This window comes from Chelonoidis abingdonii, chromosome 2 (genome assembly GCF_003597395.2).
Source record: "Chelonoidis abingdonii isolate Lonesome George chromosome 2, CheloAbing_2.0, whole genome shotgun sequence".
Classification (NCBI taxonomy): Eukaryota; Metazoa; Chordata; order Testudines; family Testudinidae; genus Chelonoidis; species Chelonoidis abingdonii.
In genome coordinates this window covers 82,193,098-82,337,276 of record NC_133770.1, presented here as the reverse complement: position 1 = coordinate 82,337,276, position 144,179 = coordinate 82,193,098, and the positions used below count along the sequence as shown (strand labels likewise).

The 144,179-nt window shown below is 42.5% G+C and overlaps 2 protein-coding genes across 8 annotated transcripts; one reads left to right on the top strand and one right to left on the bottom strand.

Annotated features, from left to right (window-relative positions):
* Nucleotides 1-37,134: 37,134 nt before the first annotated feature.
* On the top strand, nt 37,135-77,946 carry CAPN7 (calpain 7). Of its 7 annotated transcripts, none has more exons than XM_075062491.1 (21): nt 37,135-37,333; nt 42,379-42,487; nt 43,305-43,462; nt 45,485-45,552; nt 46,575-46,775; nt 48,316-48,402; nt 51,856-51,982; nt 54,015-54,100; nt 55,193-55,286; nt 57,458-57,604; nt 59,359-59,465; nt 60,896-61,016; nt 61,306-61,450; nt 63,495-63,594; nt 65,360-65,495; nt 66,122-66,197; nt 68,851-68,996; nt 70,949-71,011; nt 71,661-71,791; nt 73,450-73,542; nt 73,626-77,946. In XM_075062491.1, exons 1-21 carry the CDS (start codon nt 37,232-37,234, stop codon nt 73,768-73,770), a joined length of 2,442 nt encoding a protein of 813 aa, XP_074918592.1. In that variant the 5' UTR covers nt 37,135-37,231; the 3' UTR covers nt 73,771-77,946. The 7 variants fall into 7 exon arrangements, with proteins under 7 accessions (XP_074918592.1, XP_074918593.1, XP_074918595.1 ...); XM_075062496.1 differs by having other exon boundaries at nt 37,191-37,333; nt 46,580-46,775; XM_075062493.1 differs by having other exon boundaries at nt 37,213-37,333; nt 42,383-42,487.
* Nucleotides 77,947-79,256: 1,310 nt separating this feature from the next.
* On the bottom strand, nt 79,257-130,616 carry SH3BP5 (SH3 domain binding protein 5). Its single transcript, XM_032774948.2, has 9 exons — nt 130,349-130,616; nt 126,823-126,885; nt 111,821-111,949; nt 94,715-94,879; nt 90,444-90,574; nt 86,434-86,476; nt 83,171-83,390; nt 81,544-81,804; nt 79,257-80,713 (listed from the first exon to the last, which is right to left on the bottom strand). Exons 1-9 carry the CDS (start codon nt 130,421-130,423, stop codon nt 80,535-80,537), a joined length of 1,266 nt encoding a protein of 421 aa, XP_032630839.1. The 5' UTR covers nt 130,424-130,616; the 3' UTR covers nt 79,257-80,534.
* Nucleotides 130,617-144,179: the final 13,563 nt, after the last annotated feature.

Genomic DNA, 144,179 nt, shown 5'->3' with positions numbered 1-144,179 from the left:
CTCCAACCTCCTCTTGGCAGCTACTTTAAATAAATAAGATTATGGATTTAAAGCAGGTGGTGATCAAGCTCTCCATTTGCTACTGTCTATTTTGCCTTATTTCCCCAGAATCACCAGGACTAACTACTTCTTACAGGCTGCATAGATAGCAGGCATAGAACAACTTCATTGCTAGCTCCAAGAGATAACTTCATGGCCTTGCCTTAGGAAACTCATATAGCAAATAATTTAAGAGTACAGTATCATGGAATCACACTCTAACTAATCAATTAAGGAACAAATACATGATGCCACACAGTATTACTAATTTCTGCCAATTAGGTTAGCAGTCCTTTAACTCCACATGCATCATGATCTCTCTGCACACTCTGCTTATTGCTGTACACACATTAGTCTTCCTTTTCTCTCTCTTTTTTTGCCTCAATTAAGCAGAAAGAATAATCTTGCTCATAACATGTTCTAGCCCCACCTCTATCTGCTTGAATGAATGTGATCAAATAGATTTCTCCTACCTGGTGAAGCACTTCAGTTTGGTCTCTAATTTTTCTGTACTGCCTTCATTCCTTAGAAAGTGGTCTGGAAAAGCATAAGCCCTGGAGTACAAAGAGAAAGATGCACACAGCTTCAGTCCATATGTCTAGTTTTTTACATCAGTTTCTCTCATCCTCTCTTTCCTCAACCCAAAGGCAAATTAGAAGTCTACATTCATCCAGCACAACATTCTCGTCCTACAAAACAGTGAAACAAATGAGTCTCCCCAGGCATACCTAGTTTCATTGAAACATTTTAATGCTAAGAGAATGACAATGCATTTATGAAAGTAATGAAAATATTTTCCAAGTGTTAACTCTCTCGGCAGATAAGGGAAACTTTGATCATTGGATGTTACCTTATCTACAGGGAGGAGTGATGCCTGGAAAATACTTTCATTATTTTTATAAGTGCATTATCAATCTTTTAGCATTAAAATGTCTCTATGAAAAAAGTTCCATCCATCTAAGAGGCTCTAAGGGGAAAGCATATTTTTTCTGATGGAGTCATACACAGACATATGGCAAAACACTAAATCACTTAAGAGAGGATTGGAGAAACAAACATAATGCAGTTGGTGGCTTACCTAATTGCCTGGAGATCAGTGTGATTAATGTGTCATGGATTAGCTGTTCCAGAGGTTGCTCTCCCTCCTGCTTCCCAGCAGGTTGAGTGGCTGCAACTGGCTCAGGTAGGGCCACCAGTGGGGGTTAGGTGGGGAGTGCCCTCCTACCCAGGCAGACCCTGCTCAGTACACTCCTGGGATAACCTGCCGCCTCCCTCAGCCTGCATTCATCCTTAATATCAAGGCATAGACTGCTGCAAGCCATCAAGGGTCTGCCAGACACCAGGAGGAATAGGTCTGTGCTAGGAAGTTGCATCCAGACTTACTGAAAAAGCTGGCACGTGGAAGTTCATTCATTTACTGCTAGCTTTTTTATAAAGACTTTCCATCTTTCTTTCCCAAGTGGTGGTTTAAAAGTTTACTAGCTTAACTGTTTAGATGAATGCTTAACTATTTATCAGATAGAAAAACTGCCTTCATTTTGTGATGGGATTATGAGTTTCCCTTTGGTTGTTTGTAGCTTTTAAATCATCATTTATATTTTTTAAGATGTCTAAAGATTCATTATTACTAGTGCATTTACTTTTGCTGCTGGTGTGAAATGAAAAAAATACAATGGGCACCAGATATAAAAATTCAGATCCTGATCCAAACTTTCTTAAAGTTCCAGTAATCCAATGCGAGCCCCATCTGAAGAACAAAGGATTTACTAACCAGTCCAAAGAAAATTGCAATATTCCTCTCAATTCAGGAGTCAACGCATTTCACTGGACCTAGTAGCAGCACATCTAAGTATAAGATGTCTTAAGCTCAATTCAACCCTAACGATGGGGCCATTAATGAAACCAAGGGGATTACTCATGTATTTACAATTAAACACATGCACAAGACCAGTGTTCAGCACCTTACAGAATCAAGCCCTAAATGCCTATTTTCCCACTCAGGAAATGTATTTCCCAGTTTTCTGTATGAAGTATGTTTCTGTTATTTGCATCAACACCTGCCAAATATCGTTTCATCCAACTTGGTCTGTGGCCTTAAGACCAGAACAGTTTGAAAAAATGGATTTTTTTCAGTTCAGACATTTTTGATTTTTGGTGGAAATTTGAAAAAAAAATGGTTGAAAACCAAAATATTTCAATTTGGAAATGCTGCTGCAATGTCTCTCTGGAGTTGAAGTTCAGGTGCTTCAAGAGCCCATTTCCCTCTATAGGCCAGGACTCTGGTTGGACTACATCTCCCATGATTCACCACAGCCTACTTTCTTAGGGAGAGGAAGAAGCACATCATGGGTCATGTAGTCTGGCGGGGGAGCCTAACCCATAGAGAAGGGAGACATGAGACAATTTAACTATAACTCCCACAAAGCACAGTCTGCAGCATTTCCAAAACAAAATATTTCAGTTTTGGGATGAAATATTTCAGGTTTGGGCCTTTTGTTTCCTTTATACAAAAATCTAATTTTCTGCAGAAAGCAGATGCTTTTTATGAAAAATTTTATTTTTTTGAAAACCTATTTATCTGTCAAAAGCAGTTTTGAAGGAAAAATTGTCATCATCTCTACCTTATACCTTTATCTAGCTCCTTTGAGAATTTCACAAATTATGAGTGCTTACAGCAACTCCATATAAGTATTGTTATTTGTAATATTATTTTAGTTACAAAAGGTTGACATGAACTTAACTTGAAGAACAAGTCACCTCACTGAAGTCAGTGGGACTATCACATGCTTTAAATTAAAACATGAGAATAAGTGTGTGCAGGATCATAGTAAAGATGTTGATTAAAGCTAATTTCCCCAAAAAAAGAAACCAATCCCTGGAAACTTCACGTGGCACTTCTCATCTCAGGCTAGAATGGGAAATTTGAAAATAAAAATTAAAAATAGAGTTTTAAAGTTATAATGTTTTAATTTAGTGTCCCCGTAGTTGGCACTGACAAGGGTCAGCCTTATAGTGTTTACTGGTAGAAAAGAAAGAAACAATGATCAGTAAAAATATTGGAATAGTAAACTAAAGCTATTCTAAAAGTATTGTAAAATGTGGTCTCTAAACCCCTAGCATGATGCAGACATCTATAAGTATCTTTGTTACATTCATTTACTGGACAAGTAGAAAAATGTCAGCAGCCTAAAAGTTAATAATATCAGATCTACTTACAAGATTCACATCTCTTCACTGACCCATTTAGTAGAGGATAAGATGTTGAATAAGCACAAACATTTCATTCATGAAAGCATCTTCTAGTCAGAGCCAAAATTGCTTAAGACAGTGGACAGATGTGAAAGTCTACCTCCCAAGAATATTCAGAAAAGCAGCTCATACAAAGGAGTAAGTATTAAAATCCAGTCTCATCTGGAATAAGTTATTTATTAAAATCCCATTTTAGAATAGAAGCAGTGTTAGGCATTTAACTCTCATTTGACACTAACTAGGAAATTCAGAATCCTGGCCAACACAATACACCATTAACATAAGAACATAAGAACAGCCATATTGGGTCAAACCAAAGGTCCATCCAGCCCAGTATCTTGTCTTTCAAAAGTGGCCAGTGCCAAATGCCCCAGAGGGAATGAATAGAACAGTAATCATCAAGTGATCCTTTCCCTGTCGCTCTTTCCCAGCTTCTGGCAAACAGAGGGAGGGACACCATTCCTGCCCATCCTGGCTAAAAGCCGTTGATGGACCTATCCTCCATGAATTTATCTGGTTCTTTTTTGAATCCTGTTATAGTCTTGGCCTTCACAACATCTTCTGGCAAAGAGTTCCACAGGTTGTATGAAGACATACTTCCTTTTGTTTGTTTTAAACCTGCTCCCTATGAATTTCATTTGGTGACCCCCTAGTTCTTGTGTTATGAGAAGGAGTAAATAACACTTCCTTATTTACTTCCTCCACATCAGTCATTATTTTATAGACCTCAATTATATTCCCCCCTTAGTTATCTCTTTTCCAAGCTGAAAAGTCCCAGTCTTATTAATCTCTCCTCAGACAGAAGCCGTTCCATACCCCTAATAACTTTTGTTAGCTCATTGTCTATTGATCTTACCAGAACCTCAGAGCAATGGACCCATCAGTATGTATCCTGCTAATGTAAGGGGTACAGACATTTAGAATGAGGCTGTATAGCATGTGTGTGTGCGACCATAAATAGCACAACTGGACAAACCAAAGGTGGAGTGATGGCCTGCACTCTGATTTGCGGCCTGTCTATACGATGTTTCCATTTGCGGACCTGCTGTGAATATACAGCCATTTAGGAGTCCTCTGAAGCCATTTTGAAGTTTTAAAGCTTTGGTTGGGATTGTCAAAGGAGTCTAAGAGTCCCATTGACATTCAATGGGATTTGGACCCCCCAACTCCCTTAGGTTTCTCTGAAAATTTCAGCTTTTGTTTTTACTTAAAAATGCCAAATTTGATCATGAAACAAAGTTTTAAAGCTTCAGAAACAGGCATGGGGGAATGCTCATTATTAGTATAGTGATTAAAAGAGATGGTAGACAACAGCATCAATCTGTACTAGGAACACATAGTTAAATTAGTGTGTGTGAGGGAAGCCACCTGATGTGCTGAAATACCACTGAGTCTATCTGTTCTGCCAGCATGGGCCCCCTTTAACCTGTTTTGCTGAGCCAGGCTCTTAAAACCTCCTTTAACACATACACACAGGCAGGGCTATACCCAGCTGCAGATCAGCTCTGGGAAGACTCAGCTTAAGGGACTTGCTCCAGCACTCAGATGTCCACCTCCCTTGGAGTGCAGACCCAAAGATATACTATGAAAATCACCCTTCCCTCAGTGTGGAGGAAGGTATGCACAACTTCTCGCCCCTCCCTACCCCCATTAGAAATGACAGAAACTGAGTTTATTATTCAACAAAACAAATTATATTAACTATAAAAGCCAGATTTTAAGTGGTAAAGGGGGTAACAAACAGACCTAAGCAAATGAAATCAAATACGCAAACTAAGCTAATTTCACTAAATAAATTGGTTACAAATAGTATTTCTCAACCTAGATATTGTTCCAAGCAGTCTGCAAATTTCTGTGGTTCAGAGTTCCAGTTATATTCCTTTTCAGACTGGACCCCTGTCTCAGTCTGGACTCCCATCCCTCCCCCCTCCCCCCCCGCCTTCCCTTTTGCAGTCTTTCTTCTTGGGCAGACACGCCATGGAGAGGAGTCCTGTTTGTCTTCCTCCTCACCCTTAAATAGGATTTACAAATTTCCCAAACTTGACACCACCACCCTCCCTTACAGTGGAAAGTTACAAGTCATCCCAGGTGATGTTTTAGCATCATGTGGCAAGACCACCTGACCCTGTAGTATCACAGCATCCATGAGTCAGTGGCAGTATGGAGTGTCCACAGGAAGGCCAAGCTTTTCACAGTCCATTGTCCTCGTTGTTGGGCCCTCGTCCCTGTCTGGCTTTTCCATTGTTGTACCTGAAGTGTTAGCAGTGGGCATCACCCAAAAGTAACATAGTTGAAATACAGATACATAGTCAATATCCCTAGTTTCAGATACAGAAATGATACAGGGACACAAACTGGATAATCACATTTAGTAAATCATAACCTTTCCAATGACATCTCACCTGAGCCATCTTGCATAAAGTATATCTCAGTTATATCATATTCATATCATAAGCATATTTTCATAAAGAATATGCAATGACATGTCACATTGTGTGTTTTACTACCCCTTGGGCCAGGCATACCATAGTGCAAAGTAAATGCAGGGATAAGCTTTGACAATATGGGGTTCTCTTTACTGAGACACGTTTGGACCCTTCTGGCAGTTTCACACTGCTTTTTTATTTCAAGAGTAGCACACATCAGCTATTCATGTGACTACTCTACAAGATGTGACTTTGCATTTTGGGAGACATTTTAGTTTGCACTTGACCTGCATATTTGTCTTTCAAAGAGTTCTCGTGCTTTATTCCTTCATACAGGTGTTCATAAGGGAATCCCAACGGAAATGGGGGAGAAAAACCCTCTACTCTGCTTAGTCTGAGATTGAGTAAGAGAATAACAGAAGAACAAGAGGAGAGGGATGAAGGTACATGATGAATCCTATGTATCTCTGGACAAGAAGAGAGAGGACTCTATGTAGACTACTCAGTAATTTAAATGGTATAATATGTTCTGATACGACAGTGATGGGCATAGTATAAGAACATAAATAGGTAGATTTTGTGCATGGGAGACTCTTCAGACTCATGATGCAATGTCTCATGGGATATGAGAACAGTGCTGTGGGAAACTTTCAGACTGAAATCACTAAATTCTAGAAGACTTACCTGTCTTTGGCCAGAAACAGGAACTCTTCAAGGTTCACACAAACTTTGAAGAAGACTCAAGCTGGGCCTTTCCTTCCCACAATTTTCCCTCCCCTAACAGACCCTAGCTTCCACTTCACATGCTAGGAGCTATATGAACACATAAGAGAAATCCTTATCCTAAAGAGTTTACAATCTAATTTAAGACTATTTTTATTCTGATGCATATTACTATAGCACCCAGGAGCCCCAGTCATGGACCAGGACCCCATTGTGCTAGGTGCTGGAAAAACACAGAACAAAAAGACAGCCACTACCCCAAAGAGCTTACAATCCAAATATCAGACAAGAGACAATAGATAGATACAGACAGACTGACTGACTGGAGAGTACAAGGAAACAATGAGACAATATTATCTCAATAGACAGGGCAGATTACCAGGTGAAGAAAGAGATAGAACACACAAGCAGAATGAACAATGTGATGGTGTTAGTTCCCTGGCGAGTGGATGATTTTACTTAGGATGGGATCAGCCAAATGGAAAGAAAAGGGAAAGGCAGGGAAGAAAGATGTCAGAGAGGGACAGGGCAGACAGAGGAGAGAGTGAGGGGGCAGGTGTGGAGTGAAGCTAGGATAGAGACTGTGAGGGAGACAGGGGCGGCTCTAGGTATTTTGCCGCCCCAAGCATGCCAGGCAGGCTGCCTTCGGCGGCTTGCCTGTGGGAGGTCCCTGGTCCCGTGGATTCGGCGGCATGCCTGCGGGAGGTCCGCTGAAGCCATGGTACCAGCGGACTCTCCACAGACAAGCCACCGAATGCAACCAGCCTGCCACCCTCGCAGCGACTGGCAGAGCGCCCCCCGCGGCTTGCTGCCCCAGGCACGCACTTGGTGTGCTGGTGCCTGGAGCCACCCCTGGAGGGAGAGGTAAGATTGGAGGAAATAGCCAATCAGTGCAGGCAAAGAAAGTGAGAGCACTTTCTACAGATTTGACTGGAGCATCCAAAGGTGGAAAGGGTCCCTGCTTTGTCTAAAAGACAAGGTGAAACAGCTGAGTTTTACAAACAGTTACAGAGAATGGGGGAAAGAGGATGCGCGTAACAGTGAAAGGAAAAATATGGTTACACAGACTCGCCTTCAGTTGTGATGTTCCATACATAAGGGGTGACAATGGAATTCTTAAACAAATTAGATTGGGAATGCCTTAATTCTGCCTACATTTGACCTGACTTTAAAAAAAAAATTTGCTGCATTCATTCATTTATGTTAAAAGGATTACTTATTGCAAAGTACTGAAATATTCATTTCTCTTGCCAAATGGTATGATAACTAAATTCCAATAGATTCTCACTGACTTTCAGATTCATCATTTTTAATACTTTACCTGGCAAATCTTCTTTATTACAGCATGCTACTTTCAGATTTTGTATGCTAAGCATTGAGGTTTTTGATGCAGAGCGGTTTTTACATCTAGCAAATTCTACTCTTTCATATCTAATATCAGTTGTCCATTTTAAATATTTTCCTACAGATAAAATAGTTTGAAGGTGAACACAAACCAGCAGATAGTTTCTCCTATTTGTCTTACAGTATCTGCAAGCAAGAGGCTGAAAATGTATGTTCCTATGCTACTGCTAGTATAAACAGAACAGCCCTCAGAAGGACCACACACTAAACCTTTGATGCTGAAGGATTTTTATGTTTATCTTTTCTTTTAAAAGAGCAGCCTAATGACTGAATTACAAGAGGATAGTATCTTTCAAAATTAAGACTGAAGGGCCTCACGATATTGAGCTAAAGCCCCAGATTGAAAAACTGTTAATTTTTTAGGGACAGATATTCCCTGTCACATGCCAGCTGATCTTCCCTGGGGGAGGTGTGGGAGTTTCAGACCAGGGGCGGCTCTAGGAACTTTGTCGCCCCAAGCACAGCAGGCAGGCTGCCTTCCGTGGCTTGCCTGCGGATGGTCTGCTGGTTCCATGGCTTCGGTGGACCTCCCGCAGGTGTGCCTGCGGGAGGTCCTCCGAAGCCGCGGGACCAGCGGACCCTCCGCAAGCACACCTGCTGGAGGTCCTCCGAAGCCGTGGGACCAGCGGACCCTCCGCAAGCACACCTGCTGGAGGTCCTCCGAAGCCGTGGGACCAGCGGACCCTCCGCAAGCACACCTGCTGGAGGTCCGCCGAAGCCGTGGGACCAGCAGACCCTTCGCAGGCAAACCGCAGAGGCAGCCTGCCTGCTGCCCTCGTGGCACTGGCAGAGCGCCCCCCGCAGCTTGCCGCCCCAAGCATGCGCTTGGCGTTCTGTGGCCTGGAACCGCCCCTGTTTCAGACTCTGAACCCAGATCCAAGTTAAAGTTTAGCAGCTAGATCTTCTCACCATAATGAGTCAAACTACAGAAATACAGGGATATTAATCATAATCTGCATCTGACTTTTGCAGCTCAGACTCATCTCTAACAAGGCACAGATGTAAAAGTGAGTTACCATTTGAGATCATAGATTCATAGATTTTAAGGTCAGAAGGAACCATCGTGGTCATCTAAGCCAGTGGCTCTCAACCTTTCCAGACTACTGTGTCCTTTCAGGAGTCTGATTTGTCTTGCATACCCCAAGTTTCACTTCACTTAAAAACTACTTGCTTATAAAATCAGGACATAAAAATACATAAGTGTCACAGCCACTATCAATGAAAAATTGCTTCCTTTCTCATTTTTACCATATAATTATAAAATAAATAGATTGGAATATAAATAATATACTTACATTTCAGTGTATAGTATATAGAGCAGTATAAACAAGTCATTGTCTGTACGAAATTTTAATTTGAACTGACTTTGCTAGTGCATTTTATGTAGCCTAAGCAAACACCTAGATGATTTGACATACCCCTGGAAGACCTCTGCATATCTCCAGGGGTACACATACACATGGTTGAGAATCACTGATCTAGTCTGACCTATGTGAGTTGAAAGGTTCTTTGTGCCATAGGGAGCCTTGGTATGAGTAATTGGGCTTTTGTGTTTGTGCTTATGGTAAAATTTAAAACTGCCCAAAGTCTGTTAGTCAGCCCATATTCCATTTTTTCTTGGACTCAATCCTGCAATGAGCCCCATGAGGGATGGGACATTGATGCCTGTGCATAGCTCATTGCAGGGTCAAGGCCATAGTTTGCAAGTTCTTCAGTGCAGGAACAATCTTACTATGTGATTGTATCGTGCCCAGCCAGATGGGGCTGTGATCCCTGATTATTGATTTTGGGTGCTGCTGTAATATTAACAAAATGAAGGCCAATTTTTTTCTAAATGACTTGTGATTGTGGGTGTCCAAATGAAGATGCCTTAAAGGGGCCAATCTAAACGGGATTTTTAGAGGGTGGCTGCTCACCAAAATTACAGGCCTTAAAGCTTCTGCTAAAGAGTTCTAATTTATTAACTTGTACATGAATCAGCACAGAAACACTCTTCCTTTATTTCTTTACTTTAAGCATTTCAAATAAAAACGATGCTTTGTTGCTTATTTATAATAGAAATGAAAAACAAGGGTTACATAGTAATAGAATGGGGAAATCTTGTGTCAGCTGCCTAAAAATGATTGAAGAGGACAAGGTCTCCTATGATTTCTGGATCTGAAAGTAACATTTGGAATATAGCTCAGATCTGACAGGACAGGACAAGTAAGCAAGGTCAAAGGGTTTGTTTAGAATGGAGTATGATATAAACCAGTTTATAGTATGATTGTCTCAAAGTTCATCTTCTCTAGAGGTTCTCCAGTATGCACAAAGTAATTTGGCAAAGAGAAATACTCTTACTTCTAGTTCCATCGCATACAGCAAACTTGGTGCAAAGTAATCAATCATTTATAAAAGTCTTCACTTAAGAATTTGAGATCAAAAGAACAACTATAAGGATCCCATGGAAAATGTGTAGTTGCTGTAGATAGAAAGAAGCCAAAGAGAAGGTGGAAGTCATGGAAATTGTGATCTCAAGAATATGACAGTGTTTTGGAAAAATTGCAAAGAGAACTGCCATTCTTCTTTTGTTAACAATTTTGACCATATATTTGTTTTTAACACAAAAGACCTGCTCGTACAATCCCCACAATACAAAACTTCTACTGACCCAAATGACTCCATGGGGCCTGATTTTCCTCTCATTTACAACTGAACATTTCAAAAACTTTCTGTAAAGGAAAATTCATAAAAGAAATTATTTAGGGTCATTCAAAATGTTTTATTTCAATACTGAGCTTTTTTAAATTGTATTATATAGTCTAATATATAATAAAGTAAATCAAAAGAAAAAATCACTACTGCTATTTCTGAACATGTCAAAACAAGAAATTCAGACATTGTTAAAATACTTTGCGATTTTTTTCCTAATCAAAGCCCTAAAGAAATCGATCTGATTTTATGAAGCATTTGGATGGAGCTGCATATTGCAATGGAATATGGTTCTGTCAAAGTTTCTCAGACCAGCTCCAAATCACTATATTGATACATACTATCAAGGGTTGCTTTTAGGTGCAAAGGTGTCCTCATACAAGGAGCATAACAATTGTAATATCAGCCTGGATCACTCACTCACACAGAAATCCCACAAGAAAGATCTGGAATGAGAAAAACTGAGTTTGCATCAAATTGTTCTCCCTGGGGAAGGGTGAGGTTCCCCCTCTTACCTCTGGAACGAGCGGTACTTCTGCTCCCAACCCAGAAGGTTCTGCAATGCCCATTGAAGACACAGCCTGCATGCACATGGCCTTCGGTGGCTTTGTTAGGGCAGCACGGGGGGGCTCTGATGAGCTTTGTAAGCTTCCTCTTGCCCCTGAGTTGTTTGTCCATAACTGAGGGTCTGACACCAAACATCTGCTTAGTAATGAAGACAAATATGTAATTTTATTAGCTTGTAGATGGTAAACTTCTATTTCTGGCTGTTACTATATCACATTGATTCAGAGATCAAAAGAGCATATTAATATTTAGATGAAACTTGAGTGTAATAATAATATTGTCTTTATATTTCTCTTTGAAATTTGTAGTAAGCTACCAATCAGTCTTTGGACAGTTAATGGCCTTATTCTAATCAATGCAACTAATTATATGTGTATACATAGGAAATAGGAATTGACTGTTAACAAAGCAACAATATACATTTCCTAGTCTTTGTGTTACCTGCTGTCATGAAGCTATCATGGCCTGCCAGAGACCCATAAAAGAACTTGGAGACCTGATTCTTTTTTCATCTCAAGTCTGTTTGAGTTTTACCAGAGGAAGTCTGAGTCACAAGACTAAGATCTTCAGTTCCAGTCTGGATTATTTCTCATGGAAGGATTTAAACAGACTCTGCATCTTCTTTTGCTCTCGGACTCCAGTGATGGACTGCTTATGGAACGGTAACCTATGGAATTGATTCTGAAAGAGCTTTCTACAAATCAGCAGCTCACTATCTCTACTATATAACTGACCTAAGAACTTTATGCATAGTTGCACGTATAATGATCTTGTAACCACAATACTCTCTTTTTTAAGAGCTCTTAGTTTAGTCAGTAAGAATTGGCTAGAAGCATGTATTTGGGTAAGATCTGAAATATTCATTGACCTGGTGGATAATGTGTCTGATCCATTGGGATTGGTAGCACTGGATATATGGTGAATAAGATTTTAAATAATCCTTACCATATTTGACTTCGCTGTCTGGGTGGGAACTGTGGTCTTGGTTTTGGGGTAACCAGTAAGGTATTGTAGAAGCTGTGTTGTTGCTGGCTTGGTGAATCAAATTATTAGACTAGCCCAGTTTTATGGAATGACTTCCCCATTCTTTGAGGTTTGCTCTGATTGAGTAATCTCAGGGCTTGTCTACACTGGCATGGTACAGCGCTGCAACTTTCTCGCTCAGGGGTGTGAAAAACCAAGCAGGCATAAGCGGTGGTGAAACAGGCTATGAAGACATTGGTATTGCCAGAGATGAAGTAGCAACTTTTGCGTGCTTTCAAGACACGCATGCTGTTTCATCATTGATAAACTCGCAGGATGAAACCTCATAATTGCAGGAAAACAGGTACTGAAAGAGTTCGTCAGGGTCTTTCACGATGCTGGTATTGGATACGTTTGTTCTTTGGCCAAATTTACGCAACAGAGAATTTAAAAACCGTTTAGTGATTTGACACTTAGTGGGGTTCGACGTGATCTCATGTTGGCATAAATACACACCTTCATTCCAGTAGAAATCATTAACATAATTATTTTGTTTTTCTTTGTCTGTGCACCAGCTGGGATATCCTGAGCCTCTTGTTTTTGGTGGTGACGTAATTTTATGCACTCTGAAAAGAGTTTGTCAGATTTTTCTTCAAAATGCCTGATTTCAAAGATTTTAGCCACCGCATACCCCTTCTCTATGGCCGCATTCAATTCCACCATGCACCAAGTCCCCAGGATGGCCCTCTCCTCATCAGTATGGGTGCACATCTCCCGTTGCTTGGTTTCTGCACAGGTTCGACATAGTCGGAACATAAGTTTGCCACCCACTCTGACAGGTAAAAATGGGAAAAAGAGGCCTCGCGGGGGGTACACTTTAACTTTCGCAATTCCAAAATAATTTGCAAGGGGTCTAAATTTGTCATGAACTATATCGGGGTGTCCGATAGGATATTCTTTGGTTTTGTTTACAAAAGGGTACAGGCTGGTAAAATCATAATAGTGGATTTCTTCACCAGGGTTAGGGTTGTAATACAGGCAGATAGCATTAGTCCTCCCCCGCAAAAAAGCATTCCTAGGCACGAGAGGCTGAGGTAGCTGGGCTTCATTTAAGAAATCTGAAAGCTCCCTGTCTGTTTCTATCACCTCCCCCAACTCGTGCTCCCAGAGGGTCCTCACTACATAACCAAATCTTTTCAGAGAGCCAGTCTTGAGCTGCATCTTGTAATAAAGAAACCCAAAAGTTGTCCCCATCATAGGGTTCTGTGCTTTTTCACAATAACAGGTGACACAACCCTGGAAAAAACACCTGTTAAACTCAAAGGCTGTGCGTACCCTGTCAATGACGGCATAACCATCTAGAAAGTAAGGGCTTACCTGTAATTCCCCACCCCAGAAAGCATGCCATATCTGTATATTTTCTTTGTGAGCAGTATACAACAGCCACTGAATATAAGAGGTCGAATATCTCTTCTTCTGCTTCTGACAGTTGTCTGGAGGGAGAAGAGCTACTGTGTCAGGCTGCAGAAAACAAACCCGTACATAGCCATGCAGACAGATGCCAGCATTATGTACCAGAAAGGATCTATACACAATTTTACCTCTTTGAATTTACCAGGACCTCCCTCTACAGTATCTCCCATCTCTGTCATTTTCATGATCTCTTCTCTGTACAGGATACAGGCCCATCTCAAAATGTTGACATCAGGCTGACAATAATATGCGAGCTCATTCTGCAAGTCAAACGTCTCATATCAGTTGTCCCGATACCAGTCAAGGCAGCATGCTGTCTACGCCATAGCACTCCACCCCAGGCATAGGCCCCATGTAAATTTGGTTTTCTAAAGTGTTAAAAAAAACGTGGGAAATACCCTTTGCAACCTTCAAACCCCATCGCCTGCGGGAGCTTACTAAGCTTCACGAACAAGTTTAAAGAGTCTGTAAAACGAATGTCCAGGGCCTTAACTTTCACACACTTTAGTTTACTACCCTGAGTTATCAGTTCTATGCACATATTTTCCTTGTCTAATAATTGTCTAATAACGAAGTACACATCATAATCTTTGGAACTGTGCACTAGGAATGAGTAGTCCTGGAACTTTTTGCCAATAAAGGTCTTAACAAAGGTAGAAAGATACTCACCACCCTTAAATTCCCAAGATTTTTCTGGCTTTAGGAACATAGCAAAAATTCAATTTGGCACATGCAACCCAGTCTCCTGCATGCATTCAAAATCATGAAAAAATTACTTCTCTGATTATTTGGGCTTTCTAATGCTATTCATAAAACACAGGTGGCTGTCTACTTCACCGGTGATCAAATCCTGACACTGTTTACAACGTCTCCCTTTACACCTGTGCCCCTTGTCCACGTAAGACTGCCACTGATCACAAACTTTTAGACAGGCATTCGACTTGTTTTTTCGATGCTCAGTTGACATGTCTGTCTAAACACTCTTTGGCGCGACAATACAGTCTGCAGTTAGGACACCTCAGCTGCACACCCAGACTGTCTGAGCACATCATGCTCAAGCAGAGGCTGCAATGATACCTGCAATTGGTGAATCTAATCATGAGACTAGCCCAGCAGTTTTAAGGATTATCCACTCCATTCTTTGTGGTTTGCTCTGATTGAGTAATCGCAGTGAGACCCCTCCAGCAACCCCAGTCACAGCTGCATTTCAGTAATGGTAAACAAGATGTTTTATGTAATTTAATATACCATGATACATTTATGTTAATTCAGAAAAGTTCCTCTGTAGTCTTGACATGCATGGAGCTGAATATCTTGTTCTATATCTTTAATTTCCTTTCCCTTGTATTTTCTTCCAAAACTTTCCACTGCCAAGAAATCTATTTATAAGAGAAAGATTGCAGAGCACTGCACAACGTCACATCAAACCTTTGGTATAGACCAAATGAGATTTTTTTAATTCAAAGATATAAGTGGCAACACATACTCTAAGCAACATTGAAAATCAAGCCTCATGAATAGAATGTAATATTACCATATTATTTTTTGATTCTGTTAATTCTTTGGAAATCTCTGCCCTGAGGTATTTCCCTTTCAGTGTGATTAGACTCATGTCATGAAAGCCTGTTTTTGTACACAGGATGCCTGTCTCTTTCAGAATGGGATCTCTCTTTGAGCTTCCTCTATATATTCCCCCACTAGCACTGTAGGGGCAGGCAGCTCCCAGCTGGGAAATTAACCTATTCCTGCCATTACCTAAACCTGGATCTGATCTGGGTCCATTTCCCTGTTAAACAATAGTTCAGCTTCCACAGTTTACAACACACATTTATTAGAACTTAAATTCCCTCTTCCCAAGACTGGCCACTTCTCACTTTCTTAACAATCAGCTCTTTGGGCTTGATCCTGCAAGGTGCTGAGCCCCAGTTCAGCAAAGCACTTAACAATATGGTTAAATTTAAGCACAAGCATGGACACTAACTTCAACTTAACTGCATCAGGGCTAGCATGCTCAATATCTTGCAGGATCACACCCTCATTGAGCAACTAAAATCCCCTTTCATTTTCATCAGTCCTAAGGCCCTTTTGGCCCTTCTCACTGCAGTTACCCTCTTTTAGTCCCCCAAACATTGTTAAGTCCATGTCATTTCTCCTCCACACATACCATGGAAAAAACATGTGGGAAGGGGCTCTGTGGGAGGATGTCTTGGGTGTTGCCAACTCCTGTAATATTATTGCAAATTGTCATATTTGGTGGTTTTCTTAAAAGCCCAGCTCCTGGAAGCATATCAGGAGGTGAGAATCTTGGCTGTCATTTTTTTAAAAAAGGTAAGTTGGTAGTTCTCACAGTTGTGAAGAAAAGCTTGAAAACATGATCAAGTGCAGCCTAAGGGCTCACACACCAGAAGGCAATAAGAACTCAAGATTTATTATTGGTTTAATGTCACAATTTTTAAGCAAGTCTCCTGATTTCTGAGCACTTGGGGCCATTATAGCAGGCAAGGTATAGAAGGAGGTGGAAAGCATCCCTTAGGATGGTGCAGCCTATGCAGTCCTCTTAAGCATTGCATCTGTCTGAGGCCCAGCTTTGTGTGTCTCAATAGTGACTGCTAATGAAGGGTAGGTCTAAAAGGCATAATCTAAATTGACATATTCCCCTTCGCTTGCAGTCTACAGTCTACTGATTATAAAACACAACCTTGCACCTACCTTTTGTTTGATAGAACCACTATCTGGCTACCTCCAGCCAGAATAAAAAGACAGAAGACGGTAGTGGAAGTGTGTAAGCAAATGTGTGGCACAAATGAAAGTCTACTGTGAAGCATGTGTGTGTATAATAAAATGTCTAAGAACACGGTGTTCTGCATCCTCAAGCAGATGTGCATTTGGGTCAAGAAACGAGAAATGATTAAAGGGAATTGTATATAAGTGGTTTGTGGAGGCTGCCAAAAAAAGAGAATATCTAAAGTTTCTCAGGAAAAAATCTTCACCTTCAGATCATGTGTTTAACTGGAGAAAGTTTATACAGCTTGTACAGAACTGACTCCCAGGAAACATGAATCTCTACAGCTCTGCTTATTTCTGTGTCTGCCAAGTCTTCCCTTTCTCCAGTACTAATAATGCTTGTAAAAGCCTCTGTCTTTACAAACAACTTTGGCCCATTATAGATAAATTCATCCAAGTGTAACTCTACTGATTTTATTAGAGTTAGCTGTAAGGGAGAGATATTCACGTATGTGCAGAAGGCCAGCACAAGATCTACGCACCACTGAATTCCTCAAAAATAGGTTTAAGTGGAACCCCAGTGGTGCATTTGTCTCATACTGGCTTTCTGAACAGGGTGAATTGGATTGGGGACAAATAAGATCCACTGAATGTTATATGTTAGAGTTTGGAAGTCTATGAGTGTGTTTAGAGGTGGGGATTCTCATTATTTAGTGGTCAGTAGCCGGTACAAATGGTGTCTTGTCTGTGCACATTTCTAAATTCAGAATATTTGCTTGCAGTCACAGTTGCTCCACTAAATATTTTCATAGGAATTTACAAATTGCCAGAATGGATCAGGCCTTTTGACTCTTACTGAATTCTTGGCCACAGGTTCTCTCCCTGACAGGAGGGAAGGCAGCTATTTACCTGTCTCCACTGTAAATTAAGCAGTGTGGAATCAAAACAGTGGAAGCTCCATTTTCGTATGAGTCAGCAGGAGGATCAAGTCCACAGGAAGGGAAGAACAGCAAAAAGCCTTCTTGGCTCTTGAAGCAAAGATGTGGAACTTTGGGGTGATATAAGTGAGTTGTCCTTCATTTGGGTGACTCAAGGGGTCAGAGCTCTTGAAATTACAGACTGCTAGGCCCTTCAGCCAAGGGGGTTCAAATCTCTGGGAACTAAGTTTAAGGTGAATAACCTGCATAGATAAAGGCTGTAACTTGCTGAAGTTCAGTTTTAGTCTTAGCAGAATACCTTGACCTTTGTTTGCTTGGAACCTTTTGTCTTTATTCCTTATACTTGATCAGGGCCGGCTCCAGGGGTTTGGCCGCCCCAAGCAGCCACAAAAAAAAAAAAAAGCCGCGATCGCGATCTGCGGCAATTCAGCGGGAGGTCCTTTGCTCCGAGCGGAAGTGAAGGACCCTCCGCCGAATTGCCACCGAATAGCTGAAATTGCCGACCCGCTCTGGAGTTGCCGCCTCAGGCACCTGCTTGAAAAGCTGGTGCCTGGAGCTGGCCCTGTACTTGATATCTTTCCAGTTTATGACTTTGTTTAATAAACTGGTTTTACTTTTCCTATAAAACCAACTCAGTGCTGTGATTGAAATAAGGGTGTTTCTCAAACACCAGTTAAAGTAATGAACTGCAGGGTGTTAGAGGAAAGGACAGAAAGGGAAAGAAATATATGTAGGCCTACGCTTCCTGTGTCCTTAGATTTGACCCTCCCTGTCCAGCATCTGTCAACTGGTAGGTTTAATTTTCCCACAGGGGGACCCTCCCACCTTGAATAACAAGGAGTCAGTTGGGATAAGGTGAAAAACAAATAAAGTGTATTGAAGAAGTGGTGTACAATGGATAGGGCAAAGGAAAGGAGGGAGTAAACAGTAAAAAGTATGCAATATAGTGATTCTCCAAAATAATCCCCATAAACAGGTAAGTAAACCCCTTAACAGAAACCTCCTTTGATTGTTGCCTGGGACTTCAATCCTCCAGCTAGTTGAAAGCCATCAGAGAGGAGCTCCAGGAAGTCCCTTGATGTTCCTCTGGGTCTGAAGAAGAGTAGATGGTACGTCAGGGGACAACGGTTGGAGATGGATGATGGAAATTGGATGTGGCTCCCTGCCTTCTCTTCTCCTTGCAGACAGGGCCATCCAGAGGATTCAAGGGGGCTGGGGTCTTCGGCGGTGGGGGCTCCCCATGGCCGAATTGCCGCTGAAGACCCGGCATTGCAGCAGGGGGCTCCTTCCACCCCGGGACCCGATGCTGCTGGTCTTCGCAGCACTTCGGCGGTGGGACCCAGAGCGGAAGGACCCCCCACCGCCGAATTGCTGCAGAAGATGACCCTGGCCCCACGAGAGTTTTCCAGGGCCCCCAGAGTGACTGAAGGACTCTGCTTCAAGGGCCCCAAAAAACTCTCGTGGGGCTCCCTGCGGGGCCCAGAGCCTGGGGCAAATTTCCCCACTTGCCACCCTCCTCTTGGAAGCCTTGCTTGCAGATGATGTTAAATGCACGTCCAAGTGGAAGCAGAGCTGTGAAAAGAAAACCCTAGCCTCCCACCACTAGGATGGGTAGGTAAGTGCAAGTCAGACCCACGACAGTCCTTTACTGTCACTTGAATGAACAGCCCCTGAGCATTGCTCGGAGCAGACTTATCTAACCATGCCTGGGAAACCCCGCAGAAGGAGCAGAAAACTCCTTCTCGGAAATCCTGTGGAAAAGGTGATAAAAACCAGTTCTATCCAGAAGTTGTTTGCCACTTCTGAGGAGAAATAAAAGGCAGGAAAATTGTGATCACCTGGGTCACATGGGCACAAACTCAGAAATTATACAAAATGGACATAACTCAACAAGGGTATTGACTCTTAAAAGGAGCAATTAACTTCTGAGAGTGTTCCAAGAGAAAGAGCTAGACACTACAGAGGCTGATGGTTGGGGGAAATTCAATACTAAGAAGGGCATTGAAGCTACACTGCAAAACATAAATGGGCCATGAAAGCCAGGCTATGACCTACATGCTTGTAGTCAGGCTGTTGGTGTCAGGGCTGTGAGCCAGAGCACACAGCATCCAGGAAGTTTTTGGAAAGTGTAGGGGACAATTTCCTGGTCCAAGTGCTGGAGGAACCAACTAGGGGCAGTGCTCTTCTTGACCTGCTGCTCACAAAGAGAGAAGAGTTAGTAGGGGGAGCAAAAGTGGATGGGAACCTGGGAAGCAGTGACCATGAGATGGTCAAGTTCAGGATCCTGACACAAGGAAGAAAGGAGAGCAGCAGAATATAGACCCTGGACTTCAGAAAAGCAGACTTTGACTCCCTCAGGGAGCTGATGGGCAGGATCCCTTGGGACATAAACTTGAGCGGGAAAGAGTAGGCAGAGCGGCCTGATTTTAAAGACCTTATGGAATTGCAGGGGAAAAAAACAGTCCCGAGATGTGTAGTAAATCATGGCAGGCGGCCAAGCTGGTTTACGGTTGAAAATCCGTTGGATTCTAATGCAAAAAAAGAAGACTTACAAGAAGTGGAGATTTGGACAAATGACCAGAGAGGAGTATAAAATATTTGCCAGGCATCAGAGAGTGGAAATAGGAGCCAAATCAACTTTTGGTTTGCATAGCAGAGATGTTAAGGTTAACAAGAGGGTTTTTTCAGGTTGTTAGCAACAAGAAGAAGTCAGAAAAGTGTGGCCTTACAAACTTAGGGAGGCAACCTAGTGACAAGAGATGGTGGAGGAAAAAAGCTAAATGTACTCGAATGATTTTTGTGTACTTCAAACAAGGTAGCTCCCAGTGCTCGCATGGCGACGTATGGGGAGAGATGACCAGCCTTGTGAGGAAAGAGTGGTGGTATTTAGAAAACTGGTAGCCACAGTCCATGGGCGTCGTAATGGCCGTTGTATAACAGAGGATGAGGCGTATATGTAAGCGACAGGTCTGTATCGGTGCGTGTGGGAGATGTGGAGTAATGGCAGTGCAGGGCGAAAAGTTGTACTACGTGGGCATATGATTGTTGGGTACTGTTGGTAACTCATGGGGAGTTCGAACAGGGGAATGGGTATACCGTGTAAGACATGGAAAGATATGCAGCTAACCTGTTAGAAGTGCCATCTTAAAATGAAAGTGGCAAGACAGGGAGGTTATCAGGAACTGAGAGCAGGTACCTCAGTCATCTAAGAAATACAGAGTCCAAGGTTGCGATCAATAATACCAGTGGCGCAGAGTCTGTCAATAGAACTCAATGTTGTAGATTAGAGGATGACAGGAAGTGATCGGAAGTCCAGAGTGGATTCGACGGGTGGAGGGTCGGGGTGCTGGGAGCTGACTTATTTACCTAATTGGCTTTTATACTGGTGGGGAAGTTATAACAACGACCCTGGGTGAAGTCTTAAGAGATTTGAGGGAAGCAGTGAGAGTGGAGTTATCCTGGTGACTTTAGGCAGGATTTTGATACTTCATCGCACTGAATATTTGCGAGTTTAAGCTTAAGTAGGGATGATGAATGGAACGTATAACGGTGCGATAGATGCTGGCTTTTAGATGGGGATCGGTTCAATGGGGGTTAGCTTGGATTTCAACGGGTCCATGATATATTGTGATATGCAGTTTACATAAGTAGAGTAGTCCCAGTTGGTTCCTTAAGGTTTTTCAGCTATGTCATTAATGGTGTGGGGAGGTAGTGTGGACTACTCTTACAGCAGAGTTTTAGTGAGCCTGGGAACGTAAATTTATGGATAGAGTGGAATAGAATATTGCCGTAGGGTAAGGGAAATAGGTAAGAGAGACTAGATAAAATTAGAGGATTGGGGCCCAAAAGAAATTGATGAGCTTCATACCAAGGGACAAGGTGCGAGTTGCATTAAGGATGGAGAAGCCCATTCACAGTTAAGATGGAGCTGGGTGTTCTAGAAAGCGGAGGTTCTCAGAAGAAGGGAGGCTTAGGGTTCTTTATCAGTTGACTGACGATGATATGGGTGGAGTATGAGGGTGCCTTGTTGTTATTTATAGTAGCTAGCTTAACCTTAGCATTTTGGCATCTATAAGGGTAAGGGAGTTGGCCGCGATAGCTGAAAAGGACTGAGAGTAATTTACATTCGTCTATTATGATTTAAAAGGTTTGAGGCCTATATGGGGTAGAGTACTGTGTTCGGGTTTTGGGAATCTATGAAGGATGTGGATAATTGGAAAGAGTTCGTGGAGGCAACAATAGTGTTAGGGGTGAGCACATGACTTTACGAGTGGAGAGGTGAGGGAATCTGGGATTGGTTAGTTCTGCGAAGAAGAGATGGGGGGGATTTGATAGACATGACTTTCAATACCTGAAAGGGGGGTTCCAAAGAGGATGGATCTAGACTGTTCTCAGTGGTACCTGATGACAGAACAAGGAGTAATGGTCTCAAGTTGCAGTGGGGGAGGTTTAGGTTGGATATTAGGAAAAACTTTTTCACTCAGAGTGGTGAAGCACTGGAATGGGTTACCTAGGGAGGTGGTGGACTCTCCTTCCTCAGACATTTTTAAAGTCAGGCTGGACAAAGCCCTGGCTGGGATGATTTAGTTGGGAATTAGTCCTGCTTTGAGCAGGGGGTTGGACTAGATGACCTCCTGAGGTCCCTTCCAACCCTTATATTCTATGACAGTATGGTCTAAGACACTCAGAGTTGCAGGGCAGGCAGTGAGAACCTCTTACTGGTCTGGGTTGAACCACCTGTTTCTTTTTAATGAAAATCCCAATGTTCAGGGGTATGCTTGAAAAAGGCTGCACTTCTTCAATGTAGGTTTTACACTTAACTTCGAAACTGAGAGCCCTAGAAGGGGAATTAATGTGGGTGTTCTCCATTTCTCACCAGTTTGCACATAGAGGTGAATACTACTCTAGCAAGCTTCAACACCATTATTAAGTAGTAAAATGTAAATTTTACTAACTCTTATTTTCACCTTCAAGAGGCAGGAAGGAAACTGTTTTCCTCCATAACCTAGATTTCTTACCCATCAAATAAATAAAGTTGCTCAATTCCTCTTCTCCCCTCTGCTTCTAATGCAAGGTTCCTGCATTTCACCTCCACCCTCCCATATAGTTTATCCCCCGTTTCCCATGAAGGCCCCATGTCTTCCTTCTGGCTCAAAATCATTGTGAAAACCTAAGCGCCATTCATTCCTCTGGAGACAGTTGAGATATGTAAAGCACTGCCTCCCTCCAGAGGGCAATGTGATGTCTTTTCAGTATTTACAGTGTATACTGGCCACAGGAATTAAATGTGACTAAGAATGTCAATATCCCTTATACCGGACAGAGACTGACCACTAAGCCACAGGTACCAGCCCCTATATCTAACTTTGAAAGAAGGTGTTTCCTGTATGCCCAGATAGAAGATGTACCATACTGTGAGCAAGAGGTGAGCCTGAGGCACAGTTTCACAGAATCATCTGAAGGAACTGAAAGAAAAGACAATACTCACTGAGACCTAGAGGAAAGTTAACAGATTTATTTTTTTGGACCTCTGTAACAGAGCCTGATATCTTGCATCAGATCCTGCGGATGCCTTAATTTTCCCAGTCTTGAGGTCTCAAAACTGTCCTAGATGCATATGCAAGTCAAACATCCCATCCCACGCTCTAGGATATTACAACTGAGTTCAACAAAACGCGAACAGATATCCAGCAATATCAGGCTCAGTCTTTCACTGGCACAGCAATATCCTGTCTTCACCCTCACTGGGCTCAGCAGTACATTGCACTTCTCCTGGGCTGAGGACAACAGAATAGGGACTCCATCATACCCTCACTGAAAGTCCCAGCCTGGACCCTTAAACCACCGCTTGTATCAATTCCCATCCACACTACCTGGTATCATACCTGCTGTGAGGAGCAACACCTGCCAGGCCTTTCCCTCTTGCTGGTATGAAGAGCCCTAAATCTGGGTCCCACACTGGGCGGGGCTGCCAGTGGAGCTGAGGAACAGCAGCTGGCGGGGCAAGCAAGGTGCCCTCACCCTCCCACCCCTGGGTGGGAGGTGAACTCACACAGATGCCCCACTGAACTCTGGGTCTTCACTGACCAAAAACAATCACTGTTAGTGAGGTGTGGTGAGGGAGCAGAGAGGGGCATGTTAAAGGAACTTTTAGTTGTAGATCTCAAGAACTTGAGGCAAAAACCACTACCCAATATAATGTGGGGTGGGTGTTTTGCTCACAGTTGAATCCTGCATTTTCCCTAATTGTCAGGTGACTTCTCTCTTTTCACTAAGAGTTTCTTTTCTATACACAGATGCTGTGCCTGTGAGGAGAAGTATTGCCTTTTAGAGGCACCCAGGGGTGGTGTAATTTTCCCAGGTTACTGGGTGGAGGCTCAAGCCAATTCTGTGTTGTATTGTTGAAAAGAAACCCCTAAATATTGAACCCAGCCCTAGTTGCCACCAACTCCGCCTGGAAGAAGGGTTACATAAAGACTTTGGAGAACTGCCAGTAATGGTCTGCCAAGCCCTGGATATAACCAGGTCCTGGGTTATAGAAAAGAGTCGCTGCTGATTCATAGCACTTTGAACAGTAAACTACTGAAACACTGCCATCTTGTGGTAGTTTCGTTACCTAGCACTGCTTAATGTAATTCCTTAATACCATGGTCTAGAGCAGAAGATTCCTCACTCAATAGGAAATCATCCTTGTCACTAAGGTGAAAATCCTCCATATAAATCGAAGTTTAAGATGTTTGGTTACAAGTACCATTCACAGAGACATTCTCAGCACTGATGAAAGAATATACATGTTCTTCTGATTGACCATGAGCTGTAGTCGCATATGCGCACATGTGGTGGCATCTGAAGTTTGGGGTTTAACAATAAGGCCCCAAAGGAACTAACAAGTAATAAGAACTATTGAGTTATGGTCATACAGTACATTGGCAGCTTGGCCAGCAGCTTTAAAGACAGTATACCAGTGTTGAGATGACATGATAGCCCCAGAGTGGGGGCCCAGTGAATTACACGTGCACACACATACACTTGCACCCTCTCTTGAAAGGATGGAAAAGGAGAAGTGGGACCAAGGAAACCAATGCCACGTTATAGTCAGAAAATCCCACACAAAAGAGTCCTTGTTAAAATGAAGCTATTAGACACAAATCAGTGATCTGAACACCCATTACTTTTCAAGAATGTTAGATTTTTATTTTTTTTTTAAGTGGGAATTCAGGATGGATTTTCAATAGTGGTGAGATTAACCTCACTCTGCTCCCATTGAAGACAACGTGAAAAAGAGACCCAGAAAATGCAGATAAGGAAAAGAGTTAGGGACTTTTTTTTTTTTTTTAATAGAATATAATGAAAGCTTAGATCTCCAGCACTCATGTGCTGTATCAACACTGACGGGGGCCACATCCACCATCAGTGTGCCAATTTCAGAAGTGAATAATTTTCAAAATTAGACTTTGAACAACAAAATTAAGGTGCTGGGCAGTTAGTCTTTTAAATCCCCTTGGCTGAGATTAAGTTTTACTTCTCTGGAGTAACTAAAAAACAAACACAGATGAGTCAACAAAGTTGGAAAACTTCTTGAACTACACTGAACACCCATTTTTAGGTTGTTATAATGCATGAAACTTTGTCTGATTCACTTCAAGTTCTACAGAAAAAATTAACTTCAACCCCAAATCTTGCCTACCACTTTTGAGGTAAATATAGCCTTTTGTGCACGTCACCCATGTCTGGTTGGTGTGGCCCACTGTCCCACTTTAGTGGCAGTTAGAGATTGAGGAGTCTGCTACAGCCTTGGCTAACACACACCTTTCAGCTTGTGCAGTAGAGGCTCATGCATTAAGCTCCAGAGGTCTCAGGTTTGATCCCAGCGGACGATGACCAGGGTCTGTTGGCATTACACACATTAATGGAAGGGCAAAAGTTAAGTCAATAAAAACTCTTTGGAGTATCAGCCATCACTCCAAAGTTGTATATCCATGCATTTTTCAACCTACAAGACTACACCATACCAATGTGTATCCATCCTTCAAGTCTGGAGCAGAAACTGTATTCATCAGAGCTAGAAGTGTGTATATTGACTTAAGAAATTGTGCTTCTATTTTATTTTAAATATACCACGTTTATTCAGTGCCCTGCTGCAGAAGGCCAGTTAAAAGCCTAAATATTTTAACCAGGAAATGCTTGAGGAAAATTTCTACAGCTAGAACTGGTGGTGTGGGGGTGAGTTAAAATAGCAAATTTTAACACCATCCTTTAGCTTTTGGAATGGTATTTATTAAAGCAACCCACTAATGTGATACTCAACAGAATTCACTGAAAGATGATGCAGATGGGGCACCAGAACTTCCTGAGCAGCCCGTTATGGAGGAGTGTGGCTCTGCTATGGTCTGCCTCAGTTTCCCCTCCTTCCTGAGGAGGGAATGACAGCCCAGTCAAGGAAAAGCCAAACAAACACTCTATAGCAGAGTTGCACCCTTTAAAAAAGCCTCCTGAAAGGAGCATTTCTGCAAGTGTTTAGAGGCTCTTACCCAGATGAAACATCAAAGTCCCAAACCAAAAGCCTCTGGGTTTCAGCAGCTCCTTCTGCTGTGAGGCTTCAGGGTTCTTCACTATTTGGAGAGCTCTCCCGTTGTTCCCCATCTTGGTCAGAATCTCCCTCAGGCTTCCCTGCTGGACAGTTTTTGCCTAGCTCAGACTCCCTAGAAGCATCTCTCCCCAATCCAGGGCATCCTTCCTCTTCCAAAGGTTCCCCTCAACTAAGCTCCCCTAGGCCTTGCATTAGGCCCAGGTGCTTATTTCTTTATTACCTGCTTTCCAGGTGTGTAGGCAGTTAACTGTCCCCAGGGGGACCTGGGTTGGTTCATTCCCTTCAGTAGAGCCTGTCACAGGTAAGTTGGGCAGCTGAGTCCCTTAAGGGGCCAGCCCTGTGACAGGTAGTTACTGGTGAAAATTCTAGTTACTGTTGTTAATAGGGAGATTCTACAGAAGCACCATTCCTCTGCTACAAACCTTGTGTTTTCTCCTCCAGCAATCACGGTTTTGGTACAAAATGAAGAAAGGAAATTGGAATAAAATAATTTTTGCCCAGTTCCTGACGATGGAGGATTTGCTCTGCTTGTTTATGTAAAATGTAATGTTTCCATTTGATTACCTCATAAAAATGAGACCAAAGCAACAGCTTCGTGCGTATTTTTAAATCTCAGAATCAGTGTACGCCATTACTCGGCTTTAACTCATTGGTTTCCTTTTCATTTTTTATATCTCTTGCCACTTTCCACATCAGACCAGCTCTTGTTCTCTTCTTCCATGCCATCAAGCGCCAAGGCTCCCTGTGAGTTTAAGGGCTTGCCTACACTGAGGCTGCCGCAGCACAGCTGCACTGCTGAAGGGTTTCAGTGAAGACACTACCTACACCAATGAGAGTGGTTCTCCCATCAGTATAAGCACTCCACCTCCCTGAGTGAGTAGCTAGGTCAACAGAAGAACTCTCCCGGCAACCTAGTGCTGTCTACACGAGGGGTTAGGTCAGTTTAACTGTGTCGCTCAGGGATGTGGATTTTTCACATCCCTGAGCAACATCGTTATACTGACCTAATTTCCTAGTGTAGACCAGGCCTATGATACAAAACAGTGCACACCCAGCAGCTTTGGTTCTCGCTAGTCCCCAGTTCTGCATTCACTTATGCCCAGGAGTAATTTATCCATCTGAGAACATTTCACTGGAACACAGTTCAGCACATGGGTAAATGATTGCAGGATCAGAGACCAAGGCTCTGTCTACACTACAGCCTACGTTGGCATAATTTATGTTGCTTTGGGGTGTGAATAAACCACCATCCAAACAATGTAAGTTACACCAATAAGCACTCAAGTACACAGTGCTATGTTTGTGGGAGAGCTTCTCTCCCTGACATAGCTTCTGCCGCTCGCGAAGGTGGTTTTTTTATGCCGACAGAAGAGCTCTCTCCCATCGGCATAGAGCATCTTCACCAAATACACAGCAGAGTTTAAGTCTTTTTCTGACATGTTCTTCCGTAGTGCAGTATGGCAGGATTGCTGCAAGTTGGAATGTTAGCACAGAGGCTGAAGCATAAATACCAGTCTGGCAGTATCACCATCTGAAGTCAATATCGGTGTTTTGAGATCCCATAGCTGCCTATCTACATTGGTGTTCACATACCATTCTTAACTTTCATCTGTAAATACACACATGTGGATATAGATATAGTACTTCCCAAATATTTAAACATTGAAATAATAATCTTACTATCCAGACTGTAGGAGAAACAGCTCAATTAGTTAACACATGTTGTAAATCAGTAAGTGGATAGAATTGACTGAGTGAAGATTAAAAGACAGGCTTTGCATTTAGTTGGAATGCAGTGAAGCCAGTGGTCTGCCTTAATTAATGAGATACTAACTTTCTTTGTAGGGGAAACAGCTGTTTAAATGGTCCTGGAGTAATTTTCTATGGTATTTTTCCAATAAATTTTATCTTGGCAATTTTAGTCTGAACTTTTAGTGTAAGGACATTGTGATACTTTTATTAAAAAGTTGTCTTCAAGACTGCTTGGTTAGTCTTTGACACTTTCCTTGCTTTGGTTATTGTTGATCCCCATAGTTTTATTAGTAGAGCAATGAAGGTGCTCTTGGATGAGTGGCCAAATTGATATAGGTAAGAAGAACAAGTATTTTAGATACAGGATGTCTTGCTGGTCCTGGAAGACAACAGTTAAGAGTGGGGCTATACAATGAGATCCTGTGACAGTTTACTTGTTGCTTGAAAGATGTTCTCTGTTTTAGATAAAATATACTTTGCTTCTTGCTGGCAGTCAATACATCAGCTAAGAGAAGCAGGCTGGATACAAGAGAAAGAGCTCATTTATATACCAACTTATTTGTTATCTGCTACGATGGGAGGGTCAATACAAGAACATCACATGACAATACAACTAATGGCATTGTGATGAAATACTTTGTTTCATCGGGCTTGCCTAAACATCATGTTGGAACTTGAAGGTAGTTCTCTAATCCAGTAGGCTAATGTTATCCATGATCCGCAACACACTGAAGAAAGAACGTACAAGACAGGGCAGTTTGCTATTATTTCAAGTCTTATATTCAAATGCAATACACCTCCACTCCGATATAATGCTGTCCTCGGGAGCCAAACAATTTTGCCACGTTCTAGGTGAAACCGTGTTATATTGAACTTGGTTTGATCTGCGCAGCCCCGCCCCCCTGGAGCGCTGCTTTATCACGTTATTTCTGAATTCGTGTTACATCAGATCACATTATATCGGGGTAGAGGTGAATTATCTTCCCCATTATCTATATCACCATCCTTCTGTGGGCAGGCTGTGGGGCTTCAACACAGCTCCTCAGTACATAGTGTCACAAAGCTCCAATCTTGTCTCAGTGGGTCCTGCACTTCCAGGCAGATTACACTAGCCTCAGAGGCTCACTAGCCTCAGAGGCTTCCACGTAGCCCTTCTCTCCCTAAAGGCAAGGGTCAGAGCCTACTGAGCCATTTTCATCATAAGCCAGCAAGGGAGGTGGGAAGAAGCAACCCTCCCTCATATAGTCTCTGTTGTCTCACAATCTACTTCACCCTTACCTCAGGACCTCCTTCTTTGTGCCTGATAGGGTTTGTACTGCCCAGCTTCTCCAGCAGTGCAGCTTCCTCCTATAGCTCCTGACACACACCTCTAATTGACTAACTGGGAGACTTTCAACTAGTTCCATTCAGCCCTTGATTAGCTTCAGGTGTATCTCCACTGCTTTCTAGAAGGATCTTAATTGCCCCAGGTGTCTTGATTAACCTAGAACAACTGCCATTTGGTTACAATGGTAACAGGGATTTGTTTAGCCTGGGACTGACATACCTGTTTCTTACTACTTTCCTATAGCCATCTGGCCTTGCCCCATCACAACAGGCTAACAGAGAAGCTCTTATCCCTTTTCAGCCCTATGTGGTGTGTCAGGAATGCTGGATCTTTGTAGTCACATATTCCATGGCCCATTCCCACCCAGACCTACATGACATTTCCCATATGTCCAAGCCTATCCAGGCCCTGCAGGACACATTACTGTGATGCCCAGGTAGTGAAGAGGCCCTCACAAAGCAGTCAGTCTGGGCTAAGCCCCTTTGCTGGGCTAAGGCAGTGCAGTAATCTTTGGTGGACCCTCCACACTACCACACTACTGGACATATTTCACACTACAGTAAAAATGTTTGCATGAGTATCCATTTCTGTGTTCGAAAGGTATAGACGCTATCAAAATGGGTTCATCTACCAGAAGGGTTTAAAATGCTGTTAAGTCAAAGTTCACAAAAATGTTTTTTCTTAACAGTGTGAAATACTGCTGCTCTCACTGAGGGCTACATAGGTTGGCCCACTGACATCTACCAAGTCCAGCTCCAATTGCAGGATCAGAGTCTAAGTTTTCCCAGACGGTGGAGTCTCACTTACACCTGATTGCGTCTGCACTCACCACCTGTAAAACAGGTAGCTTTGCCTATAAAGGCACATTTACACATTGCATGTGCCAATATTGTTGATGCAGCTTAGAAATCAATGTCAGAAAAACTGACTCTAGTTGTAAACGTAGAGCAACATTTACTTGGCCATATCAAAGAATGGGGCTGAATTCACAATTAAACAGCATCTGTGTCATATGGTATGTTCCCCAAACCATTTTTTTCTCTTGCTTTTCTGTCTACTTGAGGCAAAATTTGCTTCTCTTTCGTTACAATAACTTAAAATACTTAATAAAATATCACTGAGTTACTATATTTCTTTTATATTGTAATCTATATCAGATGGCCAGGGTTTAAATCATCATGCTACTGGAAAGTCATAGGTAGATTACATTAAAATAATTTTTCCCCAAGTACAAGTCTTATGGCAAAACTGCTGTTTCAGACAAGTCTAAAGGATTTGCTTGCCAGGATTTAAATCTCTGGCAAAGAAGTTGATGCAACACAGATAATAAGGTCAGATTTTTAAAAAGATAAAGCTGACATGAGAAGATAAGCAGGACGAGAAGAATTTAGTCTGTGTGGAAAGTGAAAGAAGGAGTACTTTGGCTGAACTTCTGCAAGTTAGATAGTAGATAAATGGGAGTTTATGAACTACATTTTTTTTAATTGGAACAAAAACATTCTTTTATGATACAAAGAGTTGTAGAAATATTCCTAAGGAATTTCAGATCAGATTAAGTTGATACAACAGTGAAACAAACTACGAGGAAAAAGAAAGTTACTGTATAGTACAGTAAATACCTGGAGAATTGAGTTCAGAGAAAGCCACTAACATGCCCAAGTCTAAGGACAAATTCTGCAGATCTTACTCCATTGAACTGTAAGGTTTGGTCCTAAATCAGTTGCAATGTTCCCTATGATGAATGAGATGACTCATTTATTCAAAAAAATGTCTCAAGCAAATGACCTTTCTCACAGCAAAAGCAGCAAATAAATTAAATTGTTTTTATACAAAAAGAGCGTCTGTTTTTTTGTGACGGAGTTCAAAAACCTAGTGTGCCTGTGCTATTTTTCCATTTGCTCTAAATTCATGACTTTTTTCACTTAATGAACATGAGAAATAGGGAACGAGGAATTAAAATGTAAATATTCTCAAGTCTATTCATTAAATTTAAGATCAGTGAATATTTTAAAGAATGAGGTACAGACACCAGCCCCATACATAGGGTAACAATTTCAAAGAGTCTTCAACTTGCTTTCTAACCTGTTGCTTCCTTCAGTTTTATCTGAAATAAATGTCTCTTCAATTCTTTATGCACAATCATTAGCATGCACAACTAGTAAAACTGCAGTGGCATGAATCTTGCAGTTCGATTGCAATATTTTGTTAGTTGCATCCACCAACAAGAGTACATGCAAAATCGTAGGTTCATATTGGCAGGTCATTTTTAAAATTAAGCTCTTAACTAGCTTACTTGATAATATGCCATGCCCATGTCTAGCATTCATTCTTTATTGGGGTGATTCACATCTTTTCCCTGTTTCAGGTAAAGGAGAATGCAAGCCTTTTCTACTGGAAGGAGACAATAAAGCTGCGGATAAAATTTTCAAAAGGAACTAAATCACTTAGGATCTTAGGTCCCATTTTTAAAAGAAACTGGGGCCTGGACTACACTAGAAAATTAAGTCAGCTTAACTACATCGCTCAGGGAGGTGAAAAATCCACACCCTTAAGTGGCATAGGTAAGCCAGCCTAACCCCCAGTGTAGTCAGCACTAAGTCAATGAAATAATTCTTCCCTTGACCTAGCTACTTTCTGTCGAGGAGGTGAATTACCTACGCTGACAGGAGCACCCGTCCCATCAGAGTAGGTAGCACCTACACTGAAGCACTACACTGGTTCAGCAGTGCCACTCTAATGTTTGTAGGCTTTTGTTTTCTTCACCAGCTATCAATTGGCAATTCAGGTTTATCAGGTTTTATAGTAGTAATATTATTAAGGCACATTGAAACATTGGGGATTATGTAAACACTACAGGTAAGTTTTACAAAGGATCAAGCAATCTGAATAGCGTACATTTTGTCTTCACAAATTCATTGTCCATTTTGTTGTAGAAAAACTACTGAGATACCAGAATACCAGATACCAGAATTTATGTCCATGATACGCTGAGCTGTGCACTGTGAGGAAGGCGGAAAGTTTCAGTAATATTTTTATTAACCATCCATCTAAATCAAGGTGCCTACTTTTTACTGCTACCGATTGTGAGGAAAGGGTTATTCTCCCTGGGACAAGGAAGGTAAGGGCTATGGGTTTGAGTCACTAAACTGTTTTGCTTGGAATCAGACCATTTAAAAAGAACGGGCTGGAATCTATGCACATGAATGAAAGACCCTGTCTTTACAATGGAAGAGTCAAGTTCCAGGCCGTTAATACTTAACCACTGGGACAGCCAAGACAAGAGCAGGCTACTTCCTCCAACACTCTGTAGGGAAGCAGAGTGAAAACATCACAGCTAGAAATGCTTCCTACAGCCTGATCTACACTACACAGTTAGGTCAATGCAAGGCAGCTTACATCAACCTAGTTGTAGATGTGTTTACACTTAAATTTTGTTCCCACTGATGAAACTGCCCCACTACGTCCACTTAATAACACCACCTTCCCGAGTAGCATAGAGTCAAGGTTAATGTAGGTAGGTTGACACAGTGTCAGTGTAGACACTGCATTACATACATCAACTATTACTGGCCTCCAGGAACTGTCCAACAATGCCCCAGCCTGACCGCTCTGGTCACTATTGTGAACTCCGCTGCCCGGGGCCAGATGGACAGGAAGCTGCCCCTTCCCCTTAAAATCCTACACATTTTTGAAATTCCTTTTCCTTGGTTGCCCGGATTGGCAAACACACCTAGCAGCTCTCCATTGTGTGCAATGCCCAGCTGACCATGACAGCTAAACACTGCAGACATGCTCTTGCCTGGAGTATACAGGAGGCGCTAGATCGCCTGGGTCCGTGGGGAGAAGAGGCTGTGCAGGCATAGCTCTGATCCAGATGTAAAAATGTCAACATCTACAAGCAGATGCTCGGGTCGTGCAGAAGGGGTACAACAGGGACCATCAGCAGTGCTGCGTGGAAGCCAAGGAGCTGCTGCAGACATACCAGAAGGCAAGGGAGACCAACAATAGATCTGGTATGGAAGCACAGACCTGCCACTGTTACAAAAACCTGCATGCCATCCTTGCTGAAGACCCCACCCCCACCCCCAAGAGCCCATGGATATTTAGGAGGAGTCCAAGTCTTAGGCCTCGAATGTGAACAGCGAGGAGGAGAAGGAGGTGGATGAGGAAGAGGAGGATTATGGGGGAGAGGTGACCAGGGTATCCAGGGGGACAGTGAGCCAGAACATGTTTTTTAGTCCAGTGCAGCCCAGCCAGTCATGACAGTTGAGCACAGGTGAGCTTGATGCAGGGGAAGCATAGGCAGCAGCTATCAGAGGCTGGGGGAGGCTGTACCTCCCCAAACAGCCAGGTATGGCCCCACCCACATTTCATTCCCTGGTTCCCTCTGTCCTGCTTCCCGCTCTGCAGCTTCTCCTGTGCCGTGGCCCCAGCTTGGGCCCTTCTGGCACTGAGCCCATGCTACCCGCACTCCAGGAGTGCGGGTTCCTTCAGAACTCTTGGGTGAATACCATCTGGTCATGGTGACTTATTGCTGTTTAATTTATCAATTTGTTCCAAAACCTCCTCTAACGATACCTCAATCTGGGACAGTTCCTCACATCTGTCACCTAGAAAGAATGGCTCAGGCTTGGGAATCTCCCTTACAGCCTCAACCGTGAAGACGAATGCAAAGAATTCATTTAGTTTCTCTGCAATGGCCTTATCATTCTTGAGTGCTCCTTTAGCACCTCAATCGTCCAGTGGCCCCACTGGTTGTTCAGCAGGTTTCCTGCTTCTGATGTAGTTAAAAAAAAAAAAATGCTATTACTTTTTGAGTCTTTGCCTAACTGTTCCTCAGATTCTTTTTTGGCCTTCCTAATTGTATTTTTACACTTCATTTGCCAGCATTTATGCTCCTTTCTATTTTCCTCACTAGGATTTAACTTCCACTTTTTAAAGGATGCCTTTTTGCCTCTCACTGCTTCTTTTACTTTGTTGTTTAGCCACAGTGGCTCTTCTTTGCTTCTGTTTTTTAATTTGAGGAATGTTAGTATTCTTTAATGTTAGTATTCTTCAGCCAGTAATTGAATTATCCAGTAGTACCAGCTGAATGTAATTCAAAATTATCAAAATAATTGATGGAGGCTGTACTATTTTCAGTGCATGTTTCTTAGTTCCTGGAAACTTTAATACAATACAGGCTCAAACTAACCTCTAATCTTGTTGAGTAGGAAATATTTACTGCAAAGAAAACAACTTCTTATAGGATAATGAATTTTATAAGTAACTGCTCTAAAATGATTTATACTGGCTGGTAGATAAGAAGAAAAACATTAATAGTTCAGAGTATACACTTCCAAAGAGGCTTTGACCATAAGTGAAACTCAAGACTCCAGCTCTAGTACAGATTCCAGAAATAACAACATACTTATGGCATATAGTTCAAAACCAATTGGGACAGACATATCTATACAATAGCAACAAGTTATTCAAAATATATACTAGAAAGACCCATAAATAATTCTTCCCTAAGATAACTTTGATCCAGTGCATAATTAGGTTTGAAAGGTATTACTCACAAAAAAAACCTGGATAGGTCAGTAATAGTTTAAACAGAAACATACTGTACTCACGCGGTCTACATGTATGCAGGATGTCACTTGGATGTTTCAAAGCATTAATCTGATTGGGTGAAAATTGTGTAAGGAAGGATATTATTTAACTTGGTTACAAAAAGGGTTCCAGTTCAATGATGATCCAGATGCATTCATGTGTCTACTAATTACTCCTGAGGAAATTCTGTGCTAAAAATATAAAAATTCTGTGCACGATATTTTAAAATTCCACAAATTTTTGTCAATAAATAAAAGTGAAGGCTTCAGCACGGCAGTGGTGAGCACAGGCCACTTGCTGCATGCAGGTAGGAGATCACTCTGCTGCCCTTCTCTCTTCCCCCGGGGCATGGACTTGATGGTGAGGCTGCACCCAAACCTGACACAACTCAAGAGCCGGGCCTGCCCTAGAAACACTCCGGGGCCCTGCCCCTCTGTGCGGGCAGGCAGGCTCAGCAAGGCAGAATCTGGGTGTGGAGGGGCTTAACGTGGGGGAATCCAGCTGTGAGTTGAGAGGATTCTCAACCTAATGTGGGTCAATCCGTATATGGGTGGCTCAGTTGGGGATCTGGATGCACAGGGGCTTGTTGGAGGTTCTGGGTGTAACAATAATGGGACTCTGCAGGGGGGTCCAGGTGAAGGTGATTGGGGTTCAGCGGGGAAGGGGTCTGGGTGAGGGGGCTAGAGCTCAATGGGAGGTCCAGATGCTGGGGGATTGGGGCTTAGGGTGGTGGGGATCCAAGTGCAACTGGTTGGGGCTTGGTGGGGTGGGAATCCCAGTGCATGTGGCTCATCGGTGCAGGAGGAATTGAGCTCAGCAGGGGGGTGGGGTTCTGAGTTAAGGGAGTGAGGCTTAGTGGGAGGGTCTGGGTATGAGGTCGTCTGGATGTATGGGGGTTGGGCAGATGGGGGAGCAGCTCCCTGTACAGGAATCCCTCCCTCCCCTCCCCACCCAAAGAGTAATGGGTGCAGAAAGTGGGCGGGGGAGAATTTGCTGAGTTTCCTACAGCCCAGGAAGAAATCTGGGGGTGGGTCTGACCCTGCCCTGGATGCCGTGCAGGGGGAGAGGAAGTCCCGTCCTCCCCAGCCCACCCATGACTAGTAGCTGAGCCCAACACAGCATAAAAGCCACCAGATGGAGTCTTCACCGGTCCCGACTCCTGCCCCACAGTGATTTCTCTCTCAGCCCAGGGCACCTGAAAGATACTGGTTGGGAGGTTCACATGACTGCTCTTGTGGCTTCCATTTGCTTTCCCTTTCTGTGGGAAGCAAAGAAATCGGGGGGGGGGGGGGGGGGGGGGGGAGAAGACGGGGGAACGGACGACATAAATTCTGTGCATGCACAGTGACACAGAATTCCCCAAGGAGTAAATCTGACAGGGTTGTACTGAGGCAGACTGAATGCCACACATCAACGAAGACACAGAGACCAACTCTTATTCCAGTTGACCAAAATATATTACACATATGGATTACTGTCTACAGCAATCCTTTGCAGAATAGAAACAGCCATTGTGACACAAGCTGAAACATGATTGACATCATACTGTTGAAATACGGGTTTATTTTCCATAGTGTTTTGCCTCCATGCTGAGTCAGCAAAAGGCAATCATAGTTCTGGAAATTATTTAATGCCATGTAACATAATTTCATTAGCAATCGCTAACCTAGTGCCTGCATGCAATTCCAAATGCTTGCATAGACCTTCCAAACATCACCCATCATACATATTCAAGTCATTTTATACAGTAAATATTGTAGGAAAAATTATTTAAATGGGTAACACATAAAATTGCAATCCTAACATTAATTACAGGGGAGAGATAGCTCAGTAGTTTGAGCATTGGCCTGCTAAACCCAGGGCTGTGAGTTCATTCTTTGAGGGGGCCATTTTGGGATCTGGGGCAAAAATTGGTCCTGCAAGTGAAGGCAGAGAGCTGGACTCAATGCCCGTAGGTCCCTTCCAGTTCTAGGAGATTGGTATATCTCCAATTATTTTTATTTAAAGTGACTGTTCTGTATGATTAACAACATGACCAAAGCAATAAAATGTATACAGCAAACAAGACTATCAGCACTAGATTTACCTTTTTCAGCTGGATAGTCTTGTAAAAACAGTATTCTGTTTAAGGCATGATCTCCCAACACAGTAACCTGAGAAAGGGAAACTACACACAAAAAAAGAAGCTAGTTAAACAAAAGTTAAAAGGAAGAGTCACAAGAGTGAAATGCCTGCAAGCTGCATGGAAATTTTTTAAAAACACTGTAAAATAAAAAAACAAAGGACCAAAAAACTGTGCTCATGGCTAAACCAGTAAGCAAAAGAAGTGATTAAAAGCAAAAAGGCATCCTTTGAAAACTGGAAATTGCATTCTACACTGCAAAACAGAAAAGAGCATAAACTCGCGCTAACTGCCAGCTCCAACGAAACTAAATCGCAGGGAGCTCCCGACCAGTCAGTAACCTGCAACCAGGGCTTTGCCCCCCTAGCCCCGCCTGCAGCTGAGCGGGCAGCACACGTGGAAGGCCGCCCGCGCACCAGACCGGCTCCGGAGGGGGAGTCCCGCCTGCTGTCCTCCCCAGACACGCGCAGCAGCAGCCGCCTCCTTCCGGAGAAACCGAAACCGCCCATGCGCAGGAGCGGGTTGCATCCGTGCTGGGCGGAGTCGGGGAAGCCTCGGCCAAGGCGGAGCTGCCGCTGCGTGGAGCCAGCCGGGAGCTGGCGCAGGCAGGAAGCGGAAGAAGGGAGAGAGCACGGGTCGGGTCTGAGCATGGACGCCGCGGCGCTCGAGCAGGACGCGGTGAAGTTCGCCCAGCTGGCGGTGCAGAGAGACCAGGACAGGCGCTACCAGGAGGCGGCGTTTTACTACAAGGTGCCGGGGACCCCCCCACGCCCCTGCCGCAGCTGCAGCGGGATCGCCCCGGGACCGGGACCTCTCGCTCTCCCCCCTCGCCTCAGCCGGGTTCGCCCCGGGACCTCTCGCTCTCCCCCTCGCCGCAGCCTCAGCCGGGTTCGCCCCGGGACCTCTCCCTCTCCCTCTTCCCCCCCGTCGCAGCCTCAGCCGGGTTCGCCCCGGGACCTCTCCCTCTCGCTCTTCCCCCGCCGCAGCCCAGCCGGGTTTGCCCCGGCACCCCCTCCGGGAGCTCCTACCTCTCGGATTCATGTAGCTGCCCAGGTGTTTCCGTCTACTGCATGGAGGACCCCCGCCCGCACACATTGCTCACACCTGTGTCCCCCGCACTGAGAATCCTCCTCCGCCCAGGGCGTTAGTCTAGAACTAGACTGTTGTTGGGAGTGGGAGATCGCCTGGGCTTTTGGCACTGACCAGTCATAGCTAGGGTGACCAGACGTCCCGTTAAAATTGGGACTGTCCTAATTTCCAGGGCCATCCTAGCCATAGGCAGAATAACCAGCCGCCTAGGCACCACTAGGTCTGGGGCACTGCTTCTGCTGGAGCCCGGACAGGTGGGAAGCAGTGGAGCATGTAAGAGCAGGGCTGGGATCCTAAGGAGCGAATGCAGCACAGTCTGAGGGAGAGGATTGGCTGCGGGGTCTCTGGGAGAGAGTAGGGAAAGGAACTCATCTGTAGGGTGACCGGATGTCCTGATTTATAGGGACAGTCCCGATTTTTGAGTTTTTTCTTATATAGGCTCCTATTCCAACCCCATCCCGATTTTCACACTGCGTCTGTCACCCTAGGTGGGGTAATTGTACCTATGAGACAAAGCCCCAAATATCAGACTGGTCCTATAAAATCATGATATCTGGATCTGGCACCCTAGCTAGGGAGACATCTCCTCTCCAGGCTGGCAGCGATCTATCTCATCCAGGGGGGAGCTGCACAGGGCAGGATGAGACTGCTGTGCTCTATGGGTGCCCTGTCCCTGAGATCAGATGCTGTTCTAACTTCACCATGGTCTGTTGGGCTGGCGGTGGTGCCATTGCATGTATCAGACCTGAGGGTTTGCTGCTGCTGTTGCCACTCTCGTACCAAAGAGGTGGATTTGGGGTCCTGCAGTTTTCACCTATCTCGTCCTCTACTGCAGCGTTGGACCAGCAGCTGGGGGTGAGCAGCAAAAAGCAGTACTGTGTTGCCATTTAGATTGTCATTAAACAAATTTGTTCGCCAAAATGCTTGTAACAATTCTGAATTCAATTTCATATTTTCTTTTTAAAAAATCAATATTTAGCCAAAAACAGAAAATTGAAGTTGTTAACAATTATGTGTGACAACTTATTGAGTTTGGTGTGGCAAGGGTGGGCCGTTTTCATCAGAGAAACAAAAATGTTGACTGACTTCCTCTAGCCCTGTTACTGCTAATAGAGCTCTCCAACACTGTAATATGCTCATGTCTGTACGAATGTATAGAGCAGGGATCAGCAACCTACGGCACATGTGCCAAAGGTGGCACGCGAGCTGATTTTGGGCATGAAGCGGTGGCTGAGCGGCTCAGCCACACTGCTCTGGGGTTCTGCTGCTGCCCATTGCCACCTGGGTCCTGGCCACCAGCCTCACTCAGCAGCCACTGCTGTCCTGGGGACCCCAAGGAACCCCAGGCTGGCAGCGGGCTGAGCAGCGGCGGCTGATACCCTGGCTGAGCCACTCAACTCATTGTCGGCCTGGGGTTCATTCACTCAGCTGGTAGGTGGCTGAGCAGGACTAATTCAACGAAATAGGAAAACAAAGCAACTAATACAAGGTGCAAGAACTAGAGCAGTGGTCCCAACCTTTTTCATCTGGCGGTCAGATGAAGGACCGTGCGGGTGGACGAGCATCTACAGAAATGCCACCAAAATTCAGTGGCATTTCAGCGGTGACACCTCTGGATGACGCTGCTTGTTGGCAGCAAGTGGCATCATCCAGAGGCGTTGCCGCTGAAATGCCCGCCGAATTTGGTGCATTTCGGCAGATGCTCGTCTGCCGGCCAGTACGTGGGTACTGAGAGGCCCCAGCGGGTGCCATGGCACCTCAGGCACTGCGTTGGGACCTCTGACCTAGCGAGCTCCTGAAGCACAGCGATCGTTTTGATTAAATGGACTTGAACTGTATGAGAATTGAGTCCACGTCTATCAATCGTGCCACATGCAAAATTGATGATAGACTTATACAGTTTACTCATACCTGCAGAACTTGTTGACATATATTCTATGTGTACATTGCCACTCGTATTCTACTGACAATTCCGTAACAGCAACATCAGAGACGAGTTTGTCGAACCTAAAGCTCATTAAACACTATCTCCGCTCTACAAGGAGTCAGGAACACTTGTTTGATTGCAAGAATAGCAGACCAATCAAGACAATCACTTTGTCTTGGTCATACATGACATTATTAGGATTTTGCAGCCAACAAGCCGAAGAATTGCTTTAATTAAAAACAAATCCTTGTTTCAATCTCTTCATATAAATTTCAAATAAAATGTTGACAATTAAAAAATTATATTATTTGCATCATTCGGTCAAATCAGAATTTTTTCTATGTGCCACCTCTTTAGTGCTAGTCCATCAGCATTACAGTGTGCTTCATTAAGTAACTGGTTTTAATAACATGCTGTGGCAAGTTTCCAATAGCGTAAGCTTATGTTGTGTTGCTAAGAGCAAGACAGGCCACAGTGCACCAGCTTAATAATCCCGCCTAGGGCACCATAAATCCTAAGGACGGCCCTGCCAATTTCAAGCAGTTTGTCCTGTAACCTGACCGTAGCACCCATCTGGGTCTTCGGCATTGCGTATTTCTGTCTTTGGTGGCAAGGTTTATTACCTGCTGCTGAAATGTCACCAAAGACCGTCAGCGACTGAAGGACCCTCCGCCGAATTGCTGCCGTGAGTTACCATATGGTCACCCTAGTCATAGCTGCCAAGCAGGCATGGAGGAGGAGTTGGGGGAAGGGTTGTTTAGTGGAGGGACTCCTCCGTGGTGCAGGCCAAGGTTTAAAATGGTGGCTTGGAGGGAAGAAAGTATATTATCAGATCTCATGGCTGTTTGTCTTCCCTCCCTTCATTTAGACAGTCTTCCTCAGAGCAGAGAGTATTAAACACTTGTGACCCCATCTTCGTAGAGAAGGGAAGTGAATGGCTATGCTTGCAGTGGGTTTTCTTTTGATCTCATCCTCACCCATTTTTCTTCCTTGAGGACTAGGGGGCTTTACTGTTACTTTGAGACATTTGCCTGATCAGAGGTGATATAGAAAAACACATTTGGTGTGAGGGGTGATGATGGATCTGGGTAACCTGTGTTCTTAAATACAAGTTCAGAAATATGGTTTCCCTAAGTTATTTTTAGACTGCGGAAACTAATAAACTACCTGTGTGTTTTAAAACTGGTTGGTCTTGTGATCCGGAAGCAACTTACAAATGGGAGTGGATAGAGTTCCAGCCCACAGAAACTTAACCTCATAGATTATAAATTATTGCACATTAGGAACCTTAATGTGATCTCATTGCAAAAAGAAGAGAAATACAATGTTTTTCTTCCGTTTTTGTGGTGAATTTCACAGCTAGACCTCGAAGACATTTTTGCTTTTGGTCAGTGGTGAAGTGGGAAGATGTATCTGTTTAACGTCAGAGATCTAAGAACAAAGTATGCTAGAAAACTGCAAATGAACACATTTGGGCTATTAAGTACTGTACGCAGCAGCAATTAGCCTTAGCTGTATTGTTTATGACAAGATGAGTAACCGAAGTGACGAAGCTCAAATGCAAAAGGTTATTAATGGGATGAGTTCAAACCACATACTACTTGTGTATTCCCGTATAATGATTCTTGGCTTATACTTATGCAGCCTTTCATCTAACAGCATTTTACAAACCTAACTGCACTCCGAGGTCTCAGTTTTAATAGCAACTGTTCAGCTGTGTGAAGTTAGCATGGAGAGGTTATATGACCTGCCCATGGTCTCATGTCACATTCGCGCCATTCAGAATAAAATCCTGACTTCCAGTCTCTGACCGCAGCTACTACACAACACTTCTTCTGAATTATTTTGATTATGTTGAAGTCGCAAGTTCTAGTCCAGTTCAGATGTAATACATAAGCTTTGTGGTATCTACAGAATATCCACACTGTTTTTTTGTTTTTTATTTGGTGCACGCTTGTCCTATCGGTAGGAAATAAGCTTTTAAAGACTGACTATAAAATACTGATTGTTTTCTATCTAGACTTTTTACTGACTAGCAGTAGTAACTCTGACAGCATGACCATTCTACAGTTACAATAAAATAGCTTGGGATGTTCATCTTTTGAACAGCTACCTTTGTGCTGTAATGGTGCTTATCAGTCTGATCTTTTGAAGACTTCTGCCTAATCAGAAGTGATGGTCTGATGATTATTAACGAGGCTGCACATAGGCACAGATGTCTTGGCGCCTGATCTTGCAGGTTCTCATTGTGCAAACCTCATTATACTTACCGTATATACTCATTCATAAACCGAATATTTTTGGCAAAAGGGTGACGCATCAAAGAGCAGAGGTGGGCTTATAAACGGATCTACACCAAATTTGATGATTTTAAACTCTATGGAATCATTGAATTGAATAACTAATACACTTTCATTTTGTTTACCTGGAGCATCAGTAGGCATGGAGCCCCTCAGCTCCCTGTGGCCGCGGTTAAGGTGGGCACTGATCTAGTATAGACAAGTCCTAAAAGATAGCTTTATAGACTCTCAGGAAGCTCATTTTAATTTTGCAGGTCACTCCATGCACTAAAATATTAAGTGGAAGGAAAAACAACAGAGGCCTCAGTTGTGACCTGAAACAAGTTTTGTGCAGGCAGATCCTCCTTGAAGTCATTGTGGCGTTTTGCAGGCCCAGGGGTTCACCTGCATAGAGCTCATTGCAAGCTCATAACCCCATCTTGCAGGAAGGACATATTCCTACAGCAAGCAGATTTATTGCATGTTAACTTTTCCACCAGGAAGCTGCCCAAGCCTTGATTTATGCTGGAATGGCAGGCTCAAACTTGGAAAATATTCAAGAGAAGATAAATGAGTACTTGGAGAGAGTTCAAGCTCTGTATTCAGCAGGTTGGTGAAGAGCTTTCTGATTATATACTTTAGATTAGATTCACTGAGTGGGAAGAGGTATGGTCCTGTCAACCATATAGCTGAATTATTATATTTCATGTGATATCCAGAACCCCGCAACCCATGAGTAAGCTGAGTGCTAAGGTGCATCACAAGTGAAGCTTATTTGGGGGAATTATTTCATATTAACATGGATAGACTTTACTAAATATTCTTACATAAGGAAGTGGAGCACTTCTGTCATGGTAAATTTGAGGAAATGGTTTAGCTATAGCACGGAAAAAAAAAAAAAGCCAAGAACAAGTAACACTCAACACATGCATTTAGGCCCCATGTCTGTACTGAAATCTATATAAGTGGACTCCTGCTCTTTTGTGGAATGCTGTTTGGTCATGGGTCCACTTGTGATTTCATTGCAGTATTGGTGCTTGGACCTTCAACACATACAACTCCCACTGAGTCTTACCAAGTTCATTTATCTCAACAGGAGTTTTTTCCACAAGAAGTACAGGATATCACCATATTTTACAGACAACAATCCATGTATAGCATTAAAGTTAAATATAATCATATTTTTATTTCAAATTCAGAGTACCCTGAGGGACAATGCCTCTAGTTCCTATATTGTTCCTTTCTTGTATCGTGTCTTTTAGCTTAAAATCTGACAGGATGTTTAAAAGTGCTGTTGGTTTCTGGCCTGTGAGCAAAACATAAGCTATGTGACCATTGTGTTCTTGCTTGCCCATTGTAATAAAGATTTTTCCAGCCAAACAACCATCATAGCTAGCTAAATGCTATATTTTTTTTTTAAATCTAGTTCAATCACAGAACACCGACCCCTTGAAGTCAAAACAGCAATTGGACCTGGAGCGTGCCCATTTCCTGGTTACACAGGCTTTTGAGGAAGATGACAAGGGCAATGCAGAGGAAGCTATAGAATTGTACACAGAAGCCGTGGAACTCTGTTTAAAAACAGTATGTTATGCTACAAGTTAACTTAGTGGAATTATGTGTTGGTAAGAAATTCTTCCATTTACACAGGTGACTGATCTTTAGAGGCTGGCTTAAAAATGTAGTACCTGTATTTTTAATTTTTTTTTTGTTTTGGTGTTTTATTTGCCTTCTATTCTCTACATCCCATTGAAAAAATACTTTGCATACATTGGGAACAGTCACTTGGTCCTGCACTGTTATTCAACAGTGTAAAATTGATATGAGTTTTTACTTCCTAAACTCTCTTTAAAATGTATATAGACCATATAAGTTTGCTGGAATATTCTTTTGGAATCTATGGCCTGTAGCCAGTAGAAAGCTAAAACAGTTTAAAGTGTAATTTTCTTCCAAGAAGATGGTCCTCTAATGTGTCATTGGAGACGTTTTTTTGTTAATATATTAAGAGCAAATGCTTTTTTTTTTAAAGTAACACTTAACATAACTTAAGTATTCCTACAGATTTTCACTAAGCTTCTTTTATGACATTAACACTGTACAAATTAATTCCAATTAAAATAGAAATAAATAATTACCTAATTACTTTTAGTATATAAGTGTTACTAAATAATATTACAGGTACTGCTTTTTTCATACTAAGTCCAGTAGCCAAAACTAACTCATTAGAGGAAGAGCTCACCATCATGATGTAACTCCACCAAGTCTGATTATCTTCTTCTGCCCATTTTTTGTGATGTGATATATTGGGAGGGTAACATTACTATTTCTCAAGGTAATATCTACATAAAACATTAAAACGTTTTGGTCTGAATCCTGCAAATACTTACGCACATGCCTGACTTCACTCAAGTAAATAGTTCCACAGAATTCAAAAGGACTGCACAAGCTATGAAGTTAAGCACTTGCGTTCGGTTTTGCAGGATCAGGGTCTAATCAAAGACTAAACGTTTTTCCCTTTGATTTGTTGGCCCTGGGCTCTTTCTGCCTATATTGTATATCATTTTGTTGTCTTTGCTGTATCCTACTCTCTGTTACCATGTATTGCCACATATCTTTAGATTAAATATTATGCATACAATTAATGTCACTTTAACCATTCTTCTCGCTTGGGTCCCTCATTAGATGCAGCTGGTGTCTGAGTTTCCCTTCACCTTGGGTAATCTGTTGCTTTAGGAAGGTGATAGTTTTATGCTTTTGGCATTGCAGGCAGTGCAAGAAGGTTCCTCTCCCCCTCCAAAGTAAAAGAAAGTCCAAACAAACTGTCCGTTCACTCTCTTGGCTACAGTGGTTCTGTTTAGTTCCTCAGCTGTAGGGCTTTCTGTCCACCATATCTAGGTGGAGAGACCAGTCTGTTCTTCTATGCAGGTTGTATGCAGGGAGAAGTTATCTGTTCCAGCCTGAATATTCCATTTCTCAGTTCTCCCATGGTCACTTCCTACCCTACTCTCCACCCCACCCTCAACCTCCACTGGCTCTGTTCCTGCGCCCCTTCCAGGCAGGGAAAATTGGGAATGAGACTTTTCTTGTAAGCTCAAGAGTTTTTAAAAAATGGAAGAAAGTATTCTGATTTCTTTTACTTGTATCATAAGTTTCTCTGATTTGGGAGGGGGGTGTCAGAAAAGTCAGTTGGAAAACTTAAAGGGATACACTCAGGTTCAATAGTGTTTTAACGTAACATCTTTAATAGTTGTATTTTTTTCCCCTGTAGATTTTAACTTAATTTATTTTCCCCGCAGCATTCTATGTGAATTCAGTGCTTCCCATGCTGAAAAATTTAAAACAGTACCTTGCATTCGAACATATTGTGCACACCCACTCAGATGAGACAATGAGAGAAGCAGGTTTATTTATCTTAGTATGGAGTTTTTTTAAATCTGTGTAGGAAGTATTGACTGGTTTAAAAAAGACAAATTTGGAGGAATTCTGAGGTTAAAATCTACAGGTGAAAAATAACTAGTGGATATTTGGCAGTATGACTTGGACATCTGGAATTAGATTGACAGGTGAGGTTTACAGTGCCTGCTATTTTATTTTTTTCCTCTTAAGGCTAATGAAACTTCAGATGCAATCCTTCAATCAAAACTCAAACAGCTGGCTAGACAAGCACTGGATAGGTGAATATTTACAAAGTACTCATGCAAACCATTGGTATCGGGTTATAATGCATACTTTGAGCTGGATTCTCTGGCCCACTCTGTCCATTTTGTGTTGCCCAAGTAGCACAAAGAGGATGGATTCTGGCTTGAAATGGCCCATGCAGAGTTCTCCTTTTGGAGGAGAGCTCCCCACTGGCATAAAGCTGACAGAAGCAGCTTCTGTGTCTACTCCTCCAGGGGTATGGTGATATGCTGGTGTAGGGAATGGACAGGCTAAGAGTGGAATGTGGTTTCATAATGTCAGTTCTCTGCTGACACTAGGTCCCATAGGTCCCCCCGCAGCATAAATTAGAGCAGACCCTTGGCTTCTCTAACTAATGCTGGGGTTGAGCCAGCACTGAGCCAACCCCTCCCCTGCACTGAGTGGAGCTTTGATGTAGGGGAAGATTGAACCCTTTAGTTTAATCTGTTTGTATATCAGTGTATATATAGTAGATTTAGTGGCCTAGATTCCAATCTCAGTTACACAGGTATAAATCCAGAGTAACTCTACATAAATCAACAATGTAGCTGAGATTAAGATAAGGTCTGTAGTGTGCTGAGTTCTGACAGATATTATTTCAACACTCTTGTCCATCTTAACATGAGAAATTAAATCTCTTCAGATCCACATGAATAGTGAACATCCTAATAGATTTTGATTTTTGTGTTTAGCTTCCAAAACATACCTACAGTCTCACATAAATCCTCCAACTAGCATAATTCTAAAAGTGACAGAAGCTTGAAAATGAACTGTGCCTAAATTGTTTTATATGCTAATTATTTTGGTGTATTTTTGCCATTCTTACTACGGGAGAAAGTAGAGAGTGATGCGGCATCAGGAACTTCCTGAGTGTGCATTTTGCATCTACATGAAGTGACTTCCTTAGCAAGATCAAATTTTGCCTTTCCATCTGATGTTAATTATATGGAGTCATGAACAAGCAAATAATTAAACCATACATTTGTTGCTGTAAACAAACATAGAATATTTGTTTTAGAGCAGAGGCATTGAAAGAATCTATGTCAAAGTCTTCTCAGAAAGACAAACAAACTGCAGCTAAACCGAATCAGCCAGTCAGAATGTTCTTTCCATTGGGACCTGATTTTTCCTTGAATGATAAGCCACAGACAATCAGAACAGTGCAAGCTAGTGAATCTCAAGGTCAGAGATACACCACAGAGGAGATTGAAGTGCTCAGGTAAGAGAGAGTCCAATTTTCCCAAATTTTATTATCCATGTAAATCTACTGCAAAGCACTAGGTTGAGACATAACTGGGTTTTGTGAGGGGAAAGAGGGAGGAGTGATTTTGGTTTAGTTTTGTTGGTTGCTTTTTAAGGAGGTGGGAGAAATATTTCTGTAGCACTCATTACCACAGTACAGTAGAACCTCAGTGTTATGAACACCTCGGGAAGGAGGTTGTTCATAACTCTAAACAAAACGTTACAGTTCTTTCAAAAATTTACAACTGAACATTGACTTAATACAGCTTTGAAACTTTACTATGCAGAAAAAAATGCTGCTTTCCCTTTATATTTTTAGTAATTGATGGTTTAAACAGTACTGTTTTCTTTTTTTCTTTTTTTTTTTTCCTAACTGTCTCTGCTGCTGCCTGATTGCATACTTCCCATTTGAAATGAGGTGTGTGATTGACTGGTCAGTTCATAACACTGAGGTTCTACTGTATTGAAAGCTAACATGTTCCAAAAAAAAATCTCTTTGTAAGTGAACATAGATGGCTCCTTGTCAGACAGCTCTGTGCAGGTTTGGGTCCTAAAAACTTAAGGCCTGATCCAAAGCCCACTGAAGTCAGTGAGAGTCTTTCCACTGGCTTCAATGGGCTTGGATCAGGCCCTAACAATATAAATATGTTCGTGCAGGAAAAGTTGGACAGTTGAATGAACCAGTTTCATTTTAAAAACAAGTTTCCTTTTTTATCTTAACTGATATTTGTGAAATGTAAACTTTTCTAAAGCTTCAAAGAGAATTTCACATTGCTTTAAATCCTACATATCTTTTTGTTTTGAAAATATCGTTGTTTGTTTTGACTACCTATTGTTCAGCAGTGGTCACTGAAACTTGTTATGGTCACATCTGACCTGTACATGTTTCTTGATTCTTCCTGATCTAAAATAGCCCCCATCTATAGCTCTGTGTGCACTTGACTATCTCTTTGTAAATACACTAATAAATACATCTAGTGTTATCATTCATACCTATACTTTTGGCTGTTTTTTCATATTCATCCACTTTTGATCAGTTAATCTCTAAAAAGTTGTTAGTGTATTGTGTGTGTGTGTGTGTGTGTGTGTGTATATATATATATATATAATAAAACACTTTGTGAAAATAGACATCTAAAGACATCGTTGAAAGTATATTTAAACAAACGCATTTTAAGACCTTGGACCTCAATGCTACAGATTGATGTGCAGGCAGCAGACCATTGTGCCTCTACAGGGGACCACTGGGCTGCTTTTGTGCATATCTTTGTATGATTGATGCCCAACCCAGCAAGTACTCCAGCTTTAGAAATGTAGAACTTGTAGTTATTCCCTATTTGAGGCAGAATGTCACTCGTCCTCAAGTGCACTATTTCTTGGCTTCTGTTTTTTCATTTCTTCCTTCATTGTTATTTCCTGGGTGTTGTGCTCTGGAAGTTGGTAAAACAAAACAGCTTTGAATATTATGGTTCCAGCTTTGACACTTAACAATCATGTTCTCCTTTTGTGATATGCAGAAAGACATCAAAGATAAATGGTATAGAGTATGTCCCATTCATGAGTGTTGACCTGAGGGAGCGTTTTGCCTTTCCAGTGCCATTTTCGTAAGTGAGCATCAGTTACTCCAGTTATTTTTGCTCTTGTTTTCTCTCAGAGTTTTCCTGTTGTCTTCACTGCATTTCCTTTCTCAAAATCCAAATTGTTCAAGTAAGGCTGTAACTCAGCCTTTACTGTTGCCAGCCAGTAGAGAGTGTGCCATTTGTACCAAGTTAGTCTAACAGCAAAAACTGAGGAGTTGCATGCAAAGTTGGCTTAAAACTCAGCCATGATTTTGAAAAGTGACTATGGATTTGGGGTGCCTCAAATTGTGAATGCTCTACTTGACGCCTTAATGGAGCCTGACTTCCAGAAAATGCTGAACTCCTAGCTTCTAAAAATCAGACCCCATTAAAATGTCTCAAATTGAAAACCCAAAACCATCTGTTAATTGAAAATCCTGGCCCTTCTTTGTACTGTCTGAACCTGGTGCTGCTCAATGCATGCTGATCCTACTGTGCTGTGTTTTTTCACCTTGTCTTATTCAGCTGCACTTCCAGCTTGTTAGAAATCTTTGGACTTGCTGGGGCATAAGCCTGACATCTTCACCACATGATGTCAGAGGGCACCTTTAGTTTCTCTTCAGAAAGTGTGATTTAGTGCCCTGGTTCTCAATCAGGAGTCAAGGGGCCAGCATTAGACTAATTTGGACCCAAGGCAGAAAGCCGAAGCCCCACCACATGGTGCTGTGGCATGGGGCCTCAGGGAATTGCCCTGCTTGCTATCCCCCAATGCGAGCTCTGGCTTTTATATGCAGAAAACCAGTTACTGTGGCATAGGTGGGTCGTGGAGATTTTATAGCATGTTGGGTGAGCCTCAGAAAGGAAAAGGTTGAGAACTCCTGGTTTAGTGGTAGAGCACTGAACTGGGACTTGGGAGGCCTGGCTTCTATTCTTGGTTCTGCAGCTAGCTTTCTGGATGACATTGGGCAAATCACTTCACCTTTCTATGCCTCTGTTCTCTACCTGTAAAATGGGGATACTGATACTGACCTATTTGTAAAGCACTTTGGGATCTACTGCTGAAGCGTGTTGTATAAGAACTAAGTATTATTACGAGAGCAGCAACCTGGGACTCAGGTGACTTCCTTGGAAGAGGGGACCACAGCAGGGACAGACACTGCTTTTAGTTCAGTTATGTGAAACTGTTGGGAAGTTTTATAAATGTAAAGTCAGTGACAGTATGGGGGAGGTGGGAAATTATGAATTACAGTCCAGTATCTTGAGACCTGACAGGCCCTGAGTGGACTAGCTCAGCACTTTCCAGCATTGAGTAAATTTCTCCAACACCAGTGACAAAAAAAAACAAACATCTGTGTTGTTAAACATGGCTTTTGGAATTCCCCTCTCCTGTTTGGTTTTATATGGGGGGAAATGTCAACATTTAGTGTTTTATATTATGATATGTCCCAAATAATTATTAGCTTTGTAAGGCTATTAACTTAAACTACTTTATTTACATATGTCATAGAATCATAGACGTGTGGGAGTGGAAGGAACCTCAATAGGTCATCTAGTCCAGACTCCTACACTCAAGTCAGGAGTGTGTAATAACTAGACCATTCCTGACAGGTGTTTGTCTAACCTTTTCTTAAAAACCTCCAATGATGGAGATTCCAAAACCTCCCTAGGCAATTTGTTGCAGTGTTTAACTACCCTTACAGGTAGGAAGTTTTTCCTAATGTCTAACCTAAACCTTCCTTTCCGCAATTTAAGCCCGTTGCTGCTTCTGCTGTCCTCAGGTTTAGGAGAAAATGTTTTCACCCTCCCCCTTGTAACAACTTTTTATGTACTTGAAAACTGCGATCGTGTCCCTCCTCAGTCTTCTCTCCTCAAGGATAAATAAACCCAGTTATTTCAGTCTTTCCTAACAGGTCGTGTTTTCTAGAATTTTAATATTTTGTTGCTCTCCTCTGGACTTTCTCCAGTTTATCCACATCTTTCCTGAAATGTGATGCCCAGAACAGAACACAGTGTTCAAGTTGGGGCCTTATCAGCTTGGAGTAGAATTGAAGAATTACTTCTCATGTCTTGCTGATAACACTCTTGCTGATAGATCCCAGAATATTTCTCTTCCCCCCCACCCCTGTTTTTTTTTTTTTAAATAATGTTACACTGTTGATTCATATTTAGCTTGTGATCCACTATAATCCGATATCTCTTTCCATAATATTCCTTCCTAGGCAGTCATTTCCCATTTTTTATATGTACAGCTGATTGTTCTTTCCTACGTGGAGTTCTTTGCATTTGTCCTTTTTGAATTTCATAATATTTTACTTCAGACCATTTCTCTCCGGTCTGTCCAGATCATTTTGAATTTTAATTCTATTCTCCAAAGCACTTGCAACCCCTCCTAGTTTTGTATTGTCCACAAACTTTATAAGTGTACTCTCCATGCCATTATCTAAATAATTTGTGAAAACATTGAAAAGAACCGGACCCAGAACTGGTCCCTGTGGGACCCCACTTGCTATGTCCTTCCAGCTTCACTGTGAACCACTGATAACTATGCTCTGGGAAGGTTTTCCAAACATATATGCATCCACCCCCACATCAGCCTCCCGGCTCTGATCAGCACAGCCGTCATTCTCAACTCCCAGCAGAAGCAGCCCGCCCTGCCTGCCTGCCTATGGTTCTGTGATTCCCTCAGACTTCTCCCACAGCCTCCTCAGCTCTCCGGGAGCAGCATCTTGAGCAGCTCTGTGAGCTCTCAGTGCTGAGGAATGTCCAAGCAGCAAGGCAGTAGTCCCTGTCACACCCTCTGTGTTCTAGTACAGGGCAGAACAGGAGCATTCCACATTCATTATTTGCTCTTTGTTGGGAGCATAGCAGCATGCTTAGCTGTCAGATACTTCCCAGAGCTTTGAAAGGGGACGGGCGCATGCCTGCAGGGCAGCAGAGATCAAAACAGTGAGCAGAGCCGTCATTGTGGGATGCTGGTGGAAGCCAGTTATGTCAACAAAACAAACAGCAGCATGTACACTGACACTTTGATGCTTTAACTTTGCTGCAAAATGCTTTATGCCTCTCATTGAGGTGGTTTTATTTTGAAGGGAAAACGGGAGTTTTGCTGCTAAAAGTAGCTTTTGCCAAAAGAAACTTTGTAGTGTAGACAAGGCTTTAGAGAGATGTGGCCCTGCTGACCTGAAGACTTCTAACTTGTCTAAATAATTTTGGACTTGTTCTTTCCCTATTTTAGCCTCAGATCCTACTTTCAATGGCATTCACTATGTTAGACATCCAATCGCTACTCACCTTTTTGGTGAAAACTGAAACAAAAAAGGCATTTAACATTTCCACATTTTCTGTTAGTCTCTTTCCTCCTCCCCCCCATTGAGTAATGGACCTCATTGATTGATGTCTGTGACTGCTGTAAATAAAATGGGACATACCATGGAAAGTTGTTTCTGATTTGTCTTTGGTTGTTTTGAATTATTTTTTTATTATTATTTTTAAATCCAGAGATAAATGTGGCAAGTTACCATTGTCACCCAAACAAAAGGCAATGTTTGCCAAGTGGGTGCGGCCAGATGACCTAACAAATAACCCTACAATGATCTATACTGTGTCAAGTTTCAGCATAAAGCAGGTAAGTTGTTTCTCAAATGAAATTTACACCAGCTATTCTGATAATTGCAGAACGAGTTTGCGGTCTTTTAAAGTAGGTGGGGTGCTCTTTAAAACCTAGCAAGTAGGAGAACTTTGCCCTCTTCTAAGATTTACATTTGATTTCACTGTGGACCATTTGACTTTGTTACAGCTGTCAATTAATTGCAGTTAATACATGCGCTTAACAGAAAATAAACTAGGTAAAAAAAACCATTAATTGCACTGTTAAACAATAATAGAATACCAATTTAAAATAACTATTTTTGGGATGTTTTTTCTACATTCTCCAAAATATTGATTTCAATTAGAGCACAATACGAAGTGTACAGTGCTCACTTTGTTGTTTTGATTATAATATTTGCACTGTAAAAAAGATAAACAAAAGAAATAGTATTTTTCAGTTCACCTCATACAAGTCAACTCAGTCCTATTTCTTGTTCAGCCAATTGCTAAGACAAACAAGTTTGTTTACGCTTGTGGGAGATAATGCTACCCGCTTCTCACTTTCAGGTGACATTGTAAATAAGAACAGACATGCACATGACACTATTGTAGCTGGCAGTGCAAGGCATTTATGGGCCAAATATGCTAAACATTCATATGCCCATTCATGCTTCGATTTGTAGGCTCTAAAGTTTTACGTTGTTTTGTTTTTGTGCAGTTATAGAATAAAAAAATCTACATTTGTTGTTGAACTTTCACAATAGAGATGGCACTATATTACTTGTATGAGGTGAATTGAACAATGTGATTGAAACTGATTAATCAAGACTATTTTTTTAATCTCATGATTAATTGCAATTGACAGCCTTACTTTATTTATGAGTGTAAGAATAAACAGAGGGAAAATATAGGTAGGAGTGGAAAACCTAACTGTTGTACACCTCAGATCTCCATATCCAAAGGAATCTAGTTTAAAAAACTACACTGGGCAGTCATGTATTCCAGTGAGCAGCCCATTATAGACTCATAAGGTATCTGCCTTCTTCAGACCTCTAAGAATCAAGAGTCATTGATCTGTTAACTATGGGATGCACAAGGTAAAACTGGACAAGGGGCAGAGCACTGTAGCTTCTGACATGTTAACCGTAAAAATAAAAACAGTGTTTGGCACCATACACGGGGGGGGGGCCACATACAATGGTTTTTTTGAGCAGCAGTAAGATGAGTTTCAGAGCTTGCTCTGTCTAGCCTGACACAAACTGTTTTATGCTGCAAACAGCCACAAGATGTCAGGGCCCCCCATCAGCTAGCTTTAATCTCTTTCCATCTCCACTTGCTTCTATGGATTTACGAATAGCAGAAGTAAGGTTTGCCCTTCTGTTTCCTAACAGTTGCATATTACACACTTGCTTATTAAAACGTGTAATATTAAACCATGTGGTTAATTTGATGTCTGTTTGTTTGTTTGTTTTAACCCTTGCTAGGAAAATTAGTGGCAACTTAAATTATTTTTCTCCTCTACCAAAGATGTAACTTTACACTGAGGTTGGTGGAATTTTGTAATTGGCAATTTTTGCTTTACCAATCCAAATAGCTGTGACATTGCTCCATTTGCAATCTGAAGTCAGACTAAACTAATTGGTCCTGACAAATGATTAGCCAAATTCTGTGTAGCTAAATTTAAATTTAGGCCACTTGACATGGAAATAGAAGTCAGACCACCGAGAGCGATGGAGGGTTTCTGTGGCAAAACTATATATAATCTGTCGCATTAAGCCACATAGGGCCTGATCCACAGTGCTCTGAAATCAATAAGAAATTTTCCAATTGTTTGCACTGTGGACATTTAGGAATCATCTGTCTCTGGTCCTCATCCAGTTAATCCCTTATTTCAGTCTCAGTTTATCAGGTTTTAGTTTTGAGGAAACTTAGGTTTCCCAACCCTTTGGGAATGCCTTTGTCTCTCTTGATTCGGAAATCCTTTTGTTTGTTGGAAGCACTTCTAACTGAACTTTTTCCTGTTAAAAATTAATAACTGTTAAACCCTCACTAGTGTCTTTTACTTCTAGACAATAGTGTCAGATTGTTCTTTTGTGGCATCACTAGCTATCAGCGCAGCATACGAGAGACGGTACAACAAAAAGTTGATTACAAGGTAAATGGCTGTTCCTGTCTAAAATCTTGTCAGATAGAAGGCTATATTATGGATGTGATGATTTAACGTAGGTTTATGTTAAGCTTGCTTATAAACATAGATAAACCTGAGATATTACATTTTGTAGAAAGTCCAAATATAGACGTTTGGTTCAAAATTTTCAAGCTTACTTGCCTAAAGTTAGGCTCCTAAAGTCATATTTGGGCACCTGAATAAAAACATCCCTATTTTCATACGTGCAGAGCACCTGCCATTCCTGTTGACGTCACTGGAATTTGTGCTGCTCAGCACTTCTGAAAATGAACCCACCTTTTCATACATGCTGAATATGGTTTTTGAATCTTAACTTTAGACACCCACGCTTGGAAAATTTGGCCATTTGGGAGGATTTTTTTATTTCACTTTTATCTTCCTTAATCATGCTTCATTCGCTTGTTTTTACTCTTTACTATGGCAGTACGTGCCACATTTTACTTCTTGCTTCAGCAGTGATGTTAAATAGAATTAAGATACTGTTATCAACTAAAGCCTTATCCTGTGATGAACTCCACATGGGCTTAGCAGTCTGTCACATGGAGCCCACTGTGGGATTAGAGCCCAAGAGTTTTTGAAATTTTTGGTTTATTCAAAATAGTTTTTAGCAGTTTTTTGCCCAAACCACTGCCATTTGTCTTTTTATTACCTTATCCCTTGGGCAGTGGTCTCTTAACAGCTTAACGTCTTCACTCATGGTCTTTGGTTTGCATGTATGTATTCAGAAAGATATATAACATTGTTTGAATGGTAAAATATACAGTTGGATGCATTTATTTTGTTTGATTATCTATAGTTGACTAGCTGAGTGAGTGAGTGACTGCAGAAAGAAAGAGGTATACAGATCTTGTTCGCAATATAAATTAAAACAAGAAAATTTAGTTAAATTTCTCATGCTGTGATTTACACAGACATTCTAGTAATTTGAGATGATAGCATGCAATTTTGAATTCCAAAAATAGATCTAATTAACGTTATGCGTTTTTAAACATCAGACAGTATGTATACATACAACACATTGTTCACAGATACATTATAATTTTTTTCTTTTTCTAATAGCATAATTTACCCTCAGAATAAAAAAGGAGAACCAGAGTATAATCCATGTGGAAAGTACATGGTAAAACTTCATATCAACGGTGTCCCTAGAAAGGTAATTAGCTTTAAGGAGAGTAATATGGTTATTGGATAAGCTAACGACCTTGAAAGTTCATGCCGTTTCAATGTGAAGCTGTGTTCTGTTTCTCAGTAAGAATTCTAGATATACATTTATTGGAAAGCATATGCAGTTATTACACTTTGCTACATTTCATTTTGGTTACATAATAATGTGTAATGTACCATAGGTCCCTGACCCTGTAAAGATGCTGTGACACTCTGGGGTTTAACACAGAGCAGTAAGGGGTTTTGCCACCACCTGCCCTGTAACCCTGGGTGCTGCTGTTCTGTGCAACTTTCGTTCAGAGCCCTGATTCCAACAGTGTGCTTTGTATCACAGTAGCCTTACCCTGACTTTCATCAGCATGGTTACTCGTTGGAGGGTGACATCAACACTCTTACAGATCCAAGTTCTCCCCAAAAACGTCTTTCTCTGCAGTGCTCAGCCCCTCTTACGGTAGCACCACAAAACATTATCACGTTTGCTGCTCCTTTAAAGAGACAGTACACAGCAGGTTATTCACTGGGTTTGACAAACTCTCCACTTCAATCAAAGCACTGAGTTCGTTCGTGGTAACAGTAAAACAAGTTTATTAACAAATGGAGATAGGTTTAAGTTATGCCAAGTATAAGCAGTAAGGATAGAACTAGTTTCAAACAAACATATAAAAATACACCTCTCAGACTAAAACTCAACAACTAGAGTCTCTGGTTCAAAAAGTTTTGTCTCACCACTGTCATTCTTCCAGCATGCTTGGCCCGTTATTTAGCTAGGACCCAGCACATGGAGCTCAAAGCACTTGGTTTTGTTGCCTCCTTAGATGAAGGATAACTTAGGGGTTCAGTAAACCTTTGAAATATATTCTTAAGTGTACCCCCAGATAAAATTGCTTTCCCTCGCTGAGTGTCGACACCATGCTTTCTGGCGTAGACACCGTGCTGGCTTCACCCTCTGCTTGTGATTTTTACAGTGCAAATGATCTTTCTGCAATCTCCAATACAAATGAATAGCCCACTGTCCTTGGCCACACCTGGCTTCAGGTGGCATCCCCTTTCCTTTGTCTGGAAAAACCTGTTTATCAACTTTCCCTGACGTGCCTGGTGTAAACACATTTTAGTTATGCATTTCCAGCACCTTTGTATACATGGTTGTAGGTTAACCCTACATCGCACAAGAATATTAAGGATCAGTGAGTTATTAGTTTTCTATATTGTATATTACATGACACCTCTTAAATAAATATCACTCCAATTATAGTGTGTAAGGTGTGTTGATCAGGTTAGACCAGCTGAGTTTTACGTAGCAGGGAGCCTCTTGCCAGCTGTGTGCTCCTAGGGTAACACATGCATGCAAGTATCCTTACTCACGTGAATGAGTCCCATTGAAATCACTGGGGCCATTCAGGAGAGTAAGATTACTCACGTGCAAGTTGGGAAGGTTGGACCATAAGTTTGTGCTTCATTAATGGTCTGTACCAATGAGAGATTAGTGTCGTGATGAGGCTGAGATATGTTCTTTGTGGAGCCATTACAGACCATTTTTGGAGTAAAAACCTCACACACTATTCTGCTTAATTTAAAACAAGAGATTTTAATAGCTTCAAAACCACCATCATGTGGCTTCTTCTTTCAAGAAAAGGAAAAACTACAATCAATCAAGGATGAAGGAACTGGAATAGCAGATGTGATGAAGTTTGAGGCCGTCTTCCCTTTGAACAAATAACTATTCATATTTCTGATTGACTGGGTGAGGGAGGTTTGTTAGACTTTTCTATACATTTAATAATAATACCTAGCTCGTGTATAGACCTTTTTATCAGTAGATCTCAAAGTGCTTTACAAAGTTGGTCAATACTATTATCCCCATCTTACAGCTAGAGAACTGGGGCACAGAGTGAAGTGCCTTGTCGGTGGTCACCCAGCCTGCTAGTGGCAGAGCTCAGAATAGGATCCAGGTCTCCCAAGTCCCAGTTCAGTGCTTTATCCACTAGACTACACTGCTGTTATGAATTGTTGTGTTTTTAAGTCAGGGAATGATGTTTAGTTTCCTCACAGTCTCTGAAAGCAGCTATATGAAATAGAAGAAGCTTCTGAGGATTTTCGTCTTTTGAGAAAAGTTTGTTTGAATTATCATCTTTATGATGATTTGTTTGCTTATTTGCTCAGGTGATAATAGATGACCAGTTACCTGTAGATCACAGTGGAGAACTCCTCTGCTCTTATTCCAACAATAAAAGTGAATTGTGGGTGTCCCTGATAGAAAAAGCTTACATGAAGGTCATGGGTGGATATGATTTTCCTGGATCAAATTCTGTGAGTACCTGATAATTATTCTTTGCAATAGGCAAAAATGTCCATCATCACATAGCACATAGCTTTCCTTCGAATGAATAGTGAAGAGATCTAAATGAATTGTCTGAGGAGAGGAATGACTTTTCTCTTGTATGTTGTTCTCTGGGGTTATTTTTATATATAGATTTTAAAAGTTATTTTGATGATTTTAGTAAATATAAATTAAGTTGCTTTTAGCATCTCTCGGATCACATGCGCTAGAGACCATGGCCCCGATCTTGCAAATGCTTACACACATGCTTAACTGGACTCAGTAGGAATAGTCCCATCAAAAAGGGGGAATTGGTTTTCAGTGAGACTGCTTGTGGGTACAGTTACACCTGAGTAAGTCTTTTAAAAAATAGGCCCCAAACCTGCAAAGTACATGTGTTTATTTTGAGAAGTTTCATTAGGGCTCTTGTATGGTTCATAAAACCATAGTTTTGTGCCTTACACTAATAACCCTTTTGGTGCCTAATGCCATTTATATAATAAGTAAAAGAGACAGTCTCCCTTATTAAGTTGAGGAATTGGCTAGGGGAGGAGTGCTCTTATGCACGTGGTGAGAATGGGTACATGTATAAGTTAGTATTATTTGGTAGAATAGTACTAACATACATAGTTATGTAACTTGATATTCACATAGTAGCTTCTTTAGCAACCGCGACATTTATATAATGCTCAGGTTTAATCTGAGAAGCAAAATACTTGCAGCAAGAACAGGACTGATTTTGCTGAGACACGCAGACTTTGGTCTCTAATCACATAAAGAAATGCTTCCTAAGATTTGAACTCTCACAGCATATTTCTCAGTTCATACCAAGGTTCACACCTGATGATGTCTTGAAAACCAGACTTCATTGCTTTTTATTTTGGTTACTCATCTTCTTTTGATCTTTTGGGTTGGTTATCAGGGACTTTCTCATTGAATTTGGTCTTGTATAGAGTAACAATAGTGTAGATTTTTCTAAGTTTGTTCAAGTCACTACCATGACACACAATTTCAGAGAATAGGGAAGTTGTCAATGACAAGGACAACTTGACTTCTAGCATTTGTTTCAATGAAACATAGAAACTTCAGCTCTTGACACTATGTCTCCTCCTTTGCATAATCAGAGAAGTATTTCTCAATGCCTGCACTGGATGTGTCGCTCTCCAAGGCCTATCTGTCAGTACTGGCCTTAGACAAGTTGGGAGGCATTTCTTTCCGCTTTCATCACTCTGCTTATTTGGGAGAGGCATGGGAAAAAGTCTTTTTCCCTAAGTATTTTGAGAGGAGTGAAACCCAGTATTGTGCTTGTAAAGTGCACCACTGCTAGTTAAATTGAAATTGCTTTTATTATGCCTTTTCACCATGTAAAGCTAGTTGTGTCTTGGAGACAAGCTAGAGTAAAAGCTAAATTACTGAAGGTACACTTTGTGGCAAGACTCGACAGAGGCTTGTTTTGGGACCTCATTCTGCGAGTGCTGGGAATTTGAAACCATGAGCTTGAAATACTAATAATTGTACTAAGATACCAGTGAACAGTACTGATTATCAAGCCACTTGTTTGAAAAAATCATTTTCTTATGCTTAAGCACAGGCTAATCTAATGAAAAATTGCTCTCATAAGTGTTATGGGGCTGGTGCAAAATAACTGTGTGTACAATATAAACTAATTTAATAGAAGGCATTTTAAAATACACTTAAAGGTAGCTTAATGTGTCTCTTATGATCAAATATGCTTGCATTTCAGAACATTGATCTCCATGCACTGACTGGCTGGATACCAGAGAGGATTGCTATGCACTCAGACAATCAGGCTTTCAATAAGGACGGTTCTTTCAGAATGCTCTATCAGAGGTAGAAGTTTGTTCTTTCTTGGTGACATAAGATGCTGTTCGTGAAACAAATGTGTTAATAATATGAAAGTGTCTAAAAACATGGTGGTCTTTATCACTAGCTCTCAACACAAGCATCATGGTCCTACTACATCTGATCCTTCATAGCCCCTCTCTGCAGTCTCCTTTGAAATCCACTGGATGAATAGGTTATTAATGGCTTTGACATCAGAAGCTAATGGAGAAACAAGGGGGCTCTGTTAATAGATGGAGAACTGAATCCCCATCTCTAGCAGAACTATAATTTTAAAAAGATAATAGTCTCTCTTCACTGCCAGTGGTGGGGGGCAGGAGGGAGGGAAAGTGGGAAATGAGGAGTGGAAATTAGAATCCTCTCATGGGCTAGATTCAGGAGGAAGCAGGAGCCAGAGAAAGGAGGTTGGATTTCCCAACTATGCAGCATGAGGCTGACTTCAGAGTGGAAACAGGTGTGGTGAAGTTGCTCTAACAGTGCCACCAGAGTCCTTACTAATTGCCCGACCAGTAGATCTCCTGTGGAGGAGCACAGAGGTGCTCTGTACCTGTCAGGACCATGATACTAACTTGAGACTTAGTATAACCTGCTGTCATGATAAGTGTGGCCTAATTATGTTTTTCAGCTGCAGGTGGTGTTCCTTTTTACCCTCCCTAAATTAAAAAAAAGTCTTATTTAGCCAACCACTTTCTCCTCATTGTCAAGGAAGGCAGAGCACCAACATGATGGGAAAGGGATTTCAGCTTGGCCAAAGCATTAAAACAAGCAAACGCTGTACACCTAACACACAAACTCACTTTTTCTTCAGCAGATTTGTGACCTCCCAGTAGGTTGACAGTCACTCTTACGATGTTTCTCTGTATTTAGACATTGGGGGGCTAAATTTTCAGACGCTACAAACCTACGCTGATGTTAAACCAGCATTTGTGCACACAAACTGGTGTAGGAATATGGAATCATGTACTTTTCACCCTCTGGTTCTTAAAAAATTTGCCCCCAAGATCATAAGTGCAGGGACTTATGATTTTCAATTTGATGTATATAGCGATTGACCAGCATCAAAGATTCGAACAGTGTGTTAGGTAGAAGATTTATTTCACTGAGCGTCTTTAATAAATGACATTGTCAGTGTAAGACTGAACCTGATGCGTTGTTTTCATGACAACAGTAATTCTCCTACTAGAGCGTGATCTTAAATATTGAAAAGTAACAATTATGCTGTCTTTTTTTGGGCTTGTACAAATAATTTCTGTCTCCTTCAGAAAAGATTACTTGCACTCCAGGTTTGCAAAATTGGGTCTTAACAATATGACAGTTTGGAAAAAGAGAGTTTAGTGTTCGGTAAATGTAATATTATTAGACTGGTTAATTTACATGTGCTAATAACCTAAACTAAGCTTCCTTAATTTCCCCTCCAGATTTCACAAAGGCGATGTCCTTATCACAACAGCAACTGGAGTGATGTCTGAAGAGGAAGGAGAGAAATGGGGTTTAGTTCCAACCCATGCCTATGCTGTTTTGGATATTAGAGAATATAAGGTATCCAGAAAAACAAGAAGCTTTGTATTGGGTGCTTTTTACATACCTGTCATCAGTTGTAATGGATGGTGGATTTAAACATGACTGTCCAGTGACTGAAGTTTTACTCCAAGAAGGGGCTTGAAATCTTTATCTTGCTCAAGAACTTTATCAAGTTATTCCAAAAACTTAACGCTGTATTTCTTTCAGTGTTCGGTTTGTGTACCTATTAGGTAAGATTAACAGTACGTTCACTCCTATCCTGACAAGATAACCCAGGCGATTTTTTTTTTATTTACTCTTTCTCTAGGGGCTTAGATTTCTCCAGTTGAAAAATCCCTGGAGTCACTTACGCTGGAAAGGAAGATACAGTGAAAATGATGTGAAAAATTGGACCCCAGACCTACAAAAATACTTAAACTTTGATCCTCGAACAGCTCAAAAAATAGACAATGGTAAAATGAAGTAAAAGGATAGTGTCAAGTCAAAACGAATCATACTTCTGTTTGACTTCTTTTGTTGTTTACTTTTGTTACAAGTAATATTTAAGGATACTATCACTAGAAGATTAGGAAAAAAGATCTCTTGTCCATTTGAGTAATTGGGAGCAGATATGTGGAGGGGGGTCAGTTTCCTTGTTTGTGTGGGTCTTCACACAGCAACGGGGGGTGGGGTGGAAGGGACAAGAAACAAGACTGTAAAGCAACAAAAAAAGGCAAAAGCAGGGAAGAAGTACCTATATTACTTTAAATACATTTCAAAATTGACTAGATTTCAAGTACAGTGGGTCATTTTAATATATTTTAAATGTAAGGGGTTATTTCTTAGTATTAGCTTCTTTTTTCCTTTTTTTAATCATGTGGTTTTGGCCATCCTTAGAACTTCGTCACACAGACTGAGAAACCTCATGATACCATTTACTAGTACGTGAGTGGACTCTTCAGTACTTCATTAGCTGTTTTTCTAGCATTCAGAAATACACGTTCGTACACTCCTTGTAAGGAATGTTTTATTTCCTTTCACCAAGAGATCCATGATGTCTGTAATGGAGACTTCAAGATTTTCTCCCTGTGCTACACTTTAATGGACGCAAGTCTGTAGTCACATGCACTTGTTGACTGGATGACTATAAGTTGCTGAGATATTTCTTTGAGCCCAATAGGACTACTAAATAATTATGTAGGGAGATGGCTTGAGCAATACCAAGCACTGTCTTGTTGCCCCATCTTCCCCCGGGGAGAACTAATGCACTACATCAAGGAAATCAGCATAGGCTTCCCATGTGGCAGGGCAAAATGCCAGTTCCCGAGTGCTACAATAGCTGCTCCATTTTGAAAATACAATGTCGTTTTTTTCCTCTATGCTAACAGTTGTCTCTTGTCTCCCCGCTGTAATTAATTACCTCTTTTTTGGTCTACTGTCATTCTTTACAAAACGATGGATGCAAAGGCACTGAGATTCCGTGTTGATGAGTGTGGTGTAAATAGCTAAGTGGGAAAACATTATTTATTAGCAGAAAGTAATTCCATCCTGACACTGGCTTTATAATCTTCAGGAAGGATAGCTAGTTATTCATTTATTAATGCATCACTTGACAGTACTTGGATTTAAATCCCTTGATTCTGAAGTACGTTTGTAAAGATGTTACTTTTTATGATTGGATTGGTATCTGACTAGTCTTGGTATCAAAATGTACAGTTGCCATGACACTGGATATTCTTTGTACTGTAAGTCTGAAATACATCTGTATTAGCAGCTTGTGTTACAGTGCTACGAGCATATGGAGAGTTCAAGGAGCAGGATTTCAATAGCTTGTAGTAGTGTTGGCTGTGGTTGCAATTGAGTGTGCTGGGGAGAGGATAATAATTGCCAGTGGATATTATAAAGATTGTGTAATATTGTAAAGCAAATTCCAGTGTGCTAGAGCTCACCCAAATAGATGTTAAGTGGAATGCTAGGAAAAGATCTCAAACAATGCCATGTGTACTTTGCTCTCAGAGTAAGAGCTTGTTCTGCTGGACAAGTAACGTCCCTTCTCTGATGGACCTTCAGTTAAATAGATAGAAAACAGTGAGCTAGATTACCTAAACTGGAGATTACCTATTAATTGTATCTAATTTTTCAGAATCCTAAGAAAGTTGGGGGCAGCACAGAAGTGGTTAACATTGCCGCTCTTAGGAGGACACAAGGATTACGGCTTTTGCTCATCACTTAAAAATGCGAAATATTTTTCTGCTGAGGAAAAGCACAGGCCTACTGATGAGCAGAGACAGTGACCAGGTGGTGTCTGAGGTCAACTTCAGTCTCTTTTGGTTTACCAAACTGGCCTGTTGTGGAGGTTGTTTGTAGACGGGGCAGGTGAACAGCATGGACATTTGTATTCGGGTTTATGAGAATGGATTTTATACAAACCTTGGCACTTGTGTCTAATTAGGGTCCTGCAAAATGTGTAGAGCAAAATTATTTTGCAAGCAAATGAAAAATGTGTTTCCTTTGTAGGAATTTTCTGGATTGCCTGGGAGGATCTTTGCCAGTATTACGATGTTATTTATTTGAGCTGGAACCCAAGTCTTTTTAAAGAATCAACATGTATTCACAGGTTGGTCCAACAGAAAAGATTGAAATGTTAAGATCTACAACATAGTCATATATATATAATATTAATTTGAAGTTTGAAACAACAGTATTGATGTGGCATTTTCCCTCTCTCCATTCTCCTCATTGGTCCCCAATTTATGAATATTGGCTAGAGACCAGTCTCTTCATTCAGAGCCTGACATCCCACTTTAAAATCTATGGTCCAGATTCTGTTCTTCATTGCGCTCACATAAATGCAGTGTAACTCCACTGACTTCAGTGCTAACTGCTGGGTAACCGGACTTGCTGTAGCCTTCTGCATCTTCCATTCATGCTTTCCCTGAATAGTCTGCTGAGCGGTGCTTGAAGAATAGGGCAGTTACTTTTACTTATCCCATGTCCCTGGGAAGTTAGTATGTAGCCTGTGCAATGCACACAGTCTCTCCCAGATAAACTGAGAATATTTTCACTTTTAAAAATCACTGAAATTATTAACTTGGGATGTATGAGTCCCATGACCTTACCCATAACTCTGCATTTCCGCATTCACCGTCATAAGTCATCTTCCTTGTCCATTGATTTGATCACATTGCTCCCCATCCTCTGTCGCATCAAATTCTGGCCTGTCACTCCCTTCTGAGATGTGTGTAACTCTCACTGGTTACTTCTCTGAACTCCTCACTTTGTGTTGCCAGCTCCACCTTGCCAGTGTTCTCGCCCTATTGGCCCATGTATCAGATTCACACAAACCCCTTCGTGCCTTCTTCTGTGCCACTCTCTGACTGTGCATGGTACAACTTTTGCAAAGGCTCTTGCTGTATCCACATTTAACTCAGTCTTGGAGACCCACTTCTGCTGTGCTGCCTACAGCAAGACTCTTTAATGTGTATATGAAGTAAAATAGGAAAATATTGTTTCCAATTTCCCAAGTGTCTGGCTGTCCTTATTGTTGTGGACTGTTCCTCCTCTGTCAGGAAAGCACCTGGCACATAGTGGCTATTACCATAAAGGTGTAACGGTAATAATTGGGACTTGCTAGTTGATGATGCAGCATCCCATGGATCACATCTGAGTAAAGTGGAAAAAATTAATTCTAGACAAGAAAAGAGCCTGTATCTCCATGTTCATCCCCACAATGTTCTAGGCTTTTAAGTGAAGCTTTAATCCCCTTCTGTTGTTTTTCACATCAAGCATCCTCCTCCAGGCAACACATGAGGTAGTGTGAAAGCTTTCAAATTATGATTCAAGCTGCTGCTGGTCCAAAGGTGGAGCTGCTAATTAAAACTGAAAAGCACCCCCGCTCTCTTCCCCCCCCCACCCCCCCAATGTATAAAATTGGAGAGACCAATGTATGTAGATTTTGTATCTAACCGTATTTTAATAGCTTTTAAACAGTCCTACAGTTACCGAAAGCACAGGTTCCCTTCCACATGCCAGCTTTTATGCCATACATGGCAATAACTCATTACCCCTGTGGGTGTGTCCTAAATCATGGCTTTCACTTTTATACTGTTTTGTGCCTGGTCTCATTATTCATGGTGCTGTTCCTATTCAGCATACTGCAGCACAGCCATGTGTAAAAGAAAGTGTTAGGGTCAGTGTTTCTCACAGCTGTGCTTTGTAACCATGGTCATGCTTGTGACTAGAAGTTACGCAGGTTTAATCATTTAGCTTCTGTTACTTTGTTTTCCGTAAGTAGGAGTGGTATCACTTCCATGCAGGATTTGCGGTTACTTTTAGAAATATGAATTAGTATCTTCTTCATCAACCTATTATTATTACTTTAGTACTTGGGATGCAAAACAAGGCCCAGTGAAAGATGCCTACAGCTTGGCTAATAATCCACAGTACAAACTGGAAGTACAATGTCCACAAGGTGGAGCTGCTGTCTGGGTTCTGCTCAGCAGACACATTACAGACAAGGTATTAAATTCTTCTTCTGACTAATATAATACTGTTTTTCCTGCAGATTTATTACAATTAAGAATATAGTCGGATCTGGGTACAAGACTGGCTGTCTGATTCTCTAGATCCTAGTGAACCTCACTGTATGTCTTTTTTCTTTTTTCGTTTTTTTTTCCAACTGCAGAAGTAGTGGGGAATTCAGATCATGGTACATAAATGTATGTCATACAGCTTTTGTTCTGCCCTAATCATGGGGTTTAATTAGTTCATTATGGTAGGATGTATGTAATCTCTCTAACAGTTTTCATTCATATATTTTAAATAAACTTGTCGTGAAATTACTTCTCCTGTAAGCTGTCGCGCTGTAGTGTAGACGTGTTACTGCTATAGACAGATTTTTTTCCATCACTAGTAAATCCATCCCTAATCAGGCCTAAGAGCAATATGCTAGAGGCCTGATTTGTTCTCAGTGAAGTCATTGGTAAATTCTTTACTGGCTTCCGTGGGAGCTGGAATAGGCACCTCAGTAAATATAAATGCCACATTGCTAATACAAAAGCAACAATGGAACATGAATTTGAATTACACAATACATTAGTAATAGTTTTTGGATCTGTGTTCAACTCATTTTAATATCTTTTTAGGATGACTTCGCACGCAATCGAGAATTCATCACAATGGTTGTGTACAAGACTGATGGGAAAAAAGTTTACTATCCAAGTATGTGTGTTTTTTTGAAATGTCAATGATACTCACAAGTGGATGAAGACTTCTTAATTTTTTTAAGAAGCTGATTAGTCATTCATGAATGGGAAACCCCAAGTCCGAAGAGGTGAGGGAGGATTCAGACTTCAGCGTGGTCAGTTGGGCTCTGATTGACCAACTAATAATGGTCAATGGTAAACGTTGGTCTACTTCCATTGTGGAGAGTCCTAAGGGGCTCAGTCCTGCCGTCAGATATATAGAAATCCATTGCCACTTAAACAGGCACAGTTTTTATATCTATTTCTCTTGTAAAACCAGCTGCTCTGCCTGCACAGACAGAGGGTAGTGCATATTAAAAGGGAAGTGACAACGTGCTCCTAATTATCTAAAGGCACAATCATTCTTTTGTGAAATAAAAAACAAGAAGTGGTGGAACTTTTCTATGGCTGTTTGCATTGAGTGGAAGCTGTGGGTGCTCAGCACCACTGATAAATACCTTTTTATTTAAAGATCCAGTTCAGCAAAGCATTTAAATCTATACCTAAGGATGTACTTAGAGATAGTCACGTTTTTCAGTTAACTGAGTTAACTATGGATTTTCACTGCCTAACTTTAGCCCCCCAAAATTGAATGTCTTGGCTGAGGTCACTATGGGCTAACTCCTGCTTGCCTTGAAGTCAATGGGACTATTTGTAAGGCTTTGTCTTCATTGCAATAATAGGTGGGGTTTCTGTATGAAGATTGCTAACTGTAAAACCCTAGAGCTGATGAGGCACAGGTAGTTTTCACCTTGATATACCAAGTCAAGGTCCAACTCCGGTGGGAGGGTATAAAGTTGATCTTGACTTGATACTTCAAGGTAGAAAAAACCTGTGCCTCATCTGCACTGACATCAAGCTAGTGATCTCAATGTACAAACCCCACCTCTTATTGCAGTAAAAACAGTGTAAGGCAATCAGGGCTGGGCTCATTGTTGGTTACAGCCAGGCAGCTCCCTGTGTAAAACTGGATTTGAGGTTGGGTTGCTGATGGCTCTTCATGCCCTGGAGAGGAAAGGTTAATTATACTAAAACACTGCCTCTTTGGTTTGACTGCAGCAGTTGTTAGTAAGGGCAGAGCCCATCATCTGCCAACTTGTTCAGTGAACTCTGCCAACAAGTTCCTCTTTGATTCCAGGCTGTGTTTCTGCAGTGAAGGTCCTTTGGGACCTAGGCAGATTGTCATCCATTTTTGCAAGAGCTGATCTCATTAAACATGTTTGTGTTCCTTTCTGCTGTATCAGAGACGTGCTTCTGATGTGACTAGCACTAGCAGCAGCACTTACATGGTGTATTAGACCAAAAAATATTCTCATCGAGTGTCAGTACATTTGTACAGTGCAGAAACTGAAGGTTAAATCTGTGTCTGAAAGATCTACGAGGGATTTTTCCAAAGAAGCTGTTTGACCTCTTACTTCCAACAAATGATCTCTCCAGTTTTTGTTTTGTTTTTTATGGCCCAATTTTTTTAACTGAGCTTTCAAACTGACAGTCATCAAACTGCTTTAAAACACCCACTCTTACTGGGAATTGCAACAGATTTGTAAAGCTGCAATATTATTTCGCCCATCTGTTAAAAATACAGATTAATCCTTTGGAATGGATAGGTCGATTTCCCAATGCTAAGCTTCAATTTGTTTTCTGTTAATCCCTTTCCCTTCCCCCCCCCCCCCCCCAGTTAAAAAGAACAGAGTCCCTTATCAAGAGAGTGAAGGGCCTGATCCTGGACCTACTGAAGTCAGTGACTAGATTCCCATTGATTTCAGTGGAACAGAAAAAATCCTGAAAAGAACCAAGGTGACTGCAAGAGGCTGAATATTCCTGAAAGGTTCTTAAGCATTATCTGTCACATTATGTCACTGTGTTATGTAGCTATAGTAAAGCAAACAATCAGACTGCAGCTATGTGGGTAGATAGTGGAATACAGTCTACAGTTGCAAAGTTAGAAATATACTGTGTCCTCTCTTCTAGGAGAGTGGGGGTGGGAGGAAAAGGGGAACTGGAAAAAGAGAAAACATAGCATATTAGGAAGATTTACTCTTAAAAGCTTTGGACACTTCTACAGCCCAGATCCAGTCTTTTGATTCCTGAACTTGCCTTGCCAGCCCAGCAGGGAGCCTCCAAAACTCATCACAGGAAAAAGTTTGAGGGTCTCTTCCCATCAAATATATTTTAATTTAAGATTCTGGGTCTTATTTAAAATGTCTACTTAAAATCACAGTAGGACGCTCTCTAGAGTAGAGGGATTGGGCCTGATCTACTCCCGTTGAAGTCACTGGAAGTTGGATGAGGCCTGTGATGCAAGAAAAGGGCATTAGGTTGCATTTCCCAAAGCATCCTGGAAAGGCATCTATGGCACAATGAGTGGATGCCATATCATACCCAATTCCCAAACACTGTTTGGAGTTGCTCTTGAAAGCCTTTTGAGTGTTTCATCTGTGAAAGTGGAAGATGTTGTTTTTACAGTTAGCTAGTCTGAGTGTAGCTTGTATTCCTGTGTCACCAGCGTGGTGCCAGCAGAATGACGTTCCTGGCATAAACCCCAGTGAAGAGGCAGAGTGGATAGAGATTTTCCCCACTGCTGGGGGGGGGGTTTCGTGATGAGGAAATATGCGTCTCTTTCTTTCCAGCTGATCCTGCCCCATATATTGATGGGATTCGGATCAACAGTCCCCACTATCTGACCAAGATAGCGCTGACATCTCCAGGGTCCCATACGTTTACACTGGTGGTATCCCAGTATGAGAAACAGAACACGATCCACTATACTGTCAGGGTATGTACTATAGAGAAACTACAATAGTATTATAAGCTGAGTATTGAATCCAGTGGGAAAACATAGCAAAGAGAAAATCCTCCCCATTGGCAGGAGTGATGGGAAGTGTCTGATCCTGGGGACGGTTTTCAGATTTTTTTAAGTTGATTGCCCTATATTCAAAGTACTTATTTTTAGATGACTATAGTTGTGTTTTTGGAAGGGGTCGGGGGAAGATGTGAATCATGGACGGGACGCACAGGAGAAAGGGGAGCACTGTGTAGGTGCTTTAGTGCATGTCTATAGAGCAGCTAGGGGGTGTGATTCCCAGCTCAATAGACACTAGCTCAGCTTGGGCTAAGGTGCTAAAAATAGCCGAGTGACCCTGATGGCACAGGCAGCAGCTCAGGCTAGCTGCCCGAGAACATACCTGGGGGTCAGGTGGGACTATATGCAGGTGGCTAACCTGGGCCACTGCCCACCTCTCTGGCCACGCTGCTATTTTTAATGTTAGCTGAGCTATAATGTGTGTATATTCCTGGGCTGGGACTCTCACCTCCAGCTGCTATGTAGACATACCCATATATGGATTTCCATCTAGTGGGGGCAATAGAGTCAGTTTTCGCATGCAGTGCTTTGTTATATTACCGCAGTCCAGAGCCCCTCTCGAGCATAATTTTATAATTAGATTAGGTTAAAAAGAAAAAACAAAAATACTTTCATTTCCTCTGCTAAAATTGAGCATCTGCTTTATGGTAAAAGGCTCTAGCACTAGCTGCTCATTGCACTACCCAGCCTTCATCCACCTCATATTTCAGTAAAGATGGTTTAAAGTTTTTTCTTCCCTAAATCCTCAGTACACAGTCATCAGAATGAAAGGTCATCCTGTAACTGACAAATCCAATCTAATGTGTTACGCGTTTCCTTTGTCACTACAGAAAATAAGACAGTTCATACCCTCTCCCCCTACATTCTTTACACTGTAAAAGTGTGACACGGAATTGGATGCAGGTCAGTCATGCTTCCCCAGTGCACCTCTGGCTTATTGGACTTCACTACAGGCCACTTTGACAAGCACTGGTGGAAACTGAGGACTCTGCTGCTACTGTGTTGCACTTGTGTTGAGCTCTGCATTTAAAATAACTAGACTGCTCACAAACAATGAGAGAGGAGCTGCATTCTCAACCAAGTATTGTATGAGGAGGACACAGTTCAGAACAAACAACTGCCCCTTATTTCACTACTCAAATATTAATCTCAATCCCCACCCAAAAGCATTCTGGGGAAAGTAGGGCAGTGGATGATAATGGTTGGAGCCCAAGCACTGTAGCCCCAGTCACCCCATGGTGATTTTACGTATCAAATACACAAACTTTGAAGGACATGTTACTGTAGGTGGTATCTGCTGCTTCCCAGTACTCACTGGGCAGAAGGTGCTTCTGGTTCTCATTTAATATCACCAGCCTTTTCCTGTCCATACGTAACCTGCTTGGTGTCCCTCTGCTCTACACTAAACACGTGGAGCAGCTAGCTGGAGCTTTAGGGGAGCATGCACTGTGCTAAGTATCAGAGAGCAAATTAAAGCACCACTTTAGGTATTCACAGTTTGCTTTGGTGAGGGGACTAGGGCTTAATGGTTGAAAGGAGTATGGGTGCCCACGATTCCAGTTATACTCTGTGCCCTCCAACTGTTAATAATGTTTGAAGGATCTGTTCCCCCCCTCCGCCCCCCCCCCCCGGTGCAAGGAAGGGGAATAGGGAATGTTCTCTCTTTTTCGTATAGCGCATTATATTATATGAATTAGCTGATGTCAGTATGCATCTTTTACCTACTGGAGGCAGATGGGGACTCAAGATCTCCAAAGTTGCTGTGCACGTAAAGCCACATTTTGCCTATAATGGTATTTTGTGATGGTTTCATAATGTAAATGCTTGGTTGATTTGTGAGACCAAATTCTCCTTCCACAATCTAGGTGTATTCAGTATGCAAGTTTACTTTTTCCAAGATTCCTACTCCATACACCATCTCCAAACGGGTAAGAGATTGGATTTTCTTCCATAAATCAGTGCTTGTTAATCTGCTATGGGCGTTTAAAATTCCTGATGTTTAGAAAGAAAGCCCTGCTCGGTCTCTGGAGTTTTTATATAATTTTGTATTAGTTAATTTCACATTATTTTGTTTGGTATTTTCCATCCAAAGTGAGCCTCTTGATGAAACACAAATGTATGCCTTGACTTAGAATGTCTGTATTGTGCAACCTCTACAGTAGTGTGAGTTAGAATAACTTGTGAGCTTCATTTTTTAATCTATACCCAGAAACTCTTGCTCTTTTTGGGTTGTTAGAACTCAAAGGTAAGTGGCCTGAATATGATCACGGAAAATTTGGATACTGAATTGTTTAATCCAAATAAGAAGGGATCTGAAGCTTTAATCTAAATAGCTTTAATATTTGTTGAAGTGGAAGGCACTATGTGTAAAAAATAAAAATAAATAAAAAAAAAATCAGATCTAGTCTATGCTGGTATAAATCAGGAATAACTATTGAAATCAGTGAAGTTACATACGTAGTTAACTGAAGTGAGAAGAATCCAGGACTTCACTTTTTTTTTAAATTTCTCTGTATTGAAACAAGAGAAAGCAAGATCTGCCTGTAATAAATAGGGCACCATCTGTTTTGTTGTCAGGTTAATGGGCAGTGGAAAGGTCATAGTGCTGGAGGCTGTGGAAACTTCAGAAACTCCTACAAAAACAACCCCATTTACCAATTTCAGCTGGAGAAGACTGGGCCATTGCTAATTGAATTAAGAGGACCAAGGTTTGTGAAGAATGAATGTTCTGTATCAGTACAGTTAGAATGTGAGACAGATCAAGTGTAAGCTTTTTTTATAACTTGTCATAACAAAATTGAACTTTAAAGGCCACTTAATTTCCAGCTGAACCAATCCTCATTATGGCTTTTTCCCTCCTCATGATTTTCAAGCAGCTTCCACTCTTCACTCAGCTGTTAAACAATGAATCATTTTTAATGTTAAGGATAACTCATATTTCCCCTCTTGAATTCTCCTCATATGCCAGAATCCTCTTTCTGTCTGCTGGCTAGGGGTCAGCCCACAGCTGCACCTTGCATAGCAGGGCACAGGGGGCCTTCCTTGCCCTGGCATGGCCCCTTCACCCCTGCAGTAGAGTCAACATGCAGAAGAACCTCACCTCACCCCTGAAGGTGTAACAGAAGATGTGTTCTCTCAGGCTGGCAGGCTACAGCTCATATTTTAAGGCTGTTCCACTTCACACGGTCACCAACATTGAGCTGCATGCAGCTAACTAGCATGGTTGTGCTATGGCCGAATAGCAGCATGTATTGAGGGAAGCATGTATGTAGCACTAGAGCACCATCCATCCTGAAAGCCCTCCAAAGTATTTTATTAAGCATGCGTGGGGCATTTGCCCATCACTGAAATGCACTCACCTCTGAGGTACCAAGTGGTAATCGTGCACCACCCCTACTGCACTCCACTTCCTAACAACAACCTCTGCAGTTAAAACTGTAGGAGGAATTTGGGAAGGCAGACTAATATAGACACTGAGGCTACAACCAGTGCAATTCCAGTGACATTGCATGGTCACGTTAGGGCCTCTGCCTAAAATCCCATCAGAAAGACTGTTCATCTCTTCACTCAGTAACAGGTGAAGCAGTGAATGGCAAGCCTCCGGGCCCCCACTGTCACTTTCTAGCAGAGCCCCACTAGCAGGCACCTCTGCATCATTCCTAACTGAAACTAGAGGGTCTGGTCACTGAGCAGTATTATAAATAGGTAGGTGTTGGTTTTGGCAAAGCATTCGTTCATGCTTCCTCAGGGTATATAAGCAACACTTGGAGGATCTGTACAAGCAGTTTTATGTAGGCAAGACTAGGTTACTTACCTGTCACTAGCCTGCTGCTGCAACAATAACTTGACACTTCCCTTCTGGCACCCCTGCTCCTTGGATTTGATTCCATGTGGAAGGGGAGGGGGCATGCACCACCTCTGATGTACGTGGAGCCAACTTTTCCTCAGTTATAGAGGAACTTGGGGGAAATTCCATGGAAGTCAATGAAATCTGGACCCATGTAACTTTTACTTTGTTCTGTGGTCTCTGCTATTCAGTACCTGAACTGATCTATACAACCACAAGCTTAACCTCTTCAGTGTAGTGGATGTGTGCAGCCCAACTGGCATCTCCCACCTATTTCACTTCTTGAGCAGAAACCTTTTTTGCAGCCAAATACATTCAGAAGCTTGCAGAGACAAATTTAGTAAGTGCTGACAAGTGTAGTTAAGTGGCAAAAATAGCCTTGCACTAAATTAAGAGAAATAAGTTGCAGATGTGCTAGTTGCTTGCAGATGTCTTCCAGTTATAGCTCAACTTTTTAATTTGGTAAATCTTCTATTTGACATTTAAAACAAGGGTAATGAAATCTGTCTTTACATGCAGGCAGTACAGCGTGGGGTTTGAACTTGTCACAGTCTCTACAGTAGGAGATCCTGGTCCCTCTGGCTTTCAGAAGAAGAACAGTGGTGACTACAGGTAATGCTCATTTGATCATATATACACTTTTCCTTTCTCCTTTAAATAACCTTCTTAAGGTGGCGTTGTATTTTTTTAATCAGATGTGGATTTTGCTACATGGAGGTGGAGAATGTCCCAGCTGGAGTTTACAATGTTGTTCCCAGCACCTTCCTGCCTCAGCAAGAGGGTCCTTTCTTCTTAGACTTTAATAGCACTACCCTTCTTAAGATATCACAACTGCAATGAGGGGGCGAGTCTCTACATTACTCTCTAGGGAAGAAGTCACGAGCTAGAGCAATGCTATTTCCTGAAAGCACTGGGGAAATACATCCCTCAACCATTGACACAAGATCATAAAACCTACTCTACTTGGAAAAAGTAACAGCCCAGGGCTTGGGCCACCAATCTCACTGCATTTGCTCATGCTTTTTGCTGTGCAGCCATGAGGGTGAGAGGATGCTTCAGAAATTCTGATTGATGGTAAATTTTTGCATGAAATGCTTGAATGTAAATCTTGATTAATCATATTAACGAATGGCAGGCCTTAGCTTACTGCAGTTTGGCACCTTATACCTCATCAAGTTTTGAAAAGTCTTTCCTCTCCCCACATACAAGGTAGCTTAGTTCTAACAATCCTTGCTTAACTTTTACAGTAAACATTGTAGAGAAAAAGGAAGGGGTGGTGCATACTGTGTTTATTTAGCACAGGGGTTCTGGACCCCTCAGGGAGTCATAAGCTGTCAGCCTCTACCCCCAAACCCCACTTTGCCTCCAACATTTATAATGGTGTTCAATATGTAAAGAAGTGTTCTTAATTTAAAAGGAGAGGTCACGTAGAGGCTTGCTCTGTGAAAGGGGGCACCAGTACAAAAGTTTGAGAACCCCTGCTTTAGAGGAATGAAGTAAAAGCCAGGGGCTGCTGTTCTGGATGTTAAAAAAGCAGAGGAGTTTATCCTGCCCCTTTCTCAGATAAGAGCCACTCCAGGGAGCACACTGTACAAACAGTATAACACACCTGTATTCTGCTTCAGTAGTTGAAGCTGATCAACAGCTCCTCTAGCTAACTTAAACAAAATTGTCATTTAGGTGCTAGCTCATTTCTGCATGAGCAGGGGGTTACGATGGGAGAAATAAGAGGCTACTCCCTTCTCTCTAATAAACCACACATCTGCAGCATTGGCATTACAGCCCCACAGACAGAAGACTGCTGAAGGCAGCATTCAGTTAGAGAAGGAACCTTCTTAAGCTGTAACCAGCCAAGAAGAGACCCTAAATCTGCAGCTACGGGTGCTAACTGTCCAGCATTGTCCTGCAGTCTTCAGGCATTAATCTTAATTAAAGGTTGTCATGTGTTGAAACCTCTAGGACTACATCCAGCTGGAACTGGCAATCCTAGCCACAGCATTTGACCCTACTTCTACTGCAGTCACTGGTAAAACATTGAGGAGAGCAAGCCTCAAAACAACCCACCCCACTGGCAACTTTGGGTGTTTTTTCCCAAAAGAGCACCAGTGCACAAGTTTGGGGAGATTAAGCAGTAAGATTGTCTCCCACTAAAGTTTACTGCTGCAAATGTATCTAGCAGCTTAACAGCACAGGTACACTTCTTGTTTGTTTGTTTGTTCTTCTCTGGTTAGACAGCAGCTCTGAGGAGAATATATAGTTTGGGAAAAAACATTAAGATGTGCCTTTTAAGTGCAGTTCTCTGAAAGACCAGCTGGGTTAGGAACTGCACTGATGCCAATAACTAACTCACGGCTTGCTTCTTGGCACGGAAGTTGTAAGATAAAAAGTTGTATTGTAGGACAAAAGCATTGATCTAAGAGCTGTCCCATTGCAGATTTGGGGGGGAGGGGGGGAAGAGGATGGAGTTTGAGGATATAGCCTAAATGATGTCCAACTGTAGTAAGTTAATCTTTATATGCTCTAAGGACAGCTGTTCAGATGCAGAGCTATATGTCCAGTTTAAAACATGTTGTGGGGGAAGATTTCAGCTCAGGCTTAAACCAGCCCTTATAATGCACATGCAAAGGCCTGCAGCTACAGGTTAGGTCACTTACTCCATTTACAGGCCAGAAACAGTTAAGGGGCCTGAATTGTGGATGTTGCTCCACCTGCTGCTGTTTGCACATTTAAATAATATTGGCTAAAGTCCTATTCCTTCAAAACTCTGTATAGGGGATGCTGGCAGGTTATGAAATTTTACTAATTTTGCTGACAGGGAATTAAGCAAGTTGACTTGCCCAAATCACCTGTTATGTCATTCTCTTTTGGCTGATACTGTACAGGAAGTCAGTTTTTCCCTCTGATTACCACCAAGCTAATTCACTGGCTTTTATAGCAGTAATTTGACTTGAAATTAAACAAGTGAGAGTTTCAACTTCCAGCCACTAAATCACAGAATTTAGTATAGATTGTTCCTTTATTTAATCTCTATGCAGATTACAAGTTTATAACTGTCCTTGATGCCAGGGCAAGCTGTGCCTCTCAGAGAATACAAAAGGGTAGATAGCTGTAAATGCCTGCAGTGTACCAGTGCTACAAAAACAAAGCCTTCCCCTTTGACTGTCCAGATCCCATTAATATTTGAGGCCAGGTATGCAGAATATGAAAGTCAGTTATATTCTTAAAACATTGCAGTCTTGGTGTTCTGACAGTTTAGAACCATTTTACATCATCCTACTTATCTAGGGCATGGCGCACCTTAGCATGAGAAGCAAATTTTCAGTCATAGAACCTCAGACAGCATCACAAATGCATGCGCTACCTTTTGTGCATGCTAGCCTTAGCTTTATGCCCGAAGGACATGATTTTTACACTTAAGGAATATGGTCAAGAGGAAAAGCAGATTACAAAACTAATAATAAAAGCAATCAGACTATTGCATATTAATCTAGTTGGAGAGATTTATCAGATGTAAACAGGTTATTGGGAAATGACCCTATTGCACAGCCAGGAAAACAAAACTGCTTAGCTAAATCTCCACCACTGCCATTCAGAGATTCTGATCGTTAGAATTAAAAATATTTGTAGACATTGAGGTAATCCTTCTATAAGTGCTAGAATGGAGCATTCCAGAAGAGATGGGAGACTGACAAACAGATATACAGATGTCTGTAAAAAGTTGCTTACAGTCAAAGTTTCTTACTACGCAATGATGGATCAGACACTCTGGGCTGGAATTTGCACACTGTAATTAGCTATTTTGCTATGTTTCCAACAAACAGTCAAATATGAGACTCCTGCTTCCCTTCTGTATGCAACTGTATCAACTCAAACTTGTTTTAAAGCATAGAACTATAAAGATCCACATTGTAAGTATGTACTGCTCTTAGCTAGCTGGTGATTGAAACTACTCTAGCACACACTGAAGGTGCTGCAGCTAAGGAATTGTGTGTACAAGGATCATAAGTCACCAGATGCAAACGAATTGGCCTAGAAATGTCTTTAAATAAAAGGAATGATACTTACTTTGATCCTTTAAGAGGAGGAATAACTGTTTAGTGGGTTGCACACAGTGAGAGGAAGGATACTTACAAAGAGCTGTTTTCAGTATCCTTCAAAAGGATTTTTGACATCCTTCACTTTCCCCTTCAATTTAGGCACCCTAGACACTACATAGTTTGCTAGTGAATCCCACCTCAGAGCTGCTGTGGACATCATGCTTTATTGACCTCCTTAGGGCCCAGAATTGGGCCTTCTGTTTTTAAAAAAGCCATTAGGTTAATCATCCGTTTTACTTAATCCATCAGAATTCAGAAAGAGACTTAATCCACATAGCTACCTTTCAGTGGGAGTACTAGTAGCATCCATTTGGTTCTAGAACACAGTAAAGCTGAGAGACTCCATTAGAAGTTAGACTTCTACACATAGAAAAATGTTAATTTTAAACATTTTTACACAGTCTGACAAAATTGTGTCTATGCATATTTTGTACAGCAGAAATACCTAAGGCTTCTGTACCTGAAGGTGAACATGCCACATACAGAAGGCTTTCAGAAACATGTTAGAACAGCCTATGAAAAAATTTAAGATTTTAAAAAAAAAAAAAATTCACTGAGTACCAGTTTTCAGTGCATATTACCAAAAGTATGATGAAGCTTAAAAGGTGATAAGCCATCAATTCACCACTCTTTGGTAAAGCTGTTTACATTGCATCTCACTTCAAGGCTGCTAACTCATTACCAAACATGCTTTAAATGTCAAAGGCTTATTTTTATACTTTCAGCACCACACTGTCAGCTAGTGTAATAGTAAATGAAAGGATTTTTGGGGAGTCTAATGAAAGGTAACTCAAGAGAACTTGCTCCTTTGGTATTTCATGGTAATATTCTATTCGTATTCATTTGTCAGTATGTATTTGATATACAGAATTGGCATTTATAAAGTTTAAAAATAAAATTTAAGCAATTATTTATGAAACTGCTTTTCATTTCTACTGGTGTCTGTGTGCTCTCCAAAGCCTGCCTGAACACAACAAACTATGCACATACACTTCAATTGTACAGTTAGCTACTGAATGCTGAGGTGTCCAGAGGAAGAGGCCCTTCCACATATTTACTCTTTAAAATGTAGTTTGCCCTTCTGCTGTAGGTTTGCAGGGTACCAGCTCCTAGTTTCTTGGGCCACATCACCTCCCAGCATACTTTCTGCTAGTAACGTCTCACCCTACTGGAATCTGCCTAGAAGTTTAATGGAGGTACACTGGGTAATAAGGAAAACTTTCTGTTTTGGTGACCTGTGGTGCACAAACAAGTAAACTTTCCAAGAGTGCAGGCGTTTTGGATCTTTAAAGTAGTAACTTACCTTTTAGTAGGAGGAAGGATTTGATGCCAAGGAAAGTAGGAAACAAGTACACTGAGAGTTGGCATATCTGCAAAAGTAGGTACTCAGCACTTAATTGCTTGGTTGCTTACCTAACTAGAGGCAGAATAGACAATTGGTTTAGCTACAAAGATTAGGTGAAAACATGCAGTTTTATTAAGAGAGACTTCTGTATTTTATTTAAGCTATGGTCTATCCATGTTTCCCAAAGTATTTGTTACTTCATAAACTGGGGATGTAAACACTTCTTCCTAAGTATTGGTCTAGCTCGAAGAGGCTAGTGATCTAGGGGCTAAACTTTTGTTCTGCAAGTTCCAGATCACTGAATGCCCATCTCTGTTCAAATGATCAGTAGCTGTAACACACTGAATCTCCATTAATTCTGAGAACAGGCTTCCTTCCCCATGACTTTGCCTTGCTTTGTTACAGCTTTCCATAGTGAAATGAAGCACACAAGTGTTAGACAACATACAAGTCCTTCCTCTGCTGTACACTAAATGAGCTTTCAAAAAAGGCAACCCTGTATACAAAGTTGGCAATCTTTGGTCATAGGAAATTCATAATACCAAATGAGTCATGAATATAAATCTAGTTACAACGCTGTAATGAGACAATACTTGTCCACATGCAGAGTGTTCCCAGTGTTGGGCTTGTTTGAAAATTGACCATCCCAGATTTGGGTATTCTCCAGTACATATTAAGCCTCTGTTTTCATTTCAGTAATTGCCAGTGCATTTGGCATTAGAATGGCAAGAGATGATGATTTCATTGAGTGAATGTGGACCATGTGCACGTTTTAGTTGTAAAGAGGTTTAAATATCAGACTATGGTTTTACTATGGAACTACGTTTAGGATAGCTACTGAAATATTTAGTACTTCAAATACACTGATACTGAACAACACAAAATAAAATGTGGAAAACCAAAATGTTTACTGTAGTGTGAAGAATTTTACATTTACTCTGAGAATAGATACACAAGCCAAGGGGCAGGGACAAAATACACCAGGACTGCAAAACATGGAATAGAAAATACTTTGGGTGATGCTAAATTCCCATCCAATTAACAACAAAAAACTGAATACTTTAGATATAGTAGGGTGCTTTCAGAAATGTTCAGCTACCAGAACTCAGAAGTCCAAGGATTTTTGCTACCACTTATTCGCATAACTACCAGACACCACTACTGCTTAACAGCTGCTGCCAAAACATGCCCCCATTCCCTTTCTGTTTTTAGTGAACAGTTTCTCTAGGGGATACTAAAATTGTAAGTCCCTTAAACAGTTCTAAAACCCCACACATTACAACCTACAGAGAAATTAACACATCATCAATCCACATTAGCAACTCCTTTTCTTCATGCGTATCTTAAGGACAAGCCTCTAATATTCGGTAGGTTGAGATCTATAATTACTTCTCTCTGGCACACACCAGTTCATGCCGTTTTACAGTAACAACACTTAAGGTGCTGAAAAAGAATACTCAAATTCTTAGAAACAAGTTAAATCTGTCATTTTGGCACTGGATTCACGCTGGAAAAGTTGCACACACCCCATCCCGAAAAGTAGGGGGCTAGAAAGAGCACAACTATTGAGCAATGCTGCCACATTTCTGCCACCCTCTCAGGCCAATACTTTAGGTCATGACTAGCTTCCTCATGAGCACTGGAGGCAGACCAAAGACTTCCAGACTCACACATGCAACAGCTGCCTTGTATACAAAATACTTCTACAGTTTGAAATAACACAGACAAATACGGCTGTTTAAAGGATATGCCAATTCCACTTCAGAGATCCACTGTATCTAAAGTGCATCTCATTCTACAAAACTGAAGCCAAACTGCTTACCACAAGCATTTGGCTTGGATTTCACACCCCTACTGGCATGTGTTTATACAGGAACAATGCTAGTTATTGCTTCAGCCAGGCTGCTACAAAACAGTTTACAAAGGCTGTGAAATACAGCGAGCACAGCTTACACATTTGACAACTTGTCTGTCCTACAAAGATTTTACTGAAAAAAAACTTCAGCCCTCAACATCAATTAAACTTCTTTAGTGCAGTTTTAAATTTGTAGAGTAAACACTTAAGATTTGGCATATATTAAATAGTTATTGGCACAATGTTCTTCAGACATTTTGAAGTTCATGTATGTTTATACTCCCAGTAACCAGAGCAGCAGGAGGACTCAGCCAATTTGTACAGCTTTTCTGTCCACAATGATCCCCTCTTTGACCTTCATGCACTGGAGTGAAAGCTGCTTCATTCGGTTATCTAAAGCCAGACCCTCAGTGGAGTTGCCACTGCTGCTCCTAGTTTTGTTCACTTTGTTGCTCATCTTGTTCTCAGCTCCTTCTGCCCTATCCCCTGCAAAGACAATTAAAATATTATTGAACCTTAAGTCTAAGAATGCTATATTGGTCAAGTGGGCACTCGGACAGCTTCCTTCGCCAAAGAATTTAAGAACCTAGGACAAGTAGTAATATACTTGGGGCTCGTCTACACTTACTGGAGGATTGACACTGCGGCAATCGATGCATCAGCAGTCGATTTAGCAGGTCTAGTGAAGACATGCTATATGGACCGCTAATCGCTCTCCCTTCGACTCCTGATCAAGAGGACTATGGGGAATCAACAGGAGGGCATCTCCTATCGACATCACATAATGTGGACCCTACAGTAAGTAGATCGAAGATACTGTATGTGAATAGCATAACTCAAATTAATGCAACTCCTCACTTAAAGTTGTCCCAGTTAACGTTTCGTTGTTAACATTGCTGATCAATTAGGGAATATGCTCGTTTAAAGTTGTGCAATGCTCCCTTATAACGTCATTTGACAGCTGCCTGCTTTGTCCACTGCTTGCAGGAAGAGAAGTCCGTTGCAGCTAGCTGGTGGGAGTTTGTGACCAGGGTGGACCGGCAGCCCCACCTCCCCCTATCAGCTCCCCCCTCCCCTAAGTTCCCTGCACTGCAGCCACCCAGCAGGCTAGCAATTGCTGGGCAGTTCAGTTGTCCCTCCACTCACTGCCATGTGCTGCTCCTGCCCTCTGCGTTGGAGCTGCTCCCAGAGACTCCTGCTTGCTGTGCAGGGTGGGGAAGGAAGGGGCTAATGTCAGGGTGTCCCCCTCCAAGTTCTTCTGCTCCTTTATAAAGATGCATAATAAAATGGTCCTGGGCTAACCCAGCTCTGTTTACCTCTTTCAACTTCACATTCAGGCGATGATGCCCCACTGCATTCACTTCGAGGACCTAGTACAGGAAACACCATCCCAAATTCAGACAGGGAGACAGGACTAGGTAGATCCAGGCTTCCAGGTCGTGTTGCTGGAGGAAACTGAGTGGGCATCTCATAGGGACTTGTAGGACCAGAACTGAAACTGGACACTGACTGGGTCTCAGAATCTTCTTCAGATACAAAGCTGCTGCAGTTGTCATCCTCAAACACTTCAGAAGCCACTGGAACATTGAAGGAGAATTCCAGTTAGCCTTCCCATTTCCACAAAGCAGCTTTTACATGCTATTTCAGTTGTTTGCTTTTCCATCAGCAGGATGTACACTATCATCTTACGGGCTGCATTTACACATAGAGTTTCACTATTTCTCCGTAGTCTATTAACATTGCATCTCATTAGCAGGCCTTGGGTGAGGGGGGAAATATTCCCATTTCTTGAGAAGCTTTTGGGAGAAACAAGCTAACGTGATGTACCATCCAATACTATAACAACAACAACTACTGCTACTCATTATGTTAAGATAGTACAAATAAAAACAGTCTATCCCTCCCAGTTGTGTGTCTTGTACTCTTGTCCACCTATTATAGTCTGTTGTAAGCTAGACAGAGCAGTTTGGGACAATGACTCTCTCTGTACTAATGGGGTACCTGACTGGGGCTTGTCAATATTTATCCGAAGTAATACTTAAAAGCCAGATGTGGCAGAAGGTGGAGCTCAGTTACTGCATGTTATCTTAGTGCTTATGCAGCTAAAATCCAACAGGACTCACTAGAACAGTGGTTCTCTACCCACGGCCCAGTCACCACACAGCTGCAGCCCATGTGACATCCTCAAGGCCCGACAGGTAGTATTGGATGCCCACAATGGTAAATACATTGAAAGCCATTCCACTAGAATCTCCCTTGGCACAGGGATCACTAAAGCAGCATAAAAATCTGTCTCCTCGCTCATTTTGTGTGCAAAATGACTATTAGCATTAACCATTGCAAGAGTGGAGGCTGGAGTAAGCCACAGACTCCTTGTTGGGGGGTGGGGGAGGGCGGTACAGGGGGGCAATAAATCAGTTAGAGGAGTTCTATTTTGTGCATTACAGCAGATCCTGTTATAGCTAAAGTTTCCAGTCTTTGGTCACTGCAGGATTGGGACCTACATTGCCAAAAGTTTATGCACACATAAGAACAGCCATATTGGGTCATATCAAAGGTCCATCTAGCCCAGTATCCTGTCTTCTGACAGTGGCCAATACCAGGTGTTCCAGAGGGAATGAACAGAACAGGTAATCACCCAGTGATCCATCCCCTCTCGCCCATTCTCAGCTTCTGGCAAACAGAGGCTAGGGACACCATCCCTGCCCTTCCTGGCTAATAGCCATTGTTTGACCATTCTTCTCTATTTCCCCTGAGAAGGGAATTCTCAAGTGCATGGTAAATTGTGGGGTTAACAGAAGGTGTAACTGAGTTAACTGAGGTTGTAAAGTATCTGACTAATCACGAGCTGTAGGATACAAACAAGGTCCTTCATTTCAGCGCCCAATCCCCGTATAGGATACTTGCCCATGGCAATTTCTGAACACACAACTTTATGCTTACTGGAGATGGAGTCCGACTCCAGTTTACATGCTGAAAGATCTTCCAATGAGGTGTTACTGCCTTCCGCACCCACACCACACCCCCGGGGTCCCATGGCAGAAGACCGTCTCCTCTCGTGGATCTCGTCTGAGATCATCTCCAGGTTTTTTAACGCTGTTTTGTACTCTCCCTTGGCTAGGGCCAGCTTTGCCTGCAGGTCATCCACAGTCTTCTTGAATTGCTAACGAGGAAAGCAGATGGGGTTTCTTTAAACCATTACAGATTTCAAATAAATTCTCATGATGTAAGCAGGGAAAAGAGGGCTTAATTTCCCCAGCCAAGCAGGCAACATGGCCTAGTTGATAGAGCACTGGACTAGGATGCAGGCGACTTCTATTCCTGGCTCTGCCACTGGCCTGCTGGATGACCTTGGACAATTCATGTCACTGTTCTGTGCCTCAGTTCCTCATCTGTAAAATGGGCATAATGGAGATCCTTTGTAAAATGCTTTGAGATCTACCAATGAAAAGTGGTATATTAGAGCTAGGTATTCTTAAATAATTTGAGTGTATAGGTTAAAATGTAACTAATAATTTTGGTGCACAGATGATGAGAGGGGTTTTAGTTGAAAATTACCCTGATCATGCAACAAGCCAGGGAAGTTGTGAGGGGATACGTGGGGGAAAAAAACAATTGTGGTGTTCCAGTTTGAATGAATACTCCAGTGCATTGGAAAGGATTCTCTTGTCACGTAGCCAGGAATGGCGCACAAGCCTCTATTAGTGGAGGGCAGGATGATCCATGTTAAGATGAAGAGCTAATGAAAGTGCTTAATAACAGACTCTGTTTATTCTGTTCATTTATTGAAGTGAATGGACATACACAACTAGCAGAAAACTATTTGGGACAGTTCTCCAGTTCCTAATCACCTAGACTGGGCTCTGGAGCAATTTGAGGCATTACTGCCACATGTTGGAACAAATGCCTAAATCTGAATGTGCCTGAGCGGAGCTATCGCATATACCCTCAGCAATTCACTAGCTGTCAGCATGAATGTTAACAGTCCTTGCCTCTCCCCCTGCAGGATAAGGGAATAGGAAAGGCTGAACTGCTCACTTGGCTCCAAACTGATGCAGGTGGTTTTCCAGGTAGAAACAGAACTAACTCATCACTTCCTGGTCACTAAAACTGCACACATGAGTTCAGACCCAGGTGGCAGCAAGCTTCAAAGCCTTGAATATTGTAGTGTGCAGCTTTAACTGCCCTTCCCCCTGCTCCAGGCACAAATCCCACTCCACAGCTAGGAGAGAAGAGTGCTGTTAAGGAGTACGACAAAGACTAAACATGAAGTACAGCTTGTGACAGGATGGGATAGGCCAGTATCAATTTATGAACTCCATTTTGTATTGTATGTTGAACACAAAACAACTTGCCTGAGCACAGCCTACTGTACTGCATTTTCGACAGCTGCCCTGGAGTAAAAATCTGGGTAAAAATTACAACTTGTCACTTAAATTTTCAGGGGGTTCCTGCTCCTGCTTGCAGGCTAGAGGGCTCTGTAGGAAAGCATGTGATCAGTCTGAATAGACAGCCTAAAGTAAGGGGAGGGTGAGTTGTGCCTCTGTTTTAGGGAGCCGCCTGGCTTGTCACACACTGGTTTTGACTCTTGTACGTTATTGTTCTGAACGCTAAGAAATGAAGTAGAGTTATGTAGCAACCTTCCTCCAAGAGCACTTCTGTTTTTATCTAACTTCTCCACGTGCCTGCCATGAACATGATGTGCCCTGCCTCTGTGAAAGACACTGGACAACACCGAGCTGAAGTACTATCATCAAGACACCATCAAGAGAGCAATCTATGGCCACCAACTTTGCTGTCTTTCAACCACTAGCCCCACTCCCATGGAACTATGGTTTCTTTGCACAAGGGCTCATGACTGGTGGGGGGGAGGTGTCTGTAGCTTCTCAGAGCAGCTAGCACAGGGGCAATGGGGTTACTCAGCAGGGCTCTGCTCTGTGCAGGAGGGGACTGACCATCGCTACACAGAAGGACGACGTGCGGGAGAGAGAGGACAGGAGGGATTTTGCCCAGCCTGAACTGCTGACGAACCACAGACTTACAGGAAGGGTGAGCTCGGACTAGGGAAGGAAGTGCGCTCCAGTATTCTGTGGTTAAAAACAATTCCTTTGCTGAGCCTGTGTCCCTTGTTTTCCTGCCACCCTGTCCCAGAAGGGGTGAAATTCAGGCTCACTGCTAGATGGAGCTCTGGGTGAGCACGTGTAAGTGACGAAGGGGCACTCTGAACAGCTCAGAAGCTGATTTCAGGGTTTAGAGGAGCTGGATGACTGACTGTGTCCCACATCTCAAAGAAGGGCCCTAGATGAGGGCTGAGTCTGGGTCTGCTCAAGGGTTCCATCCCAAAGCTAAAAAACAAGAGACCAGACTCAGTTGGCTTAGAAGCACGTGGGACCCACTGGTCTGTTTACGGATTGGTGCCGGCACAGCTGGTCGCTGGGCCAGATAGAAACATTGCTAATATAGCCGTTTCCTTCTCCTGCGTGCCCCACAGGTACTCAGCAATCCCTCCGCCATCCTCCATTGCCTCCACACACGCACATGACACACTTCTGGCCTCCTTACTACCAGCAGTAGAAATGAACTGCTAATCTACCCACAGATCACAGCTCTCAAGACACTTCCTGGAGAACAGGTAGAGATGAGTGAATACTGCCCACCTTTTTCCATGAATATTCTACTTTTTCCAACCAATCACTGTATATATGTGTTTGCATCCTCTTTAGCTCATTATCCTAGCACAAATTTTAAGCTCATATCTGAGCACTGATAGAAAGCTTACTCAAGTTTGCTTTCTGCAGTATTGCTACCGGAAACTCGATTGCAAGAACTCTCATCCGATCACAGAGGAGAAATAGTATTGTGTGACTTCAAACACTTAAGAAACAACTTGAACTGTAAACCAGAGAGTAAATGAAATTCACACACTTCAGATTCCGCAGAAAGAGGCAAAACTGGTCACATTATTTGCTCAGCATTAGCAATAAGCAGCAGGGCTCTAATGGGGTTTTGGGGCCTGCCTATTTTTTTCATAAGTTGAAAGACTTTTTTAAAAATAACAGGCTTAGTGTATTCCTCAACATGAAGCGTTTGGAATGGAATGTACTTTGTACAGAAATGCAGAGTGATTACAGCAGCCCTTTGCATTATGTTTAAAAAAATATATGTTACTGCAAGCAGTCATTCCTAGATCTGAATTAAATACATACCTCTAGCTGTACATAGTACTTTGCCTTCAGTTCAAAATAAGGCCTGTGGAAAAACAAAGAATAATTTGTTACAGTTGCTGGGATAACCCCAGGGGATTGGAGTAGGAGAGAGGCTCTGGCCCAAAGCATTAAAGCAGTTACGTTTTATGCCAGCAATTTAATCCTCAGACTTGCCTATCTAAAATGTAAACATCTACGTTTGCACACACCAATTTTTTTTTTAAACAAGACCCTTGTTCTAACAGTTATATTCTTGAGCAATACAGATTACTTGAGTTGACTGAATACAAATCTTTTAGACTTTGATTCTGTTAAGTACTTAAGCACATGCCCAACTTTAAGCACAAATAGTCACACTGTAGCAGTGTGCTTTCAAGTTAAGCATTTACCTAAGCACCTTGTAGAATCAGTGTCTTAACCCTCTAAAAATGGGTAGTTTCCCCTTTCCTCTCCCCTTCTTTTTAAAACACAATTCTTGGGGCACATACACAGATCTTTGGTGTTTTTTTAGAATGCTGGAAGTAAAATGCCTGTCTCTCTCCAGACTGCAGGAAGGAGTCAGATGAACATCTGCACATTTTTCCCTCCAGCTGCACGACACTTCAAGGTTTTGTCCTTGCTCAGTCACAAAGCAGAAAGATGCTACACTTGAGCTGCTTCCTGCTTTATTTATAGCAGCAGCAGATATCAAGTATACAAAAGGCACAGTTTAGAGCCAAGAATGCAGGTTCTATTCCAAAGCTTTGAAGACAGAGTCATCAATTTGATACTACACGGGGCAAAAATAAAATCATCTTACTCAACTGAGATAGACCTTCCAAGCACTCCCAAATTTCAGGAGCTGTCCCAGTCAAGGTCAGGCAGTTGATTGTATGTGAAGACGTATATGATGATTCAAGACTTCAACCACTACCCTTTATTTCCATACTGTGAGCTAGATTCTGAGATACCAGCTACCACTGAATAGCACCTCACTTGCAAACAGTTCCACTGAAGTTTCTTGGGGAGCAATGTGTTATTGAATGTAACGGTGACAAAATCCAGCTTTAAACCACACAGATATGGTTAACCTGGCTCATAATTCAAGTTCATCTAATAAAACCTGACCTGCACTTAACAGCCAAATTCTAGATTTGTCATTAATTCTTTGTTTAGCTGCATCGCACACTCTTTGGGTCCCCTACAGCCCACTGTGCACGACAGATATTTGTAACTCAAGGGCCCTCACTCCATTATCGTAACATGTGAAACACACTTCTCTGTTTACTGTATTATCAAAAACATCTAAGGCTGCACTACGACTCTACACCCTCAGGTAAGTCATTACTCCACTGGTGGGCCCATTAACGACTATTCATATGGCAGTAACTGCCCACCATTAGAAGCAGGGATTCACAATCTGGCTCCAAATATTCAGAATTCGTTGTCCTCTTTCCATTTAGCCTCCTCACATAATTGAGTCTTACGAAGAAGATTAAGCTACTCTGAAATTCAAACACATTATATGGAATCTATGCACAAGCCTGGTTCAAAGTGAAGGTTTCTCCTGAGCCCTGGGTTCCACCCTAATTTTAGGCTAAACAACCAGGGACGGCTCCAGGCCACAGCGCGCCAAGGGCGTGCTTGGGGCGGCACGCCACGGGGGGCGCTCTGCCGGTTGCTGGGAGGGCGGCAGGCGGCTCCGGTGGACTTGCCACAGGAGTGGCTGTGGATGGTCTGCTGGTCCTGTGGCTCCGGTGGACCTCCCGCAGACACGCCTGCGCCAGGTCCACCAGAGCCGCGGAACCGGCGAGCAGCAGAGCACCCGCACGGCTTGCTGCCATGCTTGGGGTGATGAAATTGCTAGAGCCGGCCCTATAAACAACACAAGCCAGTCAAGTCACAGTGCTCTCTCTACTGCATGGGAGCAACCAAGCTTGGTTCCTGGTCTCATTCCTTGGGGCACCTCACCATCTCTTAGTGTGTGAGAAAATCAGTGCCTTATAATTAAGGCTGCGAGTTTGACATGGACTCGTGACTTCTGCACTGGCCGGTGCACATCGCTTAGGGGCAGTTCAGGCAGCCCCTTCGCCAGGTGCAGCGGCCACTGCTGGGGCAGTCTCATCCCCACACAAGCGTTCCCAGCCAATGGGAGCTGCGAAGCAAGCGCTCTGGGCTGAGACAGCATGCAGAGCTGCCTGGCCACGCTTCCGCCTAGCAGCTGAGTGAGGGGGATGTTGCCACTTCCTGGGAGCCTCCAAGTGAGCACCACCCAGAGACCACCTCACCCCATCCCGTGCCCCACAACCAAACTCTGCTGCTGGGGGTGGCGGGGGAGAGAGAGGCACAGAGCCAGGTAGGAAGCCTGCCAGCCGGCCCCGCCAAACCTCCCCCAGCATGAGTCCCAGGCCATGTGACTCCACCCCCTTTCCAAGCAGCCAGCACCCCTGCCACCCACGGGACCCTCAGGCAGCCCCCCCAAGTTTTATTCACTGGTATTGTCAGTAAAAACCACAGACAGGTCAAGCACTGTGAATTTTTGTTTACTGCCCACGACCTGTCCCTGACTTGTACTAAAAACACCCATAACTAAAATATAGCCTTATTTATAATATTTTATATGTAGGTTTTTTTATGTTTACCACTGCCATAGTATCTTAGCACTCTGAAGAGTCATTACTCAGCCTCAACGTCCCTGAGATGCATGAAATAATTTGTTTCCATTTTTCAGATAAAGAATATGAGCAGCTTTTCCCTGGGAAAGAAGTCTGTTTTTTACAGCCCCTCTACCTAAATTCATGGGAAGAAACTGGACAGTAGACTCCTATTCCCCATAAAAATTGGTGGGATTGTCTTCTGTTTTAATTATGAAGCTCACATGAGAAAAATGAAAAGTTTGATGTTCTGAAAAGTTTTGCAGTGTTAACTAATTAAGCCTTGGCACTCCTTTGTAAACTGGCAAGGCAAGTACCAGGGTCATTCCACTCACCACTGATCTAGAAAGCTCTGAAGTGAAGTGTTGCAGGACACAGCATCCTTATACAAACAGTTTGGGGCAGGAAGTGAGGAAGCTATATCCATTTGACACTGCAAGGTGAATCGAGGGTAGCAGAATGTACCCAAGGTAACAGCTGGTCAAGGCAGCAGGATGAACACCCTTATTCTTATTAAAAGGTCCTCAATGTTAAGCAGTCAGGACTTTCATTTTCCATCCCATTCATATCCACTCTGATCTAGAGGAGAGAGTGCCATCTACTGAACTGCAGAATATTTATTTCAGTAACTATGGAGGTTTCCCATCCAATACTGGCACCCTGCTTAGCTTAGCTTATCATAGAAACACACAGCACAAGGTGGAATGGCTGCAGGCTACAGATATGTGGCAACATGTGAGAGAGAACACGTGCTCAGAGTTTCCTTGGAAAGCACCAATACTTGTATATGTATTGAGCAAAATAGTAACAGACATTGATAAAGTCATTTTTAGACTGAGGGATTAGTCAAACTAGAGAAAATGGAAATTAAATTATTAAAATAAAAAATAGTTGGAGATTACCTAAAGCTTCTTCACAGGCAGTGAGCGAGTATTACAAAAGGCAGCTTTTCTAGACGACCACCACATTTGCATAGACTTCTATGCAGCAGAAGAGAACCACACATTGAACACATTTTATCATCATTTATCACACATGCTTCTTAGCTATACCCTCTGAAGCACGTGCCTTTCCATGAGAATAGCTCTCATGTGACTTGCCAAGGCGGCTCTGGAAAGCGAACAAATCTGATGTATGACATGGAGCTCTGAGGTAGTCTCACACCTTTGGAGTTTTTAAATCAATAGTCTGGCTGCTTTCTTAGCCAGTGTGAAGTTCTATGACCATGCAGGCTGGGCTGCAAGTCAGACACCACCTACACTATCTGTGCAGCCCCCTGGTAAGTTCAGCACGGACAGAATCCTGAAAGCCACGTGCGTGAAGCACCCCATGCAAGTAGGTTTAGCACGTAAACGCACAACCAGCTAAAACACGTACTTGGATTTATTGATGGCCCTTTTCAGTTTCTTCTCTAGCTGTTTCATCCGGCCCATGGCAGCATTGTATTTGGCTGCTGTTTCCTTGTGCACCAGCTCACTTCTTGTTTTTGTCTGCTCTGCCTCCATGACCTTCAAGAGAGGAAACAAATGGTTTGATTTGTAGCCGGCATGTCACATGCTTATCAGTTTCATATAATTTTAATGAATAGCATTTCCATAACCTCTCTGAACCTCTCAGAATATAGTGGGGTGGAGAGGAGATACAGAAGAGAAGAGAGATCTTCGTTCAATTAACCTACTTAGAAAAGTCTTTCTTGGAAGAAACAGCAACACGACTGGTTAGCAAATAAAATATTAACAACACAAGGAGCACACTGCTGCTTAGTGCATTCTGTGGGAGCTTTGGTATAAGCAGCCTCAAACGTGAGAGCTCAGTACACTTGCAACCCCAGTGAGATGTTCAAGATCCACCTGCATGGCTCCATTCTGAGCTACCATATCATCCCTGTTATTTCCCCATTCTCTTCCACAAGTGAGCTATTTCCTTTACAGAACATTCCTCTTCTGGCTGGAATGATAAGCCATCACAAATGCTGCCACATTGACTAGGCAGGCAGAGATGCATGTGTAGGACTGGCCCAAAGGTTAAGTGTATAATGCTTTCCATGAACACTTCCAGTCCAATACACACAGGGCCATGGCTCAGGCACAAGTCAAGCAAACATTTGAACATTTATAAATAATGCTCACTGCCTCAGTACTTTAATTTGTGTAAATTTTGTTTTATTTGCTGAAAATATTCTCATCTGCTCCAGTGAATGTCCTGCTTCGTTTATGATGCCAGCAATGCTATCAGGGATATTTTTGATTTGCAAATTTGAAGAGCCACATGGCAAATTAGGACATCCATTTTTCTGAACTACCAGGCAGAAAACGTAAGAGTGAAATGAACTGCATAACAGGGTCCAGCCAGAGGATAAACTGAAGTCATCATTACTCTCTCTCTCCCCCACCAACCTTTTGACAAGACATGAAAGTTTCCATTGCATAGGTGATATGCAGGCTCTCTCATGAGCAAGCATTGTTACAGAAAGTGATGGGATCCTGTTTTCTGTGATATTCCTTTTCCAAGAATTCAGAATGCAAACCAATTTACTCCCCAACTCCAAAGTAAATAGCTGGAAGTATATTTCATTATTTGAGCTATTCCAACACATGCCAGAAGGGGCAGTCTACCTCAGACCAAAGTAGCAGGCTCTGATTTCAGAAAAGAGAAGCCAATTGCAAATAATTTTGTTTTCAAACAACATTAGTCTCATCAGCATTGCTGTGTTCCTCCATGATCAAATAAGCAGTATCTCTTGGAGGCCAAGCCAAACAGTTAGTGATATTCAAAACACGCAAAGGGATGCCACCAACATGAAGTATACAACTGACCTTTGCTTTCCATTGCATTCAGAGTAAACCTGTGCTTTACCCCTTTTGATGCTTACATGAAAGACTGAACAATGATGAAATTAAACTTTGGTGTCTAGCAATTTCACTTATCGTAATAGCAAGAAGTTTTATTTAAGGCCACATTCCCCTTCTCTGTACTACATATTTTGCAACAATAAAAAAAATATGCATTTTATTGTGAACACTCTAACCTAGAAAGAATAGTTTTCACAGGCTCTGACTAGATCCAAGAATATATATTCAGCTCCAGTGCCCCTCAGCTGCCTGCATATATAAATAAGACCCTCTCCTTTGGAGGAAAGGTCAAAATTATAAAATATTCAAGATAGATTCTGCTCTACATCCAGCACGTTAGCTGATCTCTTTGCTGCTACTCAGCTTGTGCAGCAGTTAGAAAGCTAGAATGATGCTTTGACCTTTCCTAGAGGACTGCATGAGACCAATGGTTATAAACCTTTTTTCATTTGCGGACCCCTACAAAATTTCACATGGAGGTGCCGACTCCTTTGAAAATCTTAGACAGTCAGCAGATCCCCAGGGGTCCGTGGACCACAAGATGAAAACCACTGAGTTAGATAAGCCTGTCTTTGGCAAGGAAGTGTCATATTTAAGATAGGAATTCTTCTGGGACAGCAAGGAAGTGGGTTTCCCTTCCTTGGGCATGGCAAAGAAATTTAGCCATGGCAAAGAAATTTAGCCATAGGTGCAGACTGCATGGGTGGAGCATGCCTGAAAAAAAATGGTAGTGCTTAGCACTCACCAGCAGCCCCCATATCAGCACCTCCCCCATGCGCCCAACACCTCCTGCCCACTGGCAGCCCCAATCAGTGCCTCCCACTCCAGCACAGCCTGCCCACCACTATCAGCTATTCCGTGGTGTGCAGGAGGCCTTGGGGGGGAGGAGCAAGGGCTGGACATGATTGGGGGAGGGGATGAATACAGCAGGAAGAGGCAGGGCAGGGGTGGGCCCTTGAAGAAAGGGGTGGAACGAAGACCGGACCTTGAGTGGAACATTAGAAACTTGGGACGTATGAATTTAACCCTGCTGGAAGCTCTACAGAGATGGAGTTGTTCGTTTCCAGTTGTTGTCACTTCTCAGTTGAATGCCAAAATGATTCTTTCCAGGCAGAGTTTTTGGTTAATACCGCTGCTGGCTTAGACATCCTGAATCACACATGTAAACTGCACAGCTCATACTAGTAACTGGTCACTACCAAGCTTAACTGGACTTTAAGAGGCAATGTTGTATAGCTCATTGCAAACCTGCAGAAGCATCCAGTTTTCATGCTCATGCTTCAAGAAAGAAAAATGTTAGTGTGTTAGTAGACTTCTCGTTTCAAACAAGGGCTACAGCTGATCCCTTCTGGGCAATCACAATGAAGGGGTGGAGCTAGTCTCGTCATGCAGTTTTGAAGTATAGGAACCTTAAACACACGACAGCGGTGACAACGATATCAGCAACGTTCAGCTTTCACTTCACCAGGTTTCCCATTTCACACAGCACACCTGTTGCTCTTTTGGTACCGTACACCATCTGGCAGCACTGATGTATACAATTTGTACATGAAGACTATGTTATCTTATAATCAAATACAGTTTCCACAAAAGGATTAGGACTAAGATAATGTTACATTATTGCTTCAGCCAGCTTGGAATAGTGGGTTAAGCTTTCCTGGCACATCTGGAGAGGTTTGGCACGAGAGATTTTAAGTTTGGTTTGGTTCTTGTATGTTCTTAAAAAAAAAAAAAGCCATTTTTCATTCTTTTAGGAAAGAAAGTGGGAAGAAACCATAAAAAAGTGAGTAAGAATTTCTCTGACAAGCGTTTAACATTCCTGCCACCACCTAGCTTTTATGCAATACTTGCCTTCTCTAGATTTCAAAGCACTTTATAAAGGAGGTCAATGTCATGATCCCTATTTTACAGATGGAGGAAGCAGAGGCATGGAGAGGTGAATCGACAAGGCCAGGTCACTCGGCAGGCCAGCAGCAGAGCCAGAGACAGAACTCTGGTCTATTGAGTGGAATCCAGGGCTACTCCCACATGCAGGCTTTTGATGTCTCAGTGTAGTTCTACCCTGCACTCTTAACATTTGGGGGGCTCACAGCACTTCAAACAGCAGCTTTGGTCCTCAAAATACTAATCTTATTCTCCATGGACGCCTCATTGGAAGGGGCCTTCCCTCGGGCAGCAACTCTCCTGCTGTCTCCGCAGCCCAGTCATTTGGCATGGGCCAGCCCTAGGTTTTTATCTACAGTTCAGACATACCCCAAGAGGCCTCTTGGCCCTGAGACATGCTGGAGCTGCTTCCTCCCCCTCACTCCCTTCCAGCCTTTGCAGAGGCTTCCCCTTCTGGTTCCTTCCCACTCAACTTCACCTGCACATCTGACTCAGCATTCCTCTTCCTCACCATACAATTGGGGAAGGGAGCTGCTGGCCCAGGGCTCACATACCATAGTGTCAGGCATGGTAAAAAAAACCCTACGCAGACTCCACTGTGTTCACCCTCTCCATGCCCTCCAATCATGGTGGGAGCAGCTCTTAGCTTATCCAAAGTGACTCCCCTTAACCGTTCTCAGAGGTGGGCAAGCTGCCTTCTTCACCATCTCACAGGAAGCCCCATCTTATTTCATCTTTAATAGTGCCTGAAGTTCCTGATTCACAATCCATTTCTACTCATTTGCCAGTGGAATTACAGCCCTTCTGCATCATCTCTCGCACAAATCAAAAAGAATTTAGGCCTTGTGGCATGCAACAGAGCTAACTCAAACTGAGCAAGACACAAGGCAAGCAGTTCCTTATTGATCTCACCCTTTGGGTGGCATGATTGAGCATCTCTTGCCAGGCAGAGTCAAACTGACGCTTGTCATCCTCCAGCAGCCTCTGTTCAGCGAGTGAAATGGTTTCCTTGGCAGCACGCAGCACCTCAGTAGCCCTCTGGAAATCCTGAGTCGCTTTCTGAGCTTCCAGTTGAGCCTAGAAAACAGATACTGCAATTAGACATCAAGGAACACTTAGCTATTTTTAAAAACTGCCACACTAAGACCAGGATTTTAAGGACAAAAACACTCCAGTGTTTTGATTTCCCACTCTTTTGTTTGGCAGCACATACATATTTCCTGGCCTGGGTCACTGCTAGTTCAGAGCCACACGTCTTCTGTAAAGCATTACCATGCTGTTCATATCTCAAACCCAGAATGCAGAAGATCAGAGTTCTGCATAATAAGCATCTGGATGACAGATGGAGAAATACTGTGTGAACCAGCTTTACTCCATCAGGAAGAAACAGGAGGCAGCAAAACACAAAAACTCCTAATATCTCTGCTCTCCATAGCCAGCTTGGTGTTGAATTTCACAAGAATGCAATGGGGAACAACATTTTGTGAGTGCAGAATTTAAGTCAATCCCAATTTATTAGTCACTGCAGTATTAAGCAAGCAGAAGAGCATTTCTGAGAGGTTATGTTATTACACAGCATGATGCACAGTTTTCCAGGGAAAAGATCTGTAAATCAGTTCTACGTATTTTCTTCTACTCTGTTATGACTGGGGTAGAGTAGGCACTACAGGTCCCAGGTCTGACGCACAGGGGAGAGGGAAGAATGGAGGTAGCCAAACAGTTAAGTACAGTACTTTATAGTGTGTAGACCAGTGTTCAGTGGATATGTTGATTTGGTTCAGCCTCCAGTCCTGGGTCAGTTGCTCAAACCTAGGGATTCTCTTGTCAACAGCTGTGTTTGAAGTAATAGTATTTAAAAGTCTGGATGAGAGCTATGAAATAATTGGCTTTATAATAATCTAAATTCTAGTTCCATGAGCAAGAGGATTCATTTAAGCACTCCACCCCTACAAGTTACAATACTTCCAATCAATGAAAATACAAGTTACAGGCATCACAGGACAAATGTACTGTAATTATCTGACTTTTGAGGACATTTACTTAGAAATTTCAAAAAGATGCTGGTTTTACAGATTAAGCTTTTTAAAAGAACTGGCCCAAGTGACTATATTGTAAACCCAGTCAAAACTGTTTCGAGATTAGGGAGTGTTCAAATCCAGGGTCTCCATTTTGAGCCATCTGTTTTTCATGTCTGAAACACCTACACATCAGTCTTCCAAAAACCCTTAGCCAATGTGGTATCAGCAACCATTTGCCCATGCGGCTGGACCAGGGAGAAAAAAATAGGTGGCATGGCAACCAAAAAAATATAAATACAGCCACTATCACTGCATATTCCTATGAACTCCAGTTACCAGACAAAAAGAATTATAAAGTCTACATATTCATCAGCCTGTACTATTATATTTTGGCACCAATGACTTGTGTTAAATGTTTGTTAAAGAGAGATGGTTGGTTTTAAGAAGATAAATTATCAGAAACAATCCTTTTAAAAAAACCTAGTTTCAAGTTACTGGAAATTTCCATATTTTTAACATGAACACTCATTTTTTACGGTTATCCCTGAATCAACTCAGCTATCTGGGGGTTTTGATCTTTAGGTTGTTTTTAAGGTTAGAGGTATTTGTCAGAAGCTCATAACTGAAGCGTAATGATCTTTCAATATCATTTCACTTACCTTCACCTACCTATGAACATCCATTTGGTATACTACATTAGAAGCCCTTTTTAGGTGTGAGTTTTGTTGTTTAACTAATGATCATAGCCTTTTGTATTCTAAGTTTTTATTTATTTTTTTTAAATGAAAAAAAGGTTTCCAGTCTTCTGCCTAGGAAGAAAACCTTTCAAACATAAGCAACTGCATTAGGTTTCTTTAGCATACAGCACTGGGGAAGATGAAATTTTCAGTTACACTTCAAAAGTTTTTATATGAAATTAACCAATTTATATCTACTGAATAAAAATGTCAGCTTTGATCATATCTGACAGAACACCCTCAAAACCACAAGTTTTCATTTTCACAGACCTGAAGAAGAGCTCTATGTAAACTCAAAAGCTTGTCTCTCACCAACAGAAGTTGGTCCAATAAAAAATATTACCTCACCCACCTTGTGTCTCTAACATTTGGAAAGGAGTTTGGATCTGAAATAGTGCAAAGGATTCTGGAGTACAGGGTCACGTGTGGGGGAAGTAGATGGTTTTGGTTTTGCAGGCAGAAAAAGGTGGTCACTTAGGAAAGGACTGCTAATCTCTGCTTTAGAATATGAAATAAGTATAACAGCAATCTGTTTGCAGCTTGTTTTCAGCTCCAGACATATCAGACTTCACACTTGTTTGTATAGGTAGTTACAGAAACAAGGCCTCCCTAGGGGAACAAAGTATCACCTAATTTAAACAGGAGTTTCAAAAAGTAAAAATCATGTTCAGTTCCCCTCAAAAGCTTCTGAAATGGTAGCAAGCTCTTTCGATTTCTTCCCTGTTATATCACACTTCAGAAATGTTTCACTGCACAGTGACAGTGGATAAATATATTCATGCTGGAGCTTCTCTACTAGCCTAGAAAAGTCAGAAGCCATAACAGTAAGAATGTGTTTTTACCCTCACCACTATCAGCTCTGAGCAGACTTGGCACACTTCTTTCCGAAGCAGTGGTAAGGTACTTCCTACGCACACAGATCTATCCAACCAACCCTTTGCTGCTTTCAGTCAGCTTACAAACTACAGTCCTTAAACAGGTCTTCTTAGCTGCCAGAGCCCTAAAACATTAGAGAGCATTTAATTTCTGGTAGAAGTGCACATCATGAACACATTGTGCTTTGTGCCAAGATTAGTGGATCAGTGATGTTTTTGCCAGCCCAGTGCCAGTTCACTGTTAAGGCAGTCTGACAGGCAGGCTCAAGACAGCTAAAAAACTCCAGCTGCTCACTCCGAGTGAATAAATGCATTTTCTAAATCTTAAACCCCTGTGGGCAAGTAATATTTTAAATTAAGCAACTAGCTATCTGCCTTTGATTTTAGTATCTAGTGGATATAGCAAAATCTTCAAATGATCTTTAAACAAGGTTGGCTCTGAGCCTTTGATAAAACATATTAGAGGAGCATAAATCTCAGTCCCAAAAATATCCTCTGCTGCTTACTGGGAAGTTGTAACTACTTGTTCTTCCAATAAGTTTGGTCTGTCCTGGTAAAGAGGTCACTGCAACTGAAGGTCAGAAGTTCTCCATAAAGAGTTGGCTGACAGCTGACCCTGGGTGCTGGGAAAAAAGGTTTTCACTTGCTAGAAGGCCATGTGTGGGATAAAGGGCTCTCAGAATTTCACTTGGCTAATCCAATAAAGTAATATTTTGAATTAGGTTTCTGAAGCCCAGAATTAAGGGTTTTAGCTGCACAATTCTCCCACTGACTGTAATAGTTGAGCTACTAAAACCCTGTGCAACACATTTAATGTTTAATGGTCCTGAAGTCATCCATATCTCCTTTCATTATATGTTTAAAATAAAATTGGCTCAACACTGAGAAAAATGCTCCATCTGTGGAGATCTCCATTCATCATAGGTGCACTCAGGGCTGATGAAATCATCTAGTCCTTCCCCAAGCAAAAGGATGGGTTGCTCTATTTCTTTCAGCATGAAATACAATCCTCTCTTGAATCCATCTAGCTTTTATGCCTCACAGCTTCATCTAGAAGCCAGTGCCAAACTGCAGTGGAGAATTTTCTTCACTCTACCCCTATAACTTGAATGTTCAAGATGGAGGTTGAGGTCATTATTCCTAGTCTTGTCCTTTTGTGTACGTCAATAAATTCTTCCCCTACTACCACCCCACTTTTTCTTAAAAACGCCTCCTCCTGTATTAAAGGTCTGTGTGCTATGCCCTCCCTCTTTGCTAATTCTCTTCCAAATTAAAGGTATTTCCAAAATGTTTATGTTGGAGGATGCAGTTATTGGCCCATGTTTATCCCACATCCTAAGTGGCTTCTCTACCACTGGAGTCAAATGCCCCTATTATTGCCACAAAAGGCATCTTTTCCAATTAATACAATGACGCTGATATTACATCAACTACCACCAACACAAAAAACAGAGATTAAGAATATTAAAACAAAGCTAGCATATTCATTCTTCTCTCTTTCCTTTCATCCACACTTTTTTTTTTTTTTTAAGCCTTCCAAGTTAAACACTGCAAGCTAGCAAACCAATTCGTGTATACAAAGCCATAATACAGCCCAGCTACAGCATTCTTTCAAGGTTAACTGACAACTAAGGATACATTGCAACAACCATGATCTCCAACTATATGTGCGTAGCTAATTGCACAACTCAAGAGTTGCCAAGAAGAGGCACAGAAACGGCTACGGAGTGGGATAAATCTGCTTGTATTGCAACAGAGTTTCTCCTCCTTGGCCAATTTTATTCACCAAGGGCCTGAACCTGTGCACACTTACACACATTGTAACTGTAAAGGACTCATTCAAGTAATTTGTGTGCATAAGTGCTTGCAGGACTAGGACCAAATATAGCAACAGGCAAGGGTTCCATTATGCTCAATGCAGATAAATTATTTTAAAATGTTTTTAAAGCAGCTTCCAGTTTTACATTGGTCAGTAAGAAGGATGCAAGTTTGATTTTTCCTCCCTGACACCAATCTGCAACTTCAGATGCTGCAGAGAACTTAATATGTGTATTAAACTTAAGAAAAAAATACAAGGGTACAGTGTAATCAACCTGTACACTGCGTAGGTCCTTATAGCACTATTCACCAGTCATTTTACTTTGGATCTTACAGTATATCCCAACTACAGTAGAACCTCAGAGTTCTGAACACCAGAGTTACAAACTGACCAGTCAACCACACACCTCATTTGGAACCAGAAGTACAGAATCAGGAAGCAGTAGAGACCAAAAAAAAAAAAAAACAAATACTGCACAGTACTGTGTTATATGTAAACTACTAAAAAAATAAAAGAGAAACCACAATTTTTCTTCCGCACGTAAAGTTTCAGAGCTGTATTAAGTCAATGCTCAATTGTAAACTTTTGAAAGAACAACCATAACAGTTTGTTCAGAGTTATGAACAATCTCCATTCCTGAGGTGTTCGTAACCCTGTGGTTCTACTCTGAAGGCATACACAATTCCTTTTTACAAAAATCCCTTGACTGAAACATAAAAAGAGAATGTAACTATTTCTTTACCTAAGGAACTGGGAAATCACATGTTACAGCCCAAGGTCACTGCTCTAAGCTATTTGGTTTGTTAATGTGAAATCCATGTATTTCTTGCCTGATAATCTTTAAACAAGTGTTTAAAATTTGTCTTGCTACTAGCCAATACTTGCTTACTACTCAGAAATAATTAACTGGTTCCCAGCTACACTGTTCAGAGACAAATAGGAAGTTTCATATACTTACATTTAGGTGATCATCTCTTAAGTAAGTAATTACTCATTTGGTTAAGAGAGAACATTAGGTACTCTACTACATCATCACCGGAGTTGCCATATTTAATTATTTGCAACATGGGGCAGGGTCACTCTCAAACTGGTTTGGGGCTATTTTTAGCACTATCCTGGGCTTTTATCCCTGGTGCACACTCATTGACCAGTGAAAGCAGTCACTACATCTGCACCTTGGTGAGCCCTTCTTAATTACCTGGGTTTACCTATTTGACAGCCAGTGAGTCCTAAGCAAACAAGCACTCTTTCTAGCTACCAGAATTATTGACTGAATATAGCAGCCAATCAATGTCTGTTATTTTGGACGGATGTGCTGTCAGACTTCACACTGAAGTCAAACGTTGTTCAGATAAGATAACGTTACTTTTCTACAGCATCCTTCAAACATTTCGGAGAGCACAATGTGTGCTTAAAAGAAAAAACAAAAACAAAAAAAAAACACTCTCCTCAGCCATCTTCTCTCCCTCAAAAACAAAGCCAAAAAAAGGAGTCAGATTAGAGGGACTGGGATGAGTCATCTCAAATATAGAATGACCCCTCTCCACACACACGCAAATCAATTGCTTATAAAATTCAAAGCCAGTCCCTTAATGGCAGATTTACAAGAATCTTTACTGAGCTACATAAAAGTCTACAATTATTCTCTGCATTACTGTCAGAACATCCAATTTCTCTGCTATTCCTATCAAGAGCTTGAAACGTTTCAGTATCTTTGAAGTGGCCATTAAAGAGCTATTACACTGCACAGAGGTTAAACTTGACTTTTCAAAGACGAGTTTAGGGACCTTTTAAAAAAGTCATTTCAGCCCAACCGTTAGACCTCCAACATCTTGGGAGCAAACTATTTCCTCCCTGCGCCATAAATAATGGAAATGCCCCTGGGATACAATGACCAGCTGTCCCTATTTTGTTATTGGACTCCGGCTTTGGGTTAAATATCTTGGTTTTTTCTTTCTTCTGGAGGCTGAATTGTTACAGCTCCAATTGTCCCCTGGACCTCAGCGTGTTTACATCCATTGCAACTTTTTGCAAGATGGGACAGGGAAGGCAAGGCATGGCAAGGCAAGGGCAACATAGCAAACTGAGGGATTTCTATCACTGCTTACAGCAATGGTTCTAAGGCAAAGTGTCCCCACACACCTCTGCTCAACAGAGAAGTATGTCTGCTGCAGACTAAGCCAAGATCATCACATTCAACTCCCTCATCACCTAGCCCAAATCTGAAGCCACATTTCCAGGAATAAGGCCCACACACTAACCCAGTGTGGCATCTAATTCAGCCTGCCGCCTCTGCTTACATCATGTATGCAGTTGCTTTCTTGCATTCAAGAGATACCAATCTTCCAGGGCCTCTTAAAGAAAAAAAAACCAACAATTTTAATCTGGACAAAAAACAGTGTATTTAAATAATTCAGTCAAGTAACAGAGGAGGCCTGCATCAATCACATGGCACTGCCATACACCTGAGAAGAAGGGGACTTTATAAACTGGAGGTCCCTTCTCCTGTGACAGCACTTATGCAAAGACATCACTAAAAGCTCTCCAGTTTCAGATGTTCTCACGAAGGCTTTAAGCTCTCCAGTCCTACTCTAGGGGGTGAATAAGCCATTAAGCCTATTCCCCTCCATCATGCTCTTAGCCATTCGAAAGCGGTTAGTGATTGCTTGATAAAACTGAGGCTTCATTTTCCCCACTCCATTGTCTAATAAATTACATTCTTTGTGATGCATTTGAATAGGACATATATGGAGACCCCAGAAGACGCATCACACATCCAGTCCCTGCTTGTTAGAGCGGGATTGTCCCCAGCTACAAGCCAGACTGCAGTTACTTCCTTATTTAGCATGCCTATGGCACCAAAGCCTGCCACGCTATATTCACTAATACTGTACGGACTGCCTTCTTGTGCACCCAGCACCATCTGTTAGTGGGGTATTTCAGCATGGCCAAAAATAAAATATAGAACTGTCCCTCCCTCCCTCCCTTTGAAAGCTGGGTTTACAGTAACTTGGCCAGTTTTATAAGAAATCCTTATCATCAAGAAGAGAGCTAGAATACCAGGATGAAATATGGAGTCCTTCATCTAGATTATAAGACCCTGCAGGACAAAATATCTATAGCACATACAGTAAGTCTAAGGTTGTATTTTATAATTGGTTGTTAAAGTTCACATGAGCCAGCCAACATTCTGCTTTGCATCTGACAGCAACCTTCTGTACTGAAGTCCTAAAAACAGATTCTGCAAGATTTAAGTGGACTGCCATAGTACATTTCTCTTTATAATTACTTGAAATAATAAGTGTTCAGTGAACCAGGCTGCACACTATAATCACATCTCATTTAATCATCAAAGCAGCAGCAGGTTCTCAGAGGGTTGACATTAAGGATCTGTAAACACTTCCCTACCAGAGAGATCCTAGCATAAGCAAAAAGAAAAATGCATGAAACATGAAGACTTTGGGATTCCAGTCTCAACTATGGTTACGTCTTCACTACCAGCCGTATCGGCAGGTAGCAATCGATTACTCGGGGACCAATATATCGCATCTCATCTGGACGCGATATAGCGATCCCCAAACGCGCTCCTGTCGACTCCGGAACTCCACCAATGCGAACGGCGGTAGAAGAGTCAACAGGGGGAGCCGCAGACATTGATCCCTCTCCGTGAGGACGGTAGGTAACTCAGTCTAAGATACTCAGACTTCAGCTACGCTATTCACATAGTTGAAGTTGCGTATCTTAGATCGATTTCCCCCCCCCCCGCCCCCAAGTGTAGACCAGCCCTATAAGGACATGTACTCAGTCCTTGGAAAGCCTCACATCAACCAACAGTGTCCCAATCCTTTGGTTGGGTAAGGATCAGCAAGGGTGTGCTCTGAAGGCAAAGCTTAACCAATTCTACTCCACTGCAAAGAAGGTGATTGGTACTTACAGACCATAAAAGATGTTTAAGAGGTCCAAGAGTGGTCAGGAATACAAGCAGACCTACCAGTAGTAAAGAGCCTGGATAGCAGCAGTTGAGAGACACTTACCTAAGGATAGATTTTAAATTGTTTGCAGCAACAACAACAAAAAATTAAGTAGCAGCTGCAATTGAATACCCCCTATATTCCACCCTACATGCTATTGTAGTAACCTTTGTACAAAAATATGCCTTGTGAGTTATCATTTGAAAACTAAAAACTGGCTGGTCAATAATATGGTGAAATGTATGGACACAATGCATATTAAGAGATATGAACATAAGCTGAAATTAGGACTGAAGTGTGCTTACCAGACAAGTCTGGGGAGGAGGGCACACCCATTTCCAAAAGACAAGCTGATGCCTCTAGCGAAGCAACAAAGTTGGTTGGCCATCACCAGTCAAGCAGCCATTCCTTGCAGAGCAATTAGCATTTTAACAAACATCAGCGTGGAACCTCTTTCACCATGAGTCTCCATGCCTCCATCCTCCCAGTGGGAAGGAATTTTATCTAAAGGTAACTAACCCTTAGATGACTGGACTATAAAAGTGAGGGGCAAACACTCCTCCAGAGACTCTCTCTCTCACTCACTCTCTCTGTCACCTAAGATGACAAAGGAACCAGCCCTTTGGACTTTGAGAGCCCATCCTGACTTGAGAATTTGGTCAGCTACATTGCTGGGAACCTATGGTAAGATTTCAACCTTGAATCGAGTCTAGTTTGTTACATTTTAGTTCCTAGGAAGCGTTTTATCTTTATTTCTCTTGTAATCATTTCTGACTATAATACCTTGTATCTGTATTCATTTAAAACCTCTCTCTTTGTAGTTAAATGAACTTGTTTTATTCTTTAATCAAAACTAATCCAGTGTTGTGTTTAAAGTGAACTATTGGGTAACTCCAATTAAAGCATGAAACTGTTGGATACTGACCCCTTCCCTTACAGCAGCAACGGACCTTTAATATCCAAACTGTCCAGGAGAGGGCTGGGCAGTGCAGAACACATGTTTTGGGGGAAAAATCCAGGCCTGGGAGCATGTTGGGGTCACTCTGCTGCGGATGTGGCTGCTATGTAGCTGACAGGCTGCTGGAACCAGAGTTGCTGGACCAGGACTGGAGCTACACACAGACACTCACAGAGTGATCTGCATGCTAGTAGGCTCTTTGTGAGAGGCCAAGGCTGGGAGTAACATCAGCTAGGCATTGTGAGGCACCCAAGGTTGCACACACGTGGTGACACAGCCCGTCACTGGTCTGGATTGCAACCCAGAAAGTCATAGCAGCCCATAGCTCTTTACCTAATCAAAACTTAAGCAAAGAGTAGAGGGAGAGGGAAGAAGTACGGACAGGTCTTCCACAGTCCTGCTAATGACATTTACCACCTTCTTTCCAATGATGTTATGACAAGTTATCTTCCTTGAAATTGTGGTTCTTTTATTGCTGCAGCTAAACTACTCAATAACCAAATCTCAACCCATCCTGCAGCACCAAACACATAGGTTACAAACTAGCCTCTGCCTCCTCTTTCTAGCCTGGGCCTCTACGTTAAGAATAAATAAAACTCATACTTGCTAGTCAGAGCAGCCTCCTACTCAGTAACAACCGCCTAATGGGGAGGAATATATTCAGGATCTTTAATTCACCAAGCTGATCTCCAGTGGTGACTTTTCAAGTCTCCCTGGGAAGTATCCATTGTCTGTTTTAAAACAGTTTGTCCAAGACACCCAATATTCTTCTACTCAGCCAGCTGATAAACCCAAGGAATAAATGTTAAAGCAAGGCCTAAAGAAAAGTGAAGTCTGTCACCCAAAGCCTAATTGTCTGACCAAATAAAGTCCCTGTGACCTCCCTTTCCCCTGGTCACACATATCTGTCCCCTGAGGCAGCAGCAAAACAGAATGTTATGCAGGAATGATCAGACCAGAGCCTGTGACGTGTCTAGCCTGATGTGTTTGAAAGCAAGATGGGAACTACCACACTGAAATTTGACTGGTTCCTGTATTCAGAATACACTATATAGTGATTAACTGATGTTGATCTGATATCTCTAAGGCAGCACAAAAAGCACTCCATCAAATTCAGAGTGTGGCAAAAGATTTCCTTTCCCTAACCCAGAGGGCATCCTGCTTTAGAAATAAACACTGCTTCTCTAGTTACCCTATTCCTGCTTTTCCGCTAAGGAAGTGACTGCCCTCCCTAAATAGTGCTATCATGTCAAACTCCCCTTCTTGCCATAATTCATCCTGGGCTTCGAGCTGAACTGGTGCCTGGTCACACAGCCAGCATACACACCACCCTGAGTCTCACAAACAAGAAGAGAGACAAATCTATGCTGACGGTTCCCTCATGGTTGTGCCAAGGGAACTCTGTGTTTCACAGAAAGACTGACGTCACCCTGCCCTCAATTCCCCATGGGGGTGTCAGGAGGTGAGCATCAAGATTTAATGACGTGCTTCATAAATGAAAATAAAGTAGTCACTAGAGAAAAACATTGCCCTACAGAGCAGGTCCACAGGGAATAAAATACTGGGAGGGTGTGAGAGAGAAAGAGCTGAAATAAAGGCCCAGTTTAAGAATCAGTCACAGCCCACACTAACTCCAGAAACCTTGATGCTATACGCAGATCCAGCTGAACGGATCTCCTTGCACTCTTCACATGGACTTCCCCCCCACTAGCAACTCCCTTTGGTTGCAGGCTCTCCTACATTTCCAGATAGGCCAGAGAGACTTGGAAGTTGGCTCTGAGGTAAGCCTCCTTTTCCTTCAGGGCTGTTTCAGCCCCCACTTCCTGGAATGGTTCTGTCCTGCCTCAAGAACTGCTCTGACTGCCCTTCACAGCTGCCAAGTGTGGCAGGGGAAGGTTAAAAGAACCCCAAGTCCAATTTCTCTCTCCCCTTCAATATGGGTTCTCCAGTTACAGGAACCTAGCATTTTAGAAAGGACTCTACACTTTGCAGGACCTCTTTTAAAAGGAGCTATACCACTACTAACCCGGTCACAATGCACTTCTGAGATTCACTTCAGCTCTAAAGCCACTTCTTAGCCACACAAGTGGCTCCTCTGCACAGGTGATGAGGCAATAACTTTTCAAACCATTATGCCTGCCTTCCTACAGCAGTTGTCTACAGCAGTCTGAAGCCATTTATTTCCACTTCTTAGCAGAAGAGTCTAGCATTCAGTACAGGTCTGCAAGAGCAGCTCTCACTCTATAGTCTCCCTTCAAGCATTCATCCTATATGGAACCCTTATTACAGCCACACTATAGACCAAGCAACTCAATACGCAGGTTGTGGATTGTTCTCATAGATTGCCAAAAAACAGAAAGGTCACACACAGTTGCTCTCAAGGGCCCTTCACAATCACTTCACAAGAATGTGCTCGTTCAAGAAGGTGCTGTTAATTCTGTTCCAATGCTAGTTCTCACAGGCTTTGTCATGCTATTTGCACCCATTTTTTTTATGGGCTAAATAGTTGTGAATATGAGGAGAACTGCAGTTTCCTAGCAGCAATATTGCATCTAAGATGAATGCAGTTATCCCTCATTTAAGAGATTACAGTAATTATCAAACACACTATACCTTACAATGATACTGCTGCATCATGGGTTTTGGCTGTAGGTCATACTCCCCCCCCTCCCCCAATTGAAAGGATTTGCAAAAATTCAAGACATTTAAAGATTCACCATATCCAATTTCCTTCTTTTGTAGGTGCTAAGTGGTTAAAACACACACTCCTTCAACCAGAAGAGGTCAGTTAGTTTGTCTACTGCATCTGTGCCAGTAGTTTTGCTTTTCACTAACTCCACGGCAGGCTGCCAAATATGAATACAAGTCTGTCACAGTTTTGCTGACATGTAATTTTTCCTTCTCAAATTCCTCTCCCCCTCTCCTTTAGCCAAGAAAAGTTTGCTAGTCAATGTGAATGGACCTCAGCTCTTTGCCTTCTAAACAGACAAAAGCAACAAGGTTTTACATTGCAAATACGGTTGTACTTTGTGGTGAAGTGATCCCCGTATATATTGTTTCTAATACACATAGGGTCTAGTTTGCAACAAAGAGATGTTACATAAGCAGGGCCAGCTCCAGGCACAAGCCCAGTAAGCAGGTGCTTGGGGCGGCACGTTGGGCTCTTCGGCGGCAGCGGGTCCCTCGGTCCCTCTCGGAGGGAAGGACTTGCTGCTGAATTGCCGCCGAAGAAGAAAGCGGCGCAGTGGAGCTGCCGCCAATCGCGGCTTTTTTTCTTTTTCTTTCACTGCTTGGAGCGACAAAAACCCTGGAGCTGGCCCTGTACATAAGAACATAAGCCAAGAATATTACAAGAGAATTGGTTGCAGAGCTGGGCCAGGGAAGAAGACCAAGACCTAAGAGGAAACAAACATGCATTCCTTTCAATGAATCTTCCTCCCAACATTTCTGCAAGGTACTGAAGTGAGAGAGATACACGTAGATATGACTTGGCACACGTCTTTCACCCTTTTTTGCCAGCAACAAGTTTTCTGATGGTCCTCTGTGGAAGCTGCGCAGAGAACAAACTGCAGCCTGGCACAGAGAATGATGCTTCTCCAGACCAAGCTCAATGCTAGAGCAGCCACAGCGTTCAACTCCTCCCCCACCCAGAATCACTACTGAGTTCGGAAGAATCAGGGAATGAGAAGGTATCAAGAGTACTCCCATTACCCTCAGGGTTGACATTACCAGGGTTCTATTCTCTATTATTCTGGTTAGTTTCACTAAGTCAACTTGTTTTTTTAAACAACATTTTTTTCCAGTCAGAAATGGAGCAGCCCATTATTGCATGTTCATGTCACTGGTTCTTCGCTTGGCAATCAGCGAGGATCTCATGCAGGATAATACTTTATTCTTCTGTAGCATGTTCCAGCCAAGTGCATCAAAGCACTTCTACATACATTAATAAATTAAGCTTCAACACCTCACTGAGGTTGGCATCACCATTTTAATATGCTCATGGCCACATAACAGTTGGAAATCAAACCTCTCTCTGATTCACAGCCTGTGCTTCACAGGTACTACGGTGACCACACTTGCTTTTGCATAGCATGTTGTTCCCAGTGACTGACAGCAACATCTATGGTGGCACCACACTATTCTCAAATTCCCAACCAGCTGATGAAACAAGACTTGCATAAAATCCTCACACAGTGGAACACTCTGGGCTCAATCTTGAGAGATGCTAAGCAGCTTCAACTCTTCCTAAACTCTCCACAGCATCAGGCTCTGTCCCAGTGATTGAACCATCAAAGTATTCTTGTGATTTCCTCTCCTCCATTCATTTCTCCATTCCATTTGCAATTAAGTATCATTCTCAGACCAGACCAATTATCTATGGCAGCAGGCTAGGAACAACAGATTTCACACAAACAAGAAGCACACATTGGAAAGAAGTGTGATGATTTTCAATGACAGTGTTGACTTGCTAGCTCATGATGTAGCTAAATCATCTAATCTCAGTGCTCCTGATTAAGGCAGTGGAAATGCTAAGCTGCTATCTTAGCCAACTTCTCTTCTGAAGCCAGAAGAAAAGTGCTAAACCCTTTTATATGCTCAGCTTCCCAAGCAGTACATTTTCTTCCACAAAGACACCTCACTAAGATGTATTTTAGTAGTTAATGTGCCTGTAGGACAGTGTACAAAATAGCAAAACATCCCTGCCAGAGACCTGAAAATTCCCCCCCAAGGTTTTTAGGTCCTCAGTTTGCCAGGTCACTCTGACCCCATCATGAATTTAACGTTAATGCTTTGGTGTTAATAATCTACATCCCGGCTCCACGCAATGGATTGGAAGTACAGAAAACCCAACTCCTAGCCTCAAGTGATCGTTACATCATACTAGAGCTTCATCTCAGACAGACAAAGCTGACTTTCTCCTGAAATATATTATACAGACATTACAGGATTCTTACTTAGGAGATTCATTAGTCTTGAGTTTTCCTGTCAGTGCAAAATTGCACAAGATGGGGTAGGGACAGGAGGTCTCAGGGTTCTCAGGCTGCCCTGAGGAACAGTAAATTCATCCTTAACTGGAAGTCTGATTCCATTTGTTTTTTTATGCTTCATGTCAGGACCCTTGTCTTACCCTATTGTGATTGGCTTCGCCTTAATAAAGGCACTAACAATGTTTTCATAGGAGAATAATGTCAGTGCACTACTGAAGCCAACCATCTCATCATGACTCAACACAGCTTGCATCAGACAACTCGGGGGGTGGGGGGGTAAGTTTAGTTCCCATCACTCCTTTACACCTCTGGGAAGCAAAGTTAAAAAAGATCCCTGGATGACTGAAATGGATCAATATCCCAGTGCAAAGGAAGTCACCCAATGTTTCATGATTTCTTCCCCCCATTCTGAATCATTTTCCCTATTGCTTTTTTTTAAATTATATCTTGTTACACAAACTTAACAACATTCAAATCATAAACTGCTTGGGGCAAAGAATGATTTCTGATAACATGCTTTGTAATCTTATGGCTCTCTCTTTTTCATTACATTTCTTGAACAGAATTCCCCTGGACCCTAAAGCTGTTAGGGTTACAAGACCTTAGCATGCAAACAACCATAAGTAAGGAAGGAGCCATTTTTCTGTGTTGTGTTTGTACAGCCCCTGGCACAACGGGGCCCTGATCACAGCTGGGACCACCCAACTCTACCACAATACAAATGATAAATAAGGTTTTTGTTGGGAAGCAGGCTATAAATAGCTAGAAGATAAGCCTCCAAAAAGACAACAGTATCAAAGAATCTAAACAACGTAGAACAGTATTAGTCTGAGTGAGTGGACAAGTCTGGAGAGGATAGCATCATACTTGAGCCTAACAGAATGAACTGAATAAATATGGTAATCTCTACTGATGAATCTGTCATTACTGGAGTATTAATATTGCAATCCTGTAAAAAAAATTTCAGTGTTATCCAGATTTTTTTTTTAAATACAATGGTTACATATGTGTTTTGGAAATAAGACCGTTAACAGAGCGCAAATCTCTCCTTTCACAAGATGCTCTAGCTAGCATAACCAAAGGGCTTTTACAGACAGCAAATAGGCAGAGCAGTGTTTCCTAAATGGTGGGTCTTAACCCACCATAGATTTCAGGAAGGTTCTAGATAAGTCACCATCTCCAGGGCTGGATCCACACATCACTGGGCTCCAAAGAACATATACTTCTGGCCCAATATGGAAGGAAGGCCGGGGCAAGGGTTAGTGATTTGGAGGATGAGAACATCTTTCACTCACTCTCTCCTGTGGGACAGGGTCCAGCTCCCCACTCCAGACACCATAACCTGGCACATGGGGATCGCAATGCCTGGAGCTGGCAGCTAGGCCAGTCCTGCAGGACAGGAGCCACTGCCAAAGGGTGAGATGACTCTCCAAACCCCTGCACCACCAAAATGCCTCCCCTCTGAACTAGGCCAGGATTAGGTTGCGGTGCCAGGGCAGAATGTGCATGCATATAATGATGGATCACAAAAAGACAAAACCCAGGGGCAGGTCACTTCAGTAAAAAGTTTGGGAACAATGAAGTAGAGACAAAATGTCATTTGCAGGGACCCAGCAGTAGCTGCCAAGTTCCAGTCACAGTGGACATTTTTGTAACTTGGTGCCTGAAGTTATGTCCCTAACAAAGTGGTCCAATTTTCAGTAGTAGAAAGCACCCACATCTACCACCGATTTATAAGGCAGTAACTTACAAAGTTTTAAGTTTGGTTTTGACAAAGTCATTTTTGTAGAACTATAAAAACATGCTTGATGCAAAAGATATGTATTGCACAAATATTGCACTTGCACTTCCTATCTTGAGAAAGAGAAGTTACCTCTGTGCTTCCAGGAGCTCTCATCCGCTTTACAGCCAGCAGCTCCAGCCACTCTGCTCCCCAGCCCAACTCAGTCCACTCACCTGCCCCAGGCAACTGGGATTTTCCAAGCCCCAGCAATGAAGTTAACAGATCTGGGTGCCTAACTTTAAACACCCAAGTTTGGGTGATATTGCCCACAACTGTCACACAAGTGCCATAATTCATGTCAGAGAGGAGAGTTCAGACATCCTTGAATATTCACCTATTTCAGAGAATACTGTGTGTTTATACTTACCAGGAAAAATCACAGCAGAATTCTCTTGGTTGTGGGGGAGGAGGAGTGAGGTTGAACAAATTCCAATACCCTTCAATTTTAGTACTTAGCATTAAGCTTTGAGAGAGAGAGAGAGAATCAAGAGACAAGAATTCAAGCTCTATAACTGGTTTTAGAGCAATTATAACTGCTGAAAGGAAGGAACCTGAGTAAGTCTTTTACTGTCTGAAAGGCCATTATTAGTGCTAGAGAATAGAACAAGCCTTTTACTATTGATAGCGTATGCTTATGTGGTTGTTTTCGGACTAGTGCGCACACACAGTTGTTGTGCGGGATGGGAAGAGATTTTGCCACCAATTCATATGGCAAGCATGCAGCCCCCGACATCTATCAAAGCATCAGCCAAATGCCTACACTTAGGGTGCTATAAATAGTACCATGTGATGCATCCAGTGTGTACTTTCCAGTGTGTGTCGTACCATGATCCAATTACCAGCATAAGCTTAAAAGAGAGAGTTCTCACCTGTCTGGCTACCCTCCGGGCCTCCCAGTAAGGTTTAGAGTCTTCCACAGCTTTTCCAATCTTCTTTACTAGTTCATCTAGTTTCACTGTAGCTTCCACCAGCACAGAGCGGAATTTTTGGCGTGCATCCTACAAGAAGGCAAGAAAAGATAGAAGAAAAATTACACGATAGAAGACTAAGAGGGGATATGATAGAGATGTATAAAATCATAAGTGATTTTGAAGAAAGTAGATAAGGAAAAGTTATTTACTTATTCCCATAATACAAGAACTAGGGGCCACCAAATGAAATTAATGGGTAGCAGGTTTAAAACAAATAAAAGGACGTTGTTCTTCACACAGCGCACAGTCAACTTGTGGAACTCCTTGCGTGAGGAGGTTGTGAAGGCTAGGACCATAACAGGGTTTAAAAGAGAACTGGATAAATTCATGGAGGTTAAGTCCATAAATGGCTATTAAACAGGACGGGTAAGGAATGGTGTCTCTAGCCTCTGTTTGTCAAAGGGTGGGGATAGATGGCAGGAGAGAGATCACTTGATCATTGCCTGTTAGGTTCACTCCCTCTGAGGAAGCTGGCATTGCCCACTGTCAGTAGATAGGATACTGGGCTAGATGGACCATTGGTCTGACCAAGTACGGCCGTTCTTATGTTATTTCATGTTATTAGAGTGTTTGTGTAATTTTACTTCTCTTGTTGTTGCTAGTAGGGGGGTGTTGATTAGGAGTCAAAGAGCAGCCAAGAATGTTAGGATAGTGGCTGTCGTTAGTATTAAGCTAGAACTGTTCCGTCATAATACCACCCAGTACCCTGGAATGCACCCAAGAGCTAAGATTTCCATTCTGGATGTCAGAACGTATCTTCAGAAAGCAGCATATATAAAAACATTAAGACAGCATAAGCCAGGAAGGATTTCTTAATAGGCCAGTGGTTGCAAGTGGAGGGGAAGAGCAGCAGTGCACTGAGCTCAGAGGGAGGTAAAGAACAAAGATACTCCTGGCCTGTTGTGTGATTTTCTACCACGACGGTACTCAGACTGAGCTCGCAAGTGGCAAGTGTCTCTTTAATGTGCTCCTGCAACTCTTTGCAGCATATGATATTAAAATACGGTGTGATTTAATTATTAACCAATCAGGATGCTTTTACTATGTTATTAACCAACTGTAGTTGATAAAATATTAATACTTGGTTGGTTTTGCTATAAGAATAATTATATATACACACGTAAGTAAGTAAACGAAACTAAGTTACCCCGAATAGCCATAGTAGTGTGATGATGATCACTAATTTGGCTCCTGAACCACTGAGGTCTGAGCATCACTGTTCTAATACTAGAGAGCAATTCACGTCCCTGCACTATATCAGAGAGATTTGGATTTGTCCTTTTAAGTGTCCTCTGGAAAGGATACGGACATCTCTTGGGAATAGTTATAACACACAGCTACATGTTTACTAAGGAATTTAAAGAGACTTTCAAAGCAGTTTTCAGAATTCTGGTCACTTCTTTGAGCATTTCTGCTCTGTAAGCTGGACCTAGGTCACAGTGGGTCCTGCCATCTCAAGGCCCAATCCCATGTTGTGTTGAGAGATCGCAACTGACAGTAACTGCAGCAGGAACAGAAGGCCCTTCATGGTATTTCGCAGAAGGGACACCACTTTACAACGGGAACTAGGATTCAAAGGACCTGCTTGCTCCAGGAGGAAGCACCAGAAACTTTTAAAGAGTCTGTATGCTAATTTTCAGATAAAAAGGTTGATTTAAAACACACCCTCCTGGCAACATCTCTGTAGAGCTTTCAATTCATTTTTCTGCCATGAAAGACAATCTTTTCAGTTCTAGTTGCATCAGTTAGTGAAGATGGTTGCTTCCCATTTGACTGTTGTTCTTTTATATTTAAGAAAGCCAGAACTACTCCTGTCATTCCCAAACACATTTAGCCCTCTTTATAATTAGATAAGGTGATTAAAATCCTCCTTCTGTTCCACTTTTATTTTTATTTTTTTTAAATAGAATGGATCCGATTCTGATTTCAGCATCCAGCATGACTCTGAGTTATTCCAGACTGACAGATGCAATTGAGATTGGAACCTGGCTCTATATTTAAAGGGACCAAGAGCAAGGACCACATGAGCTCATGACAAACCTTGCAATTCTAATTAGAAAGAAGGATTTAGGCACACCGCTGGAGTGACATTTTGATTAAATGAGAGCAGCTGGTTTGGAGCTCTGTCTAATTCAGATCCTGTTTCCTTTCTTTCTGAGATTTCTAGAATACAAAGTTGAATATTCATTGCCAAGATTAAAAAAAAAAAAAAAAAAAAGATTGGAACCTAAAACTTGACATTCATAAAGGCAGAAGGGAAAGATTCAAAACAAACTATTAAAATGTATTTTTAGTACACCCAATTATAGCTGATTTTCAGTATTATCTAAAATCCTAACAGGTTCAATAGTATAATTTTTTGTCCTCATGTTAATAGTTATGGTTAATGCGGCAACAGCCAATGTTAATTTAGTATTTTAACAGTTCCATTCTATTTTATAACTCTGATCTAGCTTAAGTCTCTTTTCTTGGAGAAAAAGAGTTAGTATCAAACTGCATCATGAGATAATGGCCAGACAATATATGTATGAAATAAATAAGCAAACTTCTGAATCAGAAGAGTTAAACAAATTACAGCATTTCTAATTAGTCTAATGGATTTTATATGGTTCACTATTCAAAATGTGAGCTTCACAAATAGGTGAAATTAAATTGCTTTAGCAAATATGATGAATTTATTGCACAAAAATTACTTTTAAATAGCCAAGTATATTTAGAGGGGGTGGGGGAGAGAATGTTCTTGCTCTGCTGGGAAACCTACCATTAAAAACTCATTTCTAAGGGACATTGTTAGTTGAGTTTATTTTCACTTTCCCCAGATTTTCAGATGGGGGTAGGGAGGGTTGTGTATTAAAAAGAAAGAGGTCCTTAATGCATGTGAAGAGACCCTCACAGCTTCATTCTTAGCTCCATAAAAACACTCTTGGAAGGAAGAAAACTGTCAACAGAAACTCCTTATAATGACTAATTTGTGCATTGAGATCTTCCCCAGTTTTATTCATGTTTAATTATATGTACTTTCATCCCTTACTCACATTCTCTTCTCTATCTCCATATGGAATAAAAACAACAGGGAACTGTCAAACCAAGAGCAAATCTGGTAAAATGCCACAGATCTTTATCCAATGAAGCACCTCCTAATTACTGTGCTGCAACAAGCACCTCTCTAATTGGCACCTTAGGCATACATCTTGTAAACACTTAAGCACATGCTTAGTTTAACCCCTGTGAATAGTCCCATTCAAGTCAATGAGTAAAATTACATCTATGTTCAAGTGTTCTGAGGATTGGGGTCTTTTTTTTTTTTTTTTTTTTTTTTTTTTTTTTTAAGACGACACACACAATGAGGAACCCAAATGAAATTCTGATGAATAAGAGAAAGTTGGTTAGATGATAATTGTTTTTAAACCCTATGGTTTAATCAGACAGCCCATTTTAAACCAGAACATGTCCTCAAGTTTCTGTTTATCAGAAACAGAAGGTCCTAATTCTGTATGTTCAACTTTCTTCTGAATGGTAAAAAATGCTCAGCAGACTCTTGTCTTTTATGTGCCTTGATTATTAGCAAAACCCAAAGCACCAGTAGCTCCCAGAGAGGTTACCACCCCTCTGTTTCATTCCCACACTCTACTTTCACTTTCATTAGCCCTCTCAACACAAGAGGCACTTCCATGTTAAACGTTTCAGCTAAGCAACTGTAGCACTGTTTGTCCCTGTAGTTCAGGGCATCCACACTAGCCAGTTAACCTAAACTGATTCCACTCCCACCAACATCTGCTGTACCACCTGCCCAAAGTCCCAGGCACAACTCCCCAGAGCAGGAACATACAATGACAGCACAGGCTCCATATGCCAGTGAAGGGCATAGAGTACCACCATCCAACTGTGCTGACAGACCAACTGAACTAGTGCTGCTGCAACAGCTACATTGCCCACTGACACTAGCTCTGCCACAGTTTGAATTGAGCTGGAGTGGGCAGAAGCACTGGCCTTGCTTGCTCAGAAGTGCCACGACACCTGGAGTGTTTGCTCAACATCCAGAGAGCTTATGTGAACGGACGGGCATTCCAAGCACTCAGATCCATTGCAAATGAAAGATGATCCAGCACTTGGGGCAATAGCCTGGGACCCGAGACACCCAGGCTCAAGTCTCTGCTCTACCACAGACTTCCCATGTGACCGTGGGCAAATCATTTAGGTCCTCTCTGCCTCAGTTCCCTGTCTTTCCAATGAGGATTATAGCACTCCCACCTCTCACAGGGGTGTTCTGAGGATAAATACAGTAAAGATTCTGAGGAGCTCAGATACTATAGTCAAGGGGGCCATATAAATACCTGACACAGATATACCAGACAGGCCTATCACGCGCACTGGGAGGACTCTTCTCCACCTGCATCTCCAGATTTTATCTATTGCCTTGCTCTCCATGACGAGCTGCCATCACAGTCCTGTAGATGTACGTGTTTTGCATTTACCTTGTTTAACTGCAAGGTACCTCTTCTGCCTCTATCTAACGCCCAAGCATGTGTTTGCTGGGGAAAGGAAGTGAAAAAACTGTAATGGTGCAGCATGGGGCACACGGCAAAGCAGTCACAGGAGTGTGAGTGCTGCAAGGCTGCTCAGACGAAACCCACAGAGATTCAGTTCTTTCTGCCCATCTATATTCGGTCTTTCAGTTCCTTGTAAAAATAATTAAAATTCATTCATCAACTTTAAATCTGATCAATTATTAGTAGTATTCAAAGTAGTTTCTCTGCAGTTTCAGGTACTCTCCCTGCTCATGAATCACCCTGACAATTTTTTGTGGTTTTACAATTATATGTTTTTCCCCTCTCCTGTTGCTATGCTCTGCCCTGTGCATAAAACAACGTAAACTACACAGAATGGAGAACAGTAAAGCTAACTGTACAGAGTTTGCTCAAATGCCAAAGTAAACAAGCCAAGCAAAGCAGACTTTTTCCTCCATTCTCTTTTGGCAATAGAGTCTGCCAAATGTTATCCTACTATCCTTCAAAGTTCCTTGTAAGGCTAGTAGGATAACAACATTTCCGGTAAGAGGGTGATTTTAACTAACTGTGTCTAACATTTCATTCTTTCTCCCCCCTTGTTCAATTGAGACTGTAAGAAGTTTTTCCTTAAGTTTCAACAGAAGTCAAGGTGTTTCACTTCTGTATGCATTATGGTGGAGAGAGGAGAAGAAAAGCGTCAAAACCCAGCTCCTCACACTGGGAGCCCTTAATAGCTAGAATTCCAGACAATTACTTGTTTATACTGCTCTATATACTATACACTGAAATGTAAGCACAACATTTACATTCCAATTGATTTATTTTATAATTATTTGGTAAACATGAGAAAGGAAACAATTTTTCAGCAACAGTGGCTGTGACACTTGTATTTTTATGTCTGATTTTGTAAGCAGGTAGTTTTTAAGTGAGGTGAAACCTGGGGTACACAAGACAAATCCAACTCCTGAAAGCTGGGTACAATTGTCTGGGAAGGTTGAGAGCCACAGGACACATGGAACTAAAACTGGAAAGTGCAGCACCAATATATATCAAATGGGGACAACTGGAGTTTACTCTTCAACACAAAGGGAATATTTATTGTCCTAGCAATTCCCCACTAAGAATCCCTTAGCTCCCTCTCCTCTACCCCTGGCCAACAGGCAGGACTGGTGCAAGGATATTTTGCGCCCTACATGAAACTTCCACCTTGCCCCTCTAGAGACGGGAGGCAGGGAGTGGCAGCAGCCTTGTGCTCCATTGTTTGAAAAAAAAAAATAGGGGGCACTGCTTTTTGGCACCCCCAACCACTTGGCACCTAGTCTGCCTAGTGGTTGCACTGGCCCTGCCAATAGGGAGATTCTAAAAGTGTAGCTTTGGGGAGCATGCCAGTCTCCTACCCAACACATGCTGCTGTTGGAATAGTCCTTTTTGAAAAGCAGACTGTTCCAATAACTGGACACCCCATCATCTCAGGCATTGGAACTCTCACTGAAGGACTGTCTGGATATGTGGACTCTCTCACAGACCCTACACTACCAGCATTCCTAGCTATCTCCATGACACCACTGATTTCCTGAGAAAACACCATCCTAGCCACCATGGATGTAGAGGCTCTCTACACAAACAACCCACACACAGATGGAATACAAGCTATCAGGAACGGTATCCTTGACGATGCCACAGCACAACAGGTTGTTGAGCTCTGTGACTTTATCCTCACACGCAACTATTTCAAATTTGATGGCAATATATACCTCCAGACAAATGGTACCACTATGAGCACTCGCATGGCCCCACAATATGCCAGCATTTTTATAGCTGACCTGGAAAACCACCACCTCAGCTCTTGTCCACTCACGCCCCTCCTCTACCTACACTACACTGATGACATCTTCATCATCTAGACCCACGGGAAGGAGACTCTGGAAAAATTCCACCACAATTTCAACAGCTTCCACCTCACCATCAACCTCAGCCTCGACCAACCTACATGGGAGGTCCACTTCTTAGACACCACAGCGCAAATAAGTGATGATCACATTAACACCACCCTATACCGAAAACCCACCGACCGCTATGCCTACCTTCATGCCTCCAGCTTCCATCCCAGACACACCACACGATCCATCGTCTACAGCCAAGCACTGAGGTACAACCGCATCTGCTCCAACCCCTCAGACAGAGGCCAAAACCTACAAAATCGTCACCAAGCAGTCTCAAAACTATGGTACCCGCACAAGGAAACAGATCAAAAGAGCCAGATGCATACCCAGAAGCCTCCTACTGCAAGACAAGCCCAAGAAAGAAACTAACAGGACTCCATCTGGCCATCACATAAAGTCCAGCTAAACACTTCCTTCCACAGCATCATCAGTAATTACAACCCATCCAGGAACATGATCCCACTTTTCACAGGTGAGGCCAGTATCCGCCTTACAGAAATCACAACCTTGGAAGCATATTTCTCAACCACGTAGAACTGCACACTGCACCGTAGTAACTACACTCAGGACAACCATGCAACACTCAATTCAATCTGCCACTATTCTACACCACAGGCGAAACCATCACAGGATACCAAGATCAGCCACTTAATCACCATTGTTCTTACCTGCATGTCCACCATGTAATATACGCCTCATATGCCAGTCAATTCCCTCTGCTATGTCACCATCGGCCAAATGAACAGTCCCTATGTAAAAGGGAAAATGGACACAAGGTCAGATATTAAGATGCCAATACAATTAGAACGTTATTCAATCTCTCTGGACACAATAGCAGATTTTAAAGGAGGTACTGAACTGCAGCAAAAACAAAACTTCAGGACCAGACTTCAAGAGAAACTGCTGCTTCTTCGTCTGCCAAATTTGACACCACCAGATCAGGATTAAAACAAAGAACTGCGATGGCTAAGCCAACTACAAAAGCAGTTCTCCCCCTTGTGGTACACCTCAAACTGCTAAAAACAGGGGCCTACCCCCTGATTGAACTAACCTCATTATCTCTAGTCTGATTTTCGCTTGCATATTTATACCTGCCTCTGGAAATTTCCAAAGTGGGTATTCACCCACGAAAGCTCATGCTCCAATACATCTGGGAGTCTATAAGGTGCCACAGGACCCTTTGCTGCTTTTACAGATCCAGACTAACATGGCTACCCCTCCGATACTTATTCCAATAACTGTTTCTTTTGAGCAGTGGTCTGCTATTGAACTACAACAGAGGACCATATCTGACAATAGACTGTTCAGACAGAAGGCTCCCCACTTAACTGTCCCTGGTGCCCCCTCCCCCCCAAAAATACTATTTTGCACTTACGTAGCAGCTGCTAAGAGGATCAAATATGTTTTTTTTCCTTTCTGATGCAAATGCCAACAAGCAAGGTTTGGAGCTAGATTCTACAAGACAGGCAAACCTCGGTGACCGCCCTTCAGGCAGAGTGTATTTTCAAATGCAGCATTTAAAAGCAGTTTAAAATCCAGAGCTCTGTGGAATGTGATTTGCTACAGCTTTGCAGTTGAGGGAGATTAAGGTGCTCAGCTCACTCACTCGCTGCTCAGAGTTCCATCTGGACTTCAGATGCTGGGGCTACAATATCCTCTTCACAACGCAGTATGCAGAAACTAGGATCCTCTTGACAACCCATTATTCAGTAGGAAGGAATGCATTACTGACTGCAAAATACATTCAGGGTTAGGGTTACTTTACAGTAGTGTAAGTTTCCAAGGGCCAGAGGAAACATTCATTCTGTTTTCTCATGCTATAGATATCTAATGCTGCTATGATATTTAAGATCATCCCTTCAAAAGTCACGGACATACCAATATCTAATTTATGCCCTCAAATTCCAGGTGTACCCAATTTGCATGCCTGCTTGATATCTGCACATCTACATTAGATACACAAACATTTGTGCACTCCTAACACTGAACATCTGGCCCTTGAGAAACAATTTGATAATGCTCTGAGTTTTCAAGGTCCTCACTGTCTGGTTTGTATTTTACTAGATCATGTGGAGAGTATACAACTGCCAGTCTTTCAAAAGAAAAACCACCAACTCTTAATACTTAATTTTTTTAATGAGATTAAGATGTTACCTGACTCATCCAGTGATCTATTCCTTTTGCCAGCTAGAAAATAGGGATTTGGGGCATCGCCTGTAGCCTCCAGCCCCACAACAGTTGCAGGCAGGGCCCACTGCCAAGCTGAAGTTTAGTTTTATAGAAAAGGAGAAATTGGGTGGTCTTTCTAAGCACTCTTTTTTTATTAACTCCCTGTGCCAGCAGCACACTTCTGCTTCGGGGGGGTGGAGGCTGAAAAACCATCTGGCTCTCTTGGGCAATGGTTGTTTCCAGAAGCAGGGTAGTCAGAAAGAAATCATTTTTGTACAGTCAGAAATGGAAGGGAAAGAACAGTCCATGTACAGATGCCTATTGCCCATTTCTACCACAAACTAATGGATCATCAGAAAGAGCTTGAGGGGGCTGAAGTTGGAAGGCCAGAGGTTTGACCCATGATACCAGCCATGTTTTGGATTGTGAGCACATGTGCATGCACACACACACACACACACACACACACCCCTATTTCCATCTACTCCATACTTTTGAACAGGTGAACTTTTCACAAATCCTATTCTGCAGCTATCTCACCACACTCCATGCTCACCAAAGAGCTAACAAACAGGGACAAGTCACAGACACTGAGCTTTCAACTGGGCCATTTTCTAGATTCTTGTGAAAATGCTGCATATAGGCACTGACAAAAATGTTACTGTCTCTGAAGATACGAGCTCTTACAGCAGGTACATACATGCTCTGCACAGTAATCAAACCAGCCACCGCTGATAAGCACTTTTTCTAAAATTTGGAGGAGGTGCAGAGATCCTAGCCTAAAATCTTGTACAGCAAGTTCCCACCTGAAGAATCGAAACCCTCACCCCAAAAACAAGTTTACAAATGAGGAGAAAATTTTATGATAAAATTGTTGACAAAAGATTTTTCCTTCAAGGTACAGAGCTTAGTGCCTTAGCCTTTCATCTTTGCAGAGGAGTTCAAACGCTGACAGAGTGCACAAGTGAAAGCGATTTTGATGATGTGCATTCTAGCTCTCTAACTGTGACCAGCACAAAGGCAACCTACAATTCAGGATGATTGGCAGTCTCTGTAAGAGAAGCCCAGGACTAAAAATAGCAAGGGGTCTTGCAGATCAGGAAGGATTAGAGGACACTGGCAAGCTTGGGTAGAGGAGCCTGCACAGTGCCAGCTTGTGGCGTGCATGGCTGAATGCAGCACTATTAATCCCACATTTTCATAGAGCATTAATCCCCTCCACAGAATTTAAGAGAAGCTGGCAAGGCTTTAGCTACAGCAGTGCAAGAGAGAGCGCTACAAATGCAAGACACAATTTGGATTGTTGGGATCCAGTGGAGGTTTGTTATGTTTATGTCATAGTGCTAGTGTAGTGCTGCCCGTGGGTCAGCTGAGTCCCTTATACCTGCATCCTACTTTTCAGAGTTTATCAAGGACATCCTTTTATGTAGTGAATGTGTTTCATACTATGGATTATACGCATTCATTAAAATAGTTTACGATTCTGATTTTGGGGACAGGAGGACACAGTATTTCCAAGACCCAGGAAGAAAGCCCCCAAAGTAATAAGGCAGCGCTCTAACTTGTTGTTGTCTGATTTATTTTCCTATCACCACTTTCAGATATTTACAGCAGGCTCCCTCACCTCTTCATGAATGTTTCAAATATTAACAAGAACATTAGAGAAGCCAAGTCTTAAATCACTTTGAGAATCCCCATAATCCTTTGCTGCATCAGTAACATTCAGAGTTCCACTGTGTGAGAGCAGAAGTATAGATTTTAAAACAAGTCTAATCACAGATTCATTAATAGGCGGTACATTAATTAATCCAGCATGTAACCATCTGCAGCCTGGTGCCCTTTATAAGACTAAAAAAATCCTGAATGCACTTTATCAGTAGGCATCATCAGGTCAAGGTCTTTCCCCAGGGTTTAAATGGGGGTGGTTGAGAGGGCAAACGGTATACTTATTCACCACCTCACAGAATTGATAAAGCCACTGAAAATGACTTCACAGCATTTACACTCACACCCTTCTAAATCCTATCACATGCTTGCTTTGTTTGTTATGTAATGACTTTATTGGATTAAGAACTGAAGTGGGGCTCAGCTGCTAAAATAATAGGATGTTCCTCTTACTGGCTCTCTGGAATGAATAGTGCTGTCTCTACATCACGCAGCTGAGTACTTGTGGGTCTGTCCCTTCCGTCAGCATTGTTTCTCAGCACCTTACAAATATCAGTGAATTTACCCCCATAACACTCCTGTGACGTGAAGGAGCAGTATTATTGCCATTTTATAGAGGAGGACCAGAGGCAAAGAGATTAATGCCTGATTTTCAGAGGCAGTCAGCATCCATAACCTCCTTTACAGTCCATGAGAACTGGATGTGTTCGCCACACTTGGGGGGAGGGGGAGATAATCAAGCCTTAAGAGATTTGCTCAAGGTCACACAGAAAGTCTGTGGCAGAGCCAGTTATAGAACCCAGAATTCATAAGACTCCAACCACTGAGTCACCCAGAAAGCCAGCCTTTCTGCATATCAATAGTGAATCAAGCCACACAACACATGCCACCACATTTTTCTGTAGTACTTTAAAGATGGCATGTTCTAGCAAATTGCTTTTGCTGATTATTTTTGGAATACTTAACACTGAGAATTATGCGACTTACAAGACTCACTTCACTTTCTTGAAGTAAGTTAAGTAGCCCACCAGCAATGACTGGACTAACAAGAACTAATCAACAGTCCAAAATTATGTGCCTCAAATAAGGATCCAGTCTCCCCACACAATCACTTTGGTACTCATCTTGCAGCCTGTTCCCTGAAGACGGTTCCTTAAACCTGCAGAGTCCCACCAACATCAGTAGCTCTGCACTGGTATATGGGCCCAACTACGTAGGCCCCCTTATAGGATCAGGATTTAAATATTCCAGAGAAAACTGATATGAAAGTAAATACATAAAATAAAATGGTCATAAAGAATGTCAAGTGGGCATCCAGTCAGTTAATATTTCAGCGTGAAACTCCCTTCTTCCTGAGGTTTGCCTTAGATGCTTAAGGCTCAATCTTTTCTGCGTATATGAAGTCATACGCTGTTGCATATTTTAGGTCAAAACCATTCTATTTCCACAAGGGCTGATTTTACAGGATACAGAACGGTGCAGATCCTACCAGTAAGAGCATCAGGACCATACGGATGTTTCAGTGACCTAGGAGCAATAGTCATAAATCAACACTCAATGTAATAATGGCAGGTTAGTGACAAGAGTGAGTTTCTTTGGGTCTTCACCCTCCCTCTCCCAAACACAGCTCAGGAAAGGGTGAGCACTCCCAAGTACAGCAGTAGCTGTGGAAAAACCTGTTGCCCCTTTGGAAACTGCAAGTATATTTAAGTATGCCCCTTCTTTTGGCTGATAGTCTGGGAAAGGTCACAGCTGCAAAGGTTGAATACTGGAGGAAACATGCAAGACTCCAGCTAGTAAGGAGAACAAACTAAGGCTCCAAATCTGCAGTGAGATCTGCTTGCACAAACTCCTACATCTGTGCTGGGACCCATTATTTTCAATGGAGATAAGGGTCTATGTTCATTTCCACTGAAGTTGTTAGGGTAATAGCTGGCAAATTTGAAAAATGAAAGGAGGATAGGATAAATATAATTACACTGTCTGTTTAAAGAGAAACATTCTGTCATCTTTCTCTTTCATCTAAATATTTAACCAGGTCATTTCTACAACAGCAGCAGAAACTGCTGTTCCAGACTAGGGAAAGGCAGCAACAGATACCTGAGTGAGAGAAGACACCTATTCAAAACATAACAAACAAAAGCTCCAAATGCAGTTCAGTTGAACATAATGTTCTCAGGTTTTCACCCTCTTTTGAAGGATCCTTGAAATAGAATGACACCCTCAAATTTAGGGCTGAAATAATCTCTTCCCCAGAGTTCACTGTAGATTTATGCCTATGAGGCAGCTCTGTAGATTTTTTCTCCTGTTATTTAGTGTGAATATAAGAGTTTTCTAAGTATAATTTTTTAGGAGTTCTAAATAAAAAATATTATATATAAATATATCTTACATTGACCAATTTTGTCACTGTGCACATAAAATGTTAGCGATTACTTGCTTGTGACAGTCAACTGTCAAGTTTAAACAGATCAAGAAAAATGAAAATTCTGGGATCAAATTTTATTTGATTGCCTAATATTACATAAACTGGCCTCAATATAAGAAGGTTTTCGTTGAAGAAGAAACTTTCACAGAGACACGATGTCAATAAGAATTCTGTCAAACACTGCTTGCAGTAAGGATTACAGACATACCCTGAGCAAGTGTCTATTCAAGGCAGAGGCAGGAAGCCTATCACAATTGTTTCCTTTGATGTTCAAAATTGAATATTTCTTATAATAAATAAGGGGAAGGGACAGAAATTGTGTTAACCCTTGTGTCAAAATGTATCTCTTATTGAATTCCAATAGAGTTCAGCAAGTCTTCTACAATAATAGTTCAACCAGACGAAGTACAGAAGCAACAAGTTTCTAGGTTGTGAATACACTTAAGCACATGAATAACTTAGCCAGGTGAGTAGTCCCATTATCACATGTATAAGCGTTTACAGGTTGTGGTTCAATACTACTATGCCACCTGTGGTATAATATGCTGTCAGCACAGGGTACCACAGGTCTAATGAAATTCAAGCCACCATTCATAGTGATGTCATTCAATTTCAGTGCCTCAGCATGAAATAAGGAGATTGGTGGCTGTTGAGATGACCTGACTATTTATATATTGGATTAAAAGCTTACTTGTGAAATTTAAAATCAAGCTGCAGAGCTACTTAAAAGTATATTTCAACTGCAGAATTAATAATTCTGCTTGTCATATAGGCAGCTCTCTGCAACACCGATAATTATATTCACCAATACATTCTTCATGATTTACAGACTTAGCCTCAGACAGAAAATGAAAGCCTGAAAAGTGTAAGATAGTTGTGCAGAGGAAAAAAGCATAAGTGTTTGATGTGAAAGGACCACTTATTTACTATAGAACTTTGCAAGTCTACTCAACTTTGAACGTACATTTTACTGTAATCTTGTATTTTAAAACTCAAATAATAATGACATACAACTGGAGGTGCCCATCAGTGCTCTGGACACGTATCCCATAAATTAAGAAGAAGTCACAACAGAAAGCAAAGATATACCCAAAATATATTTGTCTCAGCCCACACCTTTTGAGGGCTAAAAGAGACATTCTGGAGCAGTCTTTTTTTTTTTTAATGTTACAATTTTTAATTTACAGGATAGGTACTTATAGTTGTATTTTTAAAATGTAATAATCATTTAAAAAAGTAAGGTGAAACATAACATCCAGAATTAAACAGATTCACATAATATAGTGAAATATAATTAAGTGATACTTTTGCATCACTTATTTTATGTTGATTTTCTTCCATCTGCACAGCCATCTTATGCTATTGCAGGCTTTCATTTTCATTGGTGGCTAATAAAAGAAAGTGGCATGTAGATTCGGTACAAAAATTAAAGTTCTAGCTTTTTCAAAGTTGTCCAGAACCTAGTACAGGGATTTAAAAATCCATGAAGACATTTTATTTGGATTTAACACCTCTCTTTGCAATATTTGCAACCCAAACATAGAAACTTTCTCCCATCTGACAGCCAGAAAGAGACGACATAAGTGAAATTGACTAGTGAAAAAAAAAAATGGAGAGACTTCATTTATGAAGGGCTAGTAGTGCAGGGGTTCTCAGACTTTTGTACTGGTGACCTCTTTCACACAGCAAGCCTCTGAGTGCGACCCCCCCTTATAAATTAAAAACACTTTATCATATATTTAATACCATTATAAATGCTGGAGGCAACGTGAGGTTTGGGGTGGAGGCTGACAGCTCGCAACCCCCCCATGTAATAACCTCATGGCCCCTTGAGGGGTCCCGACCCCCAGTTTGAGGACCCCTGAGCTAGTGGGTGTATTGTCACCGACTAAGATTAATGAGAAACAAAAAGTAAACTATAGAAAACAGTTGAATTGAACATGGTTCAAAAATAATTTCAATCATCTAAACTAAGAAATTCTCTTTTTAAATATGGTTTTTAATCTCACAGCATCCCTTTACAATTGACTCACTTCAGCTCAAACCCAGATAGCTACTGTTTCAGAATCATTCATCAGGTATCTGGTGTCAAATCATCACAGAGAATTGGACGATCCCATTAAAATAAAGATGTTTCCCACAGAAGCCTGTTTACAAGAAAGGACAGTATGAGAAGTAGCTCCGTACCTCAAGTTCAGTTTCTCTTCGATTGATGTCATCCGTGGATTGATTTAACTTTTCCAGTTCCCCCTAGAAAAGAGCAAGAACACAAGCATGCACTGAGTAATCAGACACCAACATGACCAAAAAGGAAAGGTTCTATTAAATGTCATCTGGCATCCCCAAAGAAAGCACATTAGGGCTCTGGCTGTAATGTTAAATGAAAACAGAGATTTAGACATTTGGAGGAACTCAGCCAGAGGTTATGGGTCTATTATAGGAGTGGGTGGGCGAGATTCTATGGTCTGCAATGTGCCCAAGGTCAGACTATATTATCAGGATAGTTGGTTCCTTCTTGGCCTTAGAAGTCTGAGTTTACAACCTGGGCCTTGGCTACACTAGAGAGTTGCAATGCTGGTAGTGGCTTTACAGCGCTGCAACTTATTCCCCGTCCACACTTGTAAGACACATACAGCGCTGTATCTCCCTGGCTACAGCGCTGGTTGTACTCCACATGGACGAGATGAATAAAGAGAACAGCGCTGGTGCTGCAGCGCTGGAGTGCCAGTGTAAACCGTGATTAATCTTACTACGCTGTTACTGATCTCTGGAATTTTCCCACAATGCTTTTAACTAAAGAACTCTCTTTGTTTTGTTATTATGCCTCTCTTTGTTTCATTGTGAACTCGGGGCTCCCGGAGCTGCTTATCTAAAACAAACACAGCAATTGTTTGCTCGAGCAGAGGCAGGCAGGGAATTTCCACAGCTAGTGTTTGCTTGAGGAGAGAAACAGCACGGTGCGGGGGGAGGGAGTCCCTCAGAGCAGCTGCTTATCTGGTCTGAAGGCTATTTGCATTTAAGAATGAATGAGAGAGGGGTGGGGGAAGTGGTCAGAATTTGCAAGGCAGGGAGCTGACACAGGGTCAGCTCCAAAAATCCACTCTCTCTCTCCCCCACGCTCCCTGTCACACTCCACGCCACCCCCTCTTTTGAAAAGCACATTGCAGCCACTTGAACGCTGGGATAGCTGCCCATAATGCACCACTCCCAACACCGCTGCAAACGTGGCCACACTGCAGCTCTGGTAGCTGTCAGTGTGGCCACACTGCAGCATTTTCCCTACACAGCTGTACGAAGACAGCTTTAACTCCCAGCACCGTACAGCTGCAAGTGTAGCCGAACCCCTAGTCTCAGCATTCAGCTACTCAGGAAAGAGAAAAACAAGCTGAGAAACTTCCCTTATATTCTAGTTTTAATAAAGTACAGTTCTTGCTTTGGGTTATTCTTATTTAGTATTAATAAATATGACATACAATCTGTATCTTAAACGAATGTAGCTAATGTCAGCTAGTTCCCAGTAAGAACTAGCTGGGAACTAGCTTGCTTTTTAAAACAAGGCCATTAATCTTCACAGTGGTAGGGAAGGAGGTATATACCCAGACAAAGGCACAAAGATAAGGATTAGAACATAGTGTCAACACTGTAATAGAAACAGGCACATGCAAAGACAGTAAGTACAAAAAGGGACTCATCTCACAATACATTAGAAGCAGATACACCAATACCCTCTTTCTGCAACAGAAGTATCAGAATTTAGCCGTCAATGTTGAATTGTACTAAGGACCCACACCAAGAATTGATCAACTATTGAGTGACTGTCCACCAAATTACATTAATTAATCTGGTCACAATGAAAAGATGTTAGTTCTAACAATATAGCTTTGTTACCCACAGAAGTCAGATTTGATTTTGGACTTTAAAGACAACTGTTTTTATTTTTTATAATAGCAGGTTTTAATACACATTTCAAATTACTGTTCAGTTATCTAGGTAAGAAGGTTTTGCCCTACAAATGTTAAAGCAACAGACATTTATTTAGCCAGATGACCAAAAAAAAAAACAAAAAACACACCACCACCACAATTTCATTAACAGCGTGCAATCAAACTCCCAGTGCTGATTAGATAAATAGAGCCATATTCCAAATAAAAAAGAACCCAAGGACAAAATTTCAGTCATTAGGAGCTAGTGCACCTCAGTCTCTGAAAAATCAGGCCACTTAAACATTGCTGAAGTGTTTGCAGAATCAAACTTATCTTTAGGCACCCACATCTGAAAATGTTGCCACAAATCTGTACAGCTCTCGCAAAGAGATAAAGAAGACAGGTATAGTCCCGATCCAGCAAAGACTTCTACATGTGCTTAACTTTACACACAGCCAGTAATCCCACTAAGGGACTATCCAGGGCATAAAATTAAGGCTGGGTGTAGGTCTTTGCAGGATTAGGGCCATGCTGATCCTTCCACCAAGAAATAGGTCAGGGCATGAATTTGAGGGGAGAAAGTAGGGAACGCTGTTCAGAAAAAAAAAAAAAAAAGATTTTAAAAAGAGCATTTTAAAATCACAAGTAAAAGGAAAGTAACATTTTGTATTTCAAAGCCTGTGTTTTCCTTTTTAATTAAAATCCCACCATTATTAATTATTATTAAGAATTTTATCCCCTCCCTGTAGGTTTACAAAAAAGGTTTGATTTTTTTCAATCACAACAAAAAATGCAAAAGTCAGAATTTTAATTTAAAGGAAGGGAAGAGAACCATGGCACAGAACATTTTAATAGAAAATATAATAATTTTAAACAACCAGCATGAACAGCTTAAATCTAATACAACTTCACAAATGCCCTTGCTTAGCTGGGGCATCAAACTAAGAGAGACCATGACCCCCTCCAACAATCTCATTTCAGGTCTCAGCTTCAAACATGTTTTATTCCCCACCCCCAAATCCAATCTTACTTAACAGCCAAGCCACAAATGATTCAGCTCTGGTCTTGCAACTACTGTACAGCGTTTTGAAAGACGCCCTGTATGAATGGTACTGAAGAAAATCACAGTTGCATTGTCTTGTCTGTGTGCAGACACACACACACACCGCAGAAACCACCCTTCAGGTATTCTTGCAGCCCAAGCATATCACAGGAGGTTTCCCTTTGGGTTTGGAAACGGGCAGGTTGCTTTAAGTCCTGGGAGACTCAGAAAAGCCCCCACACTGTGATGCTGCCTATGTGGGGGTGGGGAGTGGCTTGTCTCCAGCGCACACACTGGGCTGCCTAAAAGGGGGTCTTTTAAACCCCCTCTCCCGAAGGGGAGCAGGCGGCACCCGGGGCTCCAGCAGCCTCTCCACCCATCCGCAGAAATACCCCAGCAGAAACCTAATGAGCTCAGCGGGCAGATGCACAGCGGCTGCACGTCCCATCGGGTGGTGGGCGGAGTAGCAAGGGGGTAATACGGGGCAGATCTATGGAAGACCTGTGCAGGGATGGGGAGCAAACGCAGTGACCCCTCACCAAAGCAGGGGACCCCCCCAAACAGAATTCCCCTCCTCCCGCTCTGCGATCGCAGCTCCGTGCAGGACCGTCCCACCCCCAGGCTGAGGCCCATGGCTCAGGGCGCAGACACTAGGCATTGTCCGCCCAAAGCGTGCGGGCTTGGGCTGAGCCAGCCCCCGGGGCCGGCCGGCTCCGCAGCATCCCCAGGGCTCGCTCTCCTGCCTCACCTGGATCCTGGGGTCCACCTCCTCCTCGGGGAAATCCCCCTCCTCGGGCCGGCTCCTCCGGCCCGCGGGCTCCATGGGGCCGGGCTCCCAAGCTCGGACCTGCCTGCAGCTGCCCGCGGCCGCGCAGGAACAGGGGCCCCGGGGACGTGTGGCTCTCGCCGGCCGCGCGGAAGAAACCCGCCTGCCCACGTCCCCTGCCTGCCGCTAGCTCGCTGTCAGCCGGGCGCCGCCTCGGCCGCGGCCCATCCCCCGGCCCGGCTGTCAAATCAGCGGGCGAAAGCAGCCTGCCTACCCCCACGGTGACAAGCGCCGCCCCCGCATGCTCTTGACAGCACCTGGCAGCCGCCCGCTGCCTTCTCGCTTCTCCTTTGTGCGGCTGCGGAAAGGGGGCAAGCGGCGGGGGCGCTCTGCAGGCGGGATTCCCATCGGGCCGCTGGGCAGGTGTTACCGACAGGGAGTTACTGGGGATGAGCACCCCCAGCAGGAGGCCGTGACTTATTCTCACCCACAGCTGCCCCGGCCTAAAGAGCAGCTGATGCCCTGTAGAAAACTTTGAAAACCAACCTCCTGAGGCCCAGTGGTGCCTGTCTCGTTTGGCCCAGGGGTTTGTTGGTTTTCTTTTTTAATTTAGGGCACAGCCCTGTGAAAGCAGGACCTTAATTGTTTCGCAACGCCTCGCTTGCCAATGGACCTTTGTGACATCACAATCAGCGCGCGCAACTGCGGTACCGCTAACAACGCTTAGGGGTTTCAGGTGCAGGGCCAGGCTAGTTCATCAAAGGGTTGGGGTTTTTTCAGCAGTTCGCTGGTGAGGTTCCGCGGCTTGAAATGTTTTTGCAAAGCACTTTTAGAAGCCTTGGAAATTCAATCAGAACGTGGTCTTCTGGCGTGAGGCAGCTGAGCCAACAAATTTTGTATCTGGTGCATGCAGCAAAAAATAAACAAACTCCACCCCAAAAAAATACAAACCAGTGATTCTCGTCATTTTTGTGTCAGCAAAAAGGAACCTGGTTCTAGAACCCTTGGTGGTGTGTAAAAATAAGGCTACAGGCTAAGTGGCTAATGTAGCCAAAGCAAAACAGACATAGTGCAGAGATCTTTTTGATATAGTGCTCCGTTAGTCCTGGGTTTATTACAGGATTAGCACTTCAACCCTAGTGAGAAGATAGTAGAGTTAACCCCTCTTCTTAGAACAGGCACAGCAATGGGAAGCTGCAGCAGGAATTCTGGCTCTTGTTCCTCTTAGGTCAGTTTTTGATAGTAGGAGAAGTAAAATCAAAGCTCCCACACCCATCTTTCCTTCTGTCCACACCAAGGAGATTAAAAACAAGGGAGAGTCTTGGTCTCTGATTAGGGTTGCCAACTTTCTAATTGCAGAATAGGGAACACCGTTGCCCGACCCTGGCCCTTCCACAAAGCCCCATGCCCACTCACTCCATCCCTCTCCCTCGCTCATTTTCACCAGGGTGTGGCTGGGGATGAGGGATTTGGAGTGCAGGAGGAGGCTTGGCTAGAGTGGAGGGTTTAGCGTATGGGAGCAGGCTGGGGCAGGGAGTTGGGGTGCAGAAGAGGGTACAGGCTCCTGGAGGGAGTTTGGGTGCAGGAGGGGGTTCTGAGCTGGGGCACGGGAGGGGATGCAGGCTCCAGGTGGCTCTGATCTCAGGCAGCTCCTGGGAAGTGGCAGCATGGCCCTCCAGCTCCTAAACAGAGGGGAGGGCCAGGGGATTCTACACACAGCCCCAGGCTGCAGGCACTGCCCCTGCAGCTCACATGGGCTGGGAACTATGACCAATGGGAGCTGTGGAGCCAGCGCTCAGGGCAGCACCTGCAGGTACGTGGAGCCTAGGAGCCGGAGGGACATGATGGCTACTTCCCAGGAGCTGCACAGAGCCTGCCTGCCTCCCTGGTACTACAGCCACCCAGACTTTTGGGAGCCCAGTCAGTTGTGCTGACAGGAGCCAGTGGGGTCCCTTTTTGACCAGGAGTTCCGGTCAAAAACTGGGCACCTGGCAACCCTATCTCTGATCATTTAAAAGTGATGTGGTACAGAAAAGGTTTGTTGTGCCCTTTTCCATTTTTTGTGAGAGATTTTTAAAAAACAATCCTCCTTTAGATGAATAAGGAGGTTCTCCCTGGGGGACCACCCACCCTCTGGCTAGAAGTATCAGCTCTTGATTTAACCCTTTTTCTGGAGGACTGAATTTAAAACTATCTGCAGTCATCTCTATCGATCAGAGATCTTCTTTTTAGAAGCTTCCCCTTATCTCATTAGTTATTCTTTGAGCTAGACATCCTCCTTCCCCTATTCCTTCTGGCCTTAAAACTTAGGCCAGGTCTACACAACAGACCTATATTGTGATAACCATATTGCTCAGGAGTGTGGATTTTTCACACTCCTGAGTGATGGAGCTATACTAACCTAGCTGCCCCCCATAGACGGTACTGTGTTGACAGGAGAGTTTCTCTCGCTGATATCCATACTGCTTCTTTGAGAGGTGGATTAACTAACAAAAGCTCTCTGGCCAGCATAGTAGCATCTTTGCTAAAGCACAGCAGTAGTGCATTTGTGACCCTATAGCACTATGTGAAGACAGGCTCTTATTATTTTCAAGGCCTTCCTTCTGTTTGCTAATAAGGACCTTTTTTTACACATGCAATCATATTTCCTTAACCAAACTTAAGGTAACTAATTCTTTAACTTCCTATTTGTCTTACAGCCTGTAAGAGTCTTTTAAAAATGAGTGACCATTTGTAAAATTTGCTTTCTTTGCGAGAGATTCATCACTCCTACAATTGAGGTCTGAGAAAGCTGCCGCTCCCATTCTCTGCTCTTCTAGCAAATTAAGGAAAGATGAAAAATAATATTCCTGAGATTTATAAGGTGAAAAAGTAAACAAATTACAAATAACGTTCAAGCCTTCTTTAGACAACCTAAAGCAGCAAAAAAAGGAGGGACCATACACCTTTGAAGTGACACCAACAGCCTAAAACAATGAGAAGGACAGGAGGTGCTGCATAAAAGCGGAAAGAGAACACAGCTACAATCATAGCAGGACTGTTTGAGGCTGCTAAGACAGCTTTGCACCACAAAAGGCTGTGTTGGTACTTTTTAAAAACTATTTTGTTAAAGAGAAACAGTTATGGCCTGATCCTAAGAAGGGTTGAGCACCCACAACTCCTACTGAAGCAAATTAAGGAAATCTACAGAGAAAAACTCCACAGATTTCAGGACATCTGTGTCAGATATCCTTCATGACAATCATCAAGCCCTCTCATTCCCATGGCAACCTGGCTCCCTGTGAAGCCATGCTAGCCCACTGTCTTAAAGCCCAGAGCAGAAAAAGAGAGTTAATGCTGACAAGCCCAGAATTCCCACTACCATTTTCCCATGGGTTTTCTGGAAACTGTTGCTATGTAACATGGATCTTCCTCAGCTTTGCCATCCCCACCCACAACTCGCATAGCTCTAACCACTTAGATTTAATATGTAAGGACAGGCTTCTACAAGGTTAAGGATGGAGGAAAATCACTGCTTAAGCTTCATTCTCCTCTCATGAACAGATTTTAGGCCATTTGAGTGAGGTCTCTGCTCCTGTCATCCCTACCAAAGCTGCCCACGGAACAGAATCCTAAACAGAACACAAAGAAAAAAAATACAGTGGGAAAGATAAGTTGCCCCTTTATTACTAAATTATGCTTGTTACTGATTTAAGTACGTAGTGTCTGTGATGGGTTGGATTCCCTGGGATGTCAGCTGGTGTAATGGGACACCTCTGAGGCAGACTATTCTGCCAGCCAGGACTCCCTTTTACCTGGTCTTGCTCGGCTAGACTCCCCAGCCTTTTCCAGCCAAGCACACGGGCAGGGCCACCCCCAGCTGCACAGAGAGACAGAGATTCACTCTGAAGACGCTCATCTTAAGGGGCTTGCCACAGCAGCCAGATGTCCAACCCACCCTTGGAGTACAAATCCCAAGTTATATGAAATTTGCCTTTTCCCTCAATGTGGAGAGGGGTATGCACAACTTCTCGCCCCTCCTCCCCCACATTAGAAATCACAAAGTTATATTGTAAAGCAGAAATAAATTTATTAACTACAGTAGGTGTATTTTAAGTAGTTAAAGAGGTAGCAGACAGAGCAAGGCAGAAAATAAGAAAATAAAACAGAGCATGCAAATTAAGCTTCATACTTGTAACCAGTTTCTTTAGTGTAAGTTCTCACCCTAAATGTGGTTCTAATATTCTTCACAGGCCAGATGCCCTTCCAGCCTAGGTCCAGTTCTTTCCCCCAGATTTGTCCTGGCCACCCCTCCATCACATTATGGGGTGTGGGGGGCATGGCCAGGACAATTTTGAGTGACTGGCATTGCAACCTGTGCATGGAGTCGCAGCACCAATCATAGTCTTTTTGGTTTTTTCTCCCTATTGGACAGTGCTCACTGGTTAATCCAAACCTGCCTGAAACAGTTCAGTGAAACACAATAATGACTTGTGCTTAATTTTTGGCTTTTTCATTCAAATTGAGTGATTGTTGTATATATAGCAATTGTGGATTTTGTACAGATTTTGCAAGTGGTAAATTACAAAAAATTTTAAAAATCTACACTAACATTGATATCTTTCTTCATGCTTTTGAGGGCTCAGTTCAACCAAAGTACTTGAAAAATAAGATTAGCATACAAAACAAAGATGCATCACAGCCCCTGAATGTATATAAACACTAGTATTATACAGGCATTTTCTGGACTGATTAATTAATATTTGGTTACTAAAGACCCATGTGCAGTTGATGGAAAACTGTGGAAAGACTGATTTAGAGACAATTCTGCTTATAGAATTCCATGTTTCTCTTCCTGAAGGGCAATTTGCATGAAAATAATTTCCTTGTCTTGAAAAATCCTATGTCTCCTGCTGATTATTCACATCAGCCCATAGCATTTTCAAACAATATATATTAAATGTTTTATAATATTCAAACAGCATTACAAAATCAGTTTTAAAATTACTCTTACCATTGACCCAAATACTGGAAAGACAGTACAATTTCAAAGAAAAATAGACATTTGAGAAACTAGAATTTGGACTCTTAAGTTCTAAAATACACAAATATGTGGGGATAAAATCCTCCAGATAAACCTCTGGAGCAAAAGTCATCCGCAAGCAGTAACTCAATTGACTTTTGTGCACCAAATATGAATTTGGCCTACAGAATTGCCCTTGTAAAACAAACATGATCTGTTTCTTTTAAACTGCAGTGGAGTTGTTGCTCTAATAACTAACTTTCAAAGCACTTATACTTTTGAAAGCCAGGAAGGCACATTATATGATATATAGAAGTATATTTTAAACACAAAGCAGGATGTTGCCCATATTCATAGGCATGAAGATGATGGAGTGTTTGAAGTTCGTTGGAAGCTTATATAGGACATTAAAAACATTATTTTTAAAGTAGTCAAATTCCTATAGTACTCCTGGTTTATGTATGTTCATAATAATTATACTCTGTGTGCTACACTTCAGGAAGCTTTGAGTTCTCTAGATTACTCTTATTTATAAACACAATCTAGAAATGTCACATCCATATAAACATACATATAAGCGGCCGCCTCTGCCCTCAGATTAAAAAAAAACAAAACACATACACATTCATTGGTGGGAATGAGCATGTATTCTAGGGACAGATCATCCCAGGATTTCCCCACCTCTGCTGCATTTTAATTAGAGTAAAAAAAAAAAAAAATAGAGTGAGATAAGAGAATAAATACTACTCCAAAAAGCCCCTTTGTTTCACTTCTGTTTAACAAGCAACATTTAAGGGTGATTAAAAACATACACCACCTGGGCTTTACAGAGCTACAAATGGCTGATTTAAAGAGATAACATGCTATTTTCTAGCACTAAAGTTCAAGATGTTTAATATTCTTCATTTTAAAAGAAAACAATTAGCATTACTAGCCAAATTGTTTACTAGGCTGACTTTAACTGTGTCTTACATCTTCATGCATCTTTTAGATTGAACTGGAAATCACATACATTGGATTATTATTTATATCACTCTTTTAGGGGAACATTTTTCAACCGGTAAAAAGAGAGATTTTTACTTTTTTCCCCGCAATTTCTAATTAGATTGAGCCATTATCTAATAGCCCGTAGACACGTTTACAGGCACATTATACTCAGAGAGAAATAGCACAATTTCTTGTGAGTCCAGAAACAAACTCTGATCTAGCCTTCTAACCTACTAGGTACAAGAAGTGTTGCTTGCAATCCCCACAGAACAACACATACGTTGGCAAATCTTATTGCTTGAATATGACCTTGATGACAATAATTTAAGCAAGCTCATTAGCTAACTATCTCATTATTTTGAAACCAGTGGTTATTTTTAGTATATGGGGTTTCACACTGTTGAATTAACAATTTTATGGACTTTCCCTGGTTCCTGTTTGTTGGTCTTCATAGGGACTTTCCTTCTTCACTCTCAAGTCCCCTTGGGTTAGGGTGACCAGATGTCCCGATTTTATAGGGGCAGTACCAATCTTTGGGTCTTTTTCTTATATAGGCTCCTATTACCCCCCACTCCCATCCCGATTTTTCACTCTAGCTGTCTGGTCACCCTACCTTCAGTGGGCCTTTAGTTTTGAGCACACCTATGTCCATCTGTTCCAATAACCACAATAAGAACTTTGAAATCTCCTCCTTAGGCATGGAGGACTGCATGGAATTTCCCTTTGGAAAACCACAGGAGTCTTAGTTCTGTCACAGGGATCTCTAACTATGGATCACTGTCTCTCTGTCCCTCCCCCAAAGGGTAGAATGTACTACCTCGGTTGGATTCGTGGAATGAGAGACTAGGCTAAGGGACTCTTCAGATCTCCTGTTTAACAGCCTTGGCTAGTAGCCACAGGGAAATCAGCCATTCCCCTCCCTGTTGTTAATTATAGTAGATGGGGGAAAACAGCATTAAAAACATTGTGAATAATAAGTATATCCAGAATCCTGAGCTACCTCTTAAGCACCCAGTCCCGCTGCTTGTCAGATCAACGGCAAATCTCCCACCAATTTCAATAGAAGATCAAACCGAAAGGTATTAATGTGCCCCCAGCCAGGGCCGGTTTTAGGCCAATTCAACCAATTCCCCTGAATCGGGCCCCGCCCCTAAGAGGGCCCTGCGGCCAAGCCCCAGTACGGCATACCGTCAAGAGCCGGTGCATTGTACCAGGGTGGCCTGGCTTCCCCAGGGAGCAATTTAAAGGGCCTGGGGCTACCATCAGGGGCTGGAGCCCCAGGCCCTTTAAATTGCCACCAGAGCCACACTACTGAAGCCCTGGGGTAGGGCTGCTGGGCTCTGGGAGCTATTTAAAAAGTCTGGGGCTCCCAGCCCTTTAAATAGCTGCTGGAGCCCCGCTGCTTTGCCAGGGCTCCCATGGCTATTTAAAGGGCTGGGGCAGTAGAAGCAGAGGAGCCCCGGGCCCTTTAAATAGCCCCCAGAGCCCTGTGGTAGCAGGGGGCTCCAGGGGTTATTTAAAGGACCAGGGCTCCAGCTGCCTCTGCTGCCCTGCTCCTTTAAATAGCCGTGGGAGCCCCGCCGCTTCCCCAGGGCTTCTGCAGCTATTTACAGGGCCAGGGCAGTGGAAGCAGGGGAGCCCTGGCCCTTTAAATAGGCCCCGGGCTGCTGCTGCTACCCCAGTGAGGGAGGGAGGAAGAGGGAGCATTCATCGTACAGGGTGGGCTGTACCCCCTGTACCCACACCCCCTGCCCACAGCCAGCCCCTGCTGCACTCTCTGCCCACAGCCAGCCCCGCACCCCCTGCCCTGCCTCCACCAGCCCCTGCCTGCAGCCAGCCTCACACCATCTGCCCTGTCTCTAGCCAGCCCCACACCCATTGCCAGCAGTCAACCTGTCTCCAGCCAACCCCTGCTGCACCCCCCGCCCTGCCCTGCCCTGCCCGCACCAGCCCCGCACCCCCTGCCCTGTCTCCAGCCAACCCCTGCTGCACCCCCCTACCTGAAGCCACTCAGTCTCGCAGTCCTCTGTTTCCAGCCCTGCCAACCCCTGCTGCACCCCCCTGTGGCCCTGCCTGGAGCCAGCCGGCCCCACACTCCCCTGTCTCCAGCCAGCCCCGCACCCCTTGTCCTGCTTGCAGCCAGAACCTACTTCCAGTCAGCCCCTGCCCTGCCTCCAGCCAGCTCCATGTCCATTGGTACCCTGCAGTTCCCAGTGCAGTAACTCTGCACATCTGCTTCAATGAGGAGGGCAGGGACCAGCTGGGACCCACACGTGCACCCTCCCTCCCCCCCCCAAGGAGTGGCAGGGACCCAGACATGTGAAATGGAGCTCATTTCTAGGTCAGGCCCATCTTTTTAAGAAAGAACTTTAGGTAGGGTTAACATACATCTGTATTTTCCCGGACATGTCAGGCTTTTTGGTTCTTAAATCACTATCCGGGATTTTTAAAATTTTAAAAATTCCTCCTTGGAAAATACAGACATAGGTAACCCTATTGGTACAAAAAATACATACAAATCAAACTTTTTATAGGGAACCGGCTGCTAAGAAATGAAAGGCTTTTTTTTTACATTTTTTTTTTTTTAAGTCATCCCTGCCGGGGCCCCGCCGAAAATGTTCGAATTGGGCCCGGCACTTCCTAAAGCCGCCCCTGCCCCCAGCAATGTCTCTTAGAATCAGTGTTGTCACATGAGCAGCTGAGTCCTAACAGCCCTTCTTTCCTCCCCAGTCTGAGAATTGAGTGATGTTTCAGTAGCAAGAGAAAGACTGCTGCAGTTCAATACAGAAAACTCCCTTTCCCCTCCCTTCACTACTTATGGGTCACCTGACCCAAAATAATTTGACACTTAATAGAACATAATACTGAGACAGGTAAGTGTGAAAGTGGGAGGGGGGGGAATTGCACACTTTTAATTACAAACAACAAATTCCAGATAAACCGTAAACAGGCCTGATTTTCAAGAAGTAATGAGCACCCATAAAGCTAGCTGACTTCAATGAGAGCTGTGCATGTTCAACAATCCTAAAAATAAGGCCCTATACTTCTTTTTATTGAAACCTCCTGTGTTAAATATTATTTGGATTCAGGGACAGAATAGTTCTTCCAATTTACCAGAAAGGAGCTCTTTACAGCTGCAAACATTAATTAACATCTGCAAACACCTTTAAACAGTCAGAGGCCTCAATTTTGCAAATCTTTAAGGACTTTGCAAAACTTTATTCACAGGAATCACATTGACATCCATAAGACTAGTCAAGTGGGTAAAGTTAGACTTGGGCTTTAGTGTTTGCAGGATTGGAGCAAAAGTGCCTAGTTCATACAAGGACCCCCTTATGAACTAGTGAGTTCCCCTCACAGTATCCACCTGAGGCTACAGTTATTTCACTTTTAATCTTTGAAATTTGTTTTTTAAAGTGTTTAAAAGTAGAGGGTCGCGCTTTGCTCCTTCTGTAGGCTGAGCTGTACACTCAGTGAGAGAGCTACACATGAAGCAGTTGTCTGTGATGTACAGGCAGCAGCAAGGGCATCAGAGATATTCCTCTGCCTGCTGCAATGTGGTGGCAGGGAAGACAATGAAGATCAGAAGTGGGGGGACCAGAGCTGAGGGTCATAGGTGGTTACTGACACCACCTAGTCTCTGCACAGAGCTGCTTTGTCCTTTACCTTCCAGTTACTTGTTAACCTGCCCCTCATCTGCTATTTTTTCCTCTTCTCCCATCACCACTTCCCCATCCCCTGGTCCCTGTTGCTTTCTTCCCCCTTCCAGTCCACTTTTCCCCTCCCACCCAGATCCCCACTTCCCCCTAAAAACTTTCCCACTAAGGCTCCTGATTTCAGTTTGTCTGTGGCCTTGAGTTTATTTCCCCACACAACAAGTTAAACTGCTGCCTGGGATATGTGTAGCGAGCAGCTGGGAGCACCAGGCCCTTATTCTCCTCTAAATCAGGCTTTTCCAGTTTAACCCAAATCAGCAGAGTTCTGCCCATTGATGCCTAGAACACCCCCTGATATCTTGGAAGTGATTGGCTGCAGTGTTCTAAACCTACCTCTTTACATAGAGGAGCAGAAATGTTATGAAGTTGGTCTGGGAAAGCAAGACCCTACACAATCAAGTCCTTGAAATTTAAAGGCTTAAGAACTATTTGACACACAAATTGCACCCTTTACTCAGTGGCCTCCCTACCAGACAGGAAATTCACCAATCACTTAGGTTAAGATCATAACATGAGGTGATAATTTGCGCTTCTTGTAAGTGGGCTCCTCCTCCGACCCTACCCAGTAAGCCCTTCTGTTGCTTAAACAGCATATGTATTCTACCTGGGTACCTTCATGGAGTGTCTTTATTATTGGTTCTTGCTTTATGCTCCAGGTACAACACAATATTGCAGCAGATAGAAGGGGCCCCCTCCGGCTCCCTGGCTCAGCCTTTTACATTACTTGGTTTCTTCTCCTAGCTATCCTGCTGGTGAGCTAATGAGCTCATCAGTCTCCCTTCTGGTGTACAAGATACCACACTAAGCTTCCAAACGCAGTCAGACTACCTAATTTCCTCCTGCTCTAGCTACACCCAGTGCTTTGCCTGCTGTAAGTGACCAGGGTGCTGGCCCCCCAAAAGGGACTCTATTTATAGCTGCCAACAACACCCTGTCACATCTCTTTAGCTTTTTCCATCTGAGGATCTCAAAGGACTTACAAACATTAATTCATTAAGTCATAGAATAACCCAATGTGGTTTGTACTTTGTTTTGCAGCATTGTTCCTACTTCAGTACCCTTAAATGATTTACAGGGTTAAACAATGAAGTCAGATAGTTAAAATATAAAAGAGCACAGAAAGACACTGAGAAAGACATGTTTTCAAAATAGCTTTCAAAACAGGAAAGATACAGAGAGGCAAGCACAGATTAGGGGATGCAGATATCATTGTTGTGGTGAGCACAACAAAAAGATGAAGAAAAAGGGTGGATCTATGCCCAGGGACAAAATGTGGAATGGCAAACACACAGGAACACCTGCCTCCAAAGCACACAGCCAGCCTAGCAGTTAACAAGGAAGCAGCAGGGAGGCACTGAGGTGGGAGTAGTCTCTTAGCTAATCAAGCCTCAGTGGAGAGGCATTATAAAGGTCTTTGCACAATGCTTCTGCTTCCTAACCTTATTTGGCTGGTCCCTGGGCAGGAGCACAAGAGATGGGAAGAGCTCCTTGTGCCCTCCTCCTCCTTCTAGCACAGGACCAGACAGAATAGGGCCTGTATCCCTTGTGCCAAAAAAACAAACTCGCCTTGTATTTATCTAGATTTCTGTACTAGCACAGCTTGCCAGTTCGGCAAGTTAGGGTCTGTTAGATATTGACAATCATCCACCAAACTCAAAGGGCCCCCTCTGAGCATTGTTGCAGATCTCTCACCAGATATATCTAGAAACAGCAGTCAGAAAAAAACCCACACCATATGTAGGGACACTCCCATGGTCACCTCCCATTAATAACCAGTCACCATTCCACCCTCAGTTTGACAGAATCACATTCCCTAATGCTGCCTGTTATATAAAATCAAACACATTGTGTGTGTGGGAAGGATTGCAGTGTCTTGGCACCTAACCTTTATAACACTATAAGGAATAACATTATCTGCCTTGGTTTTTGTACTTCCTTCTACTGTCGCCTCCCCATTAGCCCTTCGATTCTCCCAGTCTACCCTCTGACTCCTATCCCTTCCTCTCTTCTTCCTTATCTCCATTGCTTGCTGCCCAGTTCTCTTCCCTGCCCCTTTGGAGTTCTCTCCACTGGCGTCCCACCATCTCCTCATTTTCCAGGTCTTAGCCAACCCTCCTTCTTTGATGGCATGGAATGCTTTTTATCCAGTCTCTCTTCCTTTTACTCCTTCCTCTGGGTCTCCCACCTCCAGGAGCGGTGCCAGGGTTTTTGGCGCCCTCGGCGGGGGTCCTTCCGCACTCCCGGTTATTGGCGGCTATTCTGCACGGAGGGGGGGGCGGGACTCCTTCCGCACTCCCGGTCTTCGGTGCACTTCGGCGGTGGGTCCCGGAGCGAGTGAAGGACCTGCCGCAGAATTGCCGACGACGACCCAGAGCGCGGAAGGACCCCCGGCCTCCGAATTGCCACCAAGGGCGGCAAAATGCTGCCCTCCCAAATCCTGGTGCCGCCTAAATGGAAGCGCCTGCCCTGCCCACCTCTCACCCTTCCCACTCTGCTCCCCAGGGATCTCTTGCTCTTTCATCCTGCTGCTGAGTAGGAGTTTTTCTCAATTCTCCTCCATGGGGTCTTCTCCTTTTGAGCCACCATTATTCTAGGTGCCGTTCATCCACCCTCTCATGAAACAAAAGACAAAGCACCCAGCAGCCCTTCCACCACCAATCCTCCACAGAGAACCCATCAGCATTGCTGCCTGATGCACCTCTAGCCTTTCAGCCCTGCACCCAACATGTAAACACCAGACTCCATTTTGACCTTCATCCCCCACACTTCAGCAATGCACCTCCAGTCCCTCAGCACCTCCCCCAGACTCATCCAGACCTTTGTCTCTTACGCCTTTATTTACACTCTAGAATCCCAGCTTTGCAGAGAGATAGATGAAGTTACTGGCTGAGGCTTGAGGAAGCAGTCAGAAAGGGAGAGACAGGAACGCACAGCTCAATATTGCCTACCAGAAGGAAGCCCAAAGAGCAGGTTTATAAAAAAGAATAGAAAAAATAACCCCTGAACACAGCTGAGAAGCTATCTGGGACCCTGTCAAGGTTCCTTCCCCACTCTGAACTTTAGGGTACAAATCTGGGAACCTGCATGGACACTTCTAAGCTTAATTACTAGCTTAGATCTGGTACACTGCCACCATCCAGAATTTTAGTGTCTAGAGCACTTTCTGTCCCCCCAAAACTTTCCCCTCCCTCGGTTGCCTTGAGGGACTTCACCAATTCCCTGGTGAACACAGATCCAAACCCCTTGGATCTTAAAACAAGGAGAAATTAACCATCCCCTTCCTTTCCCCCCACCAGTCCCTGGTGAGTCCAGATCCAATCCCCTTGGATCTTAAAACATGGAAAAATCAATCAGGTTCTTAAAACGAAAGCTTTTAATTAAAGAAATAAAAGTAAAAATCATCTCTGTAAAATCAGGATGGAAAATACTTTACAGGGTAATCAGATTCATATAGCCCAGAGGAACCTCCTCTAGCCTTAGGTTCAAAGTTACAGCAAGCAGAGGTAAAATCCTCTCAGCAAAAAAGGAACATTTACAAGCTGAGAAAACAAAAATAAGACTAACACGCCTTGCCTGGCTATTACTTACAAGTTTGAAACATGAGAGACTGATTCAGAAAAATTTGGAGAGCCTGGACTGACTTCTGGTCCCTCTTAGTCCCAAGAGCGAACAACCCCCAAAAAGAAGAGCACAAACAAAAGACTTCCCTCCACCAGGATTTGAAAGTATCTTGTCCCCCTGTTGGTCCTCTGGTCAGGTGTCAGCCAGGTTTACTGAGCTTCTTAACCCTTTACAAGTAAAAGAGACATTAACCCTTAACTATCTGTTTATGACAGACCCTGTGAGGAATGAGAAGATAGGGCCCCTAATGGCTCCCCACAGTGACATGTGAGTGGAGAGGACAGCGGAGAAGCCAAAGGGGAGGGACAAAGGACTCAAGGATAGGAGACAAAGAAATGGCAATAGGTTCTGCCAGAATGAAGTATTAATTTGAGGATACAACTGAAAATTTGAGGAAAGGCAAATTTTTGTTGGATCTAAGGCCTAGTTAGTTTTAATGCATGCCTGGAGTAGGGCTGTTCTAGATGGCAGGAGCTGCAGAGAAGAA

Bases quoted from the DNA above. Each gene is read 5' to 3' on its own strand.
- CAPN7 (XM_075062491.1), top strand. From the start codon at position 37,232: ATGGACGCCGCGGCGCTCGAGCAGGACGCGGTGAAGTTCGCCCAGCTG. The intron at 63,595-65,359 runs GTTGGTCCAACA...TTATTACTTTAG, and splicing joins GAATCAACATGTATTCACAG to TACTTGGGATGCAAAACAAG. The intron at 73,543-73,625 runs GTAATGCTCATT...TTTTTTAATCAG, and splicing joins AAGAACAGTGGTGACTACAG to ATGTGGATTTTGCTACATGG.
- SH3BP5 (XM_032774948.2), bottom strand. From the start codon at position 130,423: ATGGAGCCCGCGGGCCGGAGGAGCCGGCCCGAGGAGGGGGATTTCCCC. The intron at 111,950-126,822 runs GTACGGAGCTAC...GCCTTCTTGTAG, and splicing joins GAAGAGAAACTGAACTTGAG to GATGCACGCCAAAAATTCCG. The intron at 83,391-86,433 runs GTATGTATTTAA...TTTCCTCGTTAG, and splicing joins AGTACTATGTACAGCTAGAG to CAATTCAAGAAGACTGTGGA.